Below are 102,490 nucleotides of genomic sequence, written 5' to 3'. Positions count from 1 at the left end.
AGAAGCAATTTCACTAGAGTCAGAGAAGTTACAGTCATTTGGTCCTACTGTAAATGAAATTGGAATCAAGCCTTAAGTCTCCCCAAGCAAGTTTGTGATGGCTCAAGCATTTGTTTTACTTTAAAAATACTACTAATAATAATTAGACAGTTACAGCTGATCTTAAAATGTACATTCGCTTTTTTGCTGCTACAAGAATATTAAAACCCCAGCCTGGCTATTCTGTGGTATTGTAATGCCTGTTCCATCCATTCCCTTTCAAATGGCAATGGTGCCTGGGTGCAACACAGCGATGAACTCCTCCATTAGCTCCTCTTGCCCTTAATGTCTTTCCTGCCTGTGGAACTAATCTAACTGTGCTAGTCCTAGTACTACACAATTAGTTTAGTGTAACAGTCATCAAAATGTACCGTGTACATTAACGATGAGTGCTGTTGATCAGCACAGATTTCTAGGAGCATGGTTTGTTATTGATTACTCTAATTATAAAGATTCAATATCTGAGTGTAAAAGACACTCCATTTAAATGATGGTAGTACCCATAACAGCATCCCCAGTCATGATCTTTATGCTATTACTATACTGCTTCATATAATTCAATGAAGAATTAACTTTGGAGATCCCACCCCTCTCCTGAACTTGGACAGGGCCTCTCTTGCATGCCTTTTCAAAGTCCTGTGGTGGGCCTGACTTCATTGACCTCTATTTTCACCCCATCTTTCATAGAAATCACTTTTGATTTTTTTTTTACTTACTTTACATACTGTGGTGAATGGAGATAACTGTGTATATGAATGTTGTTTTTTTTAATTGTCTACGATAGCTTACGCATTTTAGGAGAGTTCCGGTACTCATTTACTAAGATTTAATCAATTTGTTAATTGAATTTTCAATCCCTCCCACCACAAGCGAGTCAGCTCCAAAGAGCGCTTACTGTGCATTTGGGAATTTCTGTCATACGCTTCTCTTTGTTCATCTGTCGCCAGAGGTTCTTGCTCAGTAATGATGTTTTGAGAGAAATAGTAATTTTGTTGGTCTGGATTTATTAGAAAAGGAAAAAGTATAATGTTTACACTTGAAAGAAACTGTAAGCTTTCATCTTTTCACTTAATAATTGAACAAAACACTAAAAGCAACTAGGAGTAAGCATTTCTTAGAATGCAATTATATTATTCACCTGGTTTAAAAATGTTTGCTATTTAAAATAAAAAAAAGAAAAAAAGTCTGTTTGTTGTGACTTTACAAAAAATCTAAAAAAATTAAGTAGCTAAATAAAACAATGGCATAAAAATATAGAAAGAAAAAAAAAAAAGAATTAAAAAAGCAGCTTCTCCTCACTAGACTAGCTAGAAGCTCCAGATGGCAGGAGCTACTTCTTCAAGACTGGGCTGTAATTGCAACCATAAAAGAGGAAATCTGAAATGAGCTTTCACACATTTGCATGCAGCCATTATCTTCCAAACTAAGGAAAGAAACAGTCTTGTGGCTGGCTGAGAAGCACCTCACACACCTCCTCTCTCTTGTTCTGAATGGTGTTTGTGTCAGTCTGCAGCTGTGTATGGTATTATGTCTTATAATCCTGCATCACTTCTATTCTATCCAGTCATATCTAATGTAGAAAATTAGTTTCCAGTGAAAGTAATATGTAGTGCTTTTATGATATTTGTGTGCAATATCCCCTCTTCCATTGAGGATATTTGATGTAAAGGAAACAAACTCAGTTCCACAATAAAATACAAAAGTGGTAAAGTGGTGTTGACATGTTTCTTGTCTTTGTGTATGTATGTATTTTTAAGTTTTTCCTTTCCTTCAATCATAACTACCTACTATATGGTTTTTTTCTCAAAAGATCAATGACTATTTAAATGCTAGATAAGAACCAATTTCTATTTAGAAACTGGAAAATAAATGCAGAAGATGACTTTTATCTCTTGTGGTGTAAAACATTACCATGACGTACCATGATGTGGCTTCTTTCTGTTGTTCTCATTTCTGTATCCCTCAGCAGCATGAGAAAACACCTCATTTTCAGTAAGTACACTTTCAAGGTGCTGTGTCAGAGGTGACACCCAATAAAGTGACATCAAACTGAGCCCACTCTGGTTTGGAAAAGAGGTCTTTTCCAAAGCTGTTGCAGTTTAACAAGAGTGTACAACTTGCCTTCCGTGGACATGAACCCTTCCTGACCACCACTGCCCAGTAATCCCAGTGAGAGGGGATAAAGTATCTGGGGAAACTGGGCTCTCCGTTTAGTTTTTTTACTTTATGAACATCAGACTTTTCCTCTACTGCTGTTAAAGGGATGCTGTAAGATCAGGCTTTCTGCCTTTGTAGTTTTGCTTGCCCCTGCAATGCCTGCTGTGGTGAGGTGCAGCAGTCAACGCTTACGTATTTTAGCTTGGGGAGATAGTAATGACATGAAAGCAGAAAAAGGCTGTGCAGCAGGGAGCAAGGGGTGCTCACCCCCAGGAGAAGCAGTGGCCCTGAAGGATTTCCTTCACCCTCAAACAGCAGTCCTTTTTTGTGGGCTCTTACGCATCTCCAATGTCTAAGGTTTCATTTGTAATTTCTAATGACATTAATAAATACTGTGCTTGGCTTGAATTGGGCTGAGCATGGCGAAGTAGATTAAAACGAAGACCAGATGAGGGGAGGCAACTGCTGCAGGTCTTACATCTCAAGTGATAATCCTGTGTATGTGTACATCAAGGTTTTTTTGAACTGTTATAGAGTAGCTTGATGCTACTTAAAATATATTAAAATGATTATGCAAAGCAGACCAGGTCAGCTTCAACCCCAATTATTCACCTGCAGCTGCAGGGTGAAGTTCTGGATTTGCACAGGTGGGACCACCCATGGTACCTGTGGATAGAGGCAGGCCAGCCTGGTCTGTAGCATTTGGCCTGCTGCTTCCAGATGCCAAATGAAAGCTCCTTTCTTCAACACAGCTGCTGAGGAGGAGAAATTTTATTTCCACTAGTGTTGTTAATGAACAAATTCAGTCAGCTTATGAACTACTTAAGATGGCATGGGAAAATAACAGTCCCTCAGACCTTTTTGGTCCATCTAAAATGAGGGATCTGTCTTGTGTCATCCAAGACCTAGAGGCTCTTTAGTACTAATTTCTAGTGTTCTGTGGTTGAGAGGAAATTGTAGCTTTTCAGGGTTCCTAGGATGGGGTGAAAAGACGTGTCCAGGGGTCTCTTGAGTAATAGCCATAGTGACACCTCATAGATTCAGCTCGTTCCCAGCACTGCAGAAAAGCTCCTTGGCTTCCTAGAGGGTGTCTCTGGGCACGTGGTACTTCTGCTACATGAGCATTGCCCACGTCCCTCACTCAGCAAACTGTTTTTGACTACTGTCTACTGTTGTAGTCCCTACTTTCATCTCCCACAGACACAACCAGTCCACACTCACATGAAGGCCCTAGGGCATTGTCCTCTGCTGTGCTGCGTGTGCTTCCTTCAGATTCAGCCCAAAACCACCAGCGGCTGAGTAATGCCGAGTGCCCTCAGCTTACCAGGGGATTTGCTGGTTTTCCACTGCATGCTCAGCATCATTTCCACCAGAAATTAAATACTTACGAGAACTAAAGAACTAAATCAGCAAACACTGTAGTGTGCATGAGCTCTGTTTGCTGGTGATGTAGCTGCTTCTCTGCAGTTCAACACCTCCAGTGTTACCAGCCCCAGTGTGAATAGCTGGCAAGGTGGGGGTGGAGATTGACTGTGTATCTGCTGCCAGCTTCACTGCCAAAACAATTGCATGCCGTGATTTACAGATCGTACTGCAGCTTGGCCCATCACCTGTGCTTGTGAATTACAGAGAGGTTAAGTGAAGTAGATGGAACTTATGTCCCAATACAGCCAAAGCTAAATATACACAGCAATGTCTATATACACTGAAGTTACACCCTGTATACCTGTTAAGGTCCAGAAATTAATTTTGACCAAGCTTTTACAAACCTCATGTTATTTCAGCCCAGCTGTGTTACTTTCTCAGCTTGAAGAGTTGAAGGTAAACTGAGCCACTGAGCCACTTACATACTTAATATGAACCCCCCAGAGTACAAGTCAGTATTTCCAGGAAGAGTTTACAGTTTCCAAAGATGTAATTATAGCAGCAGTTACCATGCTTAACGACCAGAACAGGCTCGAAAGTTTCTTTCCCAACTCACTTAAGGGAGGAACTGTCAGGATTTGCAATGAACAAGATACACTGAAAGCTGAATTTTGTCCTCATAATCTAATGTGCTCGTCAATGGGGCTCTAATGCTATTTCTGTGCCTGGGGCATCTGCAATTCGGAATGGGTTGAATGGACTTGAGTTTATCAGAAAGGTTTAAGAGCAGCAACAGAGTTAGTACTATGCAATTGCTAGCTGAGTTCAGTGACAACTTTGTGATCACTGAAAGATATATATATGTCCATGGGGAGACTGACCCAGACTAGGTGGTACAGTTTCCTATCATGTTCAGTATCTTAAGTTACTCTTGAATTATTGTTTAGTCACTAATTCTTGACTTATACTTCATTCTCCACAGTTTTATTTTGAAAGAGTCATTGTCAAGTTGTTTGTCACTTATGACAGCAATAGTTTCTCTTCTACAATCAAAGAGCCTTGTCCTCATCTCAACATTTTCTACCATTACATTTCAGGGAAGGTAAATTTAACTTTACTTTCCATGAATGTGCTCAAATACTCACTTGAAATACATTTTTGAAGGTTCAGTTGTAGTTTCTACATGAACAGCCCCAGCAAAACCAGCAGCAGTACTTGCAGAATCAGATGCTGCTCAGTGGACAGCACCTTGCATCCCTCAAAGTCAAGGGTGCAACAATTCCCTGTTGTAACTATGACTTCAGCTTCCTGAGGAGGTGGGGAGAAAGAGGACACTTGCTAACCTGTGACCCAGGCTGTCTTCTGCCTGTCTCAGCTGCACGGTGACGGCTGCTCAGGTCAGAAACCCCCTTGCACCAGTCAACCTTCATCTGCAGCTGCGGTAGGTCATTGTCCTGGTTCCACAGTTTTAGGGTGACCAGAAAGCCCTGGGACAGGCAGGCAAGCAACTGGGACAAGCCACTGGGGGAGGGAGCAGGTGCTTGAAGCTGTGGGAAGGTGCTCAATACCAGCGCTGTGCGTAGGTCACAGCAGCATCTGACCAGGTCTGAGAGCAACTAGTAACCCTATCTTGGCAAGGTCGGGTGTTATCATAAATAGGGCCCATCTGTGCAAGGCTTCAGGCAACATTTATTTGAGCTGCAAGGGAATAAACATGTAATTTTCCTCTTGTGAATAATGGATAATGATCTTCAGTGCTTTGCGGGTAGTGTTCTGCCAGTGACACTTGTAGGAGGAAGAGTTACATATTTGCTTGCCTAAACAGCAGCGCATTTGGTGTCTGCCATGGATTTGAATTGGGAAGATGCTTTTTGAATTGAAAGGAAGAACTTTAACCTTTGAAGTGCTGTTTTTTTCTCCTAATGGCAGCCGAATTCATGCCAACATTATCAAACAGGCTTTGCATTTGTACTGGTTTCTGGGTTTTTTTGGCAAGTATTGTTGAGAGAAAGGTCTCTCCCATGCCTGGGGAAACATGGAAGAGCTGTTAACAGTGCCTACCATGTACTAGTCTGGCAATGCTGCACCATAAGCTTTAGTGCAGGCAGGTATTACTTAGGTTGCTGGTCACCTCGTTTGCATGCTCAGCTCAGTGATTGTGCATGCAAATGTATTGCTTCTAGCACTGAGATTTTCCTCTGCCTTTAGTTATACAGACACCAAGATAATGAGTAGGGAAATTATTCAAAGACTTTCATGAAGAAAGATGCACTCCTGTGATTTAGAAATACACCGACAAGGGAAAAAACTGTAACAGCTTTAACGCAAATCGCAGCTGTAGTCACAAATGAAAACAGGATGTGAAGGAACATTTCTAGGAGAGGTGATCCAAAAAAAGGAGATTGTGTTACTACCAAGAAAGATTTTGGTCTGTCCCCTCCAGGAAATATTTTGCCAGTCCCATCCACATACAGAAAGGTCTAGGCAGCTGTCTGAAACAGTGCAGCAAGGAGCAGCAACATTTCAAAAAGCTTGATAGTGTCCTAGCAAGGAAGTGCTCAGTGGGTTGTGAGCTTGCATTGAATGAGTACCAGGGCGCAGGACTGGATGAACTCAGAAGCTTTTTGTCTTTGTAGAGTACAGAAGCATTTTTTTTAATATGCATATATACACACATCTACATACTTCCCTTCGCATCAAAGCTCACATTTAAGCAGCAGCAGATCAAAAGCTGTTGTATGACTTCTCTGCCCTCCTTCTAAATGTGGCTAGCTGCATCACAGAGGGTGATAGCTGTCACAGGAGTGCACACAAAGCTGTGAGCATCCAGACAGAAGGGCTTTTGACTGCCTGGGACCCAGTTTCACTCCTAGGTGTTGGTACAAGTGTTCTTCAAACTTTTTTTTAAGAGTAATCCAGCAAGCAGCTGAAAAACAGGTTGTGTGCGCAACATGATTTATGCAAGGTGGCAGTCAAGTCTTACTTTTCCTGGAGTGGGAAGGAGAAAAGCAGGTAAGTCAAGCTGAGTTACTTGATACTCTCTTGATTTTTCATGCTGCTGCATTTGTGGTGAACAGCTACCATCCCTGTCTCCCTTAGGAAGCTGAGCACATGCCTGAACAGCGTTGGTCTGTGAATTACCCCATGTCACAATTTGTCTTACTGTTGACCTTGCTCAAAGCTAGCAGGTAGGAAAGAGCACCAAGGAGGAGAGTACCTTCCTCCTTTCCCTCCAGCTTCAGTTGCTAATTCATGTTTCCAACCTCCTCTTGAGACCGAGCTGTGTCCAGGGGCCTCAAACCTCAGGGTGCCTGAGTGTTTGGTAACCTGGGCTGCTTGCTGTCCACAGAGCCAGGGGCACTTTGCTGTCTGAGATGGGGGTGTGGGGTAAAAAGACATGGCCAGCCTCCTTGGAGAAGGGGAAGAAATAAACATGAGACGATATACAGCAGGAACTCGAAGGGGATCAAGAGTGAGGTCAAAGGGGAAGCAGTGATAAGGACTGCCGAAGAATTCAAGAAGGTGCAGGTAGGCTTGTGGGAAATGTGATGATATGCTAGGTGAGAAAACGTTGGGTTGGCAGAAGCTGGTTGTTATTGAGTGAGAGAGTGGTGAGACCTGGGGTGGGGAGAAGCAAGACAGAGGCTACTGGACCATAGAGAAATACTCAGCTAGGGCATGAGAGAGAGGGAAGAAGGGCCGTGGTGTGCAGGTGGCCCAGCCGGTGGAAGTGTCAGAAGTGGTTTCTCACTCAGGATGATATTGAGGGGACAGATAAATGAGGGCTTGGCAAAACTTTTGGCTCCTTAAGCCACAAATGGTTTGGACCCTCTGCTGCAGGTCTTGGGTTTGGTGTCCTTTACTTGGCCCCAGGAATCTGCTTTGCTGCCTGCAAAGCATTTGGCAGGGAAACCCCACTCTCCCAAGGGCAGAGGGGGATATGGGAGGAGATTCGGGAGAAGGCAAAGAAAGGTTGTAGGCTTTGGAGTGGACTAAAAGCATTCAAACCCACAGAGCCTGAAGTAAAGCAAGGAGGCAACCTGTAATATTCATTAACAGGCTACTCAGAGCTTAGAGGATTTTCTTCTCCTATTGCTGTAATATTTAAGTCTAAATAAATGGAAAGGGGAGTTAGTTGTGGGGGAAGGGAAGTGTGCTCTGTGAGAGATCAGCATGCATGGCAGCTGGCAGCTTGCTGGAGCTCAATTAGCATTAGCTTGGTGCATCTACCGAGGAGGGTGAGGGAGGGTGGAGGTGGGGCCAGAGACAGGCTCCTTGTGCTGCCAAGAAACAGATGCTAACAAGAAGAAATGTGGCAGTGCCCGCTGTGGCCTAGCCAAATTGTGTCTCATAAGCAGCCGCAGTGGCTAGAGGCCATGTGTCAGCAAGGAAGGTCTTAAAACTGTGGTGGTATAGAGAAGATCCCAGAAAGGAGAGGTGGTGTCTGTAGAGACAAGCTGAGAAAGGAATCAGGATGCAGGAGTGATTGTAAACCTTTGGAGATACAGCCCATATTCTGACACTGAAGAACTGAAGTATGCGGCCAGGGCAGGGATGCTTCATTTTCCCGTGGCTTGACTAGGAATGACAACCTCTTTAAAGCCACCAGTTTTAAGGAAATTGTCCTTAAGAGCATGTTTGGCCTCTCCTACTCTCCCTTAAGGCTCCCTAACTTCTAGTAATCAGAAAGCAGTTAGACCAAGAAAGAAGAAAAAGACTTCAGGAGACTTGAGAAAAGTTGCCCAAGAAAGTCCACTGCTGATTTAGTTAGTCAAGCCACAAAATCATCCACTTAACCTGGAGACAGCACTCTCCTACTGCAGTATAGGAGAAACTATGGTACTTGCTGAAAAGACGAGGTGAAGGACCTTACTGTCAAGTTCTTGGATGTGAAAGAGCAATCAGGCTCTGAGTGCATTTGCTGGGAATAAGAGAGGTATTTGGTGCATGCTTTCCTACACTTCAAACAAGTTCACTTTGCAGATTCGCAGCATGTTCTTACTGGATTTACAGTGAGTTTGTGATGTGAGCTTTACCACTGTAAGACTAGACAGGTGCATGATAAAACTGGAAATGCTTATCAGACCCTGTGGTGAAGCACAGTGAGACAACATGTGTTGCCATAACAAGCAGCAATACAGCAGGTCTGTTGCTAGGGTGTTCCTGTTTTCAAGGAACTTGCCCTGCCATGGGCTGCATAAAGTCGCTGGCTGCAGCTGATGAGATTCAGCGATGACAGGGAATGTTAAGTAGGGATGGATGCTGATGCATTCCACAAGCAATGCACTAAGATCCTTTCCTCCCTTGCTGTTTCCTTGTGCCAATAGCCACATTGTTTTACCAATCTGAAGAATGGGGCATGCAACCATGTACACAGCTAAGACAAGAAGAGAATTAGGTCAAAACCCCCATGAAACAGCACCCAGAATATAAAAGGAAACTGCACTGCAGTTGAGGCTCCTGGGTGTGTGCCGAGGTGATTGTGCGTGTTTCTCTACTGACCTTAAAAATGGAGCAGAGCAGCACTAGTGAAGTCAGAAATTTCTAACTTCCTTACAGGGAAGGCACATCTGACTGCCTGTACAAGTGCTAACTCACTAGGCTGAAATTCTTTAAAAGTAGTTTTAAAAACAGTCTAAAGTTAGGCTCCCAATTCCATATATAGTAGCCTGAATTTTCCAGATGGGTTGAGAAAGAAAAAATCAATCAGTATACATTAATCCTCTTAGTGTCTGAACTTCAGAGTAACCAAGGCATTCTTTCCTGTGACAAATCCCTACTGAAACAACTTGTGTTTGAAATTCTTCCCTCTTCTTTTGTTCCTTCCACCCTCTACACCTTTCATCACAGGCAAGCTTCTTATGCCTTTGTTTCTTTGTGTTGTCTCCATCCCACCCACTGCTTGGGTCATGGCAGGAGGAAAATATATCATATACCGGGTGAAGACTTCTAAACCACACGGGCTTTACTTCAGCAAACAGGCAAAATGGGAAAAGTTTAATTTGCATACAGGAGTCACATATAGTCACACTTGCAGCAGGATTGAAGTGAAATATTAATAATGGTGAGCATTTCAGTTCAACAACAGAGGAATGCGTACCACTATGGTAGTCTTTGAGTTCCAGTGCTAAGCAGATGCTTCAGCTAGCTTCCTAGCTTCCATTTCCTGCTTAGCCTTTTCTCTCAATTCCCTTTCTCTCTCAATGAGAAGTGCTTGTTCTTGTTCCCACTCCTTTAGCTTCTGCTCATGTTTTGCAATGTCTTCCACTTCACATGCTGGCAGCTCTTCCTTGACAAGTTGGGTGGTCAGGGTTAACAGGCTTTCAGATTCAACCTTGTCAAGTGAATGCAGTTTAGAGCACAGCTCCTGTCATAAAAAGGCAATTGGTGGGGAGTGAGAATGAGAGAGCCAGTCAGTCACAAAATAGTCAGCCACAAAATACGTCACTATTAACAACCAATACATCGCGGTTTGAATCTAACTATTAGGCAGGCCATACAGCCAAAGTGTTTCAACTGTAGTAGCTGGTACCATTTTTTGAAATTCTAACCTCTAGAATAATTTTTTTGAGCAATAAATCTAAAACAATGAAGTTTCATTTTTATTAACCATTGAAATTATCTTTATTTTTCCAAGTTCAGTTATCTGGTATTAAGAAAGGTCAGCCGACCAGTCAACTATAATAAATATAATCTAAACACCTTACCTCAAAACCGATTGAACAATTTGCTCCACACTGCCTGCATTAGTATCCCTCTCAACAGTTGCACATCACTTTAAATGCTCTCTTGCTAATGGCGCACTAAGTAACTCCCATGATTTTTCTTCCCAACAGTTACTGTGATCTGACGCTTGACTATGCTTACACAGACTGTACAATAGCACTAAAGCAAGGGATATTTTTTCAAGGATATTCTACACTGAAACTAAGAGCAGAGCTTCAGTAAGAAACTGTGCAGTATTTCTTTCTTGAGCTTTACTTATCTAGATTTCATGCAGCATAAAAATGTTAATTCACTTAAGATGATGAATCATCCAGTGATACTATTTCTGGCTTTCTGGAATCTTTAGCCTGATGGCTCACTAACAATCTGATTAATTGCCTTAAAAGTGCAGATACACAACCAAGGAGGAGTCTCCTAGAGGAGAAAGATGACATGGCACTGGCGGATTCTTTACCCCTTGCTCACTCATTAGATAGCAACACATTTTCCTGACTCTTCTTTTTAAACAGAACATTTTACTGAGCCCAACACTTGCAGAAATGTTTAAAGTAAGTACGTGTCCTAAAGAAAGGTAAGGTACATCCATGCTGCTTTCCCAGGCCCTTTAAATAAAGCCTATTGTTTTGCATTGCAGGATGATGGAAAGAAGATATGGGGATCATTCACCTCCAGACAAAATGGCAATTCTGGGGCCATGCACATATCCGGACTTCTACTTCCAGTTATGACTGGAAGGTTATGCACTGTGCTGCGGGCGCACAGTGTTCCTCTGACCCCAACCCACACTGGCAATAACCTGCAAAGGCACTGCCCCTCAGCTCCTGTCTTGAGGCTCTGCCTTGTTCTTATGCAGGAAACTCTGATATCCCCTCTGAGGCCTCTCTAATTCTCTCTGCCTTAGCCAACACAACTACTGGCTTTGCTGTGTTCTGCCAGACCCTTGAAGGTTTGAACTGGACAGAGAGCAGACAGACTCTTTGAAATGCTATGCATGTAGGTCTGAGAGGCTTGGGTATTTGGCTGTTTGACTTCTCATTTTATGATAAAAAACTGAAAACAAACCCAATGGCTTTGAAGCTAATGGACTAAAACAATACTCAGTAATATTTAGAAGTATTCATCTGTTTTGTCTGAGATGTCAGTATGTATACAATGCATCAGTGAGAAACATGAAGAGACCATACAGCTTGGGTCTGGGGAAGGAACCTGACAACTATACGCATGTTTACAGATTAGATATTCAGTTTAAACATAACTGGTTTAGATCCTTCAGACTCTCCCTACAAAGTGCTACCAAGGATGTACTGAAAAAGGGGTTTATGCACTGAACCTAAGCAGTATTAAATTGAACTACAGAAAGGCACAAACTGGAAACTAGCAGGACTTCTCTCCTAAGCCACTGCTGGTATCACTGAACTCCTGGAATCTTCCCTGCTCTGCTGAGACACATTAGTGAAACTAGTTTAGGAAAGCAGCAGGCTCTATGTCCTGCAGGTACCAAAAAGGCACATTCTTAAGCGTCTAAATCATCGATTTTTATAAGCAGTCTCCAGGGCTCTGCATGCAGACAGTTAGAGAAGGACCATTGCTTTTAGAGACGGTGTTGCCAGCATTTATGTGACTAATGCTTGCCCCTGATCATTGACACAGACGGAAGGAATTGCCTGAGGAACACTGTGAGCCTCAGCATATGAGGCCTGAGAACAGGTAATTACAACAGGAATGACAGTGTCAGACAAAGAGTCTAAGTTACAGCTCTAACGGCTTTACCTGGGAAGAGCTAAATGCCCTCAAGTCCTGTTTGTTTTAGTGGAAGCGAAGGATGTGCTGCTTCTCACACACAGTATCTGTTAGGCTGACATGGCTTTTTCAGGTACTTTCACAAATCGTTGTTCTGAAGGTTGGTATGAGACATGAAGTCCAAGTATGTGTATAAAAGCCATGCAGAACAAGCTACAGTTCTAGACAGGAACTGTATGTCTGCAGCAAATCCACATGCTTTTTCTCACATAGCCAGGTGTATGATTTGTGAAAGAACTGAGCAAGCAGGAGACATAAGCAATTGGTTTTGAGCTCAAGGTGAAAGACTGGGACATGCTGGCTAATGCAGGACTGGATAAAGCACAAAGTGTTTTCAGCAGCAGAAGTGCAAATCCTGTGTTGGGTTTACATCACATGAAGGGCAGATGATCTGTGCTGGGACAGCAGCTGTGGATGCCAACATCACCAGGCGGCTTCAGAGCTGCCACCCTCCCTCAAGCTTGTATGGATTTCTAGTGAACTTCTCTGCTCTGTGAACTATGCCTACAAGTGTCCAGGGGTTCAGCTGGGAAGACTGGCTGGTGCTGGCCTAATGGATTTTAGAGAAGAGTCTGAGAGCTCTTTCAGGCTCAGCTGAAATGGCATTCTGACTTGAGAGTTCATTTTCTCATCCAGACAACCAGAAATTGTGGGTTATTTACATATAAATTACTGTTGGATGCCTAGACTTCAGGAAGGCTATGCCTTTCTTATAGTCAGACTCTTCTGGCGAGAGCTTAGAGCTAAGCGTTGGGACTGCAGTTTGTTGGCTCAAAGTCAGGGCACTCACTGCCACACCAGGGAATGCCTGAACTGGGGTTAATTATGGAACTTGTGGAAAGGTTGAGGTGAGAAGAAAACTACCCTCTTGGCATTAAACTGTCCCCAATTTGACATCTAGGCCTTGTTTTGAGCAAACTGCATAATTTTCTTCAAGGCTAGACAACAGCTAGACAATGACAGACTCATAAAAATGTCTCACTCCCTCCTTCAAAGGGCACTTGTGTTTACCTAATTCACTGTAATTCATCCAGGCATTAATTATCACATGCTGAGCACCCACTGATTCCCAAAAACTTTTTAATTAAAGTTCTAAGTGTCTACAAAGCAATTTTAGTATCTAAAGATTAGTGGCAAATAATTTATGTAAATAAAAATTAAAGAAAGCAAAGGTGTGTGTATGTGAGGTGAAACCATTGGATACTAGTCTTTTAACTTCTGAAATTTCTTTAGAACAACAATGGTCTGTATCCAGAGTAACTGTCCAAGGTTGTGACAGCAACAATGAAAAGTGATGGGCTATGGAAAGAGTACAGCTCCTGGAACTATAAGCCAGATTAGTTTCAACCTGGGGTATTTGATTTTTACCACAGCACAGATCAGGGATGATAAAATAAAATGAACTCATTATATAGCTATGAGATCAAATAAAATGCACTCATTATATAGCTGTGCCCTAATGAACAACTGTTTGTGTTTCATATTGTTATCATCAGCATGACGACCTAAAGATAAAAAGGAGGCAATACAGGCCTTACTTAATTCCCCAGACTGAAAGTATAGGATGCAATGCTCCTACTTAATCAACACAAATGGACAATAAATTCAGGATGGTCTCATGCCTATTACAATTTATTTTAATGAGCAAGAGCCCACACAAGGTCAGATAATGGATCTCTAATGACATACCACTTTCGCAAACAGGATTGGATTTATCATTTTGATGTATGAAAAGTGAAGATAAAATCCCAGCAGACAAAAGACAAGTGGCCTTGAGCATTTATGTCTTTGTAAGCTGCTGCTTCCTGTTTGAAGAATTGAAAATACAAGGTGACATCAGTTTCAAAAATGCCAGGTAGGACCCCTGATGCCCTGAAGGGGTGTCAGTCTACTAGCCATAATAAGTCAGAATAATATATTTTCTAGTATATATTATGGAGATCTATTACAGCTTAGAATATTTAGATAAATGAAACCCTCTTACCTTGAATCGTCTGTAGTACTCAGGTGCTTTAGATTGCTCTGTTTCTTCTGATTCTGCAAACCGTGACTTCTGCTCTAATTCCTTGACTTCAGCTGATTCTGGACCAGGTTTTGCTTCAAGGACAGACTGCAAAATGGTCTCCAGAGCATCAATCTGAACAATCACATTTGTCTTTGTTAGCATAAACAATTTAGAAATATAATCGGAGTAACACTGCTGTCACATTTACAAACAACTTCATCAGTTACAATGTATTTTGAGATCAATTCTGTGTATAATAAAAAGAAAACCAAATTCTTAAAGGAAATGGGACTTATTCTTGAAAGAATTTTATACTGTACTTTTGGACCTTTGAGGTTGGACATTAAATCTCTGCAACAGAACAACTCCACCAATCCCTGCCAACAGTAAAACTCCCCATGACTCAGATGCTGACTGGTATTTGCAGAGCTGTCAGGCGTTAGGCTAATGTCTCCTCTTGGCCTGATATCTGGCCATAAATACTAATGCTAAATGGTAGTCACAGTGATAACAGCACTAGCATGATACACAATCACAGATACATCTAAATAAGGTATTATTATGGAACGTTTGACCAATATAATCTCTAACAGATCATCTCAATACCTCTTTGGTGAAAAGAAGCAGGGAAATCACCTGTTCAGCAACAAGAACATTCATTCCTATCATTAGTTTGATAATTTAACAGGAAAAATGGTAATGTAGGCATATAATATATTGGTATAGGTGTATTTTTAATCTGTGACACCTCTGTTCTCTTCATGCTTTTGTCTTTTGAGGTAGTAAGAGAACCATCCTCTCCTAATCTAATTGCAGTTGTATCAAATGAACACATTAGCTTCACTAACGGACCTGGTAAATCATTTCTGTATGTATTATTGATACAAAACATGGAACTGCTATACGGATGCTGCTGCTGTTTTGGGAATAACATAGTCTCCATAACTGGAATTATTGGATGCAGGTTGCCTGCATTTTAAAGCTCAGCTTTCACAAATGCAAAGAGCTGTTAGCCTTTCATGAATCCTAATTCTGAATGTTTATCAGTAGGATGAAATAACTCTGTGTAACCTTTGAATCTGTGATGTTTTCTCCAAGCAAAAGGGATTTTGATACTTACGGTTTCATCTTCCTAGCATACAATCCTAAAGGAATATAACTTGCTAAAGGAATATATGCTTGCTAAAGGCCAAGTATATAATGCTAAAGGAATAAAAGTTAGTCTTACACGAAGTAACATTCTTGACACTGAAATGTAATCTTTAAACTAGCAGTACTGAAAAACAGGATGAAGTAAGCAGTAAAATAATAACTGTGCTTCAAAATACACTCATTAAGAGACTTTCTCAGACAATTGAAAAAACCAAAACTTGTCTTGCTTGTTCACAGTTAACAACATAGTGCAATACTAAAACAGTATTTCTATTAAGTTGTTAAGATAGTCATGGCAGAGAGAAAATCAGACACCCTTCTAGTCAGAAGTGAATGAAGCTTAAAGCCTGAAAGAAAAGTTGGTGACTGATAATGATTGGGCAAATCACTTGAAAATGTTTATACCAAAACTCCACAGTTAAAAAAGTTAATTTGAAAACTTCCATTTTGGATAATGAAATTTATTCAGCCAGAAAATACTACATTTTGGAAGAGAACCAAGTTCACAAAACCAGGGCTATGTCTTTATCAAGTAACTCTGTGCAGGCATGCAAGGACAATGATTTGTAACATGGCCTGTACTTCTCAGTGCTGTGATATGGATTTATGAGAAATGCATAACGGTCCTGCCCAAGAGAGGCCCAGGATACTACAGGAAAAAAGGATTTATGGCACTTGAGGTTGTTTCCATCATATCTGCTGCTGAATTCAGTGGAAGCTGACTGACCCCAATATTGACCTGGTCAGTGCTCTTAGTCCCTCACCCTTAGGAATACTGCATTTTAGTTGGAAATAGTAATTAAAAATATCTTGTATGGATTTTAATAGGAAAATCTTAATGAGCATTTAGGTAGAAAAGGCCAGATGATACAAATCAATACACTGTAATTATTTCACACCACGTAAGGATATCGACTAACATATTTTCCTTGTTTTGCCTTCTGCATTGGGGTCACAAAAATGCATTAGAGAAAAATTATTTTGATAACAAACAACCATCCAGGCTTGATCTTGGTCCTCAGCTTGGTGAAACTTATGTGACTTGTACTATTGTTTATATACTGCTACCTAAAATCCAAATGAGGCCAAGTATCCCTTCAGGGGAGTTTCTGTGTGGCTCTCACAGTCACTGCTTTTGGGGCTCTACTACTGGGTTTGTACAGAGACACTTACAACATTAGTGAGTAACCAGTAACAACCTTGTAAGTCCTTAGTTGTTCACTGAACAAGCTAAAGAGTGTCTCTGCAAAGAAAGCATTGCTAGGTATTACTAGCATTTACTATTTTTTACAGTATCCCTACACAGAAGGATCGGATCTTCTATGGACCTGTTGTACCACAGACAGATACAGCCTTCTTTCAACACTAGGATGTTCATCTACGACCCAGAGCAAGCTGAGGACTTCCTTAATTTGTCTAGGGTTTGTAAGCAGGAAGAATCACAAGTGTATTAGGCTGAGTTCTTCAGACTTGGATTAAGGAACATATCCCCAAAGCCACACACCTGAAGAGGTAACTCAAAATGGTGGAGGTTGCAGATGTGACACTTCCTTCCTTGCAATGTCCAGTATTACACAGAGCTGCTTCTGAGCATGAGGCAGTACACAGGGGAACCTGCTGAGCAGTGCCCTGGCCTTTGTTTGTCAAGGGAAATGCAGAAACTACAAGCCTAGTAGTGGTGCTAGCAAAAGGGAGATTCCCGTCACCAGAGACACCTTCCAGAAAGAATACCAAGAAGAGGAGCTGAGACCTCAGTGCTGTTTCTATGCTCCAGCCCATGTAGTGGTGGTTTCCCAAGTTACTCCTCCTAAGCTGTCTGATTCCAGGATCAGCCTGATGCCCCACAGCACTCCTAAGCCCCAAGTCCCTTAGTCAGTGCTGACCTCACAAATGGACTGAATCTATCCATCCTCCCCAACTGGGGGCACTACAATCCTTCTAGAGATCACTCTGTACCGTTTTTGGACCAGTATCACTCAGGACATCATCTCAGAGGGCACAGAATACATGGAATTAGCCAGGAGAGGAACAAGATTCGATGTTTCATCCTCACAGCTATGAAGTCATGTCTCTGAGTTCAAAAGCTTAGGAAACAAAGGTGTCTTCCCATCCCCACAGACATGTGCTTCCTGTGACAGAGACCCAGGTGTCTCTATAGGGAGGGAAAGGCTTAGAAAACGTACTTAAATGATTTGTGGCAATAACTCATTCCTAAGGACATGCCAGTAGATAGGATCACTGGCTTTATCAACTGAACAACAGTGGTTATCAACAGTGGTTCTGTTCTAAACATTACTATTTCTCCTGTCTTCTAAGGACCTGTGAAATATTGCTGAGCCTCTTCTCATTAGCAAGGCACAGAATTCACTGGTTTTACTGGAGTTTGGCTTGTATGAAATTCCCTCTGTTCATCAGGTTATAGCCTTCATACTTACAGCTTCCTTGCAGATTTTGCTGTCCCCTGACAATGAAGCCACATTCTCCATTACTTGCAAGGCTCTATTCAAGTATCCAGGTGTCCACATCAGTGGCATTAGATTGTATACAGCTCTTAGCCCTTTATTCACCTCCACTTTCCCTGTGATTAAAAAATACTTTAGCGTTAGTACTTCAGCACTTGAGTCTTAACGGAATCCTTATGGATTGGCTCTGTTTTTTAGAAGTGACAGCAAGTGTCTTGGCTTTTGTAGTAAAAACAACACACTCTTCTACAAAGCTACTCTGACAGAACTGCTATTACCTTATTTTATTAAGGTGCCTTCTTTTTGCCCAACTTCACAGCTATTACATGTACCCTCTCCCCTCACCTAGAAATTTTGTCCAGATTGAAAAGAGGAAAAGTGGTCAGGTTTTCTCGCTGTCTGGCAGTAATGACAGCAGCTCTGAGGAGGATGTCTAGAGATCTCAGACAAATGTCTCCTTAGCCTTCAGGGACTGACTGTGATGCATGCGTGCACTAAATCTGAGACTCTGGACTCACTTCTGTGGCCTTTATGGTCTACTTACACAAGTGTCATGGCCAGACTGTACAGTATTTACAGTACACTCTCTGGCTAACCATACAGCTTAGTACCCCTATTTCTGCTGGAGCTTCCTGAGAGGAAATATGGGAGACCTGCCAAAATGAAAATTTTCTTCTTGATTTAGGACATTCTGTGCAACAAGCTCTTCACTGACTGTAGCAGGACCTTTGATGCACAGCATCACAGAACATGAAAAGCCAGCATAACAGAGGAAATGTACATCATGTTGCAGTTTCTGAGTACTAATTTACTGTGATTGTCACTCTAAGGTTTAGATTTTGTCATTGTCAATGTAACAAATAATACCACTTCAGTGTAGCTTACAAGAGTTGTATCCAAGCTCTCAATCTAATTTGCATTCTGGCTATAATGACACAAAACTTTGAAACATACCTTACTCTTCTTTACATGGAAGAGAACAGTTTAGGAAAGGCAAGGTAATAAGTGCACAGACAAAGCTCATGGACTATGGCTAAATTAAAATAGCTGAGGTGCTTGAGGCCACTCTGTGCCGGTAGACATCTTTCACTCTCTCAGAGGTCGGTTCTATTAGTGTTGGCAAGACTGTGGAATACGTGACATAACAGTAAATAGCTTTTGATCTACTGAATGTCAATGTCATGGAACAAGTACTACTGCTCACAGACAACAGTGAAGTGCATTTTTGAAATACAGCCACTACTCAACCAATCTATATGACACAAAAAACACTCCAAACTGAATGCCAGCTGGATGGCAAAGTCCCTATTTGTATCAGTATCTCCACTGAACAGCAAACCATAGCTCTATGGAGAATCCTGCTTTCAAATTAATTTTCACATTTACCCCCCTTTTTGACTGAAAATTAGTTTTTTGTCTTACAGTCAGGATAAATCCAAATCAGCATCCTAACTCTACCACTACACATCGTATTTTGAGGCCACATTTTAAGAAAAGTCCACTTTTTATTATCCTCAATAAATTCTAGAATAAAAATACAATGCAGTAATGGAACAACTACATAATCATAAATTTTAAATTAAATAATTACTTTCAAGTAAATAATCGTACTGTAGAGAAGGACAAAACCTATCTGCACTATATTCCTCTAAAGATTAGAAGAAATTCAAGAATTACTTACCTAATTCCCCCTTCCCTTCCCTCCAATTCTGGATATATTCTGATCTAACTGCTCTTTAATAATGTAGCATATCATTAGCGGTGAAGACTCCTTAACAGATACAGGATAAAGGCACTGCTATCCATTGTTCACAACAGAGACATTACCTTTACAGTGAGTAGTAAATGTTCTAAACATAGTGTTTTTCAGGCTATGTTCTCCAAACTTCTTGAGATTTAAGGATTATTTTAAGAAGCTCACTAACTAGAAAAAGAGTCTATTGTCCACAACCTTAAATTTGTCTGAAGGAACTCTGTACTTTTTTTTTTTTTACATTTGTTGGTCCACAAACAAACCAACTCTACTGTTCTTTAAGAACATCTTCTTTCTTTCAGCTGCCAATCCAAACCTGCAGGGCGCCCTACATGAGGTTCTGAAGCTGTCTGATAAAGGGCATACCATTCAAATCAGTACTACCCTCCAGGCCTACAAAACAGGTTTGGTCTTAACTCTGAAATTGTTCCTTCTGCTATTTTTGCCTTTTTTTTTCTTAGCCTTCTTCTTGATTACATTTTAATAAAGCAAAGACGCCAATTTAATTCAGCCACTGAAGACAAGAGAGAAAAGATGACTGAGAGGGAGGTAAAACTTACCAAGGAATGCATAGCCATATAGCTGGGAGCTAAAACCCACAGTGTTTGTTTGCTTTAGACCTGTAAGCACTAGCGATGCTCCAAGATTTCTCTCCTCTTCCCACTGCAAATAATGTAAACTAAGTAAGCGTTCCTTGACAAACACAAACATAAAACGGCAGCAGCCAAAGACAGCACACGTGGCTTTCATCAGATGTCTTGGCAATAAAGAATCATTAAACATGTCTAGTGTTCAGAGTTACAGTATGTATAACCTGAGGAATAGTACACATTATACTGAGGAACAGGAACACCTCTCTTTCCAGAAGATGGTAAAATGTGAGTGGTTGAGATTTTCCATGGAAGTCAATCAGTGCACCTCCTTCAGGACAGAGGGCTGCACTGATTTACACTGGCTCTGTCTCTGCCCTGTATGTCCTACCACATGCTTCAGGCTAACATTGCTGAAGAAAAGAATTACATGGCATCTGTACTAGAGCAGCCTTCTTTTAAGTATGTGGTAAGATACATGCTCCACTATCCCTCACTGGAATAGGAAAATGCTGAGAGAAGAATATGCTGCTAATGCGCTGCTCTGAGTCCAAAATCTGCACTGTGAAAAGAACATATGCAACTCACCAAGACCACTGTATGCCCCAGGATTAAAAGTACAGCTGTCTCTCCAGCTAGAGAGAAGTACCAGATGTCTAAGCCAGACCACCAGTGATGGCTAAAGAAGGGCACCTAATCAGTAAGTACGTTAAAACCACAAGAGTACTGTGAATTTTATTTTGCTATGGGATAGTACAGTACATTTTTCAAGACCAGAGAAGCACAAACATTAATGATAAATGTCTCTACTGCAAGCAAAAGGAGGTGAACAACTCCCATTGCTAAGAAAATGAGGAAAAGGAAGCTATAAAAGGCAACAGATTGGAGGAATTCTGACTGTAACACATGAGGTTTGTGGCACGGTACTTCAGTGTCTTGTTTATTACCTTATAACCTGAAAAAAACCACCCCTGGAGAAAGGAAGAAGCCTTCTGAAAAACTCCCTGAGGTACACTGAGTCTTAAAAAGCACAAAGGTTCTACCTTCTGGTTTAATGCATTATTTAGAGATGTCTTTTCAAGGTATGGCATTTTTTTGTGTCTCCATTCAGGTGCTACAAGAATTTGCATGTTATTGTCTGACACAAAATACTGTCACCTGACAGCCAGGCAAGGCGTACAAGGAGACAGGGCTGTTTCGTGCTGAATTCAGCACTCCAGCTGAATGTTACAGGAAAATCACATGTAACTGGAAAAAACAGGGCTTTTAGTGGTCTAGGTTCTTTGGGAGCTAGCCCATTTGGCTCCAAGAGCTGGAGGAACTGCAAGAACTTAAAGTTAACACCTTTGCAGTGGAAGGTATCAATTATACTGATTGTCTGCAGCAGTCAAGTAGGAAACTTTCTGGGGAGAGCCAAGACCACTTAGGCTTTCAGTGGTGTTTACAACAGCAGAAAAATGGAAGCTTTCTATCACCAATGCTACACACACTAAGGACTAACACAGTTAGATTGCCCAAGATTCAGCTCTCAAAGTTAAAAAACATTTCATCAGGCTGCTGGACCCTAAGTTATGGTCAAGGGCCTGTCTGCAACAGGACACTGGCTGACCTGTCTCACACCTTGGGAAAAGGCAATGGGATTTTTAGGAGTAGCCGAGCAAATCTCATAACTCTGTCTATCCCCACTTCTTAAATCAAACACAGAAAATTGGTACTGAGCATTATGAGGTGTTCAGTGGTACTCTGTATGGTGTATACATATAAAAACATGGCTTATTGCTGTCTTTGGATGGGGTTATTTCAAAATGCATATTAAATAAGTCACAGCTATATAAATACACTTGTCCTCAAGTATGTCATATGACCATACCACCCTTGCTTGCATATTCAGCTTTCATGAAAATGCTACACATACTGACAAGTGCTTGTCTTTGCACTGAGGATACACAAACGTGGACAAACACAAAGGAAAAATCATATTTTGGTTCCTCTGCTTTTTGTATACAAGTGATCAAGCATACTTGACTCCTGGGGAATGAAGAATAATACTGAACAGGGCAAATGCACATCTGTTTTCTACAGTGAAAACTGAAATTACAATCCAATTGAGTAAAACCTTAAGGCACCTGTAATATGCGTTTTGGAAGATGCTTCATGTAAGACAAATGGAGGCCTCAAGCATTTTCCTTATGGATAACATGCTATTGAAGGCTTGTGCCAAACTAAATGAAAAGCAGCTGCCTGAAGTGATGGACATGGCAGGGCCCTTTGCTGATACCTAACTGAGACCCTTCTGCAAAGGTAGAATAATGCCTGTTCCAAGAGCCTGAACTATCCTGTTGGCCTTAAGCAAGCAAGACTTGAATAAGAAACCCCTAATCCTTGGAGACAGGAGAGATGTAAAAAATTTAGTTTTAAAACAAATACATACTAGAAACAATACACCCAAAGCCAAATGGGATAGTAAAAATCCTAGTGAAAATGCTTTATAATTCTGCAACATCATCATTACCAAGCTCTAATGGTGAGGAATACTCACCTTAACAGGGTCCTATAAAATAGGTGACACAGGTTTTATGTGTTAACTGACAGACCCCTCTCTGAACTGAACTGAAATTTCATTTTATAACCTTACAATGGGCATACATTACATCTGAAAATCCCAGCACACCTTGCCTTTCAGACAAAGGAGCAAAAGAGGTGACAAGTTATTTGATGGCTTTCGTATTTTGTTGTCTGTTTTTTCTTTCTTCTGCAGTTGCAATAATAATGAAAAAAAAAAAAAGGGAGTATTTATTTTTTCCAGGTAAACTTAGGGGAAATAAAATATATTCAAGACTGAGTGCCCAACTGACTGCACCATGACACTTAGAAACGGAGGCTTTGTGTATCATTCTGAGTGTGGTCAGCTTACCGTATATTCAGACTTGGTTGCCAAGTACTGGTATGAAACATAGAGAGAAAGAAGCTGTGTTGAGAAGTCATCAAAACTTTCTTGCAGCATGATCTCTGTTACTACTGACATAGCATCTAAGGAGGAAAACCATACGTAATCAGCAAGTGCAGATTTCAACAGCTCCCTTTCGCACCCACTCATGTTCACTGATGCTTTACTGCTGTAATATGTTTTGAAGTAGCTAGTGGGAAAGTTAAGATTTCTTATGACTAGTAGTATAGGATTTGTCTTACTCACTTGGGTTATTCAAACACACTGCAAGAGGGAAGAATGGGTTGAATAGCATGAGACCACAGCAAAGGAGCTTTCCAAACTCAGCTCTACACTCTTCAGTTGGCTCTTCTTTGCTCAGCCCTTCAATCATTAACATTTTTTAAAAAAATCTCTAAAAATGACAACTTTGTTCTTGTGTTTAGACTACAAACAAGAGAAGACTGACTTAAATTCACTGCCCTTAAGGTGATAGGACAGTACAACGGAGCAGAAATATTGTCACAGGTCACCCACCGCACTCACTGTATTCAGCAAACAGTGCTCTGGAGGACCTCCACAGGGAGTTCCAGTGACACTCCCTGTCAGGAAGGACATTTTATTAAACAAAAGGCCTTGAGCCTGTCACAGAAAAGAGATATGAATGGAATAAGGGGGAATTCACAGATAAGGGGGCTATTAAAATAAAATAAATATATGTATTAATTTGTCATTTCGCAAACCCTTTGTGATAAAAGCTATAGACAAGTCCTGCAATTGTACTGTCCCTTTCAGTTATTTGTTTTACAAGAGGTTGATCCAAAGAAAAGCTCACTGTAAGTCTACAGTACCAGAAAACCTGCAGTGAAATGAAAATCTTAAATATTTGTAATCAAACATGACATGATTATTAATCTCAACACATAAACAATCAATTGTGAAAGACAGGCACCTCAACATGGCAATTCAGCATGCTGGCTCTCTCCAGTGACAGAAAGTCTAGACAAACAGTTCAGACATGTAGCTTTTTGAATAGCTAAATGTAGGTAAGATGAACTCTACCAACATGCATTTAGATTCTTATAACACTCTAATTGTCACTAATAACTCCTATGATGTTGTCAGCATGTAACTCAGACTTGTAAAAACTGGACAAGTTGGTTTACATTTAGAATGGGATTAACCACAGTAGAAGCTGTGAACTGCACGTTTCAAAATTATATAATGAATAAAAACCCAACAGAAATGAGATATAAACATGCAAAGAAGTAGTTTAAAGGAAGGAGAAGGCATGTTTTTAAGGTGACCTCAGAGAAACTACAGCTCAAAGTTTTTAGTTCAAAGAAAGGCTCTGCAGATATAAGAACATGCAACGAAGGATAAATAATTGGTACATATTTTCTTACCTTCGTATTTCTTCTGCTTTATAAAACAATCCAACAAAAGATTGAATGTAAAATTATCTGGGAAAATTCCATACTGAACCTGAAGAGAAGAAGAAGAAAAAAAAAAATCCATCAGTGTGAAAATCTGCTGTTCAAATCTTCCCAAGCACAGCGCTGCAGGTATCAGAAAGATCAGAACCATAGCATTGGACACTGCTGCAATGTGACAGTTAGTCAAGCAACACAAGGAGATTAGCATGGCTCGTGTGATGTAGGCTTTCTAACTTTTGATGTACTGGATTTGTGTTGGTGTTTTATCTGAGCCTTCGGGACCAGGAGGGGCATTGCCTATCAGGTTTTTATGCCTCTCCTGCATGTAGCATGTTTTGGACACCAATACTGTTTAAAACAAAAAGCTTCCTGGGAAAGACGAGGAAATTAAAGCTGTAAAGAGCTTTACCTAAAATTCAAGTGCAACATTAATTTTTGTTTTGACAAAGAAATATCTGAACTTAAAACCACAGTCTACAGGACCTGGCTGCAACAGGAATTCCAGGTAAGCCACACTTACCTCAAAAACCTGACCAAATATATTCGTGTCTTTTCATTGTAAAAACTTACCTTGTTTTTTAACGTGTATAAGGCTTTGTCTTGTGCACCATATTTTAAGCACTGTCTGATCCAGCTGTGGATGGTCCAGTCTCTCAAGTACCAGCAATTTGGACTATGCCGAAACCTAAAGGATGATAAATGGTCCAAGTGACAATACGACTCTTGGTTATCACAGAAACAAATTCTGTAATCAACAAACTATGAGTTTCAGAACCCTCGTCTTCCATGATCTTAAATATAAATCTGTCTGTATTTGACTTTGCAGTAAACCATTGCTCTTCAAAGAGCTCCAGCTAGCCCTTTCAAGTAAGAGAAACAAGTTTTGATGCACTTTAATAGTGTGTACAAAGGGGGAATCTGACCTTTTCACAAATGCATAATATTTTAAACATCTCACTTTCCAGAAAGCCTACTGGTTTTCCCCTGAAAAGATGAACACCATAAAATAATAGCTTGGTGTATTTATGCAGGCCAACTGAGATTGCTATAAACACTATAGTACTAATTTTTAACCTTGTCCTTCTGATTTAGTCAAAAAGCAACACCAGTCCATGACCAATGAAATCAGCAAGTATCAGAGTTACACCAAAATACAGCTGGGTCTGAACCTTTGGAGCTTGTGTTATCTGGTGTCTTCCACCCTCTCTAATTCATGTCTAACTTCAACCACTTAAGAACTCACTGTGCCTCAGCACAGGCCATCCCTGGGCTGCTGCAGGCTTCATTTGCTTTAGAAATGCTTTATCAGTGAAGCATGCCTCATGCAAGGGGAAACTGCTGGACAGCCCTCCTGTGCCCCCCCCCCGCCAGCTGCCTTGTTCCAAACAGATGTTTCTCTAACCTGTTCTGAGACACCTCGTGCCATGGCTTCAGCAGTCTTCCCAGGCAACCTACTCCAGCGCTCTATCAATTCGTAAAATTAAATACTTTTAAGTTCAGGCTCTTTTATTTCATCATTATTCAGGTACATACACTTTGCTCTGTATTTGGAGAAGTGGTGACAGAAAGCATAGGGGACTTTCCCTTTGGCAAAGACTAAAAACCCAATTGAGTCCAGTGGTAGGAGCTGCTGCCTTAGTCCTGGGCTGAATTTCACAGCCCAGTGTGAATAGATGCACGCAACCTTTCTCAGTTCAAATTGTATGTATGAAAAATGGGCTCAGTCGCCAGCACAGGAGTGACTGCCACTTCCTGTAGGAAACGCTGATGACTGAGCTGGGCTCATGTGCAGATGCTTGCAGCCTCAAGCCAAGCTGCAGCACCATTTAGAGGCAGGGTTGGCTCTTCCATCTGAGTGAGCATGCCTTCCAGAACATTTATCAGATTAATGTGGCCACCAACTCTCTTTCCTCCTCACTGAATCTCTGCGTATTGCATCCCAGAGCTGAGGGCTACACAGATGACCAAACCTGGAAAAGTACTGCAGCCTAGAGAGCCTTCAGAATGCAGAAGACATCCATGCCAAAAGCAGAACTAAACAACTACACAAAGTCTAAATATACAGTTTTGTAAGTGGCAGATGAAATCTCCCCATTAAATTAGAATTTAACAAAAAAAGAAAAGCATGCTTTGACTATTAAATTACAAACATCCATTTTGTTGCTCCAATTGCTTTCCATTTTCTTCCCTCTGGAGTTCAAATATTGGGAACAGCAAGAACGTGTATTTGCTTTCATTAAAGTCCTGTTTCAATAAAGCTTACAGAAAGCATTAATTACAGGCATTTGGATTTAATCATATTTTGATGAAAAAATTATCTAATTGCTACAGATTGTTTCACCAGCCATTAAAGTTGGGTCAGAGTGCAACAGCAGCACCCAGCAATAAAGCTGCCAGCATCTTTTAAAATCACTTCATTAAATGGTTAATATTGTTTCACAAGTGGAAAACAACTGACTTGTCTTATAAGAAGATGACACTGATGCTCTCAAAGACTTAGGCCTTTCTTCTGATACAATCTTTGGCATCCTTCCTACTAATTAGTTACACAGGAGGGAAGCAAACATTTTAAAAAAAAAACAAAAACCAAAAACAAACCAAAGGTTTTAACAGGTTTGAATATTCACCTTTTTGCAGAGCAGTATTTATTCTCTTGAGTACACCACAGAGGGAGCACTCCAATAACTCCCGCACCTCGGGAATGCTACAGCCTACTGTAATAATGAAATGCTTCTAGGTTTCAGAGTCAAATTGCACTTGGACAGTAAGAGGCTAACAGGGATGCAATAAGGTCTAGAAACAGGATGACACTGATCCTCAATCGACAGAAGTTTTTTGAATTGATATGCACAAATTCAGAGGCATGTTACAAAACCTCTTTTAAAAAAGTCTTCGCATGAGCTTTGTAGGGCAGGCACTGATTTGAGTGTGTGTGTATGGACAACCACAGGACCTATCAGATATAACCACTATATGTTACTATTAAGATCTTTATGTTTGGACCAGGTCTCCAGTATGCTAGGTACTATGCAAATAAAAAGCAAACAGCTTCACAGCCAAAGAATTTTCTAGTTAATTCTAATAATTAATTACAAAACAGTTGCCTGGGAGTGAAGTGAGGGGACTAGTGCCAAAATTTTTCTGTTTCCATGTCAACAGGAATGCAATACATATGTGTGTACATGATCCCTCAACACTACACACTTCCATTAATACATGATGTGGTAGAAGGAGAAGTGGAAGGGAAGGAGGTACGCTGCAATCTTTAATTTTTTCTGATCCATATAATGTTGGGATGAGCTCTGTCTCTATTTTACTAGCTGAGAAGGGAAGCCAACAGATTATCTGTTTTTACAGCTAACCTAGACAAACTAACCAAAAGTTGTGGCAGACATTTTTATTTGAAAGGGAATCAGGGAAAAGAGGAGACTGCTGGTCATTTTGACAAGCATCAACATCTTCCTCCTTTCTCCTTCTCCACGAAACACAAAGCAGGATATAATTAAGCAAGGCAATATGTTCAGGGACAGATGAAAAGACAGAAGGAATCTAAAACTACAGAAAACAGAGGATTCAGAGTGAATTAAATAAAGGAAGCCTCTAGCAATTGCTGTGTGTTTAATGGAAAGACCAGGATGTTATCTTGCAGATGTCTGCTGCTGAAACTCATTTTTCTGAGAACTAATAAAAACCTGAGAAGCACAAGACTCTTATAATGTGTTCAGAAAAGACAAGGAGAAGCATCCATAACAGTATTGGGGGAGCTCCCTGTTGGTACACTTTAATATTAATTACTGAAGAATCAATATGGTCATCCTTCTAGTCATTGAACTGAGAACATCTGTCCCCACAAGGACAAGAGAAGTATCTGTAAGACAAGGAGGTCCTGAAATTCAAGGTCATTCAAGGTCATTGTCAATCTAACAGCATACAGTGCAACAGTACTAGAATTCCCCTTATTTTGGAAAATTGTTCGAATGATGCAGTCCAGAAACTTGATTTTCATTAAACTATTGCTTTGTACTTGCAAAATTATTATAACTTGGAAGAGATAGCACGAGTGTACAGCCTCAGCAAAAGGCAACCAGAACATTTTTAGCCAAGCAAGCGCACACTCTCTCTTGCTCACAAACTGGTCAGCACATTGGGCTAAGAATACATTTTTAGTTTACTAATTTCCTGCACAAGGCCCTGTTGCTCATTATTTACAACAGTGCTGAAGTACTCACACTGTGTTAAAGAAACTGAACAAAGGAAAAGTTTCTTAGATACTGAGTATGCTTTACGGCGTATCCTACTAATACAGCAAGCATGACTTACTTCTATTGGTGCCCTGCCACAGTGCAGAAAAGCCGAGTTGCTTCCCTTCTTTATTTATTTATTTTAAATGGTCTTTCATACTTGTTTGGTGCCATCAAGTGGTGATGCACTCTAGAGCTGCTTTCACATAGCTTGTATTCTCAAGGGAAGTAATACAGCAACCCTGAGAGCAACCAGAAGCACCAAGATGCTGGACTATATTCTTTCACCCAGATTTGGTAGAGGGGAGTTCATTGCTTTGGGGGCAGTCACAAATGAAGATGACAATGAAGGAAAATTTGCTGGATTACAGAAGAGCAAGTGCTACAGAAGTAATATACTACCAAGAACAGCTCCGCTGTATGGAGTGAAAGCCAGCTCAGCAGATCTGTTCTAATTCCTTGCTAAGCTGATCAGAAGCTCCCATTTTATACCTTATGGCTTTCTTAAGGGTCCTCGTACTGCCAGAGGCTATCCTTGTATAATACCCTATTTTTTTCTTTTTTCCCCTATCTGGGAAACAGGAAGAAGAGTCCCCTTCCTTTCCCCATCTTCATCTGACGTAATGAGAAAGTATTTTGTAATGATCTACACACCCAGTGCACAGAACCGTATGATCTCTTAGGCCTCCAGATTCCTTCAAGACTTTCTAAATTTCACCTGCATTTTGCTTTGCTAATTGTGCATTACCAATACATAAAACAACTCCTTAAACAAAACCTCTTGTACTACAATGTTCATCTCTGTTTTAGAGATGCTGTATGCTTTAGAGACTCCTGTACCATCTTCTGCCACGTTGCAAGGATGTGGAGGAAGTAACAACGGAAGGACACTGAGCAATCTCCAGTCTTTCATTATTTCTAATATACATCATTTAGATGTGTTATTGTGCTTTCCTCAGAGTTAAAACCAAAAAGATTTCATATGTTGCTAGTCCCCTTGTAGGATCTAGTCCAGGAAGGAAGGAACCTACCTAGTGACAGTAACTGTAACAAATTTCTTCCACCTATACTTCAGATCTCTCTTACTTCTTTTAGAACTAGACAGAAATAAGGGTTTGCGTGTTCATTTGCTTTAATCAGGAGGGGACAGTGCCAGATTTCTTCTCATCCACTTAAAATTCTAAAAAGTCCTGAAGCAAAATGCAGGAGACTTAAAATGAGTACGTATCATAAGACATGTCTCTGCGAGCCAGGAATAAGCTTTCTCAATGGAATGAATCCAAAGCCACTCCACATTTTACACAAGTCATACAGGGCTGTGAAGCTCCTTGGCAATGCCATGTTTTTTCTTCCTAGGCACATTTTTTAAGCTGCAGTGCATAATGACCAAATGGATTCCAGGCAGGCTTAGCTTAGAAACTGGAAGGCTGAGGAAACGTCACCCAAAACTCTCCCTTTGTTTGTCATTTCAAGCCACAGGCCTTGGGAAAAATTGTCTGCATTGTAAATGGACCCAGAGGCATTGCTCATGTGTCAGTGTCAAAGGCAACAGCCCTGAAAAAAATCTTTGTTGATTGAAATTTCCTTTTAAACATGGACAAAACTTTATTTTTCCATCTCTTCTTTGCCTGCATCGTAGCCTACACCCTTCTTTGTATGCACCCTTTTAAAAATTCACGTATAAACGTATCAGTCCTATAGGAAATACCTCATGCATTAACTGCTTACACTCAAGTAAAACAGAGGGAACACTTCCCTTTTGTGTTGAAATGAAACACTGAACTAGCACACATAGTATAAGAAATCAATTATCAAGAGCAGTAACAGGACAGATTTAAAAAAATAGACGAGTCAACTATGACAGAGGATAGTCTAATGCTGAGACAGAATTGTACTCTTACACAAGAAGAGAAGCAGTTTGTGGACTCCCTGAAGAAAGCTCACATTCAGCCCTTATTCTGTTTTGATTTTTATTGACTTTCCCTGATCTTTGATTTTAAACTAACTTAGCTATTGATTGCTTTGAACATAAAATTAATTCTTCTAAATTAGGCTCACTCCACCTCCACATGAATGCATTATTTCTTGCACAGCATCTGTTGTTCAGGAGTTGCACAGAGCTCTAACACCACTGATGAATGTGGCCTCAAAACAGGCCTAAATGATCAAGTTTTAGATATGGACAAACTACAGTACAGAAGCATAGTCAAACATCAAGGCTGAACAGGAGACTTGAAAGAATATTTTTAGTATCAAGTCTTGCTTTCCAGTTATACCACATTCAGCTTTCATTTCTGTTCACCCCGATTTCACAGGTTTACCTGTTTCTTAACCCTTAAGCTTGGTAAAAGGACCAGATCTGGGAGAAGACATATTTTGGGTAGAAGTACATACTATGCAGTCATTTAGGAAGTCTCAGAATATCAGCCTGGTAACCACCTTCTCCTAACAACTGCAGGGACAGAATTCACCATTCAGCAGTCTCAGAGTAGCTATTGCATTGCTCAAAACCACAATCCTGCATAGAAAGCTCATCTTTGCAAAGTCTTTCTAACAATGACTATCACATACAGCAATCAACCATACAGCGGCTAGGATCTTGTTTACCCTTTACTGACCTAGCTACTTTGACAGCCAGTTATTAGAGTTGATTAACAAATGACAAGCTGAATTTCTGATACAACAAGCATTTCTGCCCATTGTTGTCAACCTCTTATATCACCAAATGCTCTTCTTCCTTTTGATAGATTTAAGGCACCTTTGTGAGTAAAACAGAAGGAACAGCCTTATTATGTTAAAAAGAAAAAAATAGTATCATCAAATAGTTGCAAAATCCTAGATAAATGTTACAAATTTCAAAACAACATATTACAGCAGCACAAAAGAAATGCTTTGCTTATACATAAATAGACATAAGAACTACCACAAAAGAAACAGTAACAGCAACAGATCCAGAGCCTACAGCAAAGTCTGAAGGAATTTATTGGGATTCCTGGCTCTGAAAAGTAACTGATTTATTTATCTGTCCCTTATCAACATGCAGTGAACATAACAGAACTGCAGCGGAGCAGCTTTTCCAACCTTCTGCCACCAGCTTACACCAGGCAGCCTTGAGCCCCTCTAGAATCATTTGCAAAGCACAGAGAGGAGGAACCCTTCAGACAACTCGACGAACTTAAGTATCCCACAGGCTCACCTTGAATGCCTTCAACCTTTATACTGATTAGTTCATAACCAGACTGAAAAAGCAAAGCCCAGGCTCAAACAACATACTGCTTCTCAGTACACCCTTTGTCCCTGGGAAAACTCTTCCAGGCTGTTAAACGTGTTTCCTAAAAAGCTCCTGTAGCCATGTAGATTCAAAATACTCCAGAACTATGCACTCCCTGGCAGGACACCAGTGGAACTTCACTTCTCCAAAGAACATGAGTTAAGATTTCTTCTGTATCAGCTTGATTGAAGGTGCTCTGTATGCCTCAACCTGACATAATAGGACATCGGTCATAGGCCTTGTCTAGCTAGAAACTAAAGGACTTAACATTTAAAAATCCAGTATCAACATGGTTCCTTGTTCTAAACATAGCATTTAAAGAAGACAGGTTAAAGGGAAGGTCGCCAGCTAGCTCCCTAAAGCTAAAACTGGCCATTTGGGTATCCCCAGTGTGACCAGTAGAGAAAAGAACATTGTGATGGTACAAATACTGCTACAGAGAAAAGGTGGTGGTGCCCAGTTTAGTTTCATGCAGAAAATAAAACTGGGCCATTTTATCAACACTCAGAAGTTTTATTTCAAATGCAAACTATGAAACAAGCAACCCCCCTTTTTGGCTTTACTCCTTTACGGTCAAGACAATGATGAGGTGAACAGCACGGGAGATTTGCTTCACTTTGTGTTGCTTAGAGATATATCCCCAATGACAGAAACCAAATATACAGACACTTCCATATAGTACTTCTATTTTTCTCCTTCTTCTGGGATAACAGAGTGTCTTTTTAGCCAACATCCTTCACCTTTCCCACCCCTTTTGGAAAAGACAGGCAGGAAAATCAGATTTTTCTTCTCGCACACATAAAGAATCTGTACCACTTTCACCGTAAAGCTGAAATTCACTCAAAGGGCAAGAGTTAACAAGAAAAAGTCTTGTCATAATAATAACAAGAAGAATAAAAAGCCCAACATTTCCCCAAACTATTGACTGTAAAGGACACAGCTCCTAGAATTTCTCTCTGTTAAAAATAATTCTGGGCTTACAGTTGCAATGACTAGCTTTGAATATAATTGCCATTAATAATCTAGTGATTGAATAGAGAGTATCATAGGCTGCGGAAAACACGGAGAATGATGGGGTGAGCTGTTGCTATAGTGATTCTGATAAGACATTCTCTAGTGCCTTCCTTGTCCCCATGCAACCACATAAAGTTTAATTTAAACCAACTCTTTCATTAATTATATCTTTTCCTGGTATCCTGGCATACAAAAACAGAGAGAGAGAAATTAAGAACTGTATAACACACTACATTTCTTCCTTTGAGGAGATTTTTGAATCTCAGCAATTTTGAAGTGTGTCAGGCTAAAACTTACTGTATTAAAGCTCAACAAAGGGTCAGTTCTGCTGGAATCTTTACTTATGTCTCTGAAAACTGATTAACACAAAGGCTGTAAAAAATGGCATATATAATAAGTAAAGTACTGATTTGATTGTTACCGTTCTACTAGCCCAGCTATGCCTGTCATTACTTCAATTAATTCTCCACCTGTCTGAAAGCTGGTACACAAGTTATCAACTAGATTAATTTTTCAAAATGAAAAAGAAATGTTAGTGAAAGCCTGCTTGTAATTCGTAATTGCTGAAATCACCTTTGTAGCTGTTCACTTTGCAGTGAGAGAGATCCCCTGCTAAAGACTGCCAGAAAGTCAGTTTCTAGCAGAAAGCTGGTTCCCACTAGCTGCATGTCAGAGTAAGTTTAAAACCTTCTGGGTACCAAATAGTATTTATGTCATGGACTTTCTTCAACCTGGGCTATCTGTAAGATTATGTGATTTTAGGGAATAAATTGCTTCAAAGCTAGTTAGAAGTTTAATTTTAAAAAATAAATAAATTACTGCAGATGCTTTAGAAAACCTCCATCTCCTAGCCATCAACTGTTGCAGGGGTGCCACAGTGAAGCATGCATTCCAGTAACCATTAACCAAGCTAGATAGAGATGTAGCATCAAAGGCTTTTCAAGCTAATTAGACAGAGATTCCAACTTTTGTAATTGTTCATTCAGTGTCAGAGGGAACTGAATCAGAGTTAGGACCGGAGTTCAGGAGTTTCTGCCTTCTAGTGCTAAGCTTGAACTATGACAGCAGACCCCTTTCATGTTATATTAAAAAGGAACACTTTATGGGTATGCCTAAAAAACACTGTCAACAAAAGCCAATAGTGACTTCTTATTTTAAAAGCAGGCAAAAACTTCAGACTGTAGGTAGACATTGCTATTACAGTATTTGCAAACAGCAACTTTTTCACGGTGCCTAATATGCAGCCTAAATTTAACCTGAGACAAAATTAACATAATTTTGACAGAGACCTAATTCGCTGAGAGCTGAGTCCACATTGTAACTATGCTGCATTTTCCATTTATTCTACTCAAATTTTTTATGCTTCACAAAAAAATCTCCCAGAAATACATCACACACTAGCTTCAAACTACTGTTAACATTACACTGACTGACACAACCCTCGACACTTCTCAGTTTGATCACAGTTGAACTTGTACAGATTACAAGCGATGTATACCTCTGGCTTGAGTATCAAAGCCTGCAATACAGAAGCATATGAGCCAAACCGTTTATTCTGCAAAGTTGTTCAGTTTCACACCACATGCAACCTAAGCAAAAAGGAGGTGCTGGCAAGAGAGTGCTGCAGGAATACAAATACTGAATGGATCTTAGTAGCCAACTTAAGCAAGGGAAGATCCAAACCTTATATTTGCTGCCAAAGACTTCAAAAACTGGATTTGCACAGACCAGGTTTCACCTTTTCAGATTTGCTGCCATAGTCCCACAGTTCAAGTTAACCTAATTTTGACCTACTACCTATGCGCTCTTCATTCTTCACTGCTAGATTCTGATTTCCTTGTGCATTGCTGTCCTCCTGCACCCCATGAGCAAAAGGGAGGCAGAGCTACATGGTAAGCTTTCAGGGTAAACAAGTAAGGTTTTCATATGAAGCATAACACCTGCAACAAAGGGGACAAAACACTTGATGCTCACCTCTAGTTTCAACCACAGTGCTGTCAAAAAGGCAACCATTTCCAAAAAGTAAACCATAGGTGCATAGGCAGGTCTTGGCTACTGGGCAGTCCACCATAAATCCATCTATGTTTCACATCACGTTTTAATGAGCAACAGCTTACTGATTTTTTTGTTGTTGTTCTTTCATCCACGCACTTTCCTCAGAGAAATATTTTTTGCAGTGAAAAACAAAAATCGAGTCCTTCATGATATATTTTTAACTGTTCCCTAACCACACTAAGTTAGCCAATCATAGTACTTCAGAGGCTACCTTCTATTTAGCATATCTCTTAGTGTATCTAACTTCTTCCAAGCCTAATGGCACAGAATTGTCCTTTATTCCACTGTGTATGATGTCAAGCACACGGACCAATAAGCAAATCAAGGATAAACATAGCAAAACCAACTCAAGCATTTCGCCAGGCAGTTTGAAATTTGTGGACTCTTACCAGCTTTGGGAATGTTTTATTCTTTTCAGAAAAATACCATACTGTCAGACCAGTTATTTAAAGAGAGAGACAGTAGGTACCTCACTTTAAGTACTGCATGTACTGTAGGACAAATGTTCCCTTACTTAGGTAGGTACAAGCTGTGCAGTAAAATGAGGTTGTGCTACTCAAAACAGGCAGAGAATTTCAAAATGCGAAGGGGTATTTTGTAGTTCCTCCCCTTTTGAGACAGGAATACAGCCAAGACTGTTAGTTATAAATATAACCCACTACTGGCTTTGCTTCTGCTGATGGGCATCAGTGCAGGGTGCAAGGCCAGGACGCCCTGCCACTTTGCCTTGTAGCAGTGCCCTACTCAGATCTTGTATTCAGGCTCCAAACTGACATTTACAAGCATCCAGTTGTCCAGGGCACCCACAGTACAGGAGGCTTATACGTGTCATGTTACCCACTGCACAGGAGAACAGAGAAGACAGAAGAGGCGGAAAACACTACAACTATATGCAATTATGTACCGGATGTGTTTCAGTCTGGCTACTTTTATTTAATTCCTCCAAAGAATGATGACTTTCAAAACAACACAATAGTATCTTACATAAGATGAACTTGCTGCTTTATGATTTAACCTGGACAAGGGAAACTCAGCGAAAAGGTGCAACCACTGCAGGACACTAACTTCCATGGAAGACAAAAAAAGAAACCCCTTTGCAGAGAAAGCAGAGTGTACCACCCCTGCTGCGAATGCTCCTCTGTCATGGTGTCACAGTAGCTGCTATACCTTGCCCGACCCCAGTTACAAGCACCAGCAGCCAGTCTGGTTTGTCAGAGCTTTGGCACAGGCAGTGTAGGCAAGGGAGGGAGTTGGGTTGTCCATTTATTCCCAGCTGTCTGCTGCCAGAGGCCATCTATTTTGCTTGTGGCTGGATTTAGCCCTGCTCTGCTCACTCCCTAAAGGAACTAAGTAGAAAGTGGCTGATCAGACTGAAGAAAGGAGTATTCTTCCCCTTTGTTAAATGAAAACAGCAGTGAAAGAGGAGAGATCAGAATTAAATAAATTACAATTTAAAGAGGATGATCATAAAGTTGACTCTAGAGATTAAAGCCAGCTTTATATCCACACCAATTCTTGGAAAAAGATATTACTCATAAAGGTGCAAATCTGCTTGCAAAGCCAGCTGCCTAAATCCATGTGCTTTCAGCTTGACAAGCTCTACAGTGGAGGAGGGGATCAAAATCCCCATTCATTTTTCAGCAAGAGAAAGAAGGAATGTTTATTGTGTCTGCACTTACAGCTGAGAAAACAGGAGTTTCTACCAGCTGCTCTCTTGTATACCCCTTTCCATTTTAACAACAAACCCAATAAATTATTCTTTGTTGGCTGTTTACATGCTTCCTGAACTAGATCCTGGGTCAAATCCTCACCTGGTCCAAAGAGAAAACACATGGTTCCCCCAGTTACCAAGGATCTGCCTTAGTCCGCTGAGGACCTGGCACACCACACATGCGCATAGATCATTAATTAGACTGAAGCTGGGAGGCAAGGGCAACTCCAGCACCTTTCAAGGATGTGCAGCCCAGTGTCCCACAAAATCTGTCACGCTGGTGAAGATGGAAACCAACTGCTGAGAGCTGCCACAGCATTATTCCTGAAATGACCAACTCCACATTTAACAGAGCCCCTCAGGCTTTCAAACTGATGTAGCAGAGGGGAGACAAGGGAGGCTGCTGAAAAGCCTGGGGACATTCTCCTTCAGGGACAGGGGACAGCCAGGATCTTAGGAAATAGGTAAGGGGATACCATCAGCTGATAGGAGGGGCTTGGGCTTCTATCCAAGCTTCTTGAGCCTCATCCTGTCCTACCCCCGCGCCCCCCCCCCCCCAAAAAAAAGAGAGTAAGGAAGGGATTATTCTGCCTAGGAACCAAAGATTTACCAAGTAAAGGACAGAAATAGAAAAAGAGGTAACAGGCACTCTGCCAGAAGAACAGTTACAGGTAGCTGAGCAGAGTGACTGGAGTGCTTGGCACAGAGAAGGACTGAATATGCAACTGGCCTCACTCCAGCAGACAGTATAGATACGTTATCTGGAGCATGCAGCTTTAAAAATAGCTATTAAACCAGCATTAAAACAACCCCTCCTCAAAAAAACTCCACCCAAAATAGGCACTCTGAATAACAGGTTTTTTCACTTTGCTACTGGGCATCTTACATTCACAAATTTGCACCTTAATTTCCCATTTCTGGAAACACAGAGAGAAATAACCTCAGATATCACCCCAGGAAAATTTTAAACTATGACCTTTTCTTATCAGTACCTCTATTCAATTACAGCAAAGCATTGTTTTGTGGGTCTGTTTGTAATAAAAGCTTCTTCTTTCCTTAGGGAGTAGAACACTTTTTCACAGGCATGAATGTATATGCAGAAATAAGCAGCCATACAAGTTGAATAAATACACCTGCTTATTTTAATTTTTGTTCTGCACTCTAATGTTTTTGGACATTTCCGAAGATGGACGTACATATTTAGAAAAAATGAACCGCTGGAATCAAGCAACGTAAACTAGCTTTTCAAGTTTCTTTGTTACTGGAGCCAAAAAGAAACCTACAGCTTGATGGATATAATCAGGTAATTTCCTAAACGTCTCAATAACTGATGGCTGACCAAACATTTTGAGTCCTACCAAAGCATAAACATCTATTTCTGTAAATAAAAACAGCCAGCTATTTGAAAATTAACATTCCCAATCATTTATAAGCTAAAGAAAGATGTATGCTAATGTAGGTCTCCCTCCTCCCTGTCACAGTAATTTTGATTTTGTTGTAACCATTTTGTCTATAATGGTGTATAATAAAACAAAAGATCATCAGACCTATACCTATGGTGCATTATTTCATCCCTTATCATGGTCATCTTAATGTTCTTTCCATTTCCAAAGGCTTTCACCTTCTGGAAACACATCACATCTGCTAGCTGTTACTACATACTCTGCAGCAACATGCATCAAAACCACAGATATTCTCAGAGCACAACACAACAGATACTTTACTGGATCATATTACTAAGTTGAATGTCTTCACTGTTACCAACAAAGCACGTAACACTTTTCTTGACTACTAGGAAGTCCAATAAGATGGTGTAGGCCTTTTTTACATGCTTGATCAGACTGCATTCATCTTGCATGCCCTGTGGAACACAGCAAGCTTATATACCATGATTTGTTTAAAATTAAGATCATATGAATTTTTCCTTGTATACAGTAAAACGAAGGGAAGTTCTCACTGAAAATGCACGAGCCTTATATTTCTTATGTTGGCTGAGGTAACACAGGAAAAAGTACTTTAGTGCCTTTGTCCTTCTCTCCATCAATCCGCACTATAAAACCAGCACATGACTTGCCATCATTCAACCATTCTGACAATCTTCTCAATAAAGGTGGTGCAGAACGGGAATTCTCATGCAGTGGAATGTCAGAGAGGTGCTTTGTTTCCAGCTCTGCTTCCATGCACCCTGCAAGAGCTGATACTGTTTCCACAGTAGAAAAACAACAGTGTCATGAAACTGCCTGTTTAGGTATTACTAGCATTCATATTAGTCTCCTGGAGAAACCTTTCTTCAAACATTGTAAAGAAAAAAACCCCAACAGAACAACAGATAAACACAAATCCCTTTCCATGCTAAGCTAGACTGTAATATGGCCTAGAATGTTTCAAATCATTTCACATTCTTAGCCAATCTCCAGTCCTACTTTCTTGTAAGCATTACTTTTAGTTACAAACAAGAAAAAACAAAACAGAAAATCCTGAGTAAACCTAGGTAAGTGGATCAGCTTTACAACATGTATGTTCAGCCCAAGATGTATTTGCAACTTAACAGCTGTAGCAGGCTATGCAACTCCTATACCGAACATCAGGACACCAGAGAGCCAACACTACTTTCTGCGCATCTTTCCTCTCCAGCTCCTAAATTAAATTTTTCCAGAATAAAACTGACAAAGTCAAAACAATGTCCAAGCTCTAAATACTCAACCTGTTCTTAAAAATCCATTTTCAATAAAACACTTGTCTTCATCTTACCAGAAGCTCATCCACAGTTGCTTGCACAGTCCATCTAAGCCATGAACACCCTAATTCACCCCACAGAAAACCATCACTAATGGCAACAAATCAGCACCATAACTTACCTCATAAATTGCCTTTACTCTCTCTTTTACTACTGATTACAGTAAAATAATCACAACCACTGACTTTCCTAAGAAATTTTCTGCCTAATCTGGAAGACTTTTGACTTTGTACTTATTCTTCTGTCTTGTGACATTAAAACTGTTCAGCATTTTGAGTACACGCTGGTTGCAACAGGACAAAACCCTGTATTCCCCAAAGTATAGGATAAATACCTTCCCATTTTTAGCCTATTTTGTTATTTTATACATAATGTGTGAAGATGGATGAAGTTAAAATGGCCTAACATTTTCATTTGAATGGCTATCCCTGGTTTTGCTCAGACCACAATTCAGTGCTACTTAGCGCTGTGACTCAGTAAGCTAAAGCTAACAAAAAATTAACAGAATTTCTATTTGAAACAAACTGCTTACAAAAAAACCCACCTGAATTCAACAAGTTGCACTAAGTATCTTTTTTCCCCTCAAGAAACATATTTTACAGCATATTGATCCAGTAGGATACCACAGACTGGAGAAAGTTACTAGCTAAGCAACTGAAACCAGGATTTGTAATGACTGTTGCCCCTTCTACAGCTGCAATCATAATATATTCCTTATTCTCCTATGTTATGTTTAGTTCAGCTCAATGAGTAACTTGTGACTGAAAACAGCAGGAATGCATGCTTACCCCTTCTAAGTAAGAGAGAAATAAAAACTGGCACCTACAAATACTAAAATCCTGACACCTTGAGAATCTGTTAATTTCACCAAATGAAAACAAGATTTCCTGGAGTTGCTAAGTTTTAAAACATGTTCTGATAAAGGCTTCCCATATTCTATCTAATACAATTAATGTTTACATAATCATTAAAATCTGAACATTTGCAGAAAAGTAATGATTTCATTCAAGTTTCCTTCTCAAGAGAGTTGTCCACATAATCAATGAAAAACAGCACTCTGGTAAACACTTCTCTCTTTTTTTTTAAAGATAATCAAATACATAAATTAAACCTGCAAATAAATACCTGTCAACCTTGTAAGTACCTACACGAGACTGCCTCCTCGCTCAGTAAAAAAATAGTTCCAAATTTAGTACTGTCATTCCAAAGAAAATAAAATGGTTTAAAGGGTTACCAGAAAACAACCATAAGCTTTCTTTAGAAAGATAAATACAATTATAAACATGAAACATGATTAAAGTCTTTTACTTAAACTAAGGTTTCTTGCTTGCTGATTTAAACTGAGATCAAATTCAACAATTCAAATAATTCTAATTCTAATCAATCTATCTGTAATAAGACAGCTCAGGTCTACAGCATGTCAAGATTATTCCTTAACAATGCAGTTGTTCATTATTTTTTCTGCTGTATTTATTTTGATTCAAAAAGGAATAAATGCTGCACCATAAAGGAATGATTTAGGCTGATGGATACAATAATGTCAAAGTCAGCAGTTCCCAAAGAAGGGATCATGGCAGCTCTAGGTATGGTTGTAAGCCTAATAAAAATTCAGGTTTTTATCCTAGTAGTTGCCATCTTCAACATTAGTTAAAGGGAAAAGATTGCTGTACTGTTTAACACTACTTAAGAAAGTTGTAAGAGAGGGAACTCAATAGGAACAGTAACTTTATATGCTTTTTTCTTCTGTTTACATGGGTTTGGAGCTGCTGCCATTACTGCTCAGAGGCTGTAATGGAACCTTAAGTTCCTTTCAGGGGAACCCGGATGGGGTTAATTCTCAAGTGTATCTTTACAATTATTAGTCATCAAAGCTGGCAAAGGAATAAATCTCCGCATGTGTCTGTGTTTTAAATTCTGAAGCTTATAAAAGGCTTTACTCTATCCTGGTCATTTGTATTCATATGAACAGCTCACTCTTTACATTTTTGGCTGCAATTTAACCTCTGTCTAGACTTTCAGTATTTCTAAAATATAATGCAAGATCTGCCTCCAGACAGGCTTTTTGCTGGTGCAGAAATTTACAAAACAACCTTTAGAATGCCACTGGATATGGCACCTTGAACTTTAAGGTGAGTAGGAGTCAAATTCTAAGACAAAATTGCCTTTTCTCCTTCAACATGTAATGAATACAACATTCGAGATCTAAATACTTACTGTTCACATTGTACTTCAGTCTATTTACAATACGATCTACTAGATAGAATGCTTTTAGCTGATGGCAAGAAAGATGCTGGTTCAAAGGTACGAAAATTCTGCTAATAATCTTTTCTTGCAAGAATAGCATTGAAAGCCTTTCTCCCAATACTAAACATAAAATGTATCTACATGGGGTGTGGACTCATGAAGTTCTTTCCATTTCTGAATCTGATTGGCTTTATCTTCTTACCTACTCCAGAAATACTGGGGTGGGTTGGGGTGGGGGGGTCCCCCTAAGGTTGATCTATGCATTCTGTCTGTAGAAGAATCCTTCTTTTTCCCTTGTTTTAAATAGAAAGGTTTTTAAAATCCAAACGCTTATCCCTCTAGTGTTGGCAAGATGAAAAAAAGAAAAGATAAGTGTTGAAGGAAAGTCTTCCAACTTTTTCTGCTTTTATATGCAGTGCCTAGAAAATTCTTGTCCAGTTTCTGCCAAGCTTAAAGCAAAGCATATACAAAAAGATGAACTATGAAAAGCAGATGACTGAAAAAGCCTGTGTTACAGGAAGAGATCTTTCTGAATGCTTTTCAGTGTTATATCTTTACTGATGGTTCTCCCCCACTTTCCAGCACAGTTATGCTGACTGAGCACACCTACTTGAATGAGATGTGGTTACAGGATTAGGCTTGCTGAAATTTGGCTCTGGGTTCTGAAATGCAGTTGCTAGTTACTTTCTCCAAAGGTTCCTATAGCTCAGACTCTGACAACAAAGAAACAGTGAAAGATGACAGGGAGAGTAAGCACGTGTGCCCCTCTGTGCAGAAATGAGTTCAATGCTGAAGCCTGAAGAGTGGTGGGGTCTCTAAGACCAAAACACTTACACCTGACAGCACCAGCTGGGATAGCAACCAACAGTTCTTCCCATGAAGCAACATCACACACTAATGCAACAGCATTAAACACAGGTATTTCTGTCACTCAAGTGCTAATGAGGTAAATCTCTCTGGTGCTTCCCTTCCTTGTGTCTCCCTACCTGTTAAACAGCAGCCCAGATCTTTTGCAAATGAAGTTATTTTGGATTGCTCAACGGAGGCAGGTGTCCAACCTGGTAAAACATACCATTCTGGCTATGAAGTGTATTTTTACCACCAATTCTCAATATCCTTTCAAAACAGAACTGCTGCAGAACTTGAATAATAGGCAGATATTTCTGACTCATTTATTTTTATCTCTCTTTTTTTTTTACCCACATATTTCTCTGGAGGGAGCAAAAGCCAAGACCTCATGAACTGATGAAGTCTTTATCAGCTACGGCCTTAGGACAATGAAAACATCTCAAAGGAAGAATTAAATATATTGTAGGGTTGTGTCTATATCTCTTTTCCTATTTGTGCTGCAACAGGTTAGTGGTATTCATTACATCCTGTAGATTTATATACAAAAACAAAGTATCAAATCAGTGGGAATGAATGCCACCCAAAGTATATTTTAGGAGTAAAGAAAAATTTTTTTTTGGTCCATTGTGATCATTTAGTAAAAGCAATATTTTAGAGTAACTGAACATTTTCTGATGCTATACAACTTGATCAGCATGGAAGTATCAAAAACTGCAACTTCTGCACCCACAGAACAGAGATGCAGATACAGACAGTACAGGTGAAACTTACTTTGCATATGATGTTGGACTAACTACTGATGGACTGGCATTATAAGGAATAAGCACAAATGGAGACCACTGTAGTCCCAAAATTATTTAATGGCTGAAATCAGGCCTCAAAACTGTAACATGCTACTATGAAAGATTTAACAGCATAATTAAGAATAACTTCTAATAGTTTGCTATTAACCCATTTTGTGATTATAATCAAGTACTGACCCCAGGTAATAAATCCTGAAATCTGCAGGTATAACTTCATTTCCAAAAAACCAATTACCAACCAAGGAAAGGCAATGAAAAAATCTAGGTAGATTGTGCAAGAATTTGCAAGTACATGCACACGCAAACATTTACATTCTACAGACAGTGTGCATACTTTTTTCTGTGGGTCATGGGTTTAATGCAATTAAAAATCCTCCTGAGTAATCTCAACATAAAACTTCCCCAATTGCTTTCAAACACATCTTTGTTGGCATAAAACCTACATAGAGAATCAGCAGAGTTACCTCACCACAAAACCTCTCTCCATTATGCTAATGTTTCTATCGTATGAAAAACACCCTGACGTGAGAAATAGTGACATCTCGGCGAGACAGGACAAAGTAAGGAGAACTGCAGGTCTTTGATCTGGCTGAAAGCACTCTGCATTCTGATTAGAATTTCTGCTGGGATCCTAGGAGATGAAAGGATTTTTTTAAGTCTGACAGTTAACAGAGGGGGGGAAGGTATTCAGAAAAGAACAAAAAGAGGAGCACTGAAAGCAGATGACGTCATGCCTCAAAACAGCCTTTACCATCTTACTGACATGTTCCACAATGTAGTGTAGCAGCTTCTACACAGCTATTCTTGAGAGCTCAAGATCCTCCATGGAGACAGTATGGCTGAAGATTCACTGCTTTAAAAGGATGTAAAGTTGGAACAGGTCTAAATATAATACGTATATTGTATTTCGGGACCCTAAATGCATTACAGTAACGCTCCAGAATACTACTTTTTGAAACTGTGTTCTGCCTTACACACCACAAGTAAAGTCTCCAGTCTATAAAGCTTGCAAGTTCTGGCACTCCCATCTTCAGGGAAAGCCCACACAGCAAGCATGGAAATGCTATTTACTTCCCTCTGATTCTTCCCACAGGCACGGTTTGCCCTTTTGTACCAGGAACATCTTCCAACCTTGTAAGGACCTTGGAACTGACTGCCCTTCACCTCAGATTGCCAGAGGCACCCAACATTGGGGAGAGACATCAAAATCTCCCCCTTATACTCGACAAGCAGATAAAGGGAAAAACACAGGACCCTGGGAGCATTCTGCTTATTTATGTTCAGGCAAATGCCCATACAGCCAACTTAGCAGGCCGTGTACATGCCATTTGCTCACAATGGATTTGTATACCTTAGAAAACAGAAAAAAGCTTTTTGCTGACACTGCCTTTTTCTTCTTCAGAAGCTTACTCTCCTTACATAAAGTACAAAAATTGTGCATTGAACTGTTTCTCATTAAGCCAGAAAAAGAGATTTCTTGTCAAAGCTTCTCTGCTTCTTAACTCTCTCTCTCTACCACCTCCTTTATGTCTCATGGTGTGGCCACTTCTGCAGGACTTTCTCTGTGTCAAACATCCTCCCAGCCGCAAAGAGATCTTGATAAACATGTCCTTCATTTGAACTCCAGCCTAAGTGCAAAATGTGAAGAACAATAAAACGGGCCTTGTGGATACCAACCACATCTCCTATTTCCTGAAGCTAGCACACTTATTTTCATTTGAAAGGGAAGCTGATGTTGTAATTGGGATTTTTACATTTTCACATGAATTACAGACCTCTCTACACTGTTTCACTACCTGCATGTAAATGCATTTTGAGAATAGTTTCACAGATCATGCTGGAATGAAGTCTCCTGGAAAACTGATGCTAACATCACCAAAAGACCAAGCATTTTGCAACACCAAAACAAAGCAGCATTACAGGGAGACACACAAGAAAAATTCCAACCAAAGCACGTCCGACAAGCCATGTGACACGTTAGTACCTCCCTATTCTCTCCACACAGACTACTAAAATCTGTATCAATTACAAATGATCCTATTTGATATGCACATAACTACATTCTGACAAGCTGCAGGAGAATTATTTCTTAGAGAAACAGTAATTCACTGTACTTATTTTTGAACCACAAATCTCTCCTTTAGAATGTGTTTTTAAGGATAAACCCCCTGTATTTTAAACTGATGTAGTAACCAGGCACAGATAGAGTGGGGAGGATATTTACATGTTAAAGATTCCCATTCTATTCTCTCCCTCTTACTATGGAATGTTTTCTATGCTTCTAATTTTTTGTCGCGCTCTCTGACCGTCTTGTTTTTAAGAACAAACCTGTAAGATACATTATGAACATCTCACTCTGACTATCTGGATTTTATCCGTACCATTTTGAGGCTCAGCAATTAAACTACCACACTTTCCTCTTGATGTCAGTACATTCAAAGGTCTCTTGGCATCACTTACCCTACAGGGCCTGTCGCCAGAGAACTTAAGTCCGTGTGGCACTATGTACTCTACAATCTTCAAGAATGTTAGCAAAGGGTACTAATAGCACATCTGTAAAACAAAAATGAGGGCTTGCCTTAAACTAGCTTTTCTTTCTCCTGTTTCCATCTCACCTGTTGCAGGATGGAAAACTGATTTCTGACCACACATTCTGACAGGACTAATGAAATCTTGATCAGAAGGAATGAAAGCTCCACTAGCCTCCTCTCTGTGAGAGATTCTTCTTCCTCCTTTTATTTTTTCATTACAGGATATTGCTAGTATTAGCAAACTGGGTTCTCTTGCTTCCATCTTGAAGCTCTGAGGTTCAGATGATGCCCCAGTATTACCAAAGAATCACAGAGATCACAAGTCTAATGCAGTCATGCACTTAAAACTATGCATATACTTAAAACAGCCATCCGGTAAACTTATTCATTAAAATAACAATCTTTATTATTTACAAATAACAACCTGACATTATTTGTAAAGATGCCTCTCATGCACTTTGACAGAGTGATTTACTTTCTCTGTCAGGAAACCTAGCTCTCAAAATGTGTGTGCAACCATCCATAACAGAACTAATTTATTTTAGTGATCAGCAAGAATTACTGCCTTCTTAAAGTCAATATTGAGATGTACTAACTTGAAATAAGCAAGCATTCAACCTGACAATATACCCAATATGCTTCACTCAACACAAAAACAGCTGCAGAAAACCTTAAAAACCCATGCATTAGGTGAACGACACAGCTTATTTGGGGAATACAAAGTATTAAGGGGATAAAAACCAAAACTATACTTCATTTAGCCTTGGTGCCTTGATCATTACCACAGCGTGCCCACTCTCATTTCTGTTCATTCTAAGGAAACAAACTTCCTTCAGTCCTACAGTTACCCATGCAAATATGCGTATAGCCAATTTAGTTAAATTATGACTTAGAAAACAAAAAAGTATCAGAAGGAAAAACTGTAAACAAACATAATTCCTTATCATTTCAGCACCTCTAATGTAAATCATAGCTGAAGGTTGTATTAGCTGTTCAGTGACTCAGACTAACATGCTTGACAGGAGTCAATGCCAGAGGTCCAGAAAAAGGGTAGCCATAACAAAGGAGAAGTTACCAAGAAGGCCCTTAGCTGTGAGTTGTAAGACAAGTAGATGCACATATTTTGCAAAACAGAAATCAAAGCCAGTTAGCTGGAAAGGGTAAGAGTCTTAAAAGGGCAAGACTTTATGGTATTTACTCGTATGTCTCAAAGTTCATGTTGGGGGGAAAAGATGCTTACTTGTAAAGGTAGTATTCGGCTTGATCCACTTCCTCTCGTGAAGTAATGTTGTCAACAAACTGATTAAAAAAAATAAGAAATAAAAGCCTCAGAGGGAGCACTCACAAAGCCTGTTAGAAGAAAATGCCACTTCAATAAACAAAATACATTTGTTTGGCATATTTAGGTGTCTGACAGTACTGCAGGTCTTCCAGTCTTTCTTTGCTCCTACTCAGGTTTCTTCTAGACTGCTAAAAGTCAAATCTTTTTTAAAAAACGGAGAACTCCCCTCCTCACCTCTAAGAAACATTATGCACCTTGAAAACATGGAGACCACCCAAGAATTATGTCCATATAGCTCAGTACCCCGTATTTTTGCTGCTCCTCTCTGAAATTTTTGCTCTTTAAGAACACATTCAGATCCTTACTTTTTCTTCCCCAATTTTGAGTGAGTCTCGATATGCCTTACTTCTCTTTCTAAAAAATATTCTTTTCCCTAGAGTTTGCCTGTTGTGCCTATTCATACTATAAATCCTGAAGGACAGCAGCAACAGCATTTTGTATTTCACCACACATAAAAAATGGTAAGAAAAAATCACCCCCCATGCTGTAAAGCACAATTTTCCTCTCCTTTAAAACCTTGTCTACTCCAGGCAATCTTCCAAAATTCCTAGTGCTATCAACTATTTAAATAAAAGCCAAGTTTTCAACCAGACTTTGTCTTATGTTAACAGTGAATCCTGTTTTCCTGTAGGTTTTACTAACATAAGCATAGAGATGCTGGAACATTCCAGAGTCTTCCCAACATAGTACCTTTAGCTCAGACTACATAAACAACATGTTTTCAAGGGCAGTACTTCTCTTCATTCTAAGCATAAGCTAAAAATAATAGTTTCAGCTGACTGGTACTTGATCTCCAGTTTCTTAACTCTCCTTGCACATTGTGTACATGTAGGTCTCATCTTTTGAGTGTGGCAATAGCAAGCCCATGTGCTTTATTTACATTTTAGAAAATAAGAATCTGATGTGAGCTCCAGGTATTGGAAAGGGGAGCTGTTTCACCATCTGGAAATGCCACTTCCCCAGGGAAGAGGTCAGCCCAAAGCAAGAACACAAAAGAAAGGAATAGAGCTGATTAAGTAATAAAAGGGAGAACATCCACCTCCCTCTGTCTGAACGCTTGATCCGTATAAATGCTTGATCTTGTAACTGTGCAAAGATGTACAACACCTTGTCACTGTTCTGTGACTCCTCCATCAGTGGTGCCAATGATCCTAATTAGTGATGTCAGTGAGGTACCAGGATGGTGCCTCAGCTTTTTTGGATAATTTTGAAGATTGAAACTAGTTTGGTTTGTGGTTTTTTTTAAACAAGTGACATATTTATTCTCCTTCTGCAGTACAAACACTCACACAGGGAACTTAAAAGCACATCTCACATCTCTGCCTTACATCCTTCTCCCCAGATTAAACCATCCAGAGGATGGAACTAGTTACTAATTCCAGTAAAACCAATGGCTTTTCTTATGCCACGCCAGCATTTGTCTTGCCTCAGTCTGCTGAGGCAAGGAAACAAAACTACAGAGGCAAAATGTATCCACCTCTGCCTCACTCTGAAAGGAGCCTGAAAGCGGAGGAAGATGCATGCAGACAGGCAGTGTGCTAATTCACTGCATTCCCTTAGCAGCCTGGGTTCTTATAAAGTGCCTGAGGGGGCATTAAAGCTCTCGCTAAGACAGAAACCACAGGAAGGCAGGGAACATATATCAGGGAAACACATAGTCAGTAACAGCGAGGCCCAATTTTACTGAGGACAAAAAAAATATTTCTGTTTTGAAGACCCTACAGTCCAGGTACTACCTAATGAGTACAAAATAACAATAAAACAGCTTTACACAGCAATCTAACAGTGTAACAAGACATTTACAGTCCCAGAACTCCCAGTAGAGGTGATATCATTTATCCCCTCTCAGCTCACTTGATTTCAGAAGCATTCCATCACTTTATGATTGGGATTTATTTCCTTACCCGGCCTATTGTCAAAGAGCTGACAGGCAGCTTTCTTTCATAGGTTCTGTCCATTAAGTGGGCTAAGTCAGCTGGAGAAAACAGAAAAAGAGTATGTTTAATCAACTGGCATTACAGGAAAATCTGCAGAGCTATCATATAACCTAGAATAGAACCTCTGTTCATGAAATCAAATTCTGGTTCCTTGTTAACATCTCATTTTGAAGTTGTATGAAAACAATACTTTCAATTATTGTCAAATACTTTAACAGAAAATAATAGATGGAAAGGTTCTCAACATGATTATTTTAACTTACTAGAAAGAAGGGGTAAACAAGCAAACTACCCTACAATGCGTTGGATGAAATTAGCATAACTAATGTAACTCATCTAAAAAAAACTGAGCAGATGTCCTTAAAACTCACACTGGCTTTCAAGCTTAGCGTATGCTGGACAGTGCTTTTGACATGGGTTTCTCCTTTATTTTATGGTAAAACAATGAGACACAGAAACAAGCAGTACCATACTGATAAACCCTAGTCACAAACAGCAATCCAAAGAAATCCTGTTAATCAAACTGGGCACTGTGCCAGCACCTTATTAACTTTATAGCATTCTGCTCCAGCAGTCGTTTAACAATATTACTCTGACCATACGGGAACTTTAAGCTTCTGACTGCTGAACAGGTAGCCAACCATTCCATTTAATGAATTTACAGAATTTAATTGGAAGTTAAATTAATTTAATTTAGAGTTTTAGTTTTGTACTGTTCCTGGAAAATAATGACGACTCAGGAAGAGCAAGCTGTTTATTGTATGCTTAGTGTCAGCTGTTTGATTCTTAGCTGAGACATGAACTGATGTATTTAATCTATAAAATTTAGAGACTTCAATCGTACTCTTTCTTTCTATTCTCCTGCATCTTCCCAGGACCACGAATCCAACATATTCTCTCCACACCGTTAGTAGTACCTTGCTTCATCCTTTGCACCCCAAGACTACAACTGTTACTAATCCAGCCTCTCCTTTGACACCTCTCAAGTTAGTCCCATTGGCCATACCTCAAGAGCTGACAGGTTGGCTCGTTTTACAGTTCATTTTCCAAAAAGGTCATCCAACCTCCACACCTGTCAATCAAATGTGAGGTGGGCACAACTTGCAGCACCACATCAGAATTTACTAAGCCTTCTACTCTGGCAAAGTTGTCAGGGGCAGGAAGCAGCACTGCACCAGTAACATGCTGTGCCTCAGAGGGATGAAGTCCATGTTATGTTCTGTCTGCAAAACAAGTGGTATCACTATTCAGTTTAAAAACACACCTGTACTGCCAATGAATACTGAGGGGTATATAGTTCTAACACTACGAATGGCATTCAATGCTACTCTGACCTTATAGGTATTTCCAAAATTACAACACATGTGCAAAGATTTTTGCTGCAGTAAAATTGACAGAGCCTTCATTTGGAATAAAATGATTGACTCTTAGTCTGTACAATGCTGCTGTCTGCCACATAGCAGTATTTTGTATTTACATAACACCTTCCTTCCTGAGGTACTTTAAGGTGTTCTTCAAAACACAAAAAGAGCATTTATCTCTGTCTGAGGGAAGGCAAGCATTTCACGACCATGAAAGCAAAGGGAAATCTGGGGCAAAGTTACTGAGGCAAGTACCAGCTCCTACAAAATACAACACAGGATACTGAGCTGATGTGGGCCACCAAGGCCATGCCATACCAGATAACTACTAAAACAGCAGATCAACTTTTTTTAATGGTAAAGAATTTTCTGTGGGAATATCCTTACAAGAATGGTCTGTATTGACTCTATACTATCCGTCTCTCCAGCAACCCTCAAAGGTCAGGAGGGAGCATGTAGATGAAGACTTCGGGGGCATTCCCAGTAGTGCTATAAGTTACAGAGAATGGATGCTACAGCCAGGTAATCTTGTCAGGAAATAAGAACTGGCTAGATCCTTGCCTAAACATACTAAGCTTACTGCCATCCAATACTCTTCATCTGCATTTCAAGGTAACTGGAAAAAAGTATTAACTCCGAAATCTGCCGTGTTTGATGACACAGCAACATGGACCTGAGACAGAAAGCTGCACAGGTTTGGAGTTCGTTTATCTATTCCAGAACTATTTTTGTTGCGCATCACCCTCTGAAAACTGTAAGTTGATACCTAAGACCATGCTGGGCCATACTCAACCCCTGACCATGGCACTTCTTTGGTCTATGTGCTCATGAAGATGAAGAGCCCATTTCAGGAAACACTGAGTACTTAAGTAGAATATAAACCAAATGAATACAATGCTATGAGTGCAAGATCCCAAGACTGTTAGCCGTTACACACAGGCCTCCTCTGGGAGAGTTCACACACAGAATTTTAATGACTGACCTTTTATGCTGTCTACAAAGCTAGAACTCTCCATCAGAACTTTAGCATGGAAAGCAACATGAAACTCTCATCTATCAGCTCCAGTATAGGAATCACAATAAAATTAAAGCTGATTAAACCTTAAAGATTAGAAGACAACTCAAGTTAATGGGAAATTTAGCTTTGTTTCCAGACAAATTGCTGTTTCTGCTGTAGTTTCTAGATATGAATAATTTGTAGTGAGTGATTCTTTCCTGGTTTGTTTTCTCTGAAGAGCATCTAAACCCACACTTTTTTCTCATATTCATGACTTGAAATAATTGATCTACCTTTTGTAAACCAAGTTTGCTCCATAAATTGCTATTCAATAATCAAAATTAAACTTCTTAGTTAAAAACATCTGACAGAAGTACTAGAATGCAAGAATGTGAATGCTCAAGTCTCCTATCACTGCTGGTAGTAAAAATTGAGCGCGCTAACATTGGTGTATAAACCAAATAAACATTTTAATGGCCAAAGCAAAATTTTATGTACATTCCAACAGCTGTAAGTTGCAAGCACTTTTATCTGATAGTCATAGTACATATGATCTCTCATACACATCGCCTAAAAATATATTTCTACAAGATAAACTTTTACAAAACTTTAATTTCTCTAAGAACATACTTCTGGATGTTGCACACCCTTATGGATTTAACAAACTAACAAAACAAACCGTACGTCTGAGCTGAGGCCATTTAACTTCTGGACATGACTTCACGGTTGTCTCTAGGATATAGGTATCTGAGATTTCATGTTCACTTTTATTTTCATTTGTTCATAGAACCTCAATGTCTTGCAGCCTGCAACAGGGTGATTCAGAACAATGACCAGAAAAGCATTGACCCTCGCCTTCCAAGTCAGTGGTTATGACATCTAATACCAGTTTGCTGGCCTAGGAAATCAACACAGTTTCAGTTTGATTCTCAGTGTGAACCTATCCACAGCATGTAGCCACATCAACAAGTGGCACATTTGGCTACCATGTAAGGACTGAAATCCAGTGATGGGGCAGCAACGGGAAAGCAGATACAACTGTGATGCAAAGTCTACCTGTCCTGGGAGTGATGGGCAGAGCTAATACCTCAGTACACAGGCTAACATTTCATTTTCTATACAAAGAAAGCCTTGAATTATTTTAAAGACCCAATTAAAATATAAAGGAAGGCCAAGGCAAGTACTTTGCCTTACAAATTTATATGTTTCACATTTCTCAGTACTTCCACATCCCTAGCAGCTTCTGGAAAGAACCACAGCTTTGTACCAAAGAAGGCTTTGAATGGAAATTATTCAAGTTTGTAAAGGCAGCACTGCCACCTGGTGTTGCAGATGAGCCATTCTGGGTTTCTAACAAAAAAAGGCATTTCATATCTCACTTGGATTCTGCTGTCCCCTTGGTTTCTGGTAACTGGTATTCTTCTCATCAAGATGCTTACTGTCACTTAATTTTACCCTTGTTAATGATGAACAAGCTGAAACATTGGAGAATCTATGTTCAGCCATGTCTCCTGTTTCGTTGATATCTCATTTTTAATAAGTGGAGTCCAAATTATTTCTAGACAGGTGTCTTCCTACCAGCAAGCAGCTTGTAAATTCCAAATTAACACATTTTCAATTCTTATGTTTTGAACAAATGTGCTTCTCTACATAAAATACAGTCTTGTTCTTTCCCATACTTTTTTCAGTACTGAAGTTTGCTAAACTCATTTATGCTTGGGAGTGCTACACTGAGACTATGGAGAAGAGAATAAAGCGTATCTTCTATGGACACAGTAAATGGGTTTGAGTCTGGGATGGCACCACATCACTGCAGCAGAGAAATGGAACTGACTTTAAATCAAAAATACTTCTTTTTCCTTTAAATGTATTCTCACAACATAGTTTTGCAGAATAAAAGTTCTGAAACAGTGTCTGAAATACACAAATAAAAGAGCATCTCCTCAACACGAGGAATTCAGTCTAGCTACAATCACCAGTTACCTCACACAAGATTACATGTGCAACCCATACAGCTGACAGCTATAGAGCAGACGTCTGCAGGGCTGTCTCCTTTTTGAAAATGCTAATACAGTGGACACCGTGTTAACTTGTTTTCTTTTTTCTGTGAACACAAAATGAAAATGCAAAGCAGTTCTTTGAAAAGCATAGAACAGACATCTGCTTTGGGTCAAGATTGTTGGCAGAGCAGCAGCAAGAACTGTGCTTGCCAAGCAGTCACAAAAGGTCTTGCCAGGCCTGGGGAAAGCCAAACATGGACTGTACCAGCACTTGCACAACATTTTCTTCTACAGTGGATTTCTATCGCCTATGACATTTGTCAAAGTAAGAACTCTTTCTCATCTGGAGGCAACTGGTTCAAATGCATTGAACTGAACCAGGGCACTAGTCTGTGGCTCCAGCCAAAAACCACTGCATGAGCAGTCCTATTGACAGTAAAGGCCTACAAGGTATTAACAGTCTCTGCAGGATCCAAGCTACAGCCACGAGCACCCACCGGCTGTTTCTGACCCATGTACAGTAAAACACATTGACAATACCAACCTAGCTGTTTATAGGCAAATAATGGCAACAAATTAGTGCATAAAAGCCATCACTCTGATCATTTTTTCTGTCTTCCTGTCTGAGACAAAAGCCCTTGAATTTTACCTGCTGATTCTTCTGTGAGCCTCATAATCTGTGTTACAATTAACAAGCACAGTTCAGGGGCCCAGGAATGAAAAATGGAAGACAAAGATTATGCATTAAGGCATCTCCAAAATACTCGTGGTAGAAAATAATGCATATATATCTTTAGCATGGAAAAATGTTTTGCATGATGCTTTCTATTTAACATAGTCACCAAAAAGATGGTGGAATGTCATTTGAAATGTAATCTAATAAAAAAATTTAGCTATGAAATTCACACAAAAGATCTCAGTACCATATGCAGATACAGTTTAATGTACAACTTCTCGGAAATAAAATGTTCAGTTTTGTTTTTCCCCGAACAAAAAATTTACATTTCTTGTTGAAATTTTAGCTTTGCCTCAAACTCTGAGGAAAATGTTCTTTTAAGAAAATGTTTTTAAACAGGAATGCCCTGTAATACTTATAGGTGTTCTTTCACACTGCATTACAATTAAAACAATGTCAATGAAGAGGACACTTGGAGACAGTCTAAACTGTCAGACAAAAAAACTATGACATTCATAAAAGCTTGGGATTTTGTGAAAGAAAAAAATCAGCTTGTAGAAACCAAACACTAATTAAATGGGCAAATTCTAACTTATTTCTGCACTGTAGCTTTGAATATATATGACAGATTTTTAACGTGTTGAGCAGATTCTGACATAGAACCTTAGAAGCGTTTTGCCCCACGCATTTTTTTATTTTGAAGTATATATAGGTGATGAGCTAGTCTAAAATGAGTTCAGGTTGCAATTAATTAGTCAAAGTAGAAAAATAGAAACAAACTTTTCTCACCCAGGCTATGCTCCTCTTTTTGCCTCTTTTCCCATTTTGAGCTGTCCACATAGGCCGCAGAAAGAAGAGATCTTCTACCTAATGAAGAAAGAAATGACTACATAAGCCAGGTTGCTTAGACATTTCTAAACAAACTAACACTTTATTAGGTATCACCTTCTCCTGTCACATTTACTGAGTTGGATGCATTAAACTGTCTTTAGGACACAGCTGGCTGCAGCAGCTACCATAACAGTTCAGATTCCTTGTAGGTGGAATTACCTCATCATTCTTACAACAGAAAAGTTTTCCCCTTTTTTTTTTTCAGCATGAAACAAATCTTCCCAAACCTGAACTCTGTATTTTAAGAAAATGATAATTTTATAAAAGTAGAAAAAAACCCAGACAATAATAAAGGATAGCTTCTTTGTGCACACAGATGTTTTTCATCAAATGCTAAGAATTAGCTAAACGTAGGCATAAAAGCATAAGCAAAAAAAGATGAATATGCACAAAAAGGCTTTTCTGTTGTTGTTGGATCATTATTTTTTCCACCTGTAGAGATTTGTCTCACTGGACATGAAAGGTAGATGCTCATCTGGAAATACTCTCATTTTTTATCATCTCCTTTTTTCCCGTCTCCTGTGAACTGCAGAGTTTGCTCAAATGTTTTTGAAAATTTTTTCCAAATAGTCTTTGTACCACCTTTGAAATCTGCTCAAGACGCTGTTCTAGCTTTTGAAACAAATGGGGAAAAAAAAGGGAAAATGCCTCATTTCAAAGAAAAAAAAAAATGTCTGTGCATCACTCGCAAACGATGAGGCCTTGAAGATGCATGAGGAACATCTGGATAAAATCTGTTGAAAGAAAATATAAAAATACATGCAGAAGATTGCAGAAATTAATGTGAAGAAACAGGAAATATTTTTAAAATAGACATTACTATGCTACACAGAATTCTTAGTGACTACCTTAAAGCCTTTATGTGAAAAGCTATCTGCTACCACTAAAAGTTTGTTATCCTTGAGTGTGAAACAATTTTTCTCTTCATCATCCTTCTGACTCGTAAGTATACATACACATCCACCCCTGAACACCTTTGCAAATTTTTGTCCAAAAAACCAAAATTCCACAGTCAGAATATGAGAATACGTACAACACTTTACCAAACTGTTAGCAAATAAGAAAAAGAGGTATTTTTGTTTAGTTGGTGGGGTTTCTTTTAAAGCTATTTTTCTTTATGTTGATAAAACAGGCACACAAAAGATCTGGGGTTCCGTCGATTTTTTTTTTTTTTTAAGGATAAACTTCTGTATGCTCATTCACAGCTAAGGATGCCACTAGCAGGCATGAGGGGTTAAAGAACTGTTTTCCATAGCACAAGCAACTGTCTGCATGACAGGGCTTTGCTCAGGTCAGCTGGAGGTCTGGTTTGAGCTCTTCACGCCGGTTGACTGCTGGGCAGAGCCAGAGCCAGAGGAACCGGCCGCCTTTTTGAGACAAGGGTGTCCAGCGACCAGGAAGCAGCACAGAGAAATTTCTGCTCGGGGAAGGTGAAAGGGCACAACAAAGCTACCCATCATCACCACACTTCACGTACACATTACTGACTTCAGTTCTTCCAAAGGCCAGGATTTTTTGGAAAAGTGGCTTTTCAAAAACATCAGTCTTGGTTGTGCTTCCGCCACCTGAGTTACTAGTAGGTCTTGTTGAACACTCGCTGCCGCGGGTTTGGCGGCCTCCAGACAAGTCCGCGCGGCTTCCCGTGACCCACAAAGGCAGGCCCTAACATATTAAGCTATGAAATCGGCAAGGCGGAACATCTATAAAGAACAAACTAAGAATACCCTCCCGCACCGCATGTTAGCGCTACGCCCTCCTACAGCTGTCCCCAATTTTATATATGGACGCATGAAGGAGAAGTCCCCACGCAGCACCCCGTCCCTGCTCACGCTCCCCACGGCGGCGGCCACGGCAGCCAGCGGCTACCACGGCGACTCGAGGGCCCGGCCCAGCCAGGCCCGCGACATCTCTCAGCGCGCCCCTCCGCCCTCGCCCCGCTGCCCACGGACCACCGACCTGCCGCAGCGCCGAGGACCCTCCCGCTCCAGAGCACGCCTCGGCCGAGCACGCAGGCGGCCATGGCGCCGAGGGAGGAAGCGAGCGCCGGCGAGGGGCAAGGCCTGCGAGCGCCCCGCCCCCGGTCGCGGCGGCGGGCCCGGGCGCAAGATGGCGGCGGTGCTCGCTGGCGGCTCCCAGCGGGTGGTGCGGGAGGCGGTGCGGCGCTCGGCGGTTCGCCCGCCCGCCTCGGGCTGCTGGGGCTGCGCACCTGGAGGTACCGCGGGCTGCGCGGCGGGGGCGGGCGGCGGGATGCCCGGCCGGGGCCTTGGGGTGCCCGCCGGCTGGGGGGCCGACCGGAGTACTACAACTCCCGGCAGGCCCGGCGGCCGGCGCCGGCCTTGTGCCTGACGGGAGTTGTAGTTCCTGCGGGGACGGCGGTCTCGGCGCGGGGTCACGGTAGCGGGGAGGGCCGAGGGGCTCCCGCTGGGTTCCGGAGCGGGCCCCGTTGAGCCGCGGTTGGGTGGGCAGAGCTGGTGCGGCAGCGTTACTCAGTTTATCCCGTGCTTGCTGCTGGCTGGATACGAAGCACTGGAAAAAAAAAAAAACCAAACAAAACCCAACCCCATGCAGTTTCATAAATATGTATTCAGGGAGGACAAAAACGTTATCCAGGCCCTGCGCTGCGCCTGCTGGTTGTCACCACCACCGCCCCCGGGCTTCAGAGGCCCTTCGAAGGTGCTCCCTTGCCCAGAGAACAAAACGGGGACACGTGGGGGAGAGGAGGTATATGGCAGAAGGGTCCCCGGCGTAGGCCTCGCCTGGGCTCCCGGCCTGCTGCGCCAGTGTCAGTGGAGGTTTCGCTCAGTTTACAGCTCTGTTAGACCCCTCAGAGACATCCTGCGTGGTGGTCTGCCCGCCACTCTTCACTGGCCTTCCTTTTAGAAGGTTGCAGCACAGCTGAGGTAAAGCAAGTTGGTTGGTTAAGTTCTCTGCCACAGCCTGCACTGCCTGCGTGCACCAGCCATTGTATTAATCTCCCTCCTTTTTCCTCGGAGGCCCTCTTAATTTGACTTTTGCAGTGGTTTGTTTCTATAACACTGTAAGGTATGAATTTAAGGAAGCGGTCAAATTCAGCAAATTGAATTCAAGAAGGGTAAAATTCTGCAGCCCCAAGCAAGCTCTCTGCTGACACCACCTGTGACCACTGACTGTCTATGAGGTGGGATGCGCCTGTCCCGCCCCAGGCACCAGCATGGTTCCTGCATCAGCTCTGGAGAGGCCCAGGACAAGGATGGTCTTTTGGTGTTAGACGAGCTGAGAAGGTCTGTGGGAAGTAAATGGCAGGGTAATCCAGGCCAATTTCATGCTAGGTAAAGTGTATTTGTTTACCCATTAGAACTGTTTCCATTAAATTTAAGGGCTAAAGGTGCCATTTAATGGAATTTTTTTCTTCTGATTTTATGAAGTGTGTCATTAGCATGCTTCGCTCACATAGAAAACAAGTGTTTTTATTTGCATGGCCTGTTACAATTTGCTAGGGAAATGCAGAAGGAGAATAAATAACCTAACTTGGGTCAATACTTGCTCTTGTCCCTTCATGATTAGAATCATTCTTTAAGAAGCCAAAAACTTAAAAGATCAGACCATGGCAACATAAACTGTTACAGTGACTCTCTGTTACAAAATTATTGGTTGCAAATAAAAATCTACTGGAGAGCTGGTTTTGTGGCAGCAAAAACTTCACCAACAGCATTTGCATAATGCTTTCGTTAAATGAGCATACAACACAGTACAGTTGAGGCTGACACTCAAAGTTAATGTTGAGATTCTAGACTCAATGACTTGTCTTATCTCTGATAGTCTGTACTGCACCAGAACTTCACTAGGTCTCCTGAGTGTTACTACAATCCAAATAATAAGCTTTTTTTTTTTTTTTCCCTTTTGTCTTCCTACTGCATTTGGAACTTCCAGAACATTGCATTCTACAATAGCGGGGACAGCACGTGTGAGGAAAAGAAGCTATGCCACTAATCAATTGTGGTGAACAAAGACAGTACAAGAAAAATCATTATAAAAGCATGAAAGGGGGGAAAGATCTTATTCTTGTGCAGAGTCATCTTGTACCTTGGCTAGATGGAGAGAAATGGTGTCTCTAGTTTTTCCTTTGCACATCAAATAAAAATATACTTCTTCATCCTTGTACACGTTAACTCTGGAAAGTTGTGACATAATGTGGGGGTTCTTTTGTCAGTGACATGAGCAACTGCAAAGTTTGTAGTCTTTTTTTTTTTTTTTTTTAGTGTCATGCTGCCAGTGGTCTGGCATCACACAATAAATAACAGCAGTAATTCGTAACTGCAAAGTTCAGTAGTATTAAAACAGACGGTGTGACATAAAACTCAACCTTCCTCTTTTTTTCTTGTGGTAGGGAAGCGGTATCTGCTAACAGAAGATGATATAAAGTTACAAGAATTTCAGCAGATGAAAATGGTAATCAGAAATGAAGTTCATGGCAATAAAGGTATTGGTATTTATTTCATAGTCATCATTCTCAGTTTTAGCGTGAGTCCTAGGAAACAAGACAGTCAAAGTCAATGTGACACCAATTGACCCCATTTAAAGCAACAACTCACAACTTCCTCTTGCAAATTTTTTTTAGCTAAAATTATTGGAAGATCTGAGGCTTTGTAGAATAAAACAATATTAGTCATGCTGTGTTGGAAAATGTGGAGAAGCTTTCAAGTATGCAAGGTGTTTACATAAGACCTGAGATGTGTGTGTCCTTTTCTGACCTTGTCAGATAGTCAAATAGAAAATACTGTTTCAGTCTACAAATCTTGGTTCAAATACACCATCAGCAGAGAAAGTTAATACAAAGCCTAATAGCTACTGAACTATCTAGAGAAGGCCTATGCCAGTAATTGTCTTTTAATCTGCTCTGTAAATCTAGTTAGCTTATTCTTTTAGGTTTTTTTTCCTTTTACCTAATGTAAGTTCTCAGTTGTACACCCAATTCCAGTTGACATATGCATACTCAGAATATGAAAAACAAATTCAGGTTTTCCAAACTAACGAAGGAGCAATATCAGTGGATTTTTTCTGATGGAATTTGGTCATGCTGTTTAAAGCATATACAAATTCCTTTCCTTAATGACCATAAAAGCCCTTAGTATTTAAGAAAGGTTATGTAAAACTCCATTTCCTGCACCTGTTTAATCATATGCAGGTGTTCTAGTGATACAAATTGACAATTTTTCCAAAGGATATAGTTAATTTTGATTTATTTTGTGTGGCAAGGAAGAGACAAATAATTAAATTTAGTTTTATATAAACCAGTCTTCTGGGACAGAGAGGGAGGTAAAGTCAAGATGACAGTTTTTCTATATTAATTAAAAGTAGAATTTAAATTGGGCAGTGGCAAGTCATAATGTTACTATATTTTGCTGTGATGATGATATACTCATGTTGGGGATTATTCCTGTACTTGAGATACATTTAATTTATTGCTATGGGCCAATCACTTTTGCTAAAACAGGTTTGTAGAAGCCAAATATTTGGCTTTAGAGGTCATAGTTGACCTTTTTGTTTTGTACAAATAGTAGCCTCTGAAGACTGATGGAAACAATGTGCCAAGCACCTATTTGTGTCTATATGTGCACAGTTTCTATACCCAGTGTTTTGTCTAATACTTGAAAGATGAAAAGAAGTAATTAGGGCTAGTAGTAAACTTGATTTAGAAATGGAAAAAGCAGAATAACTGTTCTGTTACACAGAATATATAATAGGTATTATTTATTACAGTTATAATGCAACTATTAACTATAATAGTTATACTATTACATACTGCAGTTAAACAATTACCTACAGTAGTTATAATAACTATTATGTGTTCTTTACAAACACATCTCAGCTTCCAGGTGTTTCTGTGCACCTTTGAACCCTTATATATGCATACTTACATATATGCATTCTTCTGACTTCACAGGACTCAGCTCTGCATCTCAGTCTTGAGTAAGGACTTGTATTTGCATGTAGCAACAGATATACATCCAGTAGCTAATATGTTCTCTGGGGTGCTCACTTTGCACCTCTCGTGTAGGTTACTCACTCGTAAACAGCAATGACCCAGCAACCTCTACAAAAAAGTTCACTTCCCCACCCAAGACCAGGGGCAGCACCATTAGAGGAATGGGGCTGCCAGGTGGTACATGTGATTTTAGTCTTGTGTATGTGTGAATCAGAGCCTTGAGATTGCCAACGGGAGGATTACCCCCGCTTTGGGGGAGAAGCAACTCTAAGTTTATGGCTATGTATAGAAATACATAGATTATGTATGAGGCTCTGTGTTTGCATCAATCATGAGGGAATTTAAATCTTCTGTACGAACAGTGTTGAGTAGAAGTTCTTACGCTCGTTTGAATGCTGAGTGGGATTAGTTTTGTTTGTTTGCTTGCTTGTCCAAAAAAGAACATAAGGCAGAAAATGTGACTTACTAAACTTCCTTCCTCTTTAAATTTTTTGTATTACCTGATATATTCCATAACACACACAATGAAATTAAGTTCACAGTAAGTGTTGTCTTGGTTTTCCAAGTCTGACATGACCTCATGGGGACACCTAAGCATGCTTGTTTGTGAGAAGCTTTATACCTTTTTCATGATGAAGAAAACAAACTTTCTGCTTCATTGAATCTCCATGTTTCAGGTACTGAGTACGCAGCACAGGTAATGAAATTGTCTATAGACTGCTGCTATAACGTGTTTTATTTTCAGATCCGTATTTTAAAAGTATTAAAGAAAAATTAAAGAAAAATGGAATGATTCTCAAAAATGAATTAAAAAATCTACTGCATTTATGTCAGACTTCATCTGATGTGGAACTAGCCAGAAAAGTTATTTACAGGTATTTCTAACAATCCAGGTAACGCTTTTTTCTGTCTTTATTTTTTTGCTTATATTAGATCATCTCGGGTGATGTCTGCAGTTGAGGGTTTGCCCTAATTCAGTGGCTATATGCATACTTAATCCCTTAAACTAAGGCTGTATTTCCATTTACTTTGGATCTTCCAACCCTTCAGAGGCTCTCAGATCAAAGGAGAGTCAAGCTGTGGAAGCAAAGTGATGTCCCACTATATGCAGAATGAATAGCAAGCTACACAGAATGTCATCTCTCAGCTGAGAGGTAGTGGTTTGTTCAATGGCAGCTTCCAGCCAAGACACACCTGGTTATAAACTGGTCTGGACCCAGCAGTGGCAGGTCAGGAAGTTTATGAGTGAAAGCCTTCTGAGCAATTACAGTGTAGGAGCTAATAAAGAAAAAAGTAAAACACTTTAACTTTTTATTTATTTATTAGTGTAGGAGAGAAAAAGTTGAGGTATTTTAGCAGGGACTCCTGCAACTTCCTGTGCTATTGCCCTGTAAATAGAAGGTAAAGTAGCTGGGGATTTTCATGGCAGAGGCCCATTCTATTACTAATCCAATGCAGGTTACTTTAGTGGAAATAGAAGAGATTACATATTACTAGTTAATTTATTAGTTTGATCAAAACAATATTTTTTCCATAAAATTAATCTCCTGTTATCTAAATGTCATTGGCTGGTGCAGATAGAGAAGTGTGCCTCTGTCATTGCACGTACAGATCTTGCTGTCTATTTAAAGCTGGTTTCCCTTGACAAATTCCATGCCCTGTGTGATTAACTTTTTTTTTAACCTTTCCAATAGGTACCATGAACAGAATGGAATCGCAGCCTTACGTAATTTTAAATTTGGGCCCCTCTTTATGAGGCTGTGTTACGAGCTGGACCTTGAAAGACCTGCAGTAGAACTTATCAAAGATCAGGTAATTCTCCTATATATTTTGAAAATATTGTTGTTAGTAGTAGTAGTAGTAGTAGTCCAATGTGAGCAATGGGTATGCTACGCATGAGCCTTGCTTGAGCTCATAGACTTGAAGTATATGTGTTGCAGTAGCAAGGATGTCTGTGACATTTATGTAAGGATGCAGATTACATGGTCTTTATTTTAAAAACAGCAAAACAGTAATTAAAACAAAAAATTAAATGCCAGTTTGACTGATAACTTTATTATTGCACTTCTGCATAATTGCATCATTTGAAGAAAAAGTATTGATTAACAAGTAATTCCTCAAATGACCACAGCTGATGCATATTTTCCTACATCCTCTGTTGCATTAGGTCATTCCTGGAAATTAACACTTCTAAGTTTTTATGCAGTAGTCCTCTGAAATCGCTTGGATATTTGCGCCAACAGACTTGTCACGTTACTCTGTACTTCAAACTCCCTCTGAACCCTGTAGAGGTGGTATGATATTTGTCAGCTCAGGAACTTGGCCATTTCAGTGCTGAAGAAACTTAAAGGCCTTGGTTTTGAACATCTGTAAAATGCAATGTGTGCTATTATGACAAGAGATTAATCATGCCCAGTGCATAATAAATTAAAAAGATTCAGTGCAATAATGTCATTTCTTCAAAGATCTCTGGCAGCCAGTGGAAAGCCATTGCTATGATGTTAATTCATTAAGGCATGGGATATGCCTAGTCAGAAATGGGAGAAGTCTTGCTTGGGCTACTATTCTTAAATTAGACACGTGTAAGGGTATGTGTGGGTTTTGTTTTGTTTTGTTTTGTTTTTAATTGAGACTATGTCATTAAGACAGGTCCTGCAGTACTTGCAGGACTTGGTGACTGATGGGTAGTAAGGTACAGTACCACATCTTCAGACTCTGCTGCAAAAATTTAGACTTAATACCTCTGGCATTTTATTTGGCTATTCCCAACACACAGTGTGATTAAAGTGTAATGTAAAATACACTTGCTCTTTCTTCTGCTACTCTGCTTGTCATTACTGAAGCCCTTGTGCTGATCAGTTCATCATTTGATACAGTGATTAGCAAAAAATTCTTTCAGTTTCATGGTGGTGGTACTTTACGCCAAAGATATTGTTAATCAGCTGCAGGCTATATTTCTGCTGAGATTTTGGAGTTGTCATTAGTCGATGACTTCTGCTTACATTAACTTAGAGGTCACAATCTGTCATTTAAAAAAAACGACAGTGGGAATCTCTGAGAAATTTCTGTTTAATTTTAGTGAGCTTTTGACCATACTGCGTCACTGGTATTTTAGAGATTACTTGACAGAGGGATGTCAGGGAATCGAGAGTTAAATGTTGAACTTGTGAAGGTGGGGCTTATTCCAGTAGGAAGACCTGTTAAATGCTGTGCTGTGCATAGTAAGAATGCTCACTGTTCTAACTTCCTTTACACTTGCTCTGTTTGTTTATTCTCCAGAATTTGCGTGGTTTTTTCTCAGAGAGTACATCATTCCATATTTTGATGACTATGTTGTTTAAAAAGGGCCATTTTGAAAGTAAGTACTGTATTTACTAAGCCAAATGCATTTTGAGGATGCTTCTCACTGTAAGTGTGTGTGTGTATATATAAATATATATATTTTTAATGAATATTGCTGATTGGTTTGTGGTTTTAGAAGGCCAAACATCATACAAATCAGTGTAGATAAGAATGAGCTGCACTGTAGTGTGTAATAAAAATGGAGGCTGTATTTGTTTCATACTTCCAGTGGTATTCTTACCATTCTCAGTTGCACAGAATTGTGATTATCCAGGGGGCCTGTTTCCTAAACTCTCTTCTCTGAAGGCTTAACTTCTCTTTGCCATATTATTTCCCATAGCTTTTTGTTTTCTCTATTGAAAGTTTGTTTTACATGGTTTTTGGAACAGTAAATTTTTCAACATTTTTTTTGGCAGTTCTGGATTTGTGTCAGAGCAGGAAAGAGTACCCTTTTTCCTTTGATAACAAAACTAGACCATAGTCTTCTCTTTGTTTGTCTTACTAGTGTGCCCACACAAGGTGGCTACTGCAATATTTAAGTCAAATGCTTCAAATTAGTTTGGCTTTTTGTGAGGGTAAGGGGGAATCATCTGACCTGACTGAAAAGTCTTTCCATGAGAAAATCTTAAATTGAGTATGGAGTAAGCTTTTCAAGCAAATCCCTTTATTTGAAATTTGTTGAACATGCAGTGCTTGGTATCTTGATGTTTGACAAATCTAAGTCCAGTAGTTGTCCTAAAAGTTGAGACGGAGCCACTGTAAAAATAACTAGGTCAGAGCCTGAATGCAGTGTTGTGGTGTAGTAGAACATGTGTGTGTGTTAGTTTGCCTAAAATGGTGGAAGATTTGATAATGTATTTAAAAGGCTTGATTTCTGGGCAGTTAGGAAGAATGAGAGTGCCTTTGTCAAGTATCTACAATTTAGTTTTAGATTTTTATGAAAATAATAGAACAGTAAGGCCAGGTGCTAATGTAGATTGAAAACCTCCTTGCTGGGAAGAAATATTTACATCCAACTGACTATAAATGAAACTTTTGAAATGTATTAATTAAAAAAACCCCAGATTTCAGTTTATGTTCTTATTTTGAAATAGACTTACTGAGCTCATACCACACTGAATATTTTTTTTTCCCAGTTACTAAATGTACAGCCTTAAATTTGTGAAGTGAGTAATACTAATGTATTTTTGATAGGTGCTTTGGAAGTTCTGGTAGAAATGAAAAAACAAGGTATACCTTTCAACAAAGAAACATACCTACTTGCATTTGCAATATGCTACAAACTGGTAAGTACTTTGAATGCGATCACTTTTTATGTGATGAAAAAGTATTTGAAATGCCATCTCTATGTCTTCCCTTTTTTTGATTTTAAAATTTCCATATGTTCCCAGTCATGATTTCTTATCTGGTGCAAATATTTTAGACATATTTAAGTCCTAAATTGCTTTATTGTGCATGATATGGTGCACATATATAGCTTCCCATGCAAACTAATGTCACAAAGCAAATCTCTAAAAAATTACACGGACGTAAGCACTAAGGAACAAATTTGATACAGCCTTTGATTAGCTGATAGTATTCTTTCTCTGGGATCTCTGCATCTCTTCAGACTGTACTCTGTGCTTGAGCCTCAGTATTGGTTTTATAGTCTGGCTTCCTTAAGAGACAAGATATATATATGATATGTTCTGTTTGTCAGGCATCTCCCATTCATTTCTCCCCCTCCAAGTAAACTTGAACCATTTCTGTAATTGCACCCAAATTTGATAAGGATTAGAGTTTTCGAAGGTAACCTGTTCCTACATGCCTGATGAAAATGAGCAGCTGAGTGGAGAAAAGAAACCTAAATGAATGCCTTCAGTGAGAGACAGGCTGCCCTTTGAGCTTAACTGTATTTTTATCTCGGAGAAAAAGAGCATGAACACAGTATGAAACTAGGCTACAGAGGTTCTACGACTGTTTCCTTAGAACTGTTTCCCTTTTGTAGCATAGTGAGATCCCCAGACTTTTTTATTTTGATCTTCCTCTCCAGATTTGAATTAGTTCTGCAATTTGAAATATTAACATAGGCCCTTCCCAAACTCAGTAGGAAACTCTTCTTAAATTTCCCCATGTTTTTAGGAAGGAAAACACTAGTGGAGGAAAAATTACACCACTAGACTAAACTTCCTCAGGTTTTTCAGTTAACCATGCAGTGAAACTGACTGCACATGTGATAAAAAGGAGTTGGCCTAAAAGGTAGCTCAGTAGTAATTTATGTGGTGCTTCCAAAATTCTCAGTTCTAATGAATCAGGGCTGCCGTTAGGTCAGGGGAAATAGAAATAGACATGTGGCTTTGGTGTTTGGTGAGTGGGGCAGTAGACAGCGTGGAGAAAGAGCTGTGGAAGTTGTCTGCTGTTAAAAACAGCTAGAGATTGATGATTGCAGTCAGTTTAGGGATGTTACCAGTTCTACATAGAAGGCACCTTTTTTAGAAAGTTTTCAATGTGGAAAGACTCTGACACTACACTACAAGCCAAGTTTATAAGCTAGTGTTTGCTACTAGCATCCACTGAGGCAATATTTACCACTTCAAGGTTGCTCCTTGGTCTGTACTCCGCCTGTTTAGGTAAAGGTTTCATAGAAACCCACTGTGTTTCTCTGAGGTATCCTTTACTCCCTCTGCTGTAGCTTCTTCCACAAAATCTTTACATCATTCTTTCCACAGCCTGCTGTCACAAGGCTTGGATCCATGGCATGTGCAACAGGAAGAGGTTCCTGAGACTTCTGTTTTCTATTACCTCTGGCCCTACCTGTGTTTTCAGTAGAGAATCTGGCCCATCATTACTTGTTTAGTGAATTGGTAAAAATAAAGGGGAAATTATTCCAAACTGTCACCCAGCTGTTTTAACAGCCATAATAAATTTGTGGGTTTTTTTTCATTAAGATAAAATACTATCAATAAGGGAATAAGCTGTAGTAACCCTTTATGCACTAAAGAGGATTAGGTGGAGCTCTTTCAAAAGCTTAATCTGTTGATTCAGCTACTAGTGGTAGGAGGAGAAGCCATGAAGCTCAAAAGTGTTTTTAGTCGCAATGCAATGTAATAAATTTCAGAAAAAAAACTGAAGGGAAATATCTTCAAGATGCACTACTTGAGTACTGGAAATAATGGTGCTGGTATCATTAAGAGCAGTGCTGGATTTTTACCAGGTTAATTCTTGGTTTCTTTTGAATAACCAGGCCAGAGACCAGTACAGAAAAATGTACAAGGCTTAAATTTCAGATTATTGCTGGTGGATAAACGAAGGAATTAATGTTTAATCTTTGTACAAAAGTAGTTTAGAGGTCAAGTCTAAAACACTCCTGAGATGTTTTAAATCATTGTAAGGCACTGCTATCCTCTAAGGTAAAAGATGCTCCTTCTTTTAGTGCAGGAAAGGCTATAGGCCTTTTGATGACAACAAAATATTTATGTAATAATCAATCTCCTGTCAGAATGTTTCTAAATTTTCAAAGAACATGGTTTAAACCACAGGTTTCTCATGTGGTTCAAAAGGTACTTTCACAAGCTGCGCAGACCATTCAGGAGTGGCATGGAAAAGCATCCCGTAAACACCCAAAGGATGACCATAATTTCTTAAATCATGACCAGTATTTTGCAGGAATGACTCTTTGAACAGTAGGAACAGAAATCAACACCAAATACTAGGAACGAATATGAAGGCTCTTACCCATATTTATGGTACCAGTTGTTACAAAATCTTCCTGCTGCCAGCTTTTAAGTTTGGCAGTTATTATTTTGTTTGGGGTCCAGTCAGCTCTATTCATGATTTCCAATGTGAGTAGCATTGTTTTTGAGAGTTGGTGGTTTGTGAGACAACACACCAGTAAACTCATTGCCTTTTACTATAGACTCCTATTGAAAATAGTCCTAGCAATAATGGAAGCTTTCTGTGTTGGAAAACAGGCAAATGTCTAAGCTATTGTATTAGAATATATACTTGGGAAACGTCTTGCAAGATTTAATCCGTAAGAGAGGCTAAAAATTGCTGAATGTCCAAATTTGCACATACACGGATTTCTTTAGTGTAATGGTGCTGAGTAGTTCAATGCTTAGAAAACACTGCTTTTCATTAACTATCTAATGTAGCTTTTAGAATAAAGCTAAGGACAAAAAAATCAGGATTTTTCCTGATTTGGGAACGACTGGAAAGTGGAAAGGAAAGTGTCAGTTGGTTTTAGCATAGTGCCGGGGTTGTTTTATCTCTTGTAGAAGCCAAAACAGTTAGGGCAAGGCGTAGTTGTTAAAATAATGGAAGTTATTTTTACCCTCTTCTGAACTCTGTAGCTATGAATATCATATTTTGATGTGTTTCTCAAGAAGTGGTGCACAGAATCTACTTCGTTGGGTTCAGATATGGATTGCCGTAGTAATCTTATAGTATGTTGACTCTGAATGCCTTCTGAATGCGATTGCAATTGCCTACAGTCCTTTCAGATCACAAGAAAAACAAGTGCAACTTAGGTTTGAAATTTCTATGCAGGACAATCTGGAGTCTTGCAAAATCTCTGCAAAACTGCTCGAAGAAGCACAGCTAAAAGGTGACGCGTTACCACTGCGAGCGTTCTACTTTGCTGTGGCAACTGCTCTGAAGCAGGTACAGTAACTTTTGTTTTGATCTGTGCCTGAATCTCTATAGTTTTATTGTAGTAAAATATACTGTAGTAAGTAAAATATATTGTAGTAAGATAGTAAGTGAAAGGAAGCTAACATAGAGGAAGCATAACTGATCTATCTAATAACTTCAAGTTCTAGAACTTTTAAGCCCCCGAAAGAGTAGTATTATAGACAACTCCTGCACAAAGTGAATGTGGAAATTCTGAAATCTAAACATCTCATGTCTAATGTGCAGGTATTTTGTGCTAGTGACAATGTCATGTAGAATATTTTTAGAAAATGAAAGAGATTTAGGTCAGCAGGTTAGATCTAACCATGGACTAAGTCCTGCAGATACTGCTGCTTAGTGATGGTTTCCTTTAAATAGAATTAAAATGATAATTTAAAATATTTGCATAATCACCTCTTTGAAATGTTTGTCTTGGGAGGCAAACTCAAAGGCTATGATGTGTATTGCCCTGCTGCCTGGGAGATGGCCTGTCTTTTTCCACAAGTTTCTTCAAGAGGAGGTTTTCATATACCTCATATGCCTAAGCACTGATATGAAGAGGCTCTGAGGCAGTACAAGGTGAAAGACTGAGCAGGAGAATAACAGTTAGGAAATTCTAAAGTCTAGTATTTCCTCTGCCATTAATTTGTGTATACAGCTTGAGGAAATTCTGAACCTTCTCTGTTTCATGTCTAAACAGAGGTTAGAGGCACTGTAAGAGCTAGCAATTTGATGTTGTCCATGGATTTGAATGAATGAAGTAGAATTGTTAAAATTTTCTAATGCACTCAGTGGTCTTTTTTGCACTGTCTCTGTGAACAGTGACACTGAACAATAGCATCATTGAAATTAATTTATTCATGTGCTTGATGGCATTATAGGGCATGTCACTGGCATTGAGGTTAAAAAACAAAATCTCTGTCTCTGAAACAACATGAAGTATCCTTGATGTTGTTCCTTCATGTAAAAATCAGTTAAAATTCTTGTTTTGCAAACAGAATAATGCTTCACATTACATTTAACTATTCCTTAAGTTGCATTATCTTTGACAGTACATCTTGCTGTGAGTAAGATGTTTCTTGATCCCAAGTAACAGTGGTTGGTCTAGTAAATGTCAGTGTAACATTTAATGTCTATACAAATCAGTTGATGACATAGATACAGTGCTGTAAATGTGTATGTCCAAAAGGTTAAAAGTGCTGGGCAGGATAAGTACCCACATTAACATATGCTGCCCTTCATTTAAGTACTCTGACAAGTGCCAAACGAAGCGTATGTGTAGATCATTTATCTTTTAGGTGCTCTTATACTCAGTGTTAGTTACATGCTTCCTCTCTCTGCTGATCTGAGGCAGGGAGTACTGTCTAATGTGCTGAAGAGCCAGATGACATGGGAACTCCAGCGTGGGATGTTCCTTTCACAGGCTGAATGCTGTTTGGAGTCTGTGGGTGTTGGTGAAGGGGTTCTAAATGCTGGTTTGTGATTCATTGAAAAGTTGTGAAAGATTGTTGTTCTTGAACTCTTATTGTGAAAGTATGTCACACATGTTTAACCGTATTTTTTTATTATTTACAATTCCTTCCTAGAATGATGTAGCACAAGCCAAATTTTATTGTTCCCAGATAATAAAAACAGAGAACAAACTATACAATAATCTTAAAGTAAGTATGCTTATTTTGTATTAGAATCTTGCAGAGAAGTGTGCTATACTGGACAAAAAACTCCCATGTGCAAAGTAACAGAAGGCCAGCTTCTGATACAGGCGTGTATCACTACTGTTGCTGAGCTTGTTTTTGAGCCAACAGATAATTTCTGTCAGTTGGATGAGCTACTTTCTGAATTGTTAACACCCTTACCCCATTTTTTAAAATCGCTTCCTGCTGCAGATGGAAATGGAAAGCAGAGCAATCCCACATCTGGGAGTATAGACCCATGAGCAATTTCTAATTATGACATTGTGACTTTGTGCTTTCTTGTTACAAGAGATTTAAAAAAACACAGCTCCAAGTAAATGCTTGCCTTAGCTGTGCCCTGCCCACTTCAGGCCTCGTTCAGCCCTATGAACCTTAACCACATATGTACATACAACAATTTTTTTCTCTAATTGCATGGTCTACAACCTTAGAGAATGTCTAGTGTATGTGCCCTGTAAGTGACCTCTCTAAGCTATGGAAAAAAAATACTTTATTCAAGAACAGCTAATGCAGCTCTATCAGAGGCGGTTTGCCTCCAGGCTCACCTTTCCTTTCCAGGTCCCAGCTGCAAAAAAACCTCAAACCTCTGTGGAAATTGATAATTCCCTCTGCTTTCTTCATGATTTATGGATTTTTATCAGTGCAGCATCTAGAAATGTATTTTATCCTGCTTTGCTTCATGTCTTCCTCAAACAATTTTTTTAAAATTTGCGTTCTTATGATAAGTACTATTTGTGTGGTGTGGTTTTATTTTATTTTTAAGGTTCTTGTCCAGCTCAGATCTGGTTTGCTAGAAGAAGTAATAAAGACATTAGAGGCAGCAGTGGAAGTAGATACTCCTCCCTTTGTGAAAAAAATCGAGTTTTCTGAGCAGGTGGTAAGTATACAGTAATGAGACAAGGTCCATGGTGCTTGGCTGAGCTACGATGACAGTGGTACAGCTACAGAACTTCAGGTACCTGAGTTCACCCTACTAAAGTTGTTTGGGTTCTGATGCATTCAGATGCCAAAGCAGCTGGCTGGCTTTCTGTACTGTTGGACAAAGCACTTAGTTGTCCACTTCCCTTTTTTGTTACGGATCTTGCTCTTAGAAGCTCAAATTTCATCTGAATGTAGATTAAGTGTTCCCTAGTAGCATTAAATAATTTAATCCCTTGCCTTCTATGCTATTTCCTTTTGATGTAAAAATGAGAATAAAGTTCTGATCACAGTGATACTGTTAGGCTGGTAATATTTGAAAGACCTGTGATGCTATACAGGGAAGTGTGACATGGGAAATAATAGCTTTTGCTATTTTACTATAAAAGATAGCTTTTACAGTATTGATCACCAAGAAGGCTTCCTTCAGAGCACATATGTACCCCTATTACCTTGGCAGCATGGCTGCTGCTTTTCCTGAAGCTTACTAGTGTATTAATTTTGAACATGTATATCGAACAAGATATTTTAAGACTGTGTTAATAATTAAATACTTAGCTTTTCACCGCTGCCTATTAAACAAAATGAATAACTGATATGTAAAATAACACACACTAGGTAGAAGGGGGGCATCCCTTTCAAAACATAGCCCATGTATATTAACTGCTATGTTAAAAATTTTTTTAAGCAACATTTCATTTTATAAATTCAATGCAATAAATGTTGCATGTCTCAATGTTGTATTTTGATTTTGTGTTGCAAATTTGTAACAGTCCCTAAGAAGACTAAGCATTAGTCCTAACCCATTCCTTCCACAAAAGGTTATTGATCAATAACAATTTTTAAGAGATTTACTTATACTTCAGCTCATACGCTGTGTATGGCATACAGAACTTCTCAGTGTTCTATAGTCTGACTTCTATTGATTTGTACTGTAGTGTACATTTAGTGTGATATATAGTAATAATTAGAATTGTGCTGATCTGGAAAGTAGATTCCAGGAAGCAATTATGTTTCCTGGTTTTAAAAAGAAAATAATTGTGTTAGTCTATACTAAGACTGGAAATAGGATTGTACAACTTTGAAGAAGTTTTAAGTCTAATAAACTCTCTCTAATAGGTATCCAGTTCATTTCCACCATTGTCTGGTGATACACAATGTGTTCTGTGTAAAATCCTCTTCTTATGAGTCATTGTGTTAGCCAAATACCTTACGTTCCGTACTTTTTTTTTCTTTGAGTGTTTGCTTGTCTTCAATGTGATGGTTGAATGAGATCTTCACTTGCTGAACTGTAACAATCTGTCATTTTCTCCTCCTTAGCTGGCTACAGTCAGGGAAAAGATGGAAGAAAACCCCAACCTTTCTGCCAAATTAGGAGATATTTATACAAAACTACAAGCTTCAGGACGGATAACCATTTGCACACTGGAAGACATGCTTTTCCAGATTCCTAGTTCAAAGAAGACCCCTGTAAAGCTTTTAAATCAGAAACAATTGGGCTATCAGGCTGCTAAACCACGTCGGTCAGATCTGTTGTTGGAATAGTTCAATATTTGATGGCAAACTGAACTGCTGTTAGCATCTCTTAGAAGCCAGGTTCAAATAAAATGTCTTCCCCCCTCCTCCACAATGAGCAATTATTTAAGTTGTTTGTGTGAAACTGCATTTTCAATACAGATCATGTAGCTTCCATGTTTCAGTTTTGATGCTAAAATCAAGCTGTGATGGTGGGTATTTGTGTGTTTTTCAGAAATGGGGTGATAGAATGATTTGAAGTTTTTCCTCAGGCACTTAAATCAGGATTTTCCTATGCTAAATGTCCTGATGGAAGTCAACAAAATAGTATGCGGATCTGACCTGAATTCTGTGGTTTGTGAGAAGAAGATTCAGTCTTCATCAGATGTAATGTTCTGACTGAAAGGATAGATGCAGTCCAGAGTCTAGATAAAAGAATATGGAAGTGGTTTAACTGTTTATTCAAATTCTGTACATCTCAAGAGAATCAGAGGAAAGCAAGCATCTTTTGTTCCTTTTAATATCTTTTTCTTCAGAAGCAATGTATTAATATGTTTCTTCACATCAAATGGGATCATGGAAATGCTGTAGGGGTAGCAGGGTAACCAGCCAGTTGTTTTATCACTTGAAGGAGATTCCTGAACGAAAGTCACGTCTCAGTGTGAGTGGCCCCACATAGTGCTTCCTTCAAATTTTCTGATGTTAAGCCTCTCAAGATAAGCATATCTTGATACAAATTTGCAACCAAGTCCTAGGAACAAGTATGATTACTTTTTTAGACTAGAATTGCATATCATCTGCATAATTCACTCAAACGTACAGCAAGTGATCACAGAAACAGTACAAAGAAGCTTCACGTTGACCAGCTTTAATGACTCCAGGTCAAATGTGCTTGGTTCTAGTAATAAAAAGCTGTTTGTAACTATGAGTCCTGTATACCCAAAAATCTTTTCTCATTCACCATCAGGAATAGAAGGAATTGGAAACAGATATACCTTGGCTGACCCTCAGGTACTTTTGCTTTACTTCTGCATATGAAGTGTATGTACAGAGCTTAGCAGTCCTGTGAGCACAAGACTAGGTGGAGCCCAGCTTGGATCCAAGTTGGGCCACCTTATCTCTCCTTTGGCTTCTGTTCTATTTTTGTTTTGTCTCTCCCCCTCTCAAGCAAATGTCAGAACTCAAAGGATTCCTTCTGTGAGTGAATCTGTGCATGCTATATGAAACTTTGTTGAAGCCAGTTAGTCATTGAGAAGAAACAAGAACCCATCCATGCAGAAACACATCTTTGGCCATCAGAGCAAATGTGGCTACAGCAGGTCAGCGGTTTCTGTCTGAGGCTCCAACACTGTAACTCACTTATGTCACCAGTATGTCTTGTTAATACTAAAGTGCACAAAACTGTTACACAGTGGATGGAATTTCATGTAAGTGTAAGTGAAGAATATTTTGAACTTTGTGCATTTGAAGGTTGTGATTTTTGTGAAATAGGTGCACACTTCTTTATGAGTGGTTGCAGTGTTTAAAGTACTACATACATTAGTCTAAGAACATAGCTAATTACTTCTTCTGTAATACTGTGTAGCACCTAATTACACACGTAATTCAGGAGTACAGGTTTTTAGCCATTTTCTCTTCCCTCAATTGGAAATTCTTTCAACACTTCCAGTACAATATGGACCCTTAAGTAGCTTCCAATATTTTCTCCACAAATAAATTTGATACAGGATTTGTAAAGGCTGCTTGCAGTGTGGCAAAGATTAATTTAAAAAAAAATAAAGGAGTGAACTACTCTTCAATTTTGGTTGGTACTAGCAGCACAACTGTTTGATGTAAAACTACCTTTTTATAGGCAACAGAAGATAGTTTGACCCATTTAGCCTGTTGGGTAGCAAATATATATGGTCAGTTCTGTTTAATTTCCTTATTTGCCATTTTCAAACTTGCATTAATTGCAAGAAGTTGGTTCATCCTAGGACTGACATGTGCATGGTTGGTTGCTTGTTTTAATCTGAATTGGTTAGATTCGTGACTGAAGCTGTGTCTTACCTGCAACTGAAGTAATGATAACTTCTATTACAATTGTCATTATAGCTGATATTTTCCATGCTTTGTTCTCTTGATTACTTGTTTTCTTGAGGCTGATTTACTTAAGCTAACTATTAAGGCAATGATTTGTTTTAAAGAAACACCATTTCTTTGTCTTGAGAGAGAAGGGGGATGCCCTTAAATAACTAACAATACTTCATTAGAAAAAGAAAGCAGGGACCCAAGAAGGATTAAAGGGAGGGTTCAAAGAAACGCACACAAAATTCAGACAATTAAACACTAGAATTTTGAAGGTTGCTCTAGAAGTGTTGTAGAAGACTGGTAATATCCTCCCTTAGAAAAGGACAACTTTCAAGATTTATGCAGCTGATTTCAAGCAAAGTCTAATTTGTTTTATACAAGTTTCACAGAGGCTTGTTAATTGGGAAAGCTTGGATTTGAATGTGTATTTATAAATATACCTTTTGATGCATCAAGGTCCTGAACACACTGGCTGTTGTGCAGAAGAGTCTTCAGCCATGTGCTTAGTTTAGTGTATTTAGATGTGGTTGGCTTCTGGTTTCCCAGTGCCCAAGATCAGGAAACCAAACTTTTCTAAAGTTAAGCAAATACTTAGGGGTTTTGCTGTGTCAGAGTGGTGGGAATGTCAAGGGCTGAGTTACTAGAGAGCATTTCTTGGAGACAGCCTCAGAGAATAGGATGTATGCTGTATTATTGCAGCCAGTGGAATAATTATCTTTGCTTATATGGAGTTTTAATCAAGGATGAACCTTGAAATTAAAGAGAAGCCAATATTGTGAAATTCAATGAATAGATTTTTTTTTTAATTTGGTGAACAATCTGGAAAAAACAAGGCATTTGCATTTCAAAGTGAATCGCTGCATTTTTTTTCTAGGTTTCACTGCAAAAGACTTCTGTAGGAAATGCTGCTTAAAGCTTTATGTAGTAGGTAGCCCAGATGAGGATCTTATGGCTGTTTTGGGTACTGTTACATGGCAAGGGATTTCTGTTTATCGTATTCAAATATTCTTCCTGCAGTAAAACAAAACATGAGTTTTGTGCACGTCCTTGCACTCCAGCAGCTGTTTGGAACAGTGATCCAGGAGACAGCAGGTGGCGTTTCTTGATCATCCTTTCCTACCGACGCGATTTCCAGGGATAACTTTTACCTGCAGTGTCAGTTATGTAAAGGCAGGGCAGAATGAACAGTTCGCCTTATGTTTAACGCATTGCCATCTTAAAATAGAAAATCCAGGCATTAGTCAGCAGCCTGGCATGGTTGGTGATGGGCATAGACTGCAAACCTATAGATTTACAGCATTTAATTTGAAACTTACTGCATTTATTGAAACAACTCATTTTTTCCAATGATCATAATGCAGTTTTTACGGTATTCTGTAGAAATACTAGTCAATGACCTAGGAGACAGGCTGCTGATGTTAGTTCTAGTACACCAGTGACAATTATGAAGGCTAACTTTGCTATACCTTTAAGAGAAAGTTGGGCACCTTTTCCAACTTGAATTTTAAGAGCACTCATTTTTACATCCACAGTGCACAGTCTTCAAAGGACTGTTATCCCTCTGCTATAGATGCTTCTGCTTTTCTCCATGGGTTAATACCTCTTTCTTTTTCATATTCTTTTCCACAAGCATCTTGAGTCTTAGTAAGGAAGGATCACTTTCTCTGTGCTTCTCCCAAGTTAATTTTCTGCTTCAAAACAATAAAAATGAAGGTGAAAGGCTTAGTCATTGCAGCGGAGCTCAGGAATGCTTCCAGGCCTCAAGAAGAATTTTTGTGTATTTAATGAACCTTCTACACAAGTTTAAATAACTTTTGAAACAAAGACTTGTTAGAACTTTGCAGCACTATAGAAAGTAGGGAGACCTATTGTGTATAGGCCTAGAGCTATTCAACTTTGGGTTTGCTCTTTGTTTTTTTTCATCAGGGTTGTTTTAGATTGCATCCTTCTAAAAAATTTTGATTGCAAAATAAGCAGAGACTTGTTTGTTTTAAAGCTACATCTGTTGTGGCTGCTTACATGCCCTTGTGCTACCACATAGTCCTTAGCAAGTTTATTAGAAGTAGATGTTGCTCATACACCCCCTTCCTCCTCTGTTTTTCTCCTGCTGCTTATGACCAGTGTTTTGAACTCACCAAATGTCTGATTGTCTGCTCCCCTTCCAGACTGCTTTTCAAGTCACCTTATTTTCCTCTGATTGATAAATTTAAGCAGTGAGATGGACTAGGAAGTCTTAAACTTACTACATCTACTGGCCCCATGTTTGGTAATGTGAAATACAGTGCTATTTCCATATTTATCTTTGCTTGTGCTGTTGAAGATAGTTGGCTGAAGACCTTCAGGAGCTTTTGGTATGTCTTTGCTCTGTGCAGTTGTCTGGATCTCCTAATAATTCCAGCAGCACGTGCAGTGAAAACCGAGATGATAGTCTGACTTCACCACCCCAAGCATAGACACTGCTTTTTGGAAATACTGATAACTCTAACTAACCACAAACCCTTTTGTACACTGTCAGGTAAGGTCAGCTCCCAAGTCCCTATGCCAAGCAGCAACTCAAAATAAGTGCAGGAGCACTGATATCAGAGGGAAGTTGAGTTAGGGACCATCTGTGCAAATCGAACACATGGGATCAGAGCCAGCTGACCCTGAACCTGGTGTCTGCATGAAGGCTAAAAGCAGTGTGATAGTTACAGGAGGCTCCCTCTTGTGGAGATGAAAGCAGCAATCTGACAAACAGTCTGGAAGCTGTGGAGGTGCTGCCCAGGCTTGTTCATCCTTTGGACTCTTAGCCCTTGCTGATCTTCCACGTGGGCACCAGTGATGCTGCTGGGAGTAACCTGGAGTGCTTTAATGGTGGCTACAGAGTACTGGGAGTGAGGGTGGAGGGCCAGGGGGCCAGCTGGTTGTGTCCTCAATCCTGTCAGTGAGAGAGAAAGAGCTAAGCAGAAGTGGACTCATCCAGGGTATCACAGCTTGGCTGCATGGCTGGTGGCACAGGCAGCGCTTTGGCTCCTGTGACCACAGTCACAGCGAGGGCTATTGAGCTGGAATGGGTTATGCTTGACAAAGTGTGGGAAGGGTGTTTTTGTAAACAGGCTTCCTAATGTGGTGAGGAGGGCTTTACATGAGGTATGCTGGGGAGAGTTACCATAACCTGGAGAGATCTGAGGGCACAGGAGGCAGAGCAGAGAGTCGGGAGTCGGCATGAGAGGGGAGGCTCTCGCACGTCCCCTGTAAAAGCAGCACAACTTGGGACCCATCTCAAATGCCTGTACACAAATCCATGTAGCATGAGGAACAAGCAGGAGGACAGTCTATGCACAGCTGCAGAGCTAAGACCTCATTAGGATCATGGTGATGTGGTGGGATAGCTCATGACTGGAGAGCTGCAATGGAGAAATGCAGGAAAGACAGGAGTGAGCAGGGATGGGACAGAGGTTGAGCTCAGTATAAAGGAGTCGTATGTGTAGAGCTTTGCCTTGGGACAGGTGATGAGCCAGTAGTAAGCTTGTGGGTAAGGGTCAGAGGACAGACCAGCACAGGTGGTGCTGCAGTGGGTATCTGCTACACCCCATCTGATAAAGAAGAGGGGGCAGGTGAAGCATTCTTTAGGCATCTGGAGAAAGTCTCAGTCACAGGCCCTAGCACTCATCAGTGATTTTAATCACCCTGCTGGAAGGGCAACGTGGCTGGGCACAACCAATCCAGGAGGTTTCTGGAATGTGTTGAAGATAATTTCTTGATGCACATGACTGATGAACTGGTGAGGGAAGGTGCTCTGTTGGACCTGCAACTCACAAGTGGGCGACAACTGGTGGATAATGTAAAGGGCAAGGGCAACCTTCACTGCAGCAACAATTGAGACTTCAATGAGTTCAAGATCCTGAAAGGACTAAGCTAGATTCAGGACTTCAGAAGAGTAGGTTTTGGCTCGTTCAGGGACCTGCTTGCAGGATCCTGTAGGAAACTTTCATGGAAGGAAAGGGGTCTGGGACACGCAGCTGATCTTCAAGGACAGCCTCCTCAGAGCACAGGAATGATCCATCTCAATGTGCAGGAAGTCAAGCAAGCTGGAAAAAGGCCAGCATGGATGAACACAGAGCTCCTGGCTGAGCTCAAATATTAAAAAGATCCATACAGAAGGTGGAAGCAGTGGTAGGCAACCCAGGAGGAATGCAAAGACGTTGCCCACACATGTAGAAATGGAGTCAGGAAAGCTAAAGCTTAGCTGGAGTTGAAACTAGCAAGGCAGAAGCAGCACATCAAGAAAAGTTTTTCTAAGTACATTGGCAGCAAATGAAAGGTTTAGGAGAATGTGGACCTACTGGTCCGTGAGACAGGGGAACAAGTGACAGAGGAAAGACTGAGGTGCTGTGCCTTTTTGCCACCAAGTTGGTCAGGGGAAGAGAGGCTGACCGAAATGGGTTTGCTCAGCCTTAAGAAGAGAAGACTCAGGGAAAACCTTATTCCTGTCTACAGCAACCTGATCAGAGGACAAAGAGAAGATGGAGCCATACTGTTCTGACATGCATGATGATAGGACAGGGGGCAATGGACACAAGTTGAAACATGGGACATTCTGATCAGATATAAGGGTAAAAAAAAGTTACAATGAGGGTGATCAAACCCTGGAACATGTTGCCCAAAGAGGATGTAAAATCTCTGTTCTTGGAGTTCTTCAAGACTCAGCTGGATATGGCGCTAAACAACCTGACCTGATTAGACCTGCTCTGAGCTTGGGTTTGGACTAGATGACCTTTGGAGGTTCATTCCAAACTGAATTGTTCTGTTAAATGCCCGTGTGAGCTACTGACTATCCTGGCTTGGGTTCCCTCACTGTCCTGTGAGAAACAAAAGCATACGAAGATTTCAAACTGCCAGCTTTCCACCATGTAGCTGCCTTAGTAGTCGGCTTCTGCACATTTGTATAGACAGGTCTCTCTTTTTAGTCTCTTCCATACTGGGGATGGTGATCACCCAGCTGGGGGGTTGTCTGGTCCCCATGCTCACTTGGGGTGTCAGTGTTATGAGTTAAAATGAAGGTTCTGGACTCAGACCTGGCCCCTCTGCTGTCCCTTTGTTATCCAGAGCATAGCAGTGCAGAATTCCAAATCATGTGCTGTACAAACAAACAAGATGACAGCTAGTCTGGCTAATTCCTTCTGACTGGAAATAACCAAATTTAGCTAGACATGAGATAATAAGAACAAAGTGGCCTTGGGAATCCAATAGTCAGCAATGATCTAGTAGACATCCTGAACAGGCATGAATACTCTTTTCACAAGTTCTTTTATAGAACCTGTGTTATGTGGTCAAACATTACTCCTTTTTGGTGGTAAACACCTCTAACATCAAATGTCCAAAACTCTTGGGAAGTGGTGGTGGGGGAATTTGAAATTAGTTCAAAAACACTGTCAGATACTTTCATTTACAGTAGAACTATAGAACATTTTATTCCTTTTCCACAGCTTGTCTGATTCATGTTGTAAAATCCAAGATTGAAAGGGATAAGATCAACATTGTGTTGCTACCTGAACTCTTCTAGACAGAATTGGTGTCCTCAGCCTCTGATTCAAATATTCAGTTGCTAGACTCTCCATTTAGACCCAGAATTATTGCTACTTCTCTGGTTTGTTTGAATATGACATACCTCCTAGTATTTTGGCTTGAGATGCTGGTACAAAGTTTTCACAGACAGATCATGCGTATAGTCATTTAATTTCACATACTATCAGCCTTTATTTGTCTTCTGAAACTTCACAGTTTACCAGGATAAAAGAAAATGCACATCTCAAATGAGCTTTGCTTTACCATATCAGTAAGAACAGGCCACTAGAGCAACGGTCTTAATGTTTCTTGCTATCTTTGGAGTAATTTAAGGGGGCATCTCATTTTCACATACAGTATCAAAGCAGATAATGATGTGGACTAACATCACGTTACCAGCAGTCTGCTCTAATTTTCTTACCAAAGAGTCACAGCTCTATGTGCAAGTCATACCCACCGCCTGCTTCAGGAATGAGGCAGAAGAAAAAAGTGCACTCACTTCTGTCAAACACAAAGCTTTGACTTAGCTGCTTGGGCTGATGGTATCCTTGGACAGATGACGTGACTGTTGTTTATATGAAATAGCTGGGGGTCTTTGTTCCTGGAGTCTCAAGGGGATGGGTACTTGCAGTGACCTGCCCCTGCATCCACTCTAGCACCTACTCCAAAAAAGAAATTATCCTCTTAGTTCACATTAAAGGGTTTTTTTTCAAGGCTTTGTACTCAAGGTAAATTGTAAGATGTGCTTTTCATGACCAGTTTCCTAAGTCTTGAGCTAGTCCTTGCTTTCAGTTTCTATGCAGTTAAGGGAACTTTGTGGGGTCTCAGTCCCATTGATCTTGTGAGATGCTTGGAGAAATTAGGACTTTGGCCATATCCAACAGAAACTGCAACATCAAAATAAAATAGAAAATCACCCACCAGTGTTCTTGCCTGTGCTAGGTAATTCAGGCTAACTACCATGCCAGAAATTACATTTACTTTAGGAATAGGAAACGTCTTGTAGCAGGAGACTTGGCAGCACCAATCTTGATGGAAAATTTTAGAAAAGAATAATGGAAAAGGTAACTTAATATTAACATTTGAAACAGCTGAGAGAGTGCAGTGTGAATTCCCAGGTAACAACTACCTGGTAATTACTCCATTTATAACTACTTACACGTGCTGTAGTACTTCTTTCAGCTTTATGGCAGTAAATGGACCTAGCTCTGGATGGCAGGATTTTAACGATTTTTTTTTGTTGCTGGCTTAACCATTAGAAAGAGTGGTCCTGCACTCCTTTCAGGCACCATGTGCTGCAGAACTGGAGCTAGAGAGTCCAGCATAACTTGCTAGAACAGGAAAGGGAATCATTTCACAGATTCACTTTACCTAATTTAAAAAATCCTATGTGAATGGTTAAATATTAGCAAAATAGTTTGAGAAACTTCTCATCCTCCTTCTCTATAATACTGTCACTTGGGGAGGGGTAAAGGGAAGGGAGGAAAAAAAAGGAGAAATAAAAGGCAGAGGCATTGTTGAGAACTTCTTCTTTATGTTTGAAGCTTTATCAGTTCTCACATCAGAATGACAGAAAAAGAGAACTGTGATGGAGAAAGGATGATACATGTACAAAATTGCTCTAGTGGTTAAGTACTTTCAGGGGAAATTCAGACCACAGAATCTGCCCTGCTGTACTTTTACTACCCTTTGGAAGGGTTTAAGATTTGTAAGCATTGGCAAATTAAAGCTTTGAAAAATGCCTCACAAAATGCTGAAGAAAGCATATGCTTGATTTTAGAAAAGAACCTGTGGTGGCTATTGCCCTAATGCAGCTCCCTGAGGCCAGCCACAGACATGGAAACATCAGCATGACAAGTTTCAAACCTGACCGTTTACACAGTATGCACCTTTGCATGGGCAGAACTGGATGGGCTGCAAGGCCTGTCTCCCTCAAGTTGCCATGTATCTTTCTCTGCTGGGGGTATCCAGACAAAGTAGTTTGCTACCTTGAAGAATGTGATGGAAAAAGTATGGTGCCTTGTCATATTTGCATTGCTAAAGCCAGTTTTAGGGTTTTTGTTTGTTTTCCATATATTTGTAACCATTTTAGTGACACCTATGTCTTGGGTTGATGTTTTTTTCTTGCAAACTAATCACAGAACTATAGAGTAACTTACATTGCAGGATATTTCTGGAGGTCATCTTGTTCCACACCTCATTACATATCAGCAGCGAATAGCACTGAAACATTAAGTCAGAGAAAGGAAATTTGAATCCTTGCCTGTGCAATTGTAGCCATATGGGTGTAGCTCCCTTTTCTTCCAGTGAAACCATGCTTGTTCTTTCACTTTTTATTCATTTTAAGAGCCATATATTTTCAGTTAATTGTCTTGCTTCATACCTGGTTATACTTAGCTCTTGTTCCTGCCTCCTAAAATGACTGTGCTCCAGACTCAGTAGAGTGTTTTAAGTATGGGCTGAGAACCTCTCTGAATGAGAGCCTGTACAAGTAACTAGCTTTTATTGTTTTCTTCCTAAGCAGGGGTGCCTAAAAATATCCTCTGACCTCCTGAGAGTGGAGCAAAAACTGTTCTTCCATTGACAGACGATTTTAAATATCTCACTGCTGTAGCACAGTTTTATTCTGCCCACAGTCTATTTCTTACTTACCAGCTAAATATTACCAGTCAGTCTCTACTACAAGGTAGAGGAAAGGTGAACCTTTCCTACCAACTAGTATACAATTTGAAGTTCCATTTATTTTATTAACATTCTTTTTATAATTACACTGTTCTTTTAAATGCCTTCTTCTTAGGGTCAGAGTGGATGTACAACTTCCGGAACCAAGTCAGGACTTCCCATCTTAGTTATTTAATGCAATACCTATATAATTAGCCACTTTTATCTCCTATAAATCCTAGGGATGGGGATGGTAGTGATGTTTTTCATAAGGATATATGTCTAAAGACCTCTTGCCAAATCCTGATGACATACACAGAAATGTCCAGATTACAGAGTTTGCATACTGCCAAAATAGCAGCAATAAGAAGCAATATCCAAGTGTGGTTCTGATTATTCCTGTGTGAGATGTATGTTGTGTATAAGGCTTATAAGCAATATAAAACTTTCTGTTCTGTCTCTTCTCACTCACTGAAATTTGGATGTCCAAAGACCAAGCTGTTTTCTTCGCAAACTGAGCTTCAGCAGTCAGACATTTTCTGTGGTCCCACAATGACATGTCAGTGTATGTTTCTTCTCCCTTGTACTTACATATAAATCCAGGTGTGATTTCCCCCCCGCCCTCATTGTGTTCTGCTTGGTCCTGTTTCTTCCCTATCATTTAGCGAGAGGTGTAACACTGTGCTCGATTAGCCGATGGGCATATCATGCATGTTATTTTAACATTTTGCTTGCATAAATGGTTAGTCTTCCTGTTAGCTGCAGGGAATAATTTACACATGTGCATTTTGTCTTATAAATATTCAAGGTCAGTCATAAATAGTAAGTCAGACCATTATTGTGTGTTTTGAGCAAGACTGCTCATTTAATTAGTCTGGTCATTTATGCAGACAGCCTGGAAGCTGCAAGTTAGAGTTGTACTGTGCTGGTCTTCTGTTTGATTTCTTAATATCTCTTTCCTTAAACTTGCACATCCAGAAAGGAGACCCATTAAAACAGAGTGGTGGGGAAGAAGAAGTGAGAACTGCTTCTCCATATCAGAAGAAAACTACATCTGTGAGTGTTTACTTCATCAGAGCTGTTTTCCTACCCTGGATGCAGTCACAACTCCTTATGTGAACTAGGGCAAATCAGAGAAATGAGGAAGGGTAGTAACAAATCAGCTGGTTCGTAGGTATGCTGAGAATGTTTCCCAGCTGTTTCAACACCCATGATATTCTATTAAATAGCCCAATATGCTTTCAATTAATATATTCTTGAAAAAGAAAACACCTAGAAAATTACTGTAATGCTGAATAATTGAGTCAGTTCCACTATGCAATGCAATAACTCAGAAATTTTCTTGTGAATGCATGAGGAACTGGCATCTCTCTCTGATTCTGACTAAAAGTAGAGGTATATACTCTGTATGCTGCAGTAGCCATAATTGATAACTCATGTGAGAACTGAAATCTGTTCCTTAGGACCGCCTGAGATAATTTAGCTAACCTGATTCCTGAGTTGCTAGCCAGAAAGACTGAGGGGCTAAGAAGTAACATTTATGTGATGGGATTATTTCATGTATTTTATAGACAAACATGTAGTTATAGCCAAACTTTTGATATTTTCCCCAGTTTTGGAGAGACTGTCCCTGGAAGTTTAGGGACTGATTTTCATATGCTGTTTCACATGGATTTTCTGTGCTGTCTGGCAGCTTAGAAAATCAGGTGCAAGGTAGGGTGTCCCAGATATGAGGCACCCCAGACTGGATGCCTTTTGTAAAAGCGGTGTTGACAGTTTTGGCTGGTAGCTATATGGTATCTCAGCGACTTCCAGCTGTGAAATGAATTAATAGCTCCTGGCAGTCAAGTCACATGCCCACTGTAAGTGTTCTTAACCAAGCCGTTTTACTTCCAAAGCCCTTCCCTATCCAGAAATAGATGTGCAGGAGTATGATGGGAAGCGATGTGATCTTGTAATTTTCCTACACACTTTACAAATCCAAAGATCCTGAAATCTTGACAGTTTTTAAATTCCAGCACAATTAACCTGAAAACTTCATAAAACCCAACGTGTTTGAATGTTTCCATAAAACATACCATGTCTTGAAATAGAACTACTTTGGTATTATAGCATCCCAATAGGCTTCATTCAGTTATGTGAAGCTCCTGGGCTTCTGTAGAAATTCAAGAAAACATAGAAGCCAGACCTCCACTGGTATAAATTGTTGTGTGTCACTTTTTGCTTCAGCTCAGCTCTGATTAATTCTGCTGTTAAGAGGATTTTCCATTGGGTTCCAACACCAAGCACCCAGTCTGTAGGCTTTGTAAAAAATGTAGTTAAAAGGGCAGCTCAGAGAATGCTGGTGTTTAAACAATGAGCAGAAACATAATGAGTGAGAATGCTTCCTGTTTCCCTAAATGACCTTAAGGGGAAAAATAAAGGTATAAATCTGAGAATACCAGACATTTTTTAAAAGAGCCTTTTTGAGTAATGGAGATAAATTCAGTTCAGAAGTGTAGAAAAACCCACAGCAGATTTGCAACTTATTGCTCAAAACTAATTTTGGCCTTGTCTAATTTAACTTAGTTTCTTCTTTGTATAAGAGAATAAACCCCACATTCTTTGTAAGATTTATGCCTCATCATTGGCAATGTTATTTCAGTATGCCCTGACCTGTGAGGAAGCCATTCTCCTTGTATAGATCTTTATCAATGCACATGGTTTTCTTTCTCTGGTGGGGCAGCATTACCATTGAGCACATACCTCATGCTCTGCCAGGTAAGAGGAGGTGGGGACCTTTACCTTTGTTATAGATGGATATTTTTTTCTTTGTGCATCTCACAACTGCTTCTGCTGCCTGTATCTGCAGCCATTCTTTATTGTTTCTTGTTCCTTTACATTTACGGAATAAACTGAGACTCTGAATTCACCATTTCTACAGCAAAATGGTGGTGAAGATGTCTTGCTAAATCTGGGCCCACCTATGTCATGTTTGTGAAGCTAGAGTGAGACTGCAATTATTTTTACTGATGGATTCAAATGTCTGAAAACTAGCAAGGCCAAAGGACTTTCTGAGAAAAGAAAATGTTCTGGTTACGTACTCCATTGAAAGCCAGCTGTTGCTTTGTGCACTTCCTCCTGCTAATGATAAATGTAATACTGCTCTTCTGGCATAGAACAACTTCTTGTGTGTGTAAACTATGTATTGTAGCTGTAGGCTACAAATTTCAGCAGCATGGACAGAAAGTGGGCAAATAATACACAGAACAGTATTTCACTGTTTCATGGGACCAGATAGTTGCACGTGCACTCTGAAGCATGGTAAATGAAATAATGTGAGATCACCTCACAGTATTGCAAAAAATTTACATCTGGAATCAGACCCGTTAATACAGATATCATCATGCTGAATCAGCTGAAACAGCAGAAGGCAAATGAAGGCAAGATAAAGCAAGAACTGTTCAAGCATTGCAAAAAGAGCTGTATCTCAAAATCCCATATGTCAAACATAGAGCAACAAGTTCAAGCAAATTCTCTGTACATAGGAGAAACCTTTCAGCTGGGCATCTAGATAGTGAGTGCTAGTTATGCTGGTTATTCTACAAAACCAAATATATTAGTATAGAACAGAAAAAATAATTATTTACTAGGAGACAATGTTTCACCTAGGCAATAGTTTCTCAAAGTTTACTGAATCCATTGTGTGTGACACATACATAAAATAAATTCCTTACATACTGTGGGTGTAATGAAGCATATAGTTAATGTTTCTGATGTATTAGGAGGACAACTGCAAGTTTGTCATTGACCCCATATGCACTGTTTACCTAAGGAACTCAACTACTTGCCATATTTTATGTACTTTCAACTTAATTCTGTTCTGTGTTCAACATCTGTAAGACAAAATTTCTCTTATGGATTCTTTGCAAGTAAATATGGCTTTTGATTCATATTACATAACTGCTGAATACTGTACTGCACTTGCTGGTATTCTTACATAGAACGGGCATCTACTGGCTACGCTGTACTTGCATGTACTTAAAAGACGCTCTGCTTCAACTCCACCACTGGTTTTGCAACTTCATTTGACTATGACCTTAGTTTCAGCTATCAGAAGAGACAACATTGAGGAAACACCTTGTTGTGTTCAAGGTTTTGTTCACAGAATTAAAATCTGTCTAACTGTGACACTGATAGAGTAAAAATATGCCCTCTATCATTTTCACCATGAGATGCTAACTCTCAAGAACTTCACAAACTGTAATTGTATCAAAGTGATTGCATCTTTGGAAAGGTTTCAAAGAGTAATGGAAATACGGAATAATGTTAAGGTTATTTATGTATGGTTTTAAAGAAGCCCCGGAGGTCACAGTGATCTTCATCCGTCCACCTCTACCATAAAAGAACAACTAGAAGAATTTTGTGGTTATTTTCTACTCTTGACTCACAGTACACAAATGACCAAATTGCTAAATAAAACCCAGATATCCCATCATACTTACTAAACATGATGGACTTTTCTATTCTGAATATGTGTTATACTGTTTTGCATTGGTACCCCAATTTTGGTATCCATGGCTTTCAGTAGTCAGAAGCCTAGTATTGCCTGAACAACACTATATTTAGAAAAACTCCTGAAATGTCTGAAAAATGCCCATGTGCTGCACCAACACATTACAGTAAGCACAACTGAATCTTAACTTCACTGAATGCAAAATTAGAAAGTCAGAGTTACCTGTTCTTGCTCCTTATCTCTGCAGCAGGACTGAAAATAGACCTCCACATGTCACTGTAGTTATGAAATTTTCATCACTGAAGGAATGCTCCTTATGCTTTCTCTGAGATCTTATATCATGGTATGAAAGCATTATTTTTCCAATATATTTTAGATGCTCAACCATGAAGAGTGGTGTTGTGTGGAATCTGCAGTTTATCTAGTACTGGTGTCCTCCCATGCATTTTCTACAGTGACGACTAGAGATGCTTTAGACTCCACAACAAAAAGCTTAACCATTCCAACCACTTTCTACCAACACTTTGAAAATAAAGTTTTTGAAACTTGTCCTCTTAAAATTATTCCTCTGGAGTATATGATTGGAGGGAAGCAGCTATGCAAAATAAATAGTCATCCTTTTCCAATTAAGACGCAAATAGACACCAAGACACATTGACTGACTATTTCTGCTTGCCTCCACAACAGCAAATCTTGAAATTTGTCACTATACCATGAAAAAACCTTTAAACATTTTTGACTATGCACCCAAATTTTGCCTTTTCTCATTTTTTCTAGCTTTCAGGCATGCTGTTAGCTGTTTATCTATTACAACATTTAGTAAAGATCATTGTGAGTTCTTTTTGTGGCTAGTCAATAACATACTTTTGTTACATTTCCTCCAGATCTGGGTTTATTGTTGGCATTAGAGTAGACAAATTTCTGATCAATTTAGTTCACAGAAGCTTAGAAATGTGGGCTGGAAGGGCCACTGGTGGTCATTCAATCCAATTTCCTACTTGAAGTAAGACTATTTCCCAGGCTAAGTCACATCAGCCACAGCTTTTTCCAGCAAAGTCTTGAAAATGTCCATGGACTGAGACACATATCTGCGCAACCTGTTCCAGTGCTGCACTAGTTTTTACTAGCAAAACCATGCTTTCTAATGCCCCTAATGTACAACCTGAACCTCCCAAGCCACAATTTCTAGTCACCATCTCTGTTATATCACCTAGCACTACCAAAAACTGCTCTGTCATCTTTGTAACTGCCATCCAAGTAGTGACAGGTAGCTGCTAGATCACCCCTTAGCATTCTTTTCCCTAGGTTAAGTAAATCCTTCAGACTTTCTTCACAACATATATGCTGTAGACCCCTGGTCCTGTTGGTAACCCTCCACTGGACTCTTTGCATTTTGTCCACACCCTTCTTGAAGGGAAATGAATAAAACTGGAGGCAATATTCCAAAACCAGCCTCACCAGCACAGAATATAGTGTGCCATAACAAATTTCCTTGACCTGCTGGTTATAGTCCTCCTAAAGTAGCCTGGCACATCAGCCAGGTTTGCTTGATGTGCAACAAGAGTTCTCTTAGTGAGTCCATTCCCAGCCATACTAGTGCATGAGCTTCTTCCACTTATCGTTATTGAGTCTTGTGAGCTACTTGTTGGCCCAGCCCTTAAAGTTATCAAGATCTCTCTGTGTTGATACTCTGCAATTCATTGTGTCAGCCACTTAACCTTGGTTAGTGCCACATTCCAATTATGTTGCTCAAAATGCTTCTCTACATCTAAAGAGCCTCTCCTTTGAATCTCCACTGGCTCCACCCCTATCAATTTAAACCTCCTCTCATCCATGTGATATATAATCCCTCATGGTTAATGACATACATGGGGACTTTGAATAAACAGAATGTATAAATCATTTGTCTTCTTGTTCTTCAAAGATTTTGTCAGTGCTGGAGAAAGAAAACAAGCCCATTCCCATTGGGTGAATAGAAATTGGATGTAGACTACATGCAAAGAAGAATAGATACCTGTAATTTATGGAAAAATGCCTTTGATAATGAGGGTTGGATTTTTTCTATAGCAAATCTGGGCACTTGCTAACTCATTTATTATTAATGTGCTTCTTCAATATACATTAATGTAATTTCCTCTACAAGTTGCACACTCTGGATCTTCTTACTTTTCCTATATGGGAGAACAATAGCAGGAAGAAGAAATATGTGTGTATTATTTAAACTGAGGAAGGGACAGGTGCAAAATTAAGTGACTGCTAGTTCAATAGCACAAAATGTTTACACAAATTCAAATGGGAACCACTTAGATATGTGCTAAGAAGATATTTGCAAGAACTGATGTCATGAAGGATAATGATACATAAGCTACTATTCTAATATTTTTACTGCAAGGTACAAGGAAGTAACTAAAATATCCTGAGAAAGAATGCAATGGAGATTTGTTAGAGCACCTCAGGCATTTTTGTGGTCAAATGGGTGTTGGAGGCAGGGCCAATAGCTCTGAGGTCTGATGAATCAGAAATTTGGGGCAATTATTTTACTTGGTCCCCTAACATCACACAACTATTGTTAATATTTGTAAATCTGTGTGGCTCTCCTTTATTATAAGAATGTTGTAAGGAAAAAAATGGACTAGCGACACTGTTCTATGTGTTTTGTAATAATAATAATTTATGTTGGCTATTCAAACATACACTTGACATGTTCATTTGAATAATTTCAACAAAAGTTTTAATAGCAGCTTGGAAGCAGGCATTTTATTATTAGAGTGACTTGGAGCATTTTACAAAGTGTACGTAAGTGTCATTAGTTCTATCTTTCCTTTTAAATGGCAGGACTTAATTTTCAGCTCAGTTCCAGTGACTCACCACATCTAGCCTTAGCTGACAGATTGGAAATATTCTCTAGCTAAATCGCTCTTCAGCAGAAAACTAAATTTTTGATGAAATTTTCATCCAAAGATTTTCTGTCTTCCATGAAGAAGAATAAACTTTTTTTTTTGGCCAAGTAATGGAATCCCTTGAAATCAGTAAAGGTTTTCTTGGTGGCTGAAGTTTATTATATTTCAGCTGAAATTAAAGACTTGTTTTCTGAATGATGTCTTTGCAAAATGTTGTCTCTCAGCAATGAATAAACTACATCTTCTATCATATGTCTCAGCTCTGCAAGCACAATATATAATTCTCTTTCTTTTCAGAGGAGGAGAGCACATAGTGCCTTCCCAGAGGCTTCAGCCAGCTAGGAAACCTGGCCAGTAGAGAAAAATAGCATTCTGACTGAAAAATCTGTTTTAAATGCAACTGTGTTGTACCACCTAGCAGGAGCCATAAGACAGTGCAGGTCTCCTTTCAGGGGCTCCTGTTCCTCCTTTCACTCATTTGACAGGACCTTTGAGTTTTCAAACAGTACCAGGTCAACTGGACAACAGAAAACAGAAGCTTTAACTGAGTATGAATAGCAGTGTCAAAACTACTGGCTGAAAAGAAACAGGCAAAACTCATTGAATCAATATGAATTTTTAGCAGCTCAAAGGTCATTGCCACTAAACTGACTGACTCTTATGATGAGATGACTGCACTACACTTCGCAAGGCTTTTGACATGGTCTCTCGTAGTATCCTAGTCCCTAAATAGGTGAGCCAGGGATTGGATACGCAGATGGTCGAGTAGGTGGCAAATTGGCAGGATTGCTGGGCTCAGGGGGTTGTACGACCATGAGTATGAAGTCCAACTGTTGGCTGGTTAATCACTGTGTCCCTCAGGGACAGATACTGAGACCCATACTATTTAACATCTCTGTTAATGACCTGGATGACCCTCAGCAAGCCTGCCAATAATACCAAGCCAGATTATGGTAGATATGCTAGAGGGGATGCTGAGAGGAACCTGAAATTCTCAACAGGCTGCAGAAATGGGGTGGCAGGAGCCTCAGAAGGTTTAACAAGGACAAGTCCAAAGTCCTGGTAAAGAATAACCTGCAACACTACAGAGAATGGTATGAGTGATTGGAAATTAACTTTGCAGAGAATATTTAAGTGTTATCTATAACTGCCTCATGGGAAGATACAGAGAAGACAGAGTCAGACTCTTCCTGGAAGTGCACAGTAACAGGTCTGGAAGTAACAGGCACAAATGAGAACATGGGAATGAGAAACAATTTTCATTGGAAAATTTCCGTTGCACTGGAACAGGTTTCACTGAGAGTCTGTGGAGTCTCCATCCTTGGCAGATACTCAAAACACAACTGGTTGATGTCTTGAACCATCTGATCTAGTTGGACCCTTTTTGAACAAGAAGTTGGGCTAGATGGCCTCCAGAGATCCCTTCCAACTTCAGTTATCCTGTGATTCTCCAGTTCTATAAATACTGTGTCCTCTTCAGCTACTGAAATTATTAATACAACAAATCTGTTTTCCTTTGTCAGTCAGACAAGTTGTAATTTCCATAGTAACAAGGGGAATTCCTCTTTCTCAATTTTTCCTACTTGCTAGATTAATCACTGTATTTTAAGAAGACCTAACTGAGGGTGGAGGAATTCCTGATTACTACAGGATTATCTTTTTTTTCACTATGATGTACTACTATTCAGTTACTCTATCAGATGGGGATTTTGGAAGGCAATGTTCAGCAAATTGTCTGCATAGTGGCTTTTGGTGCCGGTAAAAAATGTGGAGAGACATTTCAACTTCTGCCTGTTGCTTATTGCACAAAGATAGCTAGAGAAAAGGAAACTACTCTCATCTGCTTTACCAGAGTCTGATTAGCAACATCCTACATGAGAACAACCTGATTTCAAAAGAGTTATTCCTGGTTTACACCATAAGAAGGCAATCAAGTTCACCATAAGAAGACAATCAAGTTATATTCCTGGGCTTAAAACCACTAATAAGAACCAACAAATAGTTAAACATTTAACATGCCTTGCTGTGGGGAGGAGCAATTGGGCTTTAGATATCTACTGAAATCTCTTATTCCATTGTTCTGACTTTGTGTTGCTTTTTAACTGATTTAGAAAGATACTCAATTTCAGCAGTGTCTGCTGTGCTGTAAAATGAAGGCTTCACTAACTGTTATTTACCTTAATAGTTTTCAGATTGCATCCCACATAGCTACAAAAAGGGAAACATCAGCTATATTTACAATGTCAAGAAAGACAACATTTTTTTCCTTAAGCTTTCATCTTGTTTGCTCCCTTAAAAACACTAAAAATGAATAGAAAAGAATTTCCTGGGGAAAACTCTGAAACACTTAGATAAAATAGAAGGAAATGACAGTGAAAGAGAGTGACAGACCTGTGTGTCATGGATGGGGGTGGGAGACTTCGAATTATGAAGCAGAGGGTAAGAAGCAAAGTGTTTCTTCGTAGACAGTGGCTAAAAAGTCATGACATTATTAATCATTTGTATAGGACAAGAAATGTGCATGGCTCTGTACTGTGAAAGATAAACAAATAGATGGATCTGTCATGGGTTTACATTTTGAAGGAAGGGGAAAAGTCAAGGGAACACAGTACTGCACATGTAACCATCACAGCTTTCAAGTTTTAGAGAACAGTCGAAGTTTTTATAAGGTCAGGAGTGGCTACAATTGAGAGACACTTTCTGAGTAACTTCTGTCAGAAAAAGCTGTTTCAAATCAACCTATTTCTCTCCTGCAAAGCTGTACTGATTTCAGTGAAAAATTCTGTGGTCAGAAAGGGGTTGACTTCAGAAAAGATTCAGATTGCATTTTTTAATCTATTCTGAAAAAAAATATTGTTATTTGATGTCATTAAATGATATTACGTAAGTAACGTAAGCTGTGCGTGTAAAGGTTTCCAGGCACCTGCTATAAATTTCTTGCCATCACTAGCTCTTCATTTGCCTAGTGTAACATGTGACTTTGATTTGATTTATACTGAAATATTTTCGGGAGAAGTTGGTATATATGCTACTTTTATCCAGGCAAATTGGCTGCTCACTAGGAAGCCAGTCTCCTTGCATAGCCAGCAGAGAAAGAGATGTGTCTTTGTTTTCTATGATGGTGATTCACAAGAACAGGGAGAGCAGATTTGGAGGCTGAGACAATTACTGCCCTCCATTTGCTACAAGGGGATCCTACAAAAGCTTGAGCTCAGAAAGCATTTTTCTAAGGCAATGTGTCAAATTATTTTTCAGTGACACGAACAATAAAACAAACATCAAACTGCCACTCTCATTAAAGTGGATTTCAGCCAGCTTTAGGACCAACCAAGCAACTTCGTTGATGAATTAAGTCAACTTTCCTATTTGATCCCTAAACTGGACTAGCTAGGTATATGCGACGCATTTACTAAATCACAGTGTTTGTGATTCACATCTAACAACCGCTGCTGCTAAGAGCAAATTTGGCAGAGGGATCACATTGTTATACCCTTCTGTTTTGTATATCATCAGCTGAGTTATTTTTCAGAACAATGCTGAATGCCTATTACATACTGCTTCAAGCATGCTAGTATATATTAATATTACACTGACCAGCCATATTTCATTTTCATGGATGTCATGAAAGGAGTCAAGGAGGTAATAATTATGGTTTAGCATACAAGGTGACCCTCAGGAATGTGAAACCAAATTAATTTTAAAGTAGATTAGGTAAACTGCATGTAATTCCCATTTGTATAGTGTTTTTAAGAATTAAATTTTTATGTAGCTTAATTCAAATTCAAAGGGAATTTAATCAAATCAAATTCACACCACCTTAGCACCTAACAATCTAAAGCTGAAGAATGCTCCGCTTTAAATGCACACCTTTATATAATTCAGATTCATCTTCTCAATTCTGACCATGTTGTCAACTTGCCAGATGAATTTCCTTCATATTCTAATCTGTTTTCTTTTAATAATTACACACTTCTAGGATGGAAGATGCTGGTAGCTGTCACGGTTCATAATTTTGATGTATTCGTGATCTCAATTCTCAGTATAGCTGTCTAGTAGACTCTCGTATAACCTCACTGAAAAAATAATTAAATACCCTTTTGGCTTGGCAACAAGTGAAACAGTAGAAACTGCAACCCAAGTCACAGACCAGCAAGGTGCTAAGGAAAGCCTAGACTGTACCAATCAAAAAGCTTTTTCTGCCACATTTTGCAAACACAGGTGACGTGTTCAGAGTAGATCATAAAGGTACATATGTGTGAGTGTGAAATGAACCTAACAAAAATGCAATCCAAAAAGAGCCAGGGCCAGCCAAGGAAGTACCAGCAGCATGGCCCTGGAAGAAATCCAAAGAGGGAGAGAAAGTTCTAATTTTGGACAGAATGCTGGCTTAAAACATTTGATTTTCCGAACAAAGAAACTGCCTCCTGTTGTTTGTCCCTACTGTATTCAAAGAGACAGAATTCTGTGTACTTTCTTTGTAAATAGAGAGTAACACACCCCCTAAATCTCAAACTCTCCAGCTTTTACATGTTTTGCATCAGGAGTCCTGGCTGAAAGCAAAATTATGTGCCTGGGGTACTTGATACTTGGTTCATAGCTACTGTTTTTGTAAAATCCACTGCCTTTGTTACCTCTATTCCTCAGTTTCTTTTGCACAGCTACAAGTGGCTATCAATCTTTGGCAGAAAAAATAGTCTATTCAAGAATCTAAACACTACTTGTTTTTTCTCCTTGCATATTTTGCATTGATGTAAATAACAGAACAAGTAATTATATGTTTTTCTCCCTGCACTGCTCCCTGGCGATGCAGAGCACCCCTGCAGAAAGGCATAGAATCATTAAGGTTGGAAAAGACCTTTAAGATCCTCAAGTCCAACTGCTAACCTAGCACTGCCAGGTCCACCACACCCTAAGCACCACATCTGCATGCCTTTTAAATACCTCCAGGGATGGTCACACAACCACTTCCCCGAGCAGCCTGTTCCAATGCTTGACAACCCTTTCCGTGGAGAAATTTTTCCTAATACCCAAACTAAACCTCCCCTGGTGCAACTTCAGGCCATTTCCTCTTGTCCTACCACTTGTTACTTGGGAGAAGAGACCAACACCCACCTTGCTACAACCTCCTTTCAGGTGGTTGTAGAGAGCGATAAGGTCTCCCCTCAGCCTCCTTTTCTCCAAGCTAAGCAACCGTGGTTGCCTCAGCTGCTCCTCATAGGACTTGTTCTCTAGACACTTCACCAGTTTTGTTGCCCTTCTCTGGACACGCTTCAGCACCGCAGTGCCTTTCCTGTAGTGAGGGGCCCAAAACTGAACACAGTATTTGAGGTGCCGCCTCACCAGTGCTGAGTACAGGGGAACGATCGCTTCCCTAGTCCTGTGTGCTGGCCACACTATTTCTGATACAGGCCAGGATGCCGTTGGCTTTCTTGGCCACCTGGGCACACTGCTGGCTCGTATTTGGCTGGCTGTTGACCAACACCCCCAGGTCTTTCTCTGCTGGGCAGCTTTCCAGCCACTCTTCCCCAAGCCTGTAGCACTGCATGGGGTTGCTGTGACCCAAGTGCAGGATCTGGCACTTGGCCTTGTTGAACCTCATACAATTGGCTTTGGCCCATCAATCCAGCCTGTCCAGATCTCTTTTAAGAGCCTCCCTACCCTCAAGCAGATCGACCCTGCCTCCCAACTTGGTGTCTTCTGCGAACTTGCTGAGGGGATGGTTAGCACAAGGTCCTCATTCCTGGGGGAAGCTCCCTGGGTGCTGGCCTGGCTGTTTTCAGCCAATGTGAACCCACATCCTCCTCTGCAACACAGCAGCTTTGTGAGAATGCCCCTTGCCTGAACTCACCTCTCAGCCTTTTGGGAAACTAGTGGAAATGATCAACAAGAGGTGAAAGCTGCTCATGGGGCCATGACTCAAAACCACCAGGTCATAATAATGAAGCAGCTTGGAGGGGAACATTTTCTGCCTGAAGCGTGATATTATTCTATGAATACTCTTTATTTCTGCTGTGGATTTCTTATCTGTCTGGCTTAGATGAATATACTGTACACCATAGAGCCTGCAACTGGGTATTAACGAACTTCCAATGATTTTAACTTCCCTAAGTGCTTTCTTATCACTGACTTTGATTTCCAGTTACTCAGCTGAATAGTACGCTAGATCTCCAGTGTCTACCACCTTGCTTTCAGGGTTGGAGTGTAAACCAGTCCCACACTATACCCATGATACAATAGTGTAACAAACAGTGAGAATGAGTAAAAATTACGAGAGTGTGAGGGTATGAGTGGTAACAGAACATCTTTGTTTCAGTTGGAAACTAAAATATAGGCTCCTCATTTCTTTCCTCCTCCTATTCCAAGCCTTTCCTTCCCCTTCGGATAAAGAGCTAAGGAGATCCTTATACAAACACATGGCTTGTATTGGTGCCTTGGTGTTCTTAGATGGGACAGGTAGCTTTTCTAAATTGCTGTTCTCCAGGAAGAATATTGTGCATCAGCCTAAGTGACCAGACAAACAAAACACAATGCAGGCTGATGTAGCCTTTTTTTAAAATAAGTTTAAGAGTTTCTGTGAGGATGGAAAAGGAGAGGAAGAAAGTGATCTCATATAACCAGTTTAACCCACAGATGATGTCCTTTCTAACAGGTTAGCATTCTTGACAGCAAGATGAATGTAATCAAACTCTGCAGTAGCACCTTGAATTCCAATTTAGATTACCACCTCCCATGTCCCATTTTATTTACCAGGGACTTCTAGATCACACATTTGCATCTGAATAGGGGGTAAGTGCTGCTATAGAAACTGTAACAGCAATTCTCTATTGCAAGAACTCCTTTCTGTCTTTCCAGGATTTGCCATGGGTAATGATGTTTTTGCTGCTGGCTAGCACAATGAAGCTGAAGTACAGCCTTGGGTCAAGACCCATATCTTTACAGGGTCAAATTGTTCTTTATCTAGCTCAACATCTTTGACTCCCTGCACTGCTGCTTAGGCAGAAGAAGAAGGAAGTTTGCATGTCAGGAAGATTGCTTCCTATTGCAGCATGAATAACCCAACTGGTAGCAAGCTGGCTGTGTGCCATTCAAAATTGAACAGCCAAGTCAAACTGGGTCAGGTTTGCACTTTACCAGGGTAAAGCTGTCTAGTCAGACACTGACACAGGAGCATTTTCAGATCAGTCTGCTCAGCTATGAGAGGAGGAAGAGAGAGCAAAGGAAGTTTGGCTGTCAGAAACCTTGTTTTATCTTCTCTTGTAAATAGCCAACTGGCAGCTGGTCAGGCATTCAAAGTTGAAAGGTCTAGTGGCACCTGCTTTAGGTACATCCCTTCCTCAGTTAATGGGCTGAAAGTGTAAGCATCAGGCAGCAGCCCCAACTGACTGTTTTCCATTTCAGCTGTGTGGTGGACTACATTGATCTGTAAGTTCTGCATGTATGCCCTGCCTATGGGCACACAGCTTGGGTGGATATTGTCATTGCCAGTGGATGAGGCGACCTCTGTTCTAGCTGTCACACCCAATCTGCTGCCCGTTAAAGACAAGAAAAAGACCTGGGATGCTCTTCATGAGTGCTGAACTGGCTCCATGAAGTCCTCTTTACTCTAGTATGTGTTACAATTGGTTTGCAGTAAAGTGAACGTAAGTTCTGAAAGTCAATTCAACTTTCCTGTGGATCATGGTTTTAAAATTTACCCTTTAAAAAAAACATTCCCTGAGATGGCTAAAGACAAGAGAATTAAAACTTTCAGGTAAAGGCAGAGAGTGCAATTGCATCTGCCATAAATAAAAAGCTACTATTACTTTCTTGCACAGTGAACCTTAACATGTGCTTCAGCTGCACAGTTAGGGCAGCATGCAGTTTTGCTCTATATTTTCATCGGGACTAACATAACCACTTACTGCTTCGCACCTGAAAAGAGAATGTGCCAGTTGCATCTGCCTAGAGGAAAAAATAAAAAACAAGCAAAAGGAAGAAAGAGCAGAAGGGAAAAAAAATGTTGCTAGAAAAAACATGGAGCACAGTCTGATGGCACTTGAGGCCAGTGATGATATTCCTCCTCTCGCAAAGAAGAGCTCCATAATGACAAAATGTATACTCTAACAGAACTTTATTCAGCTTATAAAGTCAAACACCCAAAGGTTGGCAGAAAACAAAGTAGAGAAGGTGTGAGGACAAGGGTTCTGACCAGCAGAGGAATGGGTTCAAGCACCTCCATCAGTGTGGAAACCAAGTGAGCTCACCCGCTCAGTGAGGGAGATTCATCAGTGGGAGCAGCGAGGTGGAGAGAGGCAGTCAGGGGGTCCGGAAGGAAGAACTGTTTCTCCAGTGCTCAGAGAAAAAACTGAGGTTTTTGGTAAGTAACTTTGCTTTAAAGGTGTTGGAAACCTGTAATGAAAATGAGAAGAGATGCGTAAGGACTGGCTATCCTTGTCAGATGGTTACTGGAGGTGTTACGAGAAGGGCTTGTACCCTGCAGTGGTGAAGGACCTCAGAAAATGGAGGTAGGGCTAAGTGCAGGGAGAAGCTAGAAGAAGTAAAATACACAACTGCATCTCAGTTATGACTGCATGTTTCTCCCCTGATGAGCTCTGGGATTGGTTTTCAACAGAGCTGGCTGCTCCTGAGAGTATTCATGCTCTCCGGAAAGGCATGTTTCTTAAAATAATTCCTGCCAATGCAGAGCAGGTCAAAACAAGACCCTGTCTCTTGCATCCACTCAGACTGAGTTTTATGGGAGAAATTAGAAGTGGTTACTCATGGTAGGGGTGACGCACAGACGTAGTGTAGTCCCTTTTTGTACAACTTTTGCGTCCCTTTCTCCCACTAAGAGGAGGCTGACCCCAGTGCCCCAACCTTGCTGTGGGCCGCTGGGCAACCTTGCAGCTGTGGTGCAGCCACTTCAGCCCTGGGAGCTGTTGGGTCCATCTGAAGCTTGTCACCTTGTAACATGGTGGGGAAAAGCCTCACATCTCCCCTGTAAAACCGATTGTAATGGTTTGCATCCCACAAGAACAAGCTGGAAAGCTTTTCCTCAGTAACCAGTTTGTCAAATGCAATGGTCAGGAGGTACCAGCCGAGGAGACCTCTTGGCTGGAGAGGTCAGGGCTGCAAGGCAAGGAAGGTGTGGTTGCTCTGATGGCCTTGCCTCCGGGCATGCTCCTATGTAACTGATTCAGAAAGCAGCAGGAGGGTCAGTAATGTGAAGTACAATATAACAAAAAACCCTGCAGAGTAGGGCTTGAAAACCTACATATTGAATTAAATGGTTTTGGAGGGTTTTCATGTTTAACAGTGTAGGATAGCTTTCTACTTGCTGGGCAACTAGGCCTCTTCTCCACGTTAACATCATGAAGAAGCTCTAAAATGAAAGAAATTTTAGGCATATTTAATATACAGGTTGGAAGGTGTTTAATATTAGTAAGATTACCTATTTTTTTAATCAGTCTAGATCTCCAGATTGATTATGTTGTCTTCCCCTGCTCCCCTAACTTTTTTTTGCATGTCTCATGGCAATTCAGGCTGAGATTTTAAGGTCAAAAGGTGAAGACAGTTGAAAACAAAAAATTAAAATGGGGAAGATATTCTAATGTACAAACAAATGCCCCTCTCCTTTTGACAACACTGTAATTGACGTGCTTGAGCTGCAGAAAAGAGAAGGTGGCAGATTATTTTTGACAAAGGTATCTTTAACTGTGCACTTACAAACCCGCATTTGCACAAGAGCAAGTCTAGGTTTGCTGACCGCTGCTTTGTGAAACTGTTGTTCTGGAATGACATGAACAGGATGAGACCACCCTTCATATCCTGATTGGCAGGATTTTATGGTTGCTGTCAATCCAAAGGGATTTTTTTCAGGTGCCTTTGAAAGAACTCACATATGGAAATAGATGCATTATAAATATACTCTGGCTGACTAGACTGCTAATTCATGGGATATAAAGATAAAAGGGTGATTAATAATCTTTGTCCACTATTAGTGAATCTGTATGTTCCCATTTCCTTCTATTACTCACATATTCCATTCGTAGTCTGAAAAGTGCAAACCCCGAAATACTGAAATAATTTTTAAAAATTAATCTAAAAATGTTTAAATCTGCATTTTGCTTAGAAACAAGGACTAATGTGCCATACTCATGGTGCTGGCTCTTGGAAATTACACTAAGTGCACATGAGTCTGTGATTCTGTCTGCTTGTCTATCACACTGAGATATTCTTTTTTCTTTCAAGCATTTCATAAGAAAAGGATGGAAATGGCTCTGCAGCAGTGGTCTCAGAGTAGATCACCCTGAACACTTACGGTCCCCTGTAGGAAGCAGATCAGTGGTCTATGCACTAGGGTCCTGAAGAATTAATCAGAAAAAAAATTAAAGTGGAAAAAGAGGAAACATTTTTAAAAAATACAAAATAAAAAAGCAGAAGCATAAGAAAATATAATTTGCTACTTTGCCACCATCTGTCAAAAATGCATGCAAGTAATCACTTGCACTTACTTTCCTCAGTATGCATGATAAGATCTACACAAAAATTGGTTTTATGTGGAAGCCTAAAAATGAAGAACTAAAGCTGTGGAAAAATGAACCTGGAAGTATGTGATTGTAAGAAACTGAGGAAATGGGTCAAACTATCTGCAAGGTTATTAGAGTCCCACGATGAGACCACTAGGGCAATGGACATGAAAAAGCACTACATTATCCAACAGAGTATGTGTAGCTGGGCGGTTTCATGCTGCACAGGGGTTGGATCTGCTAATACAATTCAGGTAGAAGCACCACTGACCCCACTGCTGAAATCAGACAGGTTAGTGGATGTTCATCAGTAAAATGGATGCAGCTATTTAAAATTTATTTGTCCCACAGCTGCGTGTTACAGAAGAGTGACTGGAACAGGCTGCACGAGCATGCCTCATCCCCTTCAGAATGAAATTATGGAGGTTTGCTTAACCAGGAGATAATATAATAAAAATGGACTAACTGCACTGGAGTGGGTGACACTTGCACAGTCCTCTCATGATCCATTTTGCTGGTTGGCTGTGGAGTGGTTGCCTCCTGCAGAGTGATGGTAACAAGCATGTATGAGCTACTGTTATCCTAAGCTACCCTAAACATTTTTGTAGGAAATATTTCAGAGTAGCATTAGTTTTGCTGGTGTGTAGTCTCAACTGATAGCTCATGTGAAATCTGCCTCATAGAATCCTTTTAGAACTTGCAATGTAGTTAATCCCAGTATAAAAAAAACTCTCATTAGGGGACGACTTTTAATTTTTTTCTCATAAGTAAGATCACATTTCTTTCTAAGCTCCCAGGCAGTGTTTGCATTTGCATTTATCAGACCTATACCACCTTGGACCTGTTTGGTCTTGGTGCTGCTTCCATAGACTTCCAAGATAGATTATACTAAGCATAATCCTGTTTCAATTTTAGTGTAACTTTCTTCACAGCAAGACTTCACCATTGTTGTCAGTTTTCGTTATATTTATGTGGCTGGCTGGAGAGTTGATTCTCTCTCTTGTACAAACGCTTCATATACTGATTTAAAAAAATCATCTTGGCCTATGAAACAAATAAAAAAGATCAAGAGTTAGTGTTTCTAGAAAAGTCCTATAGCTTGTAGTAGAAAATGGCAAGGTCTGTAAAGAATTAAGGAGCTTGCAGAATTTCCT

At 39.9% G+C, this 102,490-nt stretch overlaps 2 protein-coding genes across 4 annotated transcripts; one reads left to right on the top strand and one right to left on the bottom strand.

Moving 5' to 3' along the window:
* Nucleotides 1-9,537: 9,537 nt before the first annotated feature.
* On the bottom strand, nucleotides 9,538-57,163 carry MRPS27 (mitochondrial ribosomal protein S27). 3 transcript variants are annotated; one of them, XM_075020393.1, is made up of 11 exons: nucleotides 57,028-57,162; nucleotides 54,970-55,047; nucleotides 49,114-49,184; nucleotides 47,108-47,166; nucleotides 24,982-25,096; nucleotides 24,382-24,460; nucleotides 22,964-23,079; nucleotides 20,020-20,122; nucleotides 17,680-17,822; nucleotides 14,072-14,224; nucleotides 9,538-9,928 (listed from the first exon to the last, which is right to left on the bottom strand). In XM_075020393.1, exons 1-11 carry the CDS (start codon nucleotides 57,089-57,091, stop codon nucleotides 9,689-9,691), a joined length of 1,221 nt encoding a protein of 406 aa, XP_074876494.1. In that variant the 5' UTR covers nucleotides 57,092-57,162; the 3' UTR covers nucleotides 9,538-9,688. The 3 variants fall into 3 exon arrangements, with proteins under 3 accessions (XP_074876494.1, XP_074876495.1, XP_074876496.1); XM_075020394.1 differs by lacking the exon at nucleotides 57,028-57,162 and adding an exon at nucleotides 55,654-55,782; XM_075020395.1 differs by lacking the exons at nucleotides 17,680-17,822; nucleotides 20,020-20,122 and having other exon boundaries at nucleotides 57,028-57,163.
* Nucleotides 57,131-76,007, top strand: PTCD2 (pentatricopeptide repeat domain 2). Its single transcript, XM_075020396.1, has 10 exons — nucleotides 57,131-57,283; nucleotides 59,438-59,530; nucleotides 61,782-61,911; nucleotides 62,731-62,848; nucleotides 64,316-64,394; nucleotides 65,573-65,664; nucleotides 68,906-69,019; nucleotides 70,615-70,689; nucleotides 71,486-71,599; nucleotides 72,961-76,007. The coding sequence occupies exons 1-10, from the start codon at nucleotides 57,178-57,180 to the stop codon at nucleotides 73,183-73,185; spliced, it is 1,146 nt and encodes a 381-aa protein (XP_074876497.1). The 5' UTR covers nucleotides 57,131-57,177; the 3' UTR covers nucleotides 73,186-76,007.
* The last annotated feature ends 26,483 nt before the right edge of the window (nucleotides 76,008-102,490 follow it).

This window comes from Buteo buteo, chromosome Z (genome assembly GCF_964188355.1).
Source record: "Buteo buteo chromosome Z, bButBut1.hap1.1, whole genome shotgun sequence".
NCBI classification, from domain to species: Eukaryota; Metazoa; Chordata; class Aves; order Accipitriformes; family Accipitridae; genus Buteo; species Buteo buteo.
This window is presented reverse-complemented; position numbering and strand designations above follow the sequence as displayed.

Excerpts from the sequence above, each read along its gene's own strand:
- MRPS27 (XM_075020393.1), bottom strand. The coding sequence starts at position 57,091 with ATGGCCGCCTGCGTGCTCGGCCGAGGCGTGCTCTGGAGCGGGAGGGTC. Across the intron at positions 55,048-57,027 it reads GGTCCTCGGCGCTGCGGCAG|GTAGAAGATCTCTTCTTTCT; the intron begins GTCGGTGGTCCG and ends TTTCTTCATTAG. Across the intron at positions 49,185-54,969 it reads AAAAGAGGAGCATAGCCTGG|CTGACTTAGCCCACTTAATG; the intron begins GTGAGAAAAGTT and ends TGTTTTCTCCAG.
- PTCD2 (XM_075020396.1), top strand. The coding sequence starts at position 57,178 with ATGGCGGCGGTGCTCGCTGGCGGCTCCCAGCGGGTGGTGCGGGAGGCG. Across the intron at positions 61,912-62,730 it reads GCCAGAAAAGTTATTTACAG|GTACCATGAACAGAATGGAA; the intron begins GTATTTCTAACA and ends CCTTTCCAATAG. Across the intron at positions 70,690-71,485 it reads AACTATACAATAATCTTAAA|GTTCTTGTCCAGCTCAGATC; the intron begins GTAAGTATGCTT and ends TTTATTTTTAAG.